The 144,179-nt window shown below is 34.7% G+C and overlaps 7 protein-coding genes and 1 long non-coding RNA gene across 9 annotated transcripts in view; 4 read left to right on the top strand and 4 right to left on the bottom strand.

The window, feature by feature from the left end:
- Positions 1–45,014, bottom strand: part of LOC111055959 (USP6 N-terminal-like protein) — a 47,962-nt gene extending 2,948 nt beyond the window's left edge. The window contains exons 1-9 of the mRNA XM_039430039.1: positions 44,876–45,014; positions 32,053–32,244; positions 22,003–22,234; positions 19,002–19,281; positions 16,874–17,034; positions 15,664–15,810; positions 11,297–11,467; positions 9,503–9,734; positions 1–442 (exon numbers count right to left, since the gene is read on the bottom strand). The exon at positions 1–442 is cut by the window's left edge and continues 2,948 nt beyond it. Coding sequence (XP_039285973.1) covers positions 1–442; positions 9,503–9,734; positions 11,297–11,467; positions 15,664–15,810; positions 16,874–17,034; positions 19,002–19,281; positions 22,003–22,234; positions 32,053–32,213 — 1,826 coding nt within the window. The 5' untranslated portion in view covers positions 32,214–32,244; positions 44,876–45,014. The remainder of the gene's footprint in view (positions 443–9,502; positions 9,735–11,296; positions 11,468–15,663; positions 15,811–16,873; positions 17,035–19,001; positions 19,282–22,002; positions 22,235–32,052; positions 32,245–44,875) is intronic.
- A 456-nt stretch (positions 45,015–45,470) lies between these two features.
- On the top strand, positions 45,471–49,671 carry LOC111055961 (transmembrane protein 258). The gene is made up of 3 exons (XM_022343265.2): positions 45,471–45,686; positions 46,417–46,664; positions 49,519–49,671. The coding sequence occupies exons 1-2, from the start codon at positions 45,600–45,602 to the stop codon at positions 46,654–46,656; spliced, it is 327 nt and encodes a 108-aa protein (XP_022198957.2). The 5' UTR covers positions 45,471–45,599; the 3' UTR covers positions 46,657–46,664; positions 49,519–49,671.
- A 3,502-nt stretch (positions 49,672–53,173) lies between these two features.
- Positions 53,174–81,546, bottom strand: LOC111055962 (tumor susceptibility gene 101 protein). 2 transcript variants are annotated; one of them, XM_039430037.1, is made up of 10 exons: positions 81,335–81,546; positions 79,318–79,393; positions 78,711–78,795; positions 74,276–74,341; positions 69,430–69,593; positions 67,581–67,692; positions 65,972–66,207; positions 61,093–61,308; positions 58,287–58,420; positions 53,174–53,750 (listed from the first exon to the last, which is right to left on the bottom strand). In XM_039430037.1, exons 2-10 carry the CDS (start codon positions 79,360–79,362, stop codon positions 53,564–53,566), a joined length of 1,245 nt encoding a protein of 414 aa, XP_039285971.1. In that variant the 5' UTR covers positions 79,363–79,393; positions 81,335–81,546; the 3' UTR covers positions 53,174–53,563. The 2 variants fall into 2 exon arrangements, with proteins under 2 accessions (XP_039285971.1, XP_039285970.1); XM_039430036.1 differs by lacking the exon at positions 74,276–74,341 and adding an exon at positions 73,408–73,473 and having other exon boundaries at positions 81,335–81,533.
- On the top strand, positions 56,872–57,769 carry LOC120351779. Its single transcript, XR_005571522.1, has 2 exons — positions 56,872–57,027; positions 57,487–57,769. It is a non-coding gene; the product is annotated as an uncharacterized LOC120351779 (long non-coding RNA).
- A 143-nt stretch (positions 81,547–81,689) lies between the features above and the next one.
- Positions 81,690–89,228, top strand: LOC111055965. The gene is made up of 3 exons (XM_022343270.2): positions 81,690–81,964; positions 82,793–83,038; positions 86,883–89,228. The coding sequence occupies exons 1-3, from the start codon at positions 81,861–81,863 to the stop codon at positions 87,046–87,048; spliced, it is 516 nt and encodes a 171-aa protein (XP_022198962.2). The 5' UTR covers positions 81,690–81,860; the 3' UTR covers positions 87,049–89,228.
- On the bottom strand, positions 87,190–104,000 carry LOC111062314. Its single transcript, XM_039430038.1, has 9 exons — positions 103,879–104,000; positions 102,578–102,675; positions 101,392–101,607; positions 99,387–99,523; positions 97,767–97,895; positions 96,368–96,518; positions 94,083–94,157; positions 93,661–93,807; positions 87,190–90,580 (listed from the first exon to the last, which is right to left on the bottom strand). Exons 2-9 carry the CDS (start codon positions 102,646–102,648, stop codon positions 90,439–90,441), a joined length of 1,068 nt encoding a protein of 355 aa, XP_039285972.1. The 5' UTR covers positions 102,649–102,675; positions 103,879–104,000; the 3' UTR covers positions 87,190–90,438.
- LOC111055964 (serine/threonine-protein phosphatase 6 regulatory subunit 3) lies at positions 103,651–129,830 on the bottom strand. The gene is made up of 14 exons (XM_039431340.1): positions 129,689–129,830; positions 128,728–128,880; positions 127,524–127,701; positions 123,029–123,302; positions 121,506–121,661; positions 120,183–120,361; positions 116,181–116,294; positions 112,145–112,152; positions 108,591–108,805; positions 107,060–107,188; positions 106,391–106,455; positions 104,964–105,027; positions 103,879–103,962; positions 103,651–103,656 (listed from the first exon to the last, which is right to left on the bottom strand). Exons 3-14 carry the CDS (start codon positions 127,661–127,663, stop codon positions 103,651–103,653), a joined length of 1,434 nt encoding a protein of 477 aa, XP_039287274.1. The 5' UTR covers positions 127,664–127,701; positions 128,728–128,880; positions 129,689–129,830.
- Positions 129,831–132,095: 2,265 nt separating this feature from the next.
- Positions 132,096–144,179, top strand: part of LOC111055981 (SPARC-related modular calcium-binding protein 1) — a 90,338-nt gene continuing 78,254 nt past the window's right edge. The window contains exon 1 of the mRNA XM_039431339.1: positions 132,096–132,384. Within this exon, the coding sequence (XP_039287273.1) occupies positions 132,220–132,384 (165 nt within the window). The 5' untranslated portion in view covers positions 132,096–132,219. The remainder of the gene's footprint in view (positions 132,385–144,179) is intronic.

Genomic DNA, 144,179 nt, shown 5'->3' with positions numbered 1-144,179 from the left:
GACGAAACCAAACTGTTTGTCTGATCCATTACCAAAATCCTGATTTTGTTACGATCTACAGGCGATTTCGGGCTGACGTCACCATTTTCTCTTGCCCCTCCACCGCTGTAACTTCCCCCACCACCGCTATCTCTTCCCCCACCACCGCTCTCTCTTCCCCCACCACCACTGCCCGGACTGGGAGTGAGGGTGGGAGTGGGCGGAGCGTAGGGAACATAGATGCGAACAATGTCAGGGCTGGCGCGTGGCGTGGAAGGTCCGTTTGAATTTCCCGCTTCGTCGCCGGTCTGCGAATCGAGGCTGTGCGCATCCTCGTGCGCGTGTGACCGGGTGGCCGACGAGAATACGCTCAAGTCGGCAGTGGACGTTACACTTGTGTCCAACGAACGTCGACTGCCCTCTCCGACTAGCGAACTGGCATCGTCCAGTGAGAATTTCGATCCTGCAACAAGAGAAAATTGGTTCCATTTCATTCATTTACATAATTTGATACAGAGTTGATTTTAGAATACACACATGACATTTAAATAAATACAAGCTTGGCGTTGATGAAAATTGAAGAAAATCAACAGAAAAATTCAATTTTCGTACAAAGTGGCCCAAACTGAGAGTACATCGGTTCATGTTCTTAATTATTCTTGTCACCCCAGAAGTCACCACCATTGAATTGCTCAGATAAGAAAACTTTTGGGCCACTCTGTATATACAGAATCATAATATGTTACTGTAATTTTGATGTATACATGGAATTTGATAAATATTCAAAAAAACAGAACAGAAGGAAAATTACAAATGTATCTTAGTGGTTGCAGAAGCAAATTCACTAGTAATTTGCGTCAATGAGAATAATTTGAATCTACAAAAAGCAAAAATTGATTAAATTTCTTCAAGCGATATTAGAATTTTTTATTATCAAAATGATCAAGTGTAAAATGACTAATACAGAGCATAAACGATACAACAACGTTGATGAATAAATACAACAAAAAACAAAAAGTGTGAATGATTTTACAGTGAAAGAAATCCTTGTGTGTTTTTCACTTTCATTTTTTAAACTTTTCGGCCGTTTCACATGGAATTTTCAACTTCTTCATCTCAATATATTAATCATCATTCAACAAAAAGAGATGGAAACTGAAAAAAGAATCAACTGAATAGTGAGCTAATATATAGTGAGGTCCACGTTATAATGGCAGTGTGTGATTTGCAATGGTGTTGCTATCCTTGTCTATGACTCTATTTCTTTCACGCTTTGCGATGTTGCCACATCGTTTATCAACAATGTAGAAATTCAACTAATTGACAAAATAATCAACCTCAATCATGAAAATGTATTATTACATCTCTAAAAAATATATTTTCTTGACAAATAAAATATGATTAACTATTTTCAACAATAATGAACAGTTAAGTTGATCAGATATACAGTATCAGCTGTTAGGGTGGCAAGGATGAGATCTGGCAACCATTTTCTCTTATCTTCCTACACTGCCATTATAACGTGGACCACACTATAGAAAGTTTTATGTAGTAGTTAAGAAATTGAAGAGGCACCTGTTCTGAAAATGTATAGCCTACTGTACTATAGAATGTTTTATACATGCCGATAAAATTGATAGCCTAAATGAAAAGGATACAAGTAAACAAAAAACATTTATAATTATTATTAAACAAAAATCCAAATTAGCGCTCATTGAATTTCCATCTAGCTGTTTATCCTGTTGTCAATATTTGCAGTAGCAGAAGTCTTTGGGGTGATTCACAGTATTTAATTTGGATTTTTGTTCAATAATAATTATTAACTCATTAGCATTTGAATGAATGCAATATCTCAGTCATTTCCATCTGTAAAAAAACTCTTAAAAATTATGAACCATATTGTACGAATGAAAGTTTTTGAATTCGTTCTGAATTTGGCTACAAGTTTTATTGGAACCATAAAATTCGTGAATTTTGGTCAATTCTATAAAATTATAGATGTTAAATTATTACATTTATCTCAATTTCAATTTATATGGAGAGGTTCTAGACTAATTAGCAATAAATGAGAATAAAAACCGAAAACCAAAAACTAGCTACTCATTGGAGTCGGTTTTCCCCTTCAACTACAACTAATTTACTAGTTTTATTGGAACCATAAAATTTGTGAATTTTGGTCAATTCTATAAAATTATAGATGTTAAATTATGAAATTTTATTTCAATTTATATGGAGAGGTTCTAGACTAATTACCAATAAATGAGAATAAAAACCAAAAACCAATCTCCAAAACCAGCTACTCATTGGAATCGGTTCTCCAACAACTACAACTAATTTACTACCTACAAAGAAATAAATTTGAAATCTTGAAAAATATTTATTTAATAAAAATTTGAAAATAGATTATCAATACCTCATTTGACATAAAACATTTAATCAATATCAACATAAACCCGCATTTTCGACGTATTTCCTCGGGTAGAATGTCTATTGAATTCACATTTAACATCTCTTAATTGATTATTTGAAGTCAAAGTAGAACTTCTTTTATTACAATTATTATTACTTTCATAATGTCCACTCCTTTGTCTACTACTAGTACTTTGTCTATTCAAATTTCTATTTTCTGCAAAAGTAACTTGATTACTACTAATACTGCGATATCGATTTGAATGTCTCGTTTCTTCAAAGTCAGACAACTTTTTCGGTCTTCTGAAAACTTCATCTTCTTTGCTTTGTTGTTGTTTTGAAAACGAGGAGAATTGTATCTGAGGCAAATCACAGTCTCTGAGCCCATCTTCGTATCTTCTAAAATGTGAAGGACGGTGTGCATACTTTCGAGGCAAACTTCTAAAACCTGAATGCCAAAACAAACATTTAGTGAGTTAGGTGGTTGGAAAATTATTAAAAGTGGTCATGTTTGGTGCTTATAGAAATACTTTTCCAATACTAGTTATTGTAAAAAAGAGGATTCATTTTTTAACAGACTAATTCTATGAAAACATATATTTAAAAGCTTGCATTTGCTTTTCTTTTATTTGAGAAGACTTTTCCAATACTAGTTATTGTAAAACAGAGGATTCATTTTTCCAACAGACTAATTCTATGAAACTTTTTGTGTATTTGAGAAGTTGATATTGTGGTAATTATTCATATTGAATGAAAAAGACTAAGAAGTTGTCAAAAAACCACTGATTTATTGATAATTAAAAAGACCGGTTTCGGTTATTACACCATTGTCAATCTCTGATAAACTAAAACTAAATACAAGAGCAGCAGAATTTATACTAGTAGGCGAGTACTGCTATTGGTCGAGGGCATGAACGCCTGCCATTGGCCTAGCTAGACAGTCTCCCTCCTCCCCCTCAACGGTGTGACAAAATTTGACAACTTCTTAGTCTTTTTCATTCAATAATTCTATGAAACCATAGAATTTGCATTTGTTTTTCTCTAATTTGAAGAGACTTTGAGCTTGAGGGGATTTCTCATTGAAAAGACAATATCAAATAATTCTGATTAAATAGTGACATAGAGAAATGATAGCATAAGTAAATATCCCATGGTATAGGTCGTTTATGTTCCAAATTTCAAGCCGATCTTTTGTTAACTCAAGCCTATTACTGTTATGGTCGGGTGAGAGTGTGAGAACTGCACAGTATGAGATAGTAGTGCCATTTTTCAAGTTAGAATATTTATTTTATCAATCTGTATTATTTTATGGCAAAATAAATGAATTTGAGAGACTCCCCGCGGCACATAGCTTCACGAAAAATAACTACTAGGACTATCGGCTTGAGTTAACAGTGAAATTTGGAACATAAACGCCCTATACCATGGGATATCTTCTCATCGTATCTTTTCTCTATTATAGTGATAAATGCCAAGAAATAATAAAGGACTACAAATACTTCACAACAAAAAACACCATTCAACACAATGAAAACAATGTAAAGATTGTGAATAAAACAAAGTGCAAAAATTGGATGGTGTAGACTGTTATTATACGTTAATTGTGACGAACAAGAAAAGTAAAGTAAAGTAAAGTATACCAGTGTTGAAATGGAAATATCCGCCTTAAATAATAATTACAAATGTTACAATGATATTGATACAGTAATGAAATCCAAATATCACTCAAATATTAACTTGAGTTAACAGTGAAATTTGCTGTGAATAACACATAGTAAGTAGGTTTTTGATTTTGTATTAGAAATTTTTAAATAAGTGCAATATTTTTAAAGTTTTTAATTTATTGTGATATATTCTGTGATTCATTTGGATTATAAATCTACCTTCAAAATTTTAAATCATCATTCCTGGACCGAAAATCAAGTTACGAAGCAGTGTGTGATCACATAACCTTATCTTTTGGACAACATTAACATTTTATCAAAATTTTTGGAGAGAAATAGTACAGGCTCAGCCTAGTTTTTCCTCCAATGTCATAATTGTATTATGATTATAGTATTTTATACAATAAAAAATATGATATTTTGAAATAAAATATTTTGTACTCAAAATTGGACAGAAATTATGTGGTGATAAACATAACCTGGGAAAGGATCAGTTTTGGGCTTGAAGCCAGTGTTTCTTTCCCAATCATTCATAATGAGTTAAGAATTATATTTATGAATGTATAAATATCAATTTTTAGAAATGATTAAAGTGTTATAAAGTAAATTTCGAACTGAAATAACACTTTTGGATTTGAAAGTGCTGTAATGTCATTGTCAATGTGTTTAGAATGTAGACCTCACTATTAAACAACTCTATTACCTCACAACATGTTTATGAAATTATAGTTAGGCTGCTAGAATGTAGACCTCAGTAGTAAGCAACAACTCTAATACCTCATAACATGTTATGAAAATATAGTTATGTTGCTAGAATGTAGACCTCACTAGTAAGCAACACCTCTAATACGTCACAACATATTGTTATGTTATTGAAACACTCGCCAATATTACTGTGAAAATGCACGGCTGTCAGCAAACTCAAACGTGTTAAACGAACGAAAAACGGTGCCAAGACAAGTGCACAACAAAATCCGCCAGCTTACATAGTTCGGCAACATCTGCTGTTGTCAACTAGGGTCAACTGCTGTTGTCAACTAGGGTCAACCGCTGTTGTCAACTAGGGTCAACAGCCGACCTGGGATGTACCTTGGTGCGAGAGGGCTGACTCCACACCATCCCCGATATAGTTGCCCACGGATTCGATATAGCTTGTATGAAACGTGTGTACAGTTGAGATCCCCCTGGATAATATAATAATTCCACTACTGTACTAGTAAGTGTGGCCACTTTAAAAAGTAAATCATCAGTGTGACCACTTTCAAAATAAATTATCAGTATGACCACTTAAAAAGAGATCAGTGTGACCACTTTCAAAATAAATTATCAGTGTGACCACTTTCAAAATAAATTATCAGTGTGACCACTTCCAAAAATAAATGATCAGTATGACCACTTGAAAAAAGAGATCAGTGTGACCACTTGAAAAAAGAGATCAGTGTGACCACTTTCAAAAATGAATCAACATGCATTGAGTAAATTTACTCTTCTCAAAAGTGGTCGCATATTTAGATTGGGAGTCTGTTTGCATATTTAGATTGTAATTATGTTGTTTATTCAAAAGATATTCATCTATTTTTGCATCATGTAATAATGGGCTATATGAATAAAAACAGAGCATATGCTCATGTGCATGAGCATGGAGCATAAGGTTTTGCTCATGAGCATGAGCATGGAGCATAAGGTTTTGCTCGTGAGCATTAGGTAGAAGCATAAGCATTTGTTCATTTTTATATGAATAAGCTTTACCTTATGCTCCTGAACTCTGGAGCAAATGCTCACGTCTTTTAAAGATTTTTCATCAGCTCATTGTATATTTAGAACTGCTGGACTTTGAGGATGTATTGTACACCAAATTATAAGGAAATGTACCTTAAATTATAGCCTTAGTATATATTTATATATTCCTAAATTCAGTGTTGCGATTTACGCAATTAAGTTAATATTTCACTTCTGTACAATAGTTTACAGATCTCTTGTATTATATTGAAAAATATCGTATTTTAAGTACCTAAGTATCATACATGAGATGCAAGGTAAATAAATTTAAGAACCGTTATGTTTCAGTTACAGTTTACTATATCATCATAGATAAACATGATATAATAGTTATCTATGGATTCAACTGATGTATTCTATGCCAAGTGACTGTGCAACTGTGTTGAAGGAAGGGAATACTGCATACCGATTTCAAATAAAATACTTTTTAATGAAGAAAACTAAAGGAAAACTCATCGAATCGTAGCAAATTTCACTTGAAATTAAAATTATAAATTATTGAACTTGGACTACTCAATATTTCGCATTAGAAGTATAAGTGGTCATCTTCAATAATTTATATTTTATCATTATCGTGTAGGCTATCCTATCAAATCTTCGATTATGAGTATAAGTTGGTAATACTGTACTAGATAGCTTAGTAAATTGGAGTGGGTATTGATTCTTTATCACAAATGACAATGTATTACTTTATACACTTTGTCAAGTATAAACTTCATTGGAATATAGCTCACTCACTTCAAGGTGAAAGTGATAATATTTAAAATATAATAAAAATAGTCATTATAGATTGTAAAACCCAAACGCTCTAATGACTTGAATAAATTATTATGTTTCAATAGGATTCAATAGAACCAAGAATATTTCAAAGGACCCGGTAAAAAGTATTTTTTCTCAACTTGAGATGTAATAAACCAATACTAATAGATACAAACGCCTGCTTCGCAAATAAATAGATTGAAATATTTTAGTAGGAACTATGAAAACTGATATTGATATTCATATTAATCATGAATTAAGCAGTCGTTAGGTCATGTCAGAGGCCCTGAAATTGATCAGTTGCGACTGAAAACTCTGACACCAGACCTGAGCCAGCCAGGTCACTCGATATTATTATTATAATCATGAATTATTAGTTTAATCCACAGTTTTTTGCAAATACACCTTTTACAAATAATGTGCATGATTTTGTATTATCCCTCACCTCACTATCCACGCACAAGTCTCGGACTTGTGTGGGCTTCATCAGAAACATATTAATGTGAAAATGTGAACAGTGTAGTGATTGTGCGTGTGAATGAATGATTGTGTAAAGTCAAATGAAAATAAAGTAAACTGGCAGATTGATTAAAGCTGAATAAGCTTCAGTAAAATTTAGTAACATCTCACCATTTGCCAATACTAACAATGTATCGCTTCTTAATAATTATCATCTTTAATGAGTTTTTAGGCCAAAACCAGAAAATATTAGGTGTACGAATGACGAATGATGGATAGGAAAATTGAAGAAAATAGTAAGTGCAAATCATGCAAAACGTTTTAATACAACAAAAATACATGCACATTGAAAGCACAAATACAAACTAAATAAATACAGCATGCCTCGCAAATACTGCCATTGAAAATATCTATCAATTAATAATAAATGCATTGCACACAGGCTTACTACTCTAAATTGTTCATATAACATCACATGGAACATGTATAAAGTCCAAAAGAAAAATCAGTTATAATTTTTTTCAAACTTGTTCCTTAGATTCATATAAACTATGAAGGAAATATAATAATTTGTCAATATAAAAGAATATGTCTACAATAAATACTACAAAGTACCTTAGAATAGCACTTCTAATTTTCCAATTTACAATTTCTCTAATTTAATAAGTTACTAAACATTGAGTCATTCACACGATTATTGAACTCGTAAACTAAAACCATTAATAGACTCAAATTAATCAAAATTTGTTCATTTCAGTATACAAATATTATTGTAATATGAAAATATGTAAGAGAATAACAAGATGCATAATTGAAAAATATTTTCTGATTTTCCATGTCTTGACAAAGACAATGTCTAGACATACTTCTAAAGTACAACCAAAAACCTAACCAATTTGAATGAATTTAACAACAATATTATGGACAATCCCAATTTCAATTCGACAATTAAATTTGTTACAAATTTCAAATCCGTTCATGAATTTCAATTAGAACTCTATCAAAAGAGCTTACAAAACCATAAGATTGGTTATTTAAATAGACTATAAAAATAAGCTCCAATATCATCAATTCACTATAAATAATTATATCTCAATGAGAGCACAGTCTTAAACAAAATTAATGCCAAAACAATCAATTTCATAACACAAACAATTAAACTTATGGCAAGAAACAATAATTAAAAAAAAACGATACTCGCGATTATGGTCATGAAAACTATATTAAATAATAATTATGAATAATAATAATTATGAATTGTTCATCAACATAAGCCACAAACACATTTAACGAATCACAATACAGCAATACACAACTTCAAAAATACAGTCTAGGAAACATTAACATGCAAAAAAGACACTTTGTACAAATGACTAACAAGCACAATGAATAAAGACAAATAAAAGAATACTGAATGGTACATTGTTTGAATCTACTAATAAATGAATATAAGAAAACTATACTAAAACAGAAAATTGATACTTTATTACAGCATTAGTATGGTAGGGGAGAGGGAATGCAAATGTCATTAAGACAAGAATAGAATACATAACATAAGATAGAATACTCTACAGTGGACTACATTTTGCAACACAAGTATCTGATAGGAAAAACTCTATTATTCCATTTGAGAATGAATCTCCATCAGAATACCTTTTCTCAAATTATTACTTTGTACGGTAATGAAAGTAGTTTGTTCGTCACATTTTGAGCCATGCAAATTAACAAAAGTTGAAAAACGTATACGTGAATAACACAAAAATAGATTAATACATAGGTTTCTAAGCTCAGAAACCCTGTCTTATATGAGTGTTGTATCCAGTATAACAATATATATGTAAACACATTCTATGAAATATACTATTAAATCTAAACTCAATAACATTGGTTAGGCCGTCAAGTAAGCACCTTTAGTCATTTCAGTCATTTTATCACAAAATAATCCATGTAATCATTTTTAGAATCTCAAGCCCAAGTATTATAATTTAAAACCACTACAAAAATTAATTTATTTGAACGATTTGAATAGAATAATGGAAACTAAGGTTTCTGCTAAGAGATGACATGGAATATACACATGATGATATTGTGAGCAGAAAGCAGAAATAAAGATTTCCAAATATAGACACTAGTACAATAGAGAACTTCTGTGTCATAGCATAGACACTAGTACAATAGAGAACTACTGTGTCATAGCCTAGACACTAGTACAATAGAGAACTACTGTGTCATAGCATAGACACTAGTACAATAGAGAACTGCTGTGTCATAGCATAGACACTAGTACAATAGAGAACTACTGTGTCATAGCCTATACACTAGTACATTAGAGAACTTCTGTGTAATAGCATAGACACTAGCACAATAGAGAACTGCTGTGTCATAGCATAGACACTAGTACAATAGAGAACTGCTGTGTCATAGCCTAGACACTAGTATATTAGAGGACTCACCAGGCGCGGCGCCGTGACTGTGTCGTTGCTGTGCCGGAACCGTGGCGTGCCCGTTGGCCGTTGTCGGGTGGGGGTGAGGGGGTGTGCTGGTAATGGGGGTGGGGGGCGACTCCCTCCCCTCCTCTTCCTCGGACGCCACAGCTGCAGCCGCCATTGCGGCGTCGCGACGCATGCTCACGCTGTCGCGTGTCGATCGCTCCGCGTTCGAGAATTCGCTGCTACGGTGGCCCACCTGTCAAAAAATATTCAAATTTAGAGATCGAGAATTAGAAAAAGACCACCTACTCCCAGTAGCAAGTTGCAAGTTGAATTTAACCGCCATTAATATCGTATTTATAAAAGTCTACTTGTACTGTATCGAGGCTATCAAAGAAAGATCTATAGAAAGTAATTTGGTATTGGCCTGATTAATTAATTATTATCAGGGTTGTTATTATGTTAGAATTTATTGTTGAAGTGTGTGTTATATTCATTGTGATTTGGGATCAAAGAACGAAAATTAAAGTATTTTCACATTTATGTTAGTGTATTCAAAAATATATTAAATTTGAGAAGATTCAATTAGTTTCAAAGATTGCTCGTTGAAATTAACTCTTTTCTAGTCATTCACGAATTTACTGGTCATTTTATTATTTGTTTTTATAGTTTCTCACATATTAAATTTCGTATATTCATGTTGGTAATAATATATACCTTAGAATTCTCACACATTAATGTAGCTACCGAATTCCTAATCTAACATCACATTGTCGGTTAATTTTGTTATTGATATATTTGGAAATTTTTATCGAATTCTTTTTCAAACTATTTGTGTGATTTATAATGTTAATTTTGAATATTGTTATTATATCATGGGGATTTTTGTAATATTCGTGTTTTGATCATTTGTTTTGTATTAGAATGTATAAGAATGTATTATGTATCTGATTAGGATAGCAACTTCTATTTGAATGAGTACTTGCTCAAGAACAAATAATAAAACTATTTGATATTACATGAATAAACAGAATTGAATTAAATTGTATGGAAAAATGAAAAAAAAAATCGTATTCATATTATATTAAGAGAGCGATCCAAGATATACCTGTAGGATCGCAAATCGTCCCCTGTGTGGCTCAACCCTAAACTCAATAAACAACAGTTAACTCAAACACACTCAATATAATTAAATCAGCATACAATATACTGCTTGAAATGCAACTCATCTTACTGTAACTATACAACTCAACCTGCTTAAAGTTAACTCAAATTAATTTTAATAAAAAATAAATAGTTCAATTCAACTCAAAATAAAAAAACCTCGTTACATACAATTTTTGCACACAAGAAATTAGTAATATTGTATTGTATGCAGTGTTGAGATAATTTGAGAAAAGAAAGGAAGAAGAAAGAATGATATGCTATTTTGCATAGACTTAAAATGTAGAATGTAACTTCCAATTTCATGTACAAAGTTCACTTTCTAGTTCTAAAGGCAGAAACTTAACATTTTCATCAGACATTTTTGACTGACAGGCACACAAACTACTTCACTCCTGCGACCGAAGTAACTGCCACTAACGATCAGGTTTCCGACTGTACGGTCGTAAATGTCCGGTGAATCGTTAGGTTATTGGTTGGCAAAACTGCCCTTTGATAAAGTCGGCAAACCACGAGATAGCCTCTGGATTGCAGGAGCTTTCTTGTGGTAGTAATCAGAGCGTACATGATCAATTTTACAAAATAAATCTCAAAACAAATTGAATAAATTATCAATTATCCAAAATAAATGTGGAAACAAATAGAATAACTAACTTTTTGTTCGAAAGCAGGCTCCTTGAATGTGCCGAATGGCTGCCGAGGCAACTCGTTTTGTGGCGCCGGACCCGGGTAGTCCAGTTTCGCCTTCTTCAGCTCGTCCATGCACTTCTGCAGGCTGTCTATCGTGTGGTCTTCGTCAAAGTCGAATTTCTTCTCTAATCGCACCTATAAGCCACATAAAACAAACATTAAATACCAACTATTCACCGACAATTCATCATACTTTCACATGAGAGGGACCACATCTTTCTCAGCCAAAATTCCATTACAAAATTCCAACTTTGAACTTTCAAGAATAAAACAAACATTGAATATCAAATCAAATAAAATCAAATCATCGTTTATTGTCATAAAACATACAATATGTTGAGACAATCGTCATTATTAATTAAAAATGAAAATACAAGTATTATAATATCAACTATTACCTTACTATTCATAAAACACTCACTTAAAAAGTGTGACAGCTTTCTTACAGCAACGATTATAATACAAAATTCTAGCATTAAAGTTGGAATAGGTCACGTTTAATGATAGATTTTGTCATAATAATTATTAAAATTTCTATTTTACTACGGGAGAATAATGTGTTGTACGAGATTATTATCAAGTTGATAATAATCCAATTATTGCAATTTATTTTTTTAAGATATCTTTTATTGCCAATAAACATATACAATGCAGTAATAGGCAAGTCACAATACAACCAACAACTGAACCAACCGAATACAGTCATAGGAAAAGAAAGAAACACAACTGACTAGAACACTCAACTCTGTACCACAAGTGTAACATTATCTCAACATAGCTTATTTTATGAACAAGACACATACAAACTCTACTCTGCTAGACAATATCACATTCAAGAAACTCTTGCACTGTATAGAAGGACTTGGATGTAACCAGCTTGCTAACTACCATCTTGAAACGCCCAACTGGAAGCGCTCTAATTTCTAGCGGCAGCCTGTTGGATAATTTTATTTGCTGGAAAAAATGTTTTTTGTAAGTTTTCCTCAGGTGAACGTGAGGCACTATTAAATTCTCCCTATTCCTAGTATTGAAAAGGTGTGTAGTTCAAATACACTGGATATCAAAACTGGAAATTTTTTGTCTCACACGTAACAGATTTTGGTAAATAAAAAGTGAGTCATAATATTCAGCTGTCTAAAAGCATCTCTGCATGAATCACTAACACCAAGGTGGTTACAATTGTCAATAAACAATTACAATTGATGATTGTAATTCAAGTGCAATAACTTGAACATAGATAGATAGATAGATAGATAGGCTGCCTTTATTTTAACCTGGAGGGCGAAGTTAGGGCGCAGCCGGCCCTCTCTCCCACTTAACCCTCCAATACAATTCTAATGCATCTACATCACAACATAAGGAAATAATCTCTTAAATATAATAATAAGTAATATGATAGAAAAAAATATGTATATATAAATCAATAATTGAAAAAAAAAACAATTTCATTCAATTTATGGTTTTTTATCATAGGGTAGAGATTTAGACATTTTTAAATAATGTAGTTAAAGAAATAGCCTAGTTTATCACTTGTGCGTTATTTTTGAGTGGAATTGTTTGAATATTAAAACATCATCTATTATAGGCTAACATTAAACACAATCTTCTTATTGAACCTAAAAAACTAGAACTTATACTACCTTTTAACAATAATTATATTATCCTATGCAGTTATGATGAAAAAAATGTAAGATTGCATGATGCAACGTCTAGTTTTAAACCTGATATTTATTTTTTTGCTTTGAATTGTTAACATTGGCATTGAAGATCAGCAAGGCTATATTATTCTACTAATTTGGCTTATGTTTGTAGATATAAAAAAAACTATTGACCTTCTCAAACACAGTAACGCAATATTAACATTACTGAGAGAAAAACTGACCTGAAAAACTAAACTTATTATTATGCTATCAAAACTCTGTCTTTTACATAGCCCCACAAGAAAAAGTCGCAAGGCGTTAGGTCCGGACTACGAGGTGGCCACGGCTGAAACACAACGTTTTCCTCACTTGCACGGCCGATCCATCGTCTAGGAAGATGTTCATCCAGATACCCTCTGACGTCTGAGTACCAGTGAGGCGGAGCTCCATCTTGTACAAAAATGAAGTTACAACTATCTTCATGGAGTTGAGGCATTAACCATTCGGTTAACATGTCCAGATAAATTCTTCCGGTTACTGATGGTTCTTGGAAGAAGAAAGGCCCATAAACCTTTTCACAAGATAAAGCGCAAAACACATTCACTTTAGGAGAATCGCGTATATGCTGTACAGTCTCTCTTGGGTTTTCTGTTCCCCATACTCGTACATTATGTCTGTTAACTTTTCCACTAATGTGAAAAGTGCATTCATCACTGAAAATTAGGCGATTAAACAATGTGTCGTCATTTTCAAGACAATGTTGCATCTCTTGACAAAAATTTTTACGTACAACTTTATCATTGTCATTTAAACTTTGTACTAACTGCAATTTATAAGGTGTCATTTTCAAACGTTTCCGCAGAATTTTCCACCCAGTAGGTTGAGGAATTTGCAATTCTAAACTAGCTGATCTAGTCGATTTTCCTGGACTTTGTACAAAAACATCACGAACACTATCAATTTTTTCTTCTGTAACAGAAGGTCTTCCAGTACTCTTCTTCTTACACACACATCCACTGCTTTCAAAACGTTCATACCAGTCATAAATTGATTGCCTTGTTGGTGGTGGTTTACCGTATTTTGTTCTGAAATGACGCTGCACAACAGTAACAGAGTTTGTTTTGGCTAATTCAAGAACACAATAAGCTTTCTCCACTTGAGTAGCGGCCATATTGCTAAACTAAACTGGCTGTTGTAACACGGAGCAACCAACAATAGCCAGCAACAGTTCTACCAACATAAACTTTAAGAAATTCCCTACAAACCTATATCACTTACTATGTTGAAATACACCAGTTTAATTTTGTACAGGCTATTGAAGTTGTCTATTTCATTTGTAATCACCCGGTATAATAACAATTATGCTGACTTCATGAACGTTGTGAACCGTCTCATGAGAGATACACAGGTAGCTTCAATGAAAGACTGAATCCTAATTACCTGAAGAAATTGTAGAATATCGTCCATGCCAAGCTGCATCAGATTCCGACGATGCAACTTCAGCAAATTATACGCCATTGCTGTTAACACACGCTCGCCTTCTAATAAATACACGTCCCATACCCTCAACGTCAGTTTGAATGGAATCTGAAAACAATATTAAACTCATTTATTTCACACACAATAGTAGTAAATGTATGCTTGATACGTGTTTGTGTAGTGATGGAGGTGATTATCCACATTGAATGAAAATATTGGAATCGCCGCAAAAACCAAACATACAACATACACCCTTCAGAGTCCAAAAATTTACTCAAGATTGATAATGGCTGAGCTGAGAATTCAAAAATAAATGTTTTATGGTGTACAACCGTGATAGTATCTTAACGTCACAAGGATGGTAGGGGCCTTTTGCAGGCGAGAAAGATGTTTCTAGTGGAGGCGTTAACCGAGACTGGAATTTCATTCGAGCACTGCAAAAGATATTCAAGTCCAAGTAACGTACACTATTTTTTGTCATAATAATCTAAAGAAGAATAATTGATAAATAGAAAACATTACCTGCTTGTGCTGAACTTACTACATTCATTCTATAAACATAACCTAGATTACATAACCTAGAATTTTGTGGAAGTTGACAAAACTTCCACCTGGAGCGCTGAAGGTGGTTTTTTTTAGCAGTTTTGCTGTTCCTATTTCGGAACCTTAGACCAGTTATAGAATAGACACGCTGGGAAGTCTAGCCTCTGAAGCCAACATCTACTGCCATATCACCATATCGTGACGTCAGCATCGGATAGAAAACCTTTCTGCAGAGTTTGATTTACATTGTTTTCTATCCGATGCTGACGTCACGATATGGTGATATGGCAGTAGATGTTGGCTTCATCGACTTTCAGTATGTATATACAATGGGCCGTGCCTATTCTATAACTGGTCTAAGTTCGGAACTAGGAAACTTACTCGACTGTAAAGAAAACATATAGTTTCATTACAGTAGAGTATGCTGTAATGAGAATCATATGTTTATTTGTTCTGCAAACAGCTGTCTACCGGCTTGATTTCATGCATGGAAAACAGCTGAGATTGAATGATTATGACAGAAATAGTCTATTATTGTTTTATTATTGTTGAAAACAAAAGTCTTTTTAGTCAAACATATTGGAAGATAATTGTGAGTAAACCGAATTGAATAAATAGTACTATAAGAGATACACAGGTAGCTTCAATGAAAGACTGAATCCTAATTACCTGAAGAAATTGTAGAATATCGTCCATGCCAAGCTGCATCAGATTCCGACGATGCAACTTCAGCAAATTATACGCCATTGCTGTTAACACACGCTCGCCTTCTAATAAATACACGTCCCATACCCTCAACGTCAGTTTGAATGGAATCTGAAAACAATATTAAACTCATTTATTTCACACACAATAGTAGTAAATGTATGCTTGATACGTGTTTGTGTAGTGATGGAGGTGATTATCCACATTGAATGAAAATATTGGAAACGCCGCAAAAACCATACAACATACACCCTTCAGAGTCCAAGAATTTACTCAAGATTGATAATTCAGAAATAAATGTTTTATGGTGTACAACCGTGATAGTATCTTAACATCACAAGGATGGTAGAGGCCTTTTGCAGGCGAGAATGACGTTTCTAGTCGAGGCGTTAACCGAGACTGGAATTTTATTCGAGCACTGCAAAAGATATTCAAGTCCAAGTAACATACACTATTTTTTGTCATAATAATCTAAAGAAGAATAATTGATAAATAGAAAACATTACCTGCTTGTGCTGAACTTACTACATTCATTCTATAAACATAACCTAGATACATAACCTAGAATTTTGTGGAAGTTGACAAAACTTCCACCTGGAGCGCTGAAGGTGGTTTTTTTAGCAGTTTTGCTGTTCCTATTTCGGAACCTTAGACCAGTTATAGAATAGACACGCTGGAAGTCTAGCCTCTGAAGCCAACATCTACTGCCATATCACCATATCGTGACGTCAGCATCGGATAGAAAACCTTTCTGCTGGGTTTGATTTACATTGTTCTCTATCCGATGCTGACGTCACGATATGGTGATATGGCAGTAGATGTTGGCTTCATCGACTTTCAGTATGTATATACAATGGGCCGTGCCTATTCTATAACTGGTCTAAGTTCGGAACTAGGAAACTTACTCGACTGTAAAGAAAACATATAGTTTCATTACAGTAGAGTATGCTGTAATGAGAATCATATGTTTATTTGTTCTGCAAACAGCTGTCTACCGGCTTGATTTCATGCATGGAAAACAGCTGAGATTGAATGAATATGACAGAAATAGTCTATTATTGTTTTATTATTGTTGAAAACAAAAGTCTTTTTAGTCAAACATATTGGAAGATAATTGTGAGTAAACCGAATTGAATAAATAGTACTATGAGAGATAAAAAACTAGTGGACTCACTCTATCTAGGAAGCACTGGAAGAACCATTTCAAAGTGTAGATGCCCGTATCGACTCCGTTCCTGTCGAGGTGTTTCTTTAGCTTGGGTAGAAATTTGTTCATTATTTTGTCGTGATGCTCCTGATACCTCAACAGCTTTGGAAAACCGTGAATAAAAAACCCTGAAATAAATGTAAAAACATTTATTACACATCCCACAATATACACGAAACAAAGCACTTAGATTATCATTTATTTCAATTGGGCTACTGCAAGTTCATTACATATAATTACTAATTTCCTCAGATTATATTTATCCAGATTAATTTATAGGTACTGAAGAAATCATTTCGAAAATGTGGAGATACAAAACAGCAACCGGTGTATTTATGTCTGCAGCAAATTACTATCTTTAAAGTCTCCATCTCAGAAACCTAAGCTAAGGGTGGGATCACATTGAATGCGTATATGTGCGAGTGCACGTCAGATCATGGACGAGCCGAAAAACAAAAATTGAAAAGTGCCATTGAAACAAGTTGTAACTTGCTTGTAGCTGTTTGCGTTCAGTGTGAGCAGCTACATGCAAGTCAAAACTTGTTTCAATGGGACTTTTCAATTTTTGTTTCTCGGCTCGTCTATGATCTGACGTGCACTTGCACATATATGCATTCAATGTGATCACACTCATAGACTATATTATCATAAATAAACATAAAAACTAAATGTTTTCATTTGAATCGAGTAGCCCATATGAGGTAAGTGATTTCATAAATAAAAAATATGTCCGTTACGAGCTGAAACTAGCAGAATGACAAAAATGAATAGAAAAACTAATAGTCTTTGAAAATGAAGTCATTCACAAGATGACTTATGGGCCCACATAAGAGTAAGGAGAAAACACAATAACGAAATCAGGGATCTCTACAATAGCTCTGACATTGTAGTAAGCGAATTAAGATGTATAGTAGGAGAATATTATATTGACTGACCTATATGTCAAATTTTCACATCCTGTGTTTAGACTACTTAAATTTCGTTCATTTTTTATTGTAGGCCTACCTCAAGACCGACATGAAGAGGCTTGGAGCTACAGGAGGAGATGCTCAAGATCGTCCCACCAGGAGGCTTTTTGTTGGGGCGACCAAATATCAACTTAGGTAGAGATAGCCCCCGGAGTTGATAAGCCAACATCCTGTATAACATCTTAGCTGCGTTCTGGGACACTCACCGTGCCTACTGTACTTTCTATTAGGCACCAGAAGCGACAGTGCCAAGAAGTGTTACTATGAATACTAGGTGTTGTTTGACAGTTTGACAAATAGGTGCGTTCTGGGACACTCACCGTGCATACTGTACTTTATATTAGACACCAGAAGCGCCAGTGCCCAGAACTGTTACTATGAATACTAGGTGTTGTTTGAAAGATAGGTGCGTTCTGGGACACTCACCGTGCATACTTTACTTTATATTAGACACCAGAAGCGCCAGTGCCCAGAACTGTTACTATGAATACTAGGTGTTGTTTGAAAGATAGGTGCGTTCTGGGACACTCACCGTGCATACTGTACTTGCTACCACAGACGAGCCGCGACTGTGCCCAGAACTGTTACTATGAATACATCATACTTTGTATTGTTTGACTAATAGCTGCGTTCTGGGACACTCATCATGTACTCTTAAAACATACTATAATAAGGTCCATGTTATAATGGCAGTGGATAAATATAGGAGAATAGCGATGCCGATTCCCTGCATTGATTAATTATATTTCTCCACTGTCAAAAACATAATTGGCTACGATGTGGACCTAGAAAAGGATATTACCACCGGCTTTGTCGAATGATAGACAAGGATAGCAAAACAAAAGTTGATCAAATACTGTCATTATAACGTGGACCTTACTATATAATTGCTATCAGACATCAGGCGCGACAGTGCCCAGAACTGTTACTATGAATACTGGGTGTTGTTTGACAGTTTGACAAATAGGTACGTTCTGAGACACACTCATCATGCATACTGTACTTGCTATCAAACACCAGTCGCGAGAGCGAGAGCCTAGACCTGTTACTATGAATAGGCCTAGGCTACACCATACTATATAGGTGCTTGTGTTGTTTGATAAATAGCATCGTTATGGGACACTCACCGTGCATACTGTACTTGCTATCGGAGACGAGCCGCGACAACGCCCAGAACGCATCCTCCTCTTCGAGGTACATGAGCAGCAGCGCGGCAATCTGCGACATGCCCTGGCAGTAGCCGATCTCCACGTTGTAGACGCTGTAGGCGCCCAACACGTTGAACAGCTGTTGCTGCTTGGCGTTGTAGCGCTGCCGGAAGAACACGTGGTCGCGGTAGGTGCGGTTCACATCAAGATCGATCTGCCGGATGTCCGTCGACCATTTCCACGCCAGGTTGCGCATTTCCTAAAACATAACACATACGATTAGATTCACTCATTTAAGGCAGATTTCCATATGTCTGTATCGGTTACAAAGCCATCTTGACCTTACAAAGCACCGTGATGCGCATGTTCAGGTAACGTTTCAAACAATTCAATCAGTTCTTTGAATGTAACGTACTTTGTGATGATGGTTACTGAGCACTGTGATTGTAGCCCCCTGTTGGTTGGGGGAGCTTTGAGTTGATAATCATACTCATGAATATGTTGAAAACCAGAATTCACCCACAGTATCCATGCTTGTCGTAGGAGGCGACTAAAGTGGACCTCAAGGTAGCTCCAGAAGTTGCCTTGCCTTCAAAACAACGGGATCTGCCCCATCAGGGCAGTTTCGGAGGGGCAAAAAGAAAAACCCAAGAGACCAGAGATGGGCGAAAATCCAGGCACAGATGTGGGTCAAGAGGTTGAGTCAAGGGTGGCCGGGCGCCCTAGAGGCATCTTGGCCGCCCCTTCCTCAACGGAAGGACCAACAAAAAGGCCAGGAGTGGAACTCACGCAGGTCACGAGTTTGTGGGTGGAGAGGCCAAAACTCACCACTGCTCAAAGAAGGGCGGCCATTCAGGCAAAACTTCTTGGGAGAGGTGAGGCTTTTGACCCTGCGAAGTTTCGGAGGGGCAAAAAGAAAAAACCAAGAGACCAGTGATGGGTAAAAAATCAGGCACAAATGTGGGTCAAGAGGCTGAGTCATGGATGGCCGGGCGCCCTAGAGGAAACTTGGCCGCCACTTCCTCAGCGGAAGGACCTACAAAGAAGGCCAGGAGTGGAACTCACGTAGGTCATAATGGAATGTTAGTACAGGGAAAAACTCCTGGTTCTTGTAAAGGACACAGGTATTGATTTGCCTAACTAACATACTACTTGGGAACACAATAAGCTTCGGTTGACGTGTGGGGTTCTTTGAACCTTTGGATCCTTGAATCCGTCCCTTCAAAAACAATAAACAACAACAATAAACTGTGATTGTACATTTCGAATAATACTAGATTAGGTTACGTTAGGTTGACAAGTCCGGTAAAGACCTTGAATAACAGCTGATCGTGCCCGATCATACACATTAATTGGCCAAGTTTTCATGTTCAATCTTGTAAAGATTTTCAAATTTTCAATACATCAAGTTTTCAGTAAGTCAATTTTTCAATTTGACTAATTTCCGGTTTGGTCAAGTTTCCAATTCGTTGAATTTCAATTTTGTCAAATTCTCATTTCGTCAAGAATTCAATTCCTGAAGTTTTCAGTTCATCAAGCTTTCTTTTCGTCAGTTTGTCAAGTTCACATTTCGTCAAGTTTTCAGTACGTTAAGTTTTGGGAAATGTCAAGCTTTCAGTATGTCAAGTTTTCAGTTTGTTTTTATGGTGCGGCGAAAAATAGCGTCCCCAACCACTACCTCCGTAAACAAAGCCGTAGTGCATTCGTGTGACGTCAGCACAGGTAGGGCTCTTACACCAACAAAAAATCGTTGATTTCAGCTGATCTATATCAGCTAGTTTTTATTGGTCTAGGAGCCCTACCTGTGCTGACATTTCACGAATGCAATACGGCTTTGCTTACGGAGTTAGTGCCCCAACTCGGGCAACAATTTTTTGACGGCTCTCGAACGCTTCAAGTTCTAAACTTCGTTTCGAATTTGAAAACTACGATCACAAGCTGGCAAACACTCTGCGATCTCGAACCGGCAAACACACATTCTGGGCCCAAGTTGCGAAATATGTAATATCAGTTGTGATATGTAATATTGACCCTATCTGAATTTGGGAGAGGAATAGCACAAGGTCGACTTATTTTTACTTTCCTTGCCCTATTAGCATAGGTAACGAAAGTATTGCTTTCCGAAAAAAATTAAGGTACCCCAATTTCTAAATTTCCATACGTTTCAAGGTCCCCTGAGTCCAAAAAAGTGGTTTTTGGGTATTGGTCTGTATTTGTTTGTGTGTGTGTATGAGTTTATGTGTGTGTATGAGTTTATGTGTGTCTGTGTACACGATATCTCATCTCCCAATTAACGGAATGACTTGAAATTTGGAACTTAAGGTCCTTACAATATAAGGATCCGACACGAGCAATTTCGATCTAATGCAATTCAAGATGGCGGATGAAATAGCGAAAAGGTTGTCAAAAACAGGAGTTTTTGCGGTTTTCTCGAAAACGGCACCAACGATATTGATCAAATTTATACCTAAAATAGTCATTGATTAGCTCTATCAACTGCCACGAGTCTCATATCTGTAAAAATTCCAGGAGCTCCACCCCATCTATGGAAAGTTTGATTTTAGATTCCCAATTATCATCAGGCTTCAGATACAATTTAAACAAAAAATTCCAAGTGAAAAAGATTGAGCATTAAAATCTTCACAATTAATGTTCAGTAACATTTACACCTACAATTCAAAATGAGCTCGAAATTCGAGAAAATGTTATTTTTCAATTGCAAACTGTTGGCAACTGTTGATTCCATTAAATCTTTCACTATGAAGAGATAGCAGGCCTCGTGTGTCTCCAGCGTTATTGTCCTGTCACCAGCTGGCTTGGATCTTTGAATAGTAGACTTGAGATGCGCGTGAACACTAGCGTCAGGTGATCAATTTTCATAACGGCAAGGAAAGTTGTGTGAGTGCGCCACACCAGATTTTTTCTCTCCCTATCATGTACTTATTGTATGAATCAATCAAAAAGATATTTGGTGACTCACCTGATACTTGGTATGTCCCTGCTCCTCCTTGACAGTGGCCAGATTAAGCATCTTGGACCAGGCCTCGCCGCGCAGTGCGTTCGGAATACCCTTGAACACGCGTCGGCGCAGTTTGTCCGGCTGGCTGGTTGGCTTGGCCTGCCATTGGCGCAGCATCTTCACCCATTTCTTCTCGCGCTCCAACTCCACCCGCACGGCTGCCGGGTCCGATCGTTCCAGCACTTCTTGGTCACTGCACAAACAAACAAAACAAAAATATTTTAATACCCAGAGAAATATTTTTGTAGTAGAAGTAATAGTAGTAGCAGTAGTAGTCATAGTTATAGGGAGAAAGTGAAATTCACTTCAGACTATCATATTGAATGGAGAAGACTAAGAAATTGTCAAAAAACCACAGATTCATTGATACTTAGAAAGACCGGTTTCGGTTATTACACCATTGTCAATCTCTGATAAACTAAAACTCGAGTTTTTAGTTTACTAAAACTCAAGGATTAGTTTTAGTTTATCAGAGATTGACAATGGTGTAATAACCGAAACCGGTCTTTCTAAGTATCAACAAATCTGTGGTTTTTGACAATTTCTTGGTCTTCATTCAATATGAATAATTACCACAATATCAACTTCTCAACTACACAAAAAGTCAGACTATCACACTTCAATTCAAGTCCAACTAAATTTTCACTTATTTCAATAAGAACAACTTCATATTGTCGAAACCACAAATCGATAAAACAATTTGAGATATTAGTTCCGGTTGTTTCATTATCAATACTTAGTTACTCTGATAATAGTGTAACAACCATAACTAATAGCTCAAATTGTTTTATCGATTTGTGGTTTCGACAATATGAAGTTGTTCTTATTGAAATAAGTGAAAATTTAGTTGGACTTAAATTGAATTGAAGTTTGTTACACGTTGTTGACCGAACGTAGTAAGGTCTATGTTTCAACTCGGATTTTCTTTTGTCTGTCTGTATGTAACGCTATTACGGCTAAACGCGTTGATAGAATTCAATGAGATTTGGCAGGAATATTCCTTTTTCAACTGCGCGTCGATGTATACACAAGGTTTTTTTTGAAATTTTGCATTTTAAGGATAATATAAAAAAAGGAATTCCTCCATACTCTGATATCACTATATATCATCTACTTTGAAGATAGGATTAATCAGACTATAGAATTATTCATAATCAATCAACTGACAAGTGGTTTATTCATTGCATGCATTACACAGTTGTCTGGCCGTGTCTATTTCTATATGGTAGGGTTTCAATATTTTTTATGATGCGTGCCCATCAGTATCAATATTACTGACATTTGAAAAAAAAATAAATGGATGATTGAAAATAAAATAAACAAATTATTAAATGAACTGAATAATGCTGAAGAAATGATAATATTCTTGATTGAAAAAAAAAATTTAAATATAGTTGAGAAATATTTTTATCAGATGGAAAGATTATCACGGAACTGGATGGATATTATCATATGGAATACAAATTCAAACGTGAACTGAGATTATTAACATAAAAGAGTTTTTGATCTTGGAGAAAACAAATAAAAGTTTTTAAGAGAAAATTATTATTCAACTGAATCAACTAGAACAGGTGACCTCAGATACTTTGGATGAGAAAACTGCGTGATGTCTACTGTCCACAGAACTACTAGTTACCAACTTCATGCTTCTTAACCAGTATTAATTGTTGACAAGTATCTTTACTGAACACTGATGATGGTGAAACAACAAAAACTAGTATCTTAGGCTGGCCACTAACGGTAGAACATGCATGCTACACATGAAGTCATACACTGTTGCGTAATCACAACGAAAGGCTTAGAGCAAAATTTTTGACATTAGGTTTTTATATCTCCGATTTTTATGTTGTTTATTATCTTTTTATCATTATATTATTTAATTTTCCAGTGGTTCATGTATTTTTATTGGTTGTTTATTTCATGTTAGAAGTCTCTTGCTGATGACAGACAAAACATGCATGATAAACATCCAACCATGTACATGCATGTTCTACCGTTAGTGGCCAGCCTTGAATTGTTCCAATACATCTGTAATTTTCCCAGAAATCAAGGGACAGTGATAAGAATATGTAGTCAGGTAGTATAAAATTATAAATCGTCCAAAAATGAGATCAGCGGGCTCGCTTCGCTCGCCTGAATTTTTCATTTGAGCATGCTTCATTCCATCAGAAAGTCAAAATATATGTCAAAATTCTTCCATCTCAGCTAAACCTGTGTACTGAATTTTTTCAATATATTTCCATCAATTATTGAAAGAGGTGAGAAAACGCAGAAAAGCTGAGAAAAACGCTGATTTTGGGCGTATGAAATATTAAAGTCACCTCATCACAAAATTTTTAGACCCTAGCTAAACCTCTGTACCAAATTTGAACATTTTCTGTCTATTACTTGATGAAAGAACTGAGAAAACCCAAAGACCGCTAATTTTGGGCGTATCTTTGGCGTTATTTCAAATTCCTTCTAACACAACATTATTACACCCCAGCTGAGCTTCTGTAGTAAATTTGAACATTTTCTGTTCATTTGTTCTCGATAAAGCTGAGAAAACGCTGGAAAAACGTAGATTTTGGGCGAATCTATGGAAATTTTTCCAAATCCGTTCTTAGTGCGCCTCTAAAGGACCAACTCAACATACCTACCTAATTTGAACGTTTTTGGTCCGGTAGATTTTTTAGTTCTGCGAGTCAGTGAGTGCCATTTCGCTTTTATATATATATATATATATATATATATATATATATATATATATATAGAAGATATAAGAACACTTATTGACATGGGCTACTTTTTAAAGTTCTTTAAAAATAAAGGGTGCTATAAGATTTTATTTTGTTTTATTAATAGAAGATATATACCTTGTTAAATAGTTTATAGCAGAAAAACAATAGTCTCTAATAGTCACACACACATAGTAAACAACACGTGTTTTATACAACAATTACTAACAATTAATTGGACTCAAATTCAAAAGTGAATGAAAAACATAACCAACCTTTTTTGACTAGTGTATGAAATGAAATTCGGGGAAGGAACAGTTTTGGGCTGTGCCTGTTGTTCCTTCCCTAATCATTTGAATGAATTGTGTTTTGTATATAATTGAATGAATAAATAAATAAATAAAACAAGGGCACTAACTTAGGTACTAGTGGCTTTCTGTAATAATAAAACTTTCAAGTAACCCTATTAAAATAATTCATTAGCTAAATATATTTACACTAATCGCCTATCATGGATATGGGAATACCGTAAATTTTGGGCTTAAAAAATTAGTCTCAACACACCACAATAACAATTTACTGTTCTTGAAAGCAATAACCCCATATACTACATCCATTAGACATGTTACAATTGATGGATCACATCCATCCTCTAACAACTAGTTCAAAGTCGTTTACAACTATTGATCACCCAGCCGCTTTTATGGACTAGCGAGCTCCATAACTCGCTATATATATATATATATAGCAAATATATCCATCTATACAGTATCTAGAAATATAGCTTTATATTTATCACTGTATAGCTAATATCTAGTCGCTATAGCGTCCTATATCAGCCCTATAACCCAGGCTGATCAATAGCTGGTCAAAGAACTACAAGACTCAACCTATTTCGGACTATGTGTTATCTAAATTTGGGAGACGTATAGCACAAGGTTACTTTATTTTTCCTCTCTCTATCATTTTGATAATGTACTTATTGTATAAATGAAATTATGAATAAAGGATGGTAGATTTCACTCTAGTATCATCAGCATTGATTTATAGAAGCACGACTATTGATTTCGTTTCAAGTTGATCCGAGCGATAACTCAATATATAAACAACGGTTTCTTTGTGGAATGACTCCAATTAAGTTCGGAAACTTCAAAAGAATATTGTATCGAAAAGGAGTTGAGAAAAAAAGAGCCGAAAGTTGCTAACAGTACATAAACAAAAAATGACAGTGACTCTAAGAACAATGACCAATTCATAAATTTCATAGGAAATGAAATGATAACCAAACACTCAATCGTAAATCTACCAATTTAATCTAGTTGATAATATGATATAAGAAATAGTACTTGAATGCTGGATATCTGAGGATGGTTGCCTCAGTAAAGAAAGTAAAGTTTTATTTTAGCCAACGTGTAACAAAGAGTTGAACTATTTTTCATCTTTGGTTTTCATGTTATTAAATACAAGTTGACATGTTTTGATGCGAACACACGAACAAACACAACCCTCCCTTATTATATAGATTGCATAATGCCTTTGTACAATAAATTATTTGATAATGTATTAGGATAAAAATATATTGCATCTTATAGTCGGCACGCTCAAAACTAAATGCTACCTGAATAAAGGAAAAATTCATCTTATTGAATTGAATATTTTTCTGAATAGATTTGAACTTATAAGTCTAAAGGAACGTTAAATTATCCAGACTGATAGACTCATTGGATTTTGAATTGATCACATAGCTCTAAACAAGATTTAAATGTTACACTATCCTTACTTTATTTTTTTCATTCATTCAACAATTTATTGAAACTTCACATAAATTTCAGAACTGAAATTTGTTATAACCATGTTCAGTTTGAAATTTCGAATCAAAAAGGATTACAGTCGAATAGATATCCAACATTCAAAGAACTTAGCTATCAGATTTCTCGCTCCATAAGTGGCGGAAAGAAAGTCTCAATGAAGCAAGAAAGACAATGTCTTACTCAGTTTTTTCATGTACCGAGATTTGTTATAAGATAGTGATGTACGTTCAAGGAACTTTCAATTAAACAAGAGACTTCTTTACATGAGCCAACACGTACATGTCTAGAATATAGAATATCTTTACAGAAAACGATCTACCTACAAACGAAATTATGTTAATATCTGTGTTAATAAAATAATATGATATTTATTACATATTAAATATGTCTATCACTCGGTAGGACAAAAGTCTATTATCTCGATTAAATACCACGAGAACCAATCAGAGAAGCCTTCTTTTCAAAAAACCTTCTCCGATTAGTTCTCTTGGAATTTCATCATGATTAAGGCTGTGCAAAGGCTAAAAATAAACTTTTTATTGGTGATATTTTTCAAAGTTTTTCGATATGATTGTATATCATCGAGGTAGCAAAATTAAACATTTTTCTCACGAAAACATTTTTTTCTGATCATTACTTTTTGAGATATGTGCGCCTAAAGTTTAAATTTTTGGTACAGAACATTTCAAATTTGATAAGAGATAAATCCATGAGATTTAGAGGATGAATTCTTCATGGTATTGTTGATTGAATAAAACAAATTTTTTCTGAAAATATCAATTTTTGAGGAAGTTACCGGTATTTAATTTACTAAAAATTACCAAAAATAACTTTTAGTTGAGTTATTTTTGGCCATTTTTGGTAAATTGGATAACTTTCTCAAAAATTGATGTTTTCAGAATTTTTGTTTTATTTTCAAATATTAAAAATTTTCTGAAAATATCAATTTTTGAGAAAGTTATTCAATTTACTAAAAATTACCAAAAATGACTTTTAGTTGAGTTATTTTTGGCCATTTTTGGTGAATTGGATAACTTTCTCAAAAATTGATATTTTCAGATTTTTTTGTTTTATTCAATCAACAATATCATGAAGAATTTATCCTCTGAAACTCATGGATTCATCTCTTACCGAATTTGAAATGTTTTGTCCCGAAAATTTAAACTTTAGGCGCACATATCTCAAAAAATAATGATCGGAAAAAATGTTTTCCTGAGATAACTTTTCAATTTTGATATCTTGATGTTATACGAATCGAAAAACTTTGAAAAATATCACCAGTAAAAAGTTTATTTTTAGCCTTTGCACAGCCTTAAGAGGCTTTTGTGCAACCGGGTATCTGCCTAGAATATCTATACAGTCAACGATCTGCTTGTAAACACAAGGAAAATCATGTTGATATAATGTGAGTTTAATAATTATGTTATTCGTTATAGCTTCATGTTTACAAGACTTATACAAACATGGAAACTCATCAAATAGCTTCCCATACACCTACACAGTCATCAAAGATCTGTCTAAACATAAACACCACGAGCATATCTCCTTCTAGAAGTGAACTATCTATAGACATTATTTGCCAAAGATAGCAACAGTTGAGTGAATAGAGCGAGCGACGATGCCGATCGACCGAAAGGAAAGCCAAGTGAAACGCTTCGTTAATTTGCTTGTCGAACCAAACTCGATGCAGACATTTCCATATAACCTAGGACACTATCCGAGAAAAACAGAGAAAAAAAACAGGAGAAAGAGAGATAACTAAAATGAAAGGAGAAAGAAAATAAACCAAAGATGAGACAGACATTTCCATTTAACCTACGACACTATCCGAGAAAAGCAGAGAAAAGAAACAGGAGAGAGAGAGAGAGATAAAGAAAATGAAGGGAGAAAGAAAATAAACCAAAGTTGAGACAGACATTTCCATTTAACCTAAGACACTAGCCGAGAAAAACAGAAAAGAACAGGAGAAAGAGAGATGACGAGAAGGAAAGGAGAAAGAAACTATACCAAGTTGAGACAGACATTTCCTTAATATAACCTACGACACCACCAACAGAGAAAATAACAGAAGGAGAGATAATACAAGAGGAAGGGAGAGAGAGAGAAAGAGAAAAGAAAAGCTCGTTTCACTTTCACCAGAGAACACAGATTTTATCAGTTTCAGAACACAAGAGTTGATGAGTGAGATCATAGCAATGTACTGTAATTGTGCAGAATACGGTTTTGATTAGAGTAATTACTTGACGTCACTTGTTTGTTGACTCGTATTCACTGTTTACTTAAGTGAAACTCACCGTAAACTGACAGCTATGTTTGAATGAGAAGCGTTGCTGTTATCATTCAAGTAATGATGGTAGTTTCAAGTGAGTCCTAGGGCCGGTTTCCGAGCTCGGTATTTGACTAAGTTCCAGACTTTAAACAGCTGGAGTCAGAAAATTGGCTTTCCGAAACGGGACGTAGTCGTAGTCATAGTCAAACGCACGTTTAAATTGAATTTGGAAAACTAGAAAATTGAACACAAAATAAAACAAAGAGAAAATAGTGTAAAGTTTCAGCTATTTAGGAATGTTTTATTTCGTCAAGGAAAAACGTTTCCAATTACAGAAATGAGAAAAAAGTGATTTATTTTGATGCAACTATTTACTGCTACTACGCCCCGTTTTGGAAAGCCAATTTTCTGACTCCAGCTGTTTGAATTTTAGAACTTAGTTAAATCCCGAGCTCAGAAACCGGCCCTTACAGTGCATGATACTTTTACTTGTTCTCTTTTATACTAATATTAATTGCATGATACTTCTTTGACTGTTGAGTCTCATTATGTTTGATACTTGAAATAAATGTCATTAAACACTTTGACAGAAGAAAGAATGATACTATGGGGATGTGGTTTGGAGTTTAAAACTGAAATTTTGTCTGTTTTGATTGAGAAAAATGACATTTTTCCTTCACAAAATATGAAAAAACACGGAATGAATTGTACTAGAGAATTGAAAGGTCGATGGAGAGGTTTCACCGCTTTTACAATAAGATTTGTAGTAAAACTTCTGTTGTGGAACCTGTCCAAAATTGAGATAAATTTATAGCATTACTAAAATACAAAGATCACAGTGCTCAATCTAATAATTTAATCTTAACTTTCTCGTTTTATTAATTTATTTTTTAAATCATGTACAATCAGTATATATTTATATGAAAAGACATAACAGGCTGATACCCACAACTGTCTCTTTTCAAATACTACAGCCGCTCTCCTTGACATTGAAACTCCTGAGAGGCCAAAATTCGTTCTTCCGACTAATTTTGACATTTGAGAATATAATTTCAATTATTTCTGAGAAAATTTATCGCTTTCACAACCCACTCATTTCTTGAAACAAAAGTTTCTATCGTGTCGAAAATTCCATGTATTCTGTTCAAAATGTCTCGACATTGACGAACATAATCATTAATTACAAAATAACCATACGTCGGATAAAAATGATCCAGACACCAATAGAAAGGAGACAATCTACCCGTTTTTAATGTGAAATTCTTACTTATTGAGTCACCCCATGACTCTTAGAGAGGTGATATTCAATAGAAAAAACATATTTTCGCTCTGTTCTCAATTAAAAAAAAAAATCCTTTTAATCCTTCAACCCTGAAACTTTTTCAGCGATACTGGAATATCGGGGATGATATTCTACAAAAAAATCTGTGGTTGAATTAGGAAATTGAGAAAGTTGCAATTTTTCACAATTTGGCAACGCTGAAATTTTTTTCGGATAGAAGGCCAAGTTATACAGACTATTAATAGTTTGACAAGTTTTCAGTTCATCAACTAGTTTTCAGCTTTACAAGTTATTTGTTTGTCAGGTTTTCAGTATGATTTTCAGGTCACACCTGATGAATTTCAGGGCCTCTGACATTACCTAACAACAGGCTTTTTTAGGCAGCTGGGACCGACGATCTAACGTGTCCATCCGAAACGCGGGAGTGCCTCGAGAAAAGTATCTTGCCCATGCCGGGATTAGAACCCGGGTCTCTGAATTATAAAGCTAGCATCTAATCCACTCGACTACGGTCACTCTAAAGCTGCGTACAGATATACGCGCCTCCAACCCGCTCCGCGCAATCCGCCCTCGTTCTGCCATCGCACCGCAATCGCTCCGCCCCCGATCAGCATTCGCACCGATCATGAACGTTACGGGAGATTTTAGTTCTTCTCGCGTTCCACTCTTGCTCCCCGGTCGATCATCAATCGCTCTACTTGAGTGACGTTCGGTTGCGGAGCAGAGCGAAAGTCTGTACGCACCTTTATATGTATTCTTAAGGTGCGAACAGATATACGCGCCTCGAACACGCTCCGCACTCGCTCCGATCATGAACGTTACGCGAGATGTTACGCAAGGGATCGCTAGAGGTTCGAAATAGGTTCGAAGGATGATTGCGCGCTTGTCGTATTGTTGACTTTGCTACAACCTAACCTCACAAATGTGAAACGTTCAATCCAGCTGATCGGGTGACAAATCTAAATAAAATATTCTGAGCAGGGGATTTCTAGGTAGCATAATAATACATTATGTTTATATAATAAATTTATGATAATTATTGTTTGTTGCGTCTATGTTGATGTTTTATTACAAAAAGGTTATATCTGTCAATATCTTGAAAGGTGGTTAGGTGTGGCTTCTTTCTTCTAAATTCTAATATGCTGGTACCTATTATTAAAAATGTTTTTATAATTTTACATGATTTAATAATTAATTATTGATTTTGATAAATTTATATGCTAACACAGAGATCGTAATTTCCGTAACTGATCCAACAAAAATATTAACCGCGCATGCGCAACTATTGGTTAGTTCGCCCTAGGAACTTGCCAAGCTCGAGCTCTGTTAAGGTGCGTACAGATATACGCGCCGCGAACATAAGCAATTCACTTTTAATCAGCTGATGCCAAGCTTTTTATATATGTATCTTACCGTTTCTGTAAAAATACAGATATAGTCAGTCAGCTGATTAAAAGTGAATTGCTCATGTTCGCGGCGCGTATTCTGTACGCACCTTTACACGCTCTTCTCGCGTTCCACTCTTGCTCCACTTGCGATCATCAATCGATCTGCTCGAGTGACGTTCGATTGCGGAGCGGAGCGTGTGTCTGTACGCACCTTTACATATTACAACTAATTACATATTCTTACATATCGAGGTTGAACTCAGTTGTGCATAATCTAAATTCTAAATAACTTATTTACTTCATTTCAAAAATGGATACAAACAGAGGTTTTGATGATAACCCAGAAGCTGTGGAGATTGATGAATTATATGCATTCCTAAAGTGATAGATGCAACTGAAGAGCCACCCAAGAAAGAAAACTTTGAGGTGTTACCCGATTTGTACACTTGCCCCAGGGATCCTCGGTTCCAGCAAACCAACATAACAAAATGGTGCTATCAAATTCTATTGTAAAATAACGACCATTTGGGCAGTTTCTACTCACTGTATGAATCCATATCGGTCGGTGACCTGGTATATCTTGAACTCGGGATCCTCCCAGGCGTCCACCTGTGGCGCCCCATCCTGCCGGCCCAGCCGATATCGGCCGACAATCGCTGCTCGCTCCTCGGCCGCCCGTGCCAGCAGCTCCTCCTCCTCACTCATTCCATCGCCTCTTCTCTCTCTCCTTCCACCACTGTCAACACAACAACAATACAAATCAATTACTGAAAAATCAATGAACGTGTACAGTCAAATTATTGTAAATTCGAGCAAACATTTAATAACTTTCAATCGACAAAATTTTTCTAGTGAGATTCATTGACCGAACGTAGTGAGGTCTATGTTTTAACTCGGATTTTCTGTATGTAAGGCAATTACGGCCAAACGCGTTGATAGAATTCTATGAGATTTGGCAGAAATATTCCTTTTTCAACTGCGCGTCCATGTATAAACAAGATTTTTGAAATTTCGCATTTTAAGGATAATATGAAAAGAAAAGGAATTCCTCCATACTCCGATATCACTATATATATTATCATCTACTCTGAAGATAGGATTAATCAGACTATAGAATTATCCATAATCAATCAGCTGACAAGTGATTACAAAGATGTCTGGAGAAGCCAGTCTATTTCTGTATTTCTATAAGGTCTATAGTTTCAATATTTTGTTTTGCAGTCATGGTATTATTATGCGTCCCCATCAGTATCAATATTCTCACATTCGAAAAAACTAATTTAATAGGTGATTGAAAATAATCAAATGAACTAAATAATGCTGAAGAAATTATAATATTTTTGATTGTAAAAAATTAATTTTCATCAGATGGAAAGATTATCACGGAACTGGATGAATTATATCATATGGAATACAAATTCAAACGTGAACTGAGTTTGTTAACATTTAAAACAGGTGACATAAGGTACTTATGGATGAGAATACTGCGTGAGGTCCACTGTTCACAGAACTACTAGTGCAAGGCTGGGGACCAACGAAAGGACATGCATGATGTACACATGTGTGTACACTCATGTTCATCATTCATGTTTTGTAATAATTAGCGAGAGGCTTCGAACAAAAAACAGCTGTTTGACAGCAGCTATTATGTCACCAATGACTATTCTTGATATTGAGCACTCCGCAATTTATTGAAAGAAAATAAAGAAATATTTATTGCCAAAATCATTAAACAAACTTTACAAATGTGGAAAATATAAAAATTTTCATAAACAATACATTGCAAAAACTTAAAATTAAAATATTTTCCATTTAAAAATCGATTATAATATTATCATTGGCGTTACCAGCAAAACTAAGTAGTTTGAGCGATGGCAACGAGTAATCAGTCGGCTATAATTAGTGGCTTGAGATTCAGTCGAAAATAGAAAAATATAATAAAGAAAAAAACATATGGAATGTATGAAAAACTAGAAAAAAATAAAATAAAATTTTAATCCGAAAAAAAGAAGTACTAAGAGTGAAATACTAAGAGAGCAGAAAAACTAGAATGAATTCATAATAATTTAAAAACTCAAAAGAAAAAGAGATGATTCATGTAATTATTAATCTACAATTCATTGTACATATGTAATCCATTTAGTAACATAATGTAATTCATTTGTAGCATATATGCAATTCCTTTTGTAAGCAAAGAGAGAATTAGAAAAACAATACAATACAGTACACATGACACAAAAAATAAAACTTAAACTCAGAGAGAGAAAATTAATCTGGGAGTATAGCCCTACTAATAATAAATTCAGAGGAACTGAGGAAGACAGTATATGTACATCAAATTAAAATATTTTAGGTATGATATCTTCTGTCTTTATCCAGCTTTCAATTTTTAATTTAAGTGCTTTTGTAGGTTTGATATTCACTATCAATCGAAGGCCCGGTTGCATGGAAGCCGGTTAAATTTAAACCCTGATTAACTTTACGAGATCCAATCAGAGAAGGCTTTTTTGAAAAGCCGGTTTCTCTGATTGGTTCTCGTGGAATCAATTACGGTTAAAATTTGGCCGGCTTTTGTGCGAACGGCACTTTGAATTCCTTAATCCACGTCGTATTCATTCATTCAGTAACAGAGCCACAAATAAATCATAAAATACATCTATTTAGTATTTTGCACGTACATGCATTAAATTTAATCGCCTTCGTAAGATTACGATTTGCGATTACATCTCGTTGCATTGCTTCTATTGAAAGACGTAATTTTACACCTCAACAGTTAAGCCGTGTCCACACTGAACAAAAATGTTCGACAAACATGTTTGTTGAAAAAGTTTGGGCAAATTTTATTATGTTTGACAAACAATGTTTCCCCGTGGCCAGTGTGGACGCGTCACCAAACAGAATATTTGTAAGTGGGAAGAACAGGTTTTTTATGTTTTACAGCTGTCAACAATGACAATTTTTGGAAGAACAGTAATTTTTTGTTTGACAAACAATGATTGTCCAAACTTCTTAAAATGTTTGTCCCTGAGCTCCTCAACAAACATGTGTGCCGAACATGTAGGCTATGTCGAACATTTGTTCAGTGTGAGAACAGTGGATGAATTAAGAGGATGTACTTGAAATCAGGTATCACAAGACGAAAACTAATAATTAAAACTAGTAGTTTTGTGAACAGTAGACCTCACGCAGTATTCTCATCCACAAGTACCTGATTGAAACTATAGACCTTATGGAAATACAGCAATAGACTGGCTTGTCCACTGTGTAATCACTTGTCAGCTGATTTATGATTAATAATTCTATAGTATGATTTTTACTCTAATATTGGCGTATGAAAGAGGCTCCTTTTTCCTTTTATATTATACTTGAAATGCAAAATTACCAAAAACCTTGTACATACGTCGACGCGCAATTTAAAAAGGAACATACCTGTCAAATTTCATGAAAATCTATCACCGCGTTTCGCCGTAAATGCGCAACATATAAACATTTAAACATTAAGAGAAATGCCAAACCGTCGACTTGAATCTAAGAGCCTGTTCACATGATAGCGATTTACGCTCGGTTGTCGCGCGATCGCTAGGTTTTAGTAGTCGCCGGCGAATCGCGGCGGTTGTAATATCTCAGACTTGACCGAGGGCAAATCGCTCATGAATCGCTGTCATGTGTACGAGACTGGCAAATCGAGCCGCGCGACAACCGAGCGTAAGTCGCTGTCATGTGAACAAGCTCTTAGACCTCACTTCGCTCGGTCAATAATAAAATAAATTGAAAAGGAATTGAATGAAGATAAGACTGCAATAGTAATCAGAGATTTTTAGAGTAAGTAATACAGTAACAACTTCTATAACACAAAAATGTATTAATTATTAGTCACAGAAAAAATGGGATACAACTAATAATATTAGACATCACTAATAAACATATAGATCATATTAATAATAACCTAGAAATGGAACTACAATATAGAGATTAATAAAGAACAAAATCGAGAAAAAATCAGAGTTCAGTGCAAAGATAAAGGATAACTTGAATGGAATATGGACATAAAACTAAAAAAACCTAATGAAATAAAACAAAAACTATCCAAACCCTTCATGAGCAATCCAATTGTTGTACAAATCTTTGAACCGCTTTTGAAACACACTCAACATGATTAACTGAACTTTGCTCAACTACAACTGAGCTAAGATTGAAGCCATAGTTTATGTGTAGATATTATACAGCCTACTACAAGGAAGCCTATATCAAACAAAGTATTGGTGACTAGATAGATAATATTTTCTTATTTATGGAAATATTTGATCTTCAATCCGTCAAGTGTTTGTTTTCAAGTATTTGAATAAGAATGAGAAAGTGAAGCAAGATATCCCTACCGGTTGGCAAAAGTGTAGATTTAATTAATCTAAATTTCATTATATCCTATAATTAAATAATAATAATAATCGAGCTTCCAATAGGATGTTTATAGAAACAAATATATTATTCTTCAAGTTATCAATGTACAAACTATGTACCTACTATTATACTAATTCTTGTGATCAAACTTTTACTATTAGCTTTTTTGTGGATTTCATGTCTACGACAATATTACATACAATGGGGACAGTAGATGACAAATTAAATTATGAGTTCAAAAGAATTGATAACAAAATTAAAATGACAATTTTTACCAAATCATCATTAAGATGACAATTTATCAATTAAATGACAATATTAATAAACGAAAATAACATGATTCAAAAATGGCATATGTTAATAATTATTGCTTACGATGTTACTAGCATAATAACTTTCATAGTGATAAAATATCTTAGCGGTAACTTTCAAAAAGATGAAAAACGGGAACTAAATAACAAGATTCCTTGAAAAAGGTTAAATTTAAAAGGTTAAAAACCTTACAGTTGGGATGTGTGTGATTTTGTGGTACTTTTCCATAATGAAAACACAAATTTTAAATTGTCAACCACTTTTTATTATTATAAAATATAATATACACAGAACCTGGTTTCGTGGCTTTACTAAGATGTGGCTGGTAAAGCTACGAAACCAGGTTCTGTGTGAATTATAATATTAAAAAGTGGTTGACAATTAAAAATTTATTTTCAATAGGTTAAAAACCGTATTCTCTACTAAAAAACAAGTGGACAGTATCAAATACTGCATATTCGCTTCCAAGAGGCGAATTACTTATCTTAATATTGATTTCCAAAGTTTTTATATAGACTAATTAGCAGCTAAAAGTTGGAGTGCCAAGTAGGCACTTGACACCTTCAAATAATAAGCATGAAATAAGGTCAAGGCCTCAAGGCCAACCTAAAGAATTTCGATATATATTTTGCAGGCGATTCAGGCATATTAGAATGTCAGGGTAATGCTTGTTCCATACTATTGTGATATCAAGTTCCATGAACTCCAAAATTTATGTTGAGAAATATAATAATTATATTATAATTTTATCAGTATTATAAAATGAGGAAAGCTGTTTAAAATTTCAAGTAATGTATTGTAATATTTTTTATGAATTCTAAAATTTATAGTGAGAAATATATACAAAATGAGAAATGCTAGTTGAATTGCAAAAATTATAAAATAGTTGGGCCTAATATCCTACTTCTCTGTCACTTGTCACTGTTTTTATCAAAGGAAGATTAGAAACAATAATTTATGGAGAGACGGATAATTCTTTAACTCGAGTTCTCCCTATGTCGTTTCCTATCATAAACTATATCAGATAGATAACCGTAATTGGAGTTCGTGATGGAAGTTGAATTTGAAGAAAAACATGACGTCTGGATTTTTTTGATTACGGAAAACGTTGACATAATAGCATCAGATAAAACTCAGTATCGATGGTTATCATCATCATCATTGTTCATAGATAAAGAATTAAAAATAAATGAATTTGATAACTTCATTCTATATCAACAAGGCAACTTGTGAACATAATATTCACCAAAAATAAACAGCTATCTATCAATAAATAACCTAAACCTGACGGTAAAAATTATCATAATGAAAAATGTTTTCTATTGGAATATAAATCTCGATTATTGATAAAATTATGATCAATATATTCTATATCCTAGATGGTATTATATATGGTAAATTAAGAGTATTAAATAGAAATACAGTATTCGATTACAATACAGATATTAGATCAATATGCAAAGTGGATGAATAAGTAAACAGACAATAAAACAAATAACTTAATAAAAACAGTTAATAAAACAAAATAAATCTTATAGTACCCTTCATTCTTTGAAAACCTTTAAAATAGTTGAACAACTATTTTGTTTTATTAATTTAAAAGCAGCCCTTGTCAATAAGTGTTTTATAAAATCAGTTACTTTACGAACTATACAAAGTTGAGAAACAAGCCTGATAATCGGGTGGGGGAAAATATATGTAATATTTTAATGTTAGGCAAATTGGTGGGGATAAAGATAAACCATAAACCATGTGTAATATTGGTTCAAGATCAAATGTATTTTTAAATAATGGATCAAGTTAATACAATAAAATCAGACAAGAATATTATGATTGATGCAGAATGTGGATATGTATACATAAGTCTAGTCCACTCAGCTCATGTCAGAGTACATGAACATGTAAGCTTGTCGCAAGACCATGCCATGTACACCTTAGCAAACATCACTCATATGTAGCATTAGGCTGTCACACACTAGTGGGGTGGAAACGTGGAAATAGCTCAGGAAATGCGCCAGTCTATTCCTGGCTCATTTGGGGTGTGATATACTTTTAATGAGCAGAGAAATAGTAGCTAGAGATAGAGTTGAAATAATCTCCCAACATTTTCTCACTTAAAATCATATTCTGCTTCCATTGAATTTAACTTTGCTTACACAATAGATTTTTTTACAAATTCCACTTGTTCTTCAGTTTATCTGTTATAGTTTGTATCTAGTGAGCTTGGACTATACAAAAAATTTAATAGGCTTTCAAAACTATTTTTATCACCTAATTATCAATATTATGCTTAGATAAATAATTATGATTGACTATATATATTGATTTATTCCTTTAATGAATTTTCATCTCTTATGCTTTTTGGCGATTTGTTGAATATCAATATCACATGAATATCAATTCTAGTTTGATTGATTTTTGACTGGATATACAACTTTTTGAACAGACCTCGTTCGAATAATTAGATAGTTCCTGCTATTTAACTGATTTGAAATTATCTTTAAAGAAAGCGGAAAGGATTAAGTTCGAGTTGTAGGTACTTTTGGATAAAATTTAAAAAAAATGAATTTAAATTTATAAATAATAACTAGCCTACTAAATAATAACTAGGCTTCAGAAATAAATTATGACAAAATATTAAATAGACCTATTGAGATAAGTAAGTGTTTTTTTACTAATTTATTATAATAAAAAAATTGATTCAGTAGCTTCGATAATTATCATCAAATAAATAAGACAATATGATTTTGAAATATCAGTAAATACGGTACCGTGGTCTCGAATGATACTACGAAAATCTAGTTTTTTTAGAAAAAATTATGATAAAATATTGAATAGAACTATCGAGATAGGTAAGTATTTTTACGAATTTATTATAATAAAAATTAATACATTGACTTATATAGTTCCTTATCAAATAAATAACACAATAAAACAACTTTTGAAATATCAGTAAATACCACGGTCTTGAATTATACTAAATGATAAATAATGGCAGAAACTTGGCAACCTCTAGAAAGAAGTTCTATTTAATGCAACATTAATTGTCATTCTAATGAGGCATTTTCCCAAGCTCTTCTCTGTTTCTTTCATTGTGATCCAGTGATACACTTAATCACTAACAGTATACTAGACTGTGTGACCCGGTTTTCTTCCTACGAGACATCTTCATCTCTACCGACTTCATTGAATTGAATGAACCGAAATCAGAGTGGAAAATGAACTGAAACGATCCTACAGATGTCAATAAAAACGTAGAAAATAACAGAAAAAGGTGGCATTACATCTTCAAAATCATCATCATCATGCGTTACACCTATCTACCTTTTGTTATCATTTATCAGAATCTAGGACGAATGTTATCTTTAGCACCTAACAATAATACTAGTAGTTCTGTGAACAGTAGACCTCGCGCAGTTATAAACCACAGCCTCCTCTAATACTGTCAATCAGAGCAAATTATGTCCTGTCCCTGTCGTGTCGGCTAGATATTGGTGTATAAAAAACTGGCTGTTTGGGTTGTTGTAACGACAATGCTAATAATTTGTTGTGAACAGCTATGCTGCTATCATCAAAAGCTTATCGAGTTGAAAGCAGAGAAAAGTCGGGAGAAAATACTATGCTATTTCGAGTTATCAATTGCATACCTCACTGCATGCAATTAATAGTCCACACAACAGCTGTGTTTTCAATAAGTTACATTGAGATATTGAATTGCATGCAATTTATAATCACTCGACAGCTGGTTTATGATGAATAATTCTATAGTCTGATTTTTTCTCTAATATTGGTGTATGGATGAGGCTCCTTTTCCTTTTATATTATCCTGGAAATGCAAAATTTCCAAAAACGTTGTAAATAAGTCGACGCGCAATTTAAAAAGGATCATACCTGTCAAATTTCATGAAAGTCTATTACCGCGTTTTGCCGTAAATGCGGAACATATAAACATAAAGACCTCACTTCGCTCGGTCAATAATCTTATAAGTTTAGAGTAACTCTGAAGAAATTTGACGAGAAAAAATATGATAGGTAAGGCATTACAGTATATTAATAAAAGAACATGCTGCATTATATATTACCTTATTTTTTCTCCCCCTATCACTTTGTTGATGTACTTATTGTATAAATCAATGAAGAATAAAGATAATGGAAATTGATAATTAATTGATACAGGTCCAAAGAAGTAATCTGAAAGATAGGTAGTGTAAAATTTTGTAAACTTATTAAATATGTAAACTTTTCTATCATCAACGATCAACAAATGTGTTACCCAATTTTTTTCAAAGTCTGCTATCTAATTATCGGAATGAGATACATTACTCAACCACGAATCTGGTATTAATGTTATCTCTATCATCAACCAATATATTACTATTATCTTATCACTGTTACTATACCATTATGTGCTCCTTTGAAAATGGTGATGTCTAGTTTTGGCCATAGAATACCAGTTATTTGATACGATCTACCCAGGGAATTGTTGGATATTTTGCAGTGAGTTGATGAGAAATTAGAAGCCTCCATATTGGATTAAAAAATCATTCAACAATTGATTCTAGGGAATTGTTGGATCTTTTGCAGTGAGTTGATGAGAAATTAGAAGCCTTAATATTAGATTAAAAAATTGATCCAATCAATTTATTTTCACTTTGTAGGGATTGCGATGTTGCTCATATCATCAATTACTCAACTCACACTCACGCGACTCAGGTCGAGAAGAGACTCGACTCTTACTAGTCGAGTGCATGTGTTTCCAAGTGGTGACGTCGCGGAGATTAGAATCGACTGGTCTGAGTGTCACAATTTGTAAACACATGCTCTCCACTAGAGTCGAGTCTCTTCTCGACCTGAGTCGCGTCAGTGTGAGTTGAGCCTTACAGAGATGATGTACAAAACTTAAAAAGTCGAGAGAATCTTGAATCAGGTCACACTTGTAATATAACTACAATACTATAATAACTACTACAGGTTGGAGTGTCCTCAAAACGAATCTAATTCAGACTTTCAAACATACATGTAGTTGCATGCGACGGTATGCTGATAAGCTGTTTAAAGAAGGTGGAATGGAAGAGATTGATTTTTCTATAAAACTCAAGAATGGGGACAGAGATTTTATGCAAATTAAAACATATGAACAGTGAATTTTTCCGAGATTAAGCAATACAATATAAATTTAGATTAATGAAAAACGCTCAACTTAATGATAGGTTTCTCTGTATTGAATTAAAGGTGATCTAATTATAATAATCGAAAATACTCCAGATTACCAACATAACTCATCTATGAAGATGAGAGAGAACGTATATGTTAGCGGAAATCACACTGTGTATAACGTCAATGATGAATGAGAATAACGTCAATAAAATGAACAATAACGTCAAATGAACTGCACAATACTATAGTGAGGTCCACGTTATAATGGTAGTATTTGATTAAAATTGGTGTCACTATTCTTCCTTGTCTGTCATTTGACAAAGCAGATAACTCTGTCATTTCCTAGAAACACAACGTTGTTCATCTGTCTGTTCAATCTTATCAAAAGCCATCAAATTTTGAATCAGTACATCAATATCAGTGAATAATATCGATAAAGAATAGAATAGAATAGAATAGAAGGTTGGTAGCACTGAGCTTCCCTGTGAAAAGCTTGTTTAGTTTGCTCCGAAATTTTAGTAAATTTAAAGTGTTTAATTGAATTGTCTAGAGTGAAGTGTGTTCTTGGTGGTTCTTTGAGTTATAATGTATCCTACCTGATTCGAATATCCAGTCACATCGATTCGGTAAGTCTTGTGTGTGGAAAAAGACACTCGCATAGCACATAACCTATTGTGACGAGCTTAGGAATCCATTTTTGCGGCCGGTTTTCGCCTGTTGATGTTAACAGCAAATAAACAATTCTGCCTACTGACTTCTCTTCAATAGAGGGGGTGTGAGGAGCTGGCTAGTACAGACAGATATCGTTATCATAATATTGATAAATGATTCAAAGTGGCTATCTAAAATATTAATCCATTGGCCATGTAGAAATGTCTGACCTTATGGCTCGTATTCGGCCACCAGTGGGCCGCCAAGCGATTCGATGGGCTTGAGTTCGTTATGCTCTTATTACACTTACAACGCTTATATTGCCGTTATAACGTGGACTTCACTATATGGTCACCAAATTTTAGCGACCGGACTGTTGTCAAACTAGGGTTGCCAGCCTGGCAGCCAATCCTGGTCTCCCAGCGTGTTCTACACTTGGCCACCAATGGTTGCTCTCTGGTGACCCAATGCTTACTTGTTATGCTTACAAGACTTCTCCGTAGTCAGAGACCGGGGAATCGTAATTCCTCCCTCATTTTTGAGGAGGTCATGTGGTATCTGCTGCTTGAACAGGCAGGTGTTGAAATGTATGGTCCTCAATGAATTCCCTCAGCTTATAATATGGTCATACTGTCAAATATCTCCTCAGTACGGCAGCGAAATTTTATGTTCTCTATGTCCTTCAGGTCTGCCGGCAGCAAATTGAAGAAGGCTCTTGCATAGGCTGGGAAGTCTTTGAATTTTGCTATGGTAAATCCATGTCCTTACTGTTTCTTGTGTTATGTTGATGTTTGTCTCTCCTGAGTGCAGGGCATGCTCTCCTTGCCATAGTGGTTGTCTCCAGGATGTAAAGCGAGGTCACTGTAAGCAGCTGTATATCTGGAAGAGTGGCTTGCAATGCTCCACCAATTTCACCCCCAGGATGGTTCTTGGTGCTTTTTCTGAATCACCAGTATCTGATTGCGAGCCTGATCTCCAGGCCACTATGCCATATCTCAAGTGGGAAGCGACCAGAGCGTGGTATGCAGTGAGAGCTACCTTTTATCCCAATATGTAAGTCAGTCTTCTAATCACGTACACGGCAGATAATAATTTCTCGCTGAGTTGTTCAATGTGAGGCTGCCATGTCTTGCTGACTGAATCTAATACATAAGGTAATATAATTATATGGGAATCTAGGTAATACATATGGGTTTGAAACCCATATACATACTAGTCAGTGGGAATTATAGGAGCGCGCTGTTGCCAGTTTGACGTTTCCACTGCCTTCTAAAGTACAGCTGTACTAGTAGTTCTGTGAACAGTAGAACTCACGCAGTATTCTCATCCACAAGTGCCTGATTGAAACTATAGACCTTATGGAAATACAGAAATAGACTGACTTCTCTACACATCTGTATAATCACTTGTCAGCTGATTGATGATGAATAATTCTATAGTCTGATTTTTACTCTAATATTGGCGTATGAAGGAGGCTCATTTTTCCTTCTATATTATCCTTGAAATGCAAAATTTCCAAAAACCTTATATATACGTGGACGCGCAATTAAAAAAGGAACATACCTGTCAAATTTCATGAAAATCTATTACCGCGTTTCGCCGTAAATGAGCAACATAAAAACATTTAAACATTAAGAGAAATGCCAAACCGTCAACTTGAATATTAGACCTCACTTCGCTCGGTCAACAAGTCTAATGCTAGCGCCACACTCCCGCCAAGCGGCTCGCTGTATATGCCAAAAGCGTATAAATGTTGACGAATGCAAGAGTATGGATGGTTACTATGGCATCACTTGCCATTACTCCGCCCGTATAGATGCATACAGCAAGCGACTTGACGAGAGTGTGACGGCTGCAGTGACATAGTAGCTATCCACACTCTGGCGCTTGTCAACACTTGTAAGCTTTTGACAAGAGTGTGGAAGCGGCGTAAAGTAGATCGATCACTCAACTTTTTAAGCAATGTGTTGATTTTTGAAGACGAGAGCATTATTGAATATGTTTCCAATAATAGTTTAGCAAACCAAAAACTCCAACTAAGTTAAGTAGATTTTTCATATGAATGAAGATTCAATGGGCTGCTGCTGTGGGGTCATTAACCAACCGTCCATGATGTTCTGCTCCAGCAGAAAAAGCCATCAGGATAAAGACCTTCTCCGACTTTAGGGAACATTGCCGACCTCTCTTCAGGAGTCTTGGAATCCTCACTGTGTGCAACAAGTATGTACTGCGCTCAGTGATGTACATAAAGGAAAACCGGGATCTGATGTACAGAAGAGGTGATATACATCAATACAACACCAGACATGCTGCCTCTTTGGAGATATCTTGCAACAGCTTCCCAACACAAGCTATACTATTTTTCAACAGTAGGCCTATTCCCAAGGAGATAGGACACAAATCAAACTCCAGGTTCTATGCGATTGTGAAGAGCAAACTTATTGATAGACCACTCTACTCGTTGGGGGAATTGATGGAGGAGTCCCTTTTTGCAGATCTAGCACCTCCACAACATGAAAAGCAGTTTTTATTATTCTATGTGACAGAATTTTTTTTGACACTGCCTATCTCGAGACCCCAGTCATTGGCAACGACTTCAAGTATTCAAGTAATATTAACGTATTACGCCCACTGAAAACCACAGCAAAAGACATTGAAAGAGCTTAGAATTAGCTTGTTGAGAACAATCTAATCAGTGCATTATGAGTAATTTAGTTCAGGTTGCAGCCCATTGATTCCAAACCATTGTGATAGGTTAACCTATTTTTTCTTTAATCAACCGTTCAACATTTTGTAATTTCAGCATACCATACTAAAAAAGTCTAGAATTCAACATAAAATTAACTCACCTTTTACTGTTATCCGAATGTTCCAGCTTTCAAAAGACGGTTGTGGACATTTCAACAATGAAGAAGGTCCATGTTTCAAATTTGACAGCTAGTAGGTGGTAAGCTTTCCGGCGAACGTTCACAATAGAAACTAGTCATCAATTAGACAATTGTAATGCACTTTTGGTGGTTTAGAATTATGTTACACGTAAAATTTCAATAATATTTACCAAAACGAAAAATGTAAACACTGATACAGCTCACTGAAATCGGCCCAAATTCATCACTAACCTTTTTGATTCAACGTTCAATAGAAACATCAATGGTTAGACAACCTGCCATATAGGGTTATGAATGGAATTGTTGATACACAATCAGTTGCATAAAAATTTTACTATTAAGATAATGATCTGCTTGCAATATAATTTGCAATTGAAAGCAATAAAATATCACTCACAAGTAAATTAGCATGCATACTTGAACCCGAGAACTGACAGCCAAATACGTTTTCGTTTTTTATGATCTCACAACGGAAGCAAATTTTGTGTCACGTGACCTGTCTCATAGAAAATGAACAGCTGTTAATTTTATACCTCAAAACTATTATTGTTAAATAACAATCTATACTATTTTGAAAATATGAGGAAAAAAGATTTGTTCATGATAAAATTTGTAAGAACTGAAAAATGGATGAGAAAGTCATTTAAAAAAGGGAAAACTGCAAAATATCAATAACTCATTTCATATGTTGGTAGAACTGATACAACGTAGCCGGCTGTTTAGCTTTCTGTCAAGGAGACACGTACTGCTTATTATTATCTACTTCACAATGGTAATATTAAATTCTTTATTTTTATTTCTTTTAGCATTTACAAATATAATTCTAATTTTATTCTTATATCACTCCTTCCATTTGTTATGTGTGCATAATACACTTTACAGCTCCCAAATTGCTTTGCGATTTCTAACCTCTATCCTTTAAGTCCATCTCTGTTGTTTGTATTCAATTTTACCGTAAAATTCTTTATAATAATTTTTCAGTTTGGTAAATAATTTTATTTAATTTCAAGCCACAAAATATTTTTAAGATTTCTTTAGTTGTATCACAAGGATCTAATCAAATTTTATGTGAACGAGGAGTGGCTTCACATAAGTACAATTATTGGCATTTTAGATATTTTATAAATATGACTAATTCTTGACAGCATCACTACAAAATTTCACTTCAAATGATAAAATGTGATACAAGTTACCTTACATACTTATTGTTTAATCTTTCCTAGACCTTGTTCAAATAAAAACAAGTAATCTATTTTTTGGTCCTTGATTTTTTTTCATAGCTCTACGAAGAAAGGATTTAGCATAGTGCAATAGTGCCTAGTTTGAAAAAGTATAATCAACCTTAATATTCATTAATTTAGCTAGTATGTACTAAACATTTATTATAATATAGTAACTGTAGTACCTAGCTTACTGGTTACTATTTATATTATGCAAATTCTAGAAAATTAAGATGAATAACTTATCATTTTTTGTCTACCATGTATTCTTTACTATTTCAGGTACAAATCGAATTAATGACGAGATATGTCTCGCCAATCAACCCGGCAGTATTTCCTCACCTCACCATCATTCTATTAGGGATCGGAATCTTCTTCACCGCCTGGTTTTTCGTCTACGAAGTGACGAGCACAAAACTCACGAGGGACCCTTTCAAAGAGCTACTAGTATCATTAGTTGCAGCTATGTTTTCTGGCTTCGGAGTGCTGTTCCTTCTATTATGGGTTGGAATATACGTTTGACATAACTGGTGAGTTAGACGAGCCATTCACTATCCGATTTCTTGCTCCCCAAACTCCAATCAGATGTTGGACCGGTAATAAGACGCAGAGTCGTATCTTTCACCGCTTAGTTCAGTATCCCCACTCACGTTCCAACTTGAGTAGACGGCTGACCATTCGATGTTGGATAAATCTGGTGAACTTACCCGACGTGTCCAACTCATCCGGCAACATTTGCCCCACCAGCAACAACTCCATCTACCGTTTGACATCGAATCCAATATTGTTCAACTGCCTGCCGCATTTAGTGATTGAGCGCTCACCTATCGCGTTCAGGAACACCCTATCAAGTTGGCTCATTGGAGGGAGTTTTTATTCTTTAGAAGATTTTTTCAATGATTATACTGGTCTGTGACGCCGCCATCTATGTGTAAAATACAGTTTTAATTTTTGACACGATCTATCCGGGGAACCCTGGTCATCGATCACGATATTGGATTATTGAATATTGGACCTCAGATTTGACAAGAAATCGGTAGTATTCAAAGTTTTCCCCGTCGTATCCCACTCAAGCGTTGATTTTAATCACCACATTTACTGACCATTGTTTTATAGATTCGTTTTTCAAAATGAAAATATATTTTCCTACATTTACCTTGAAAAGTGACCATTCCTGCACTGATTACAGAACGCAAAGAATCACTTTTCCGCTCTAGTGCGCAAAGTATTACTTTGCGTACTCTTAATACTTTGCGTATTATCTTGCAGCCATCCTAATCAGCTGTCGACATTGTTGGCGTGTATTTAGAATGCGAATTTGTTCTATCTATATTTTTTCTGATTTAAAATAAATAGAAATGAGAACTCATTAAATTATACATTTTGAATATTATTAATTATTCATTTATTTCATATATTTTTTTCATTCATAAATTGATTGGTTGAAAAATTATTTAGAAATTAAGATTTACTGAAAATTATTCAAATTTTCAAATTAATTGGATTTATTTATTTTTTAATTTGAATAAATTATCAATTATTAATTTTCAATTGGATTATCAAGTTTAAAATAAATTAAAGGAAGTTGTTATTAATAACAAAATTATAGACAAACATTTTATGGATTTCAGCCATCATTTTACCCATAATCAAACACTTTTCATATTCAATGGTAACTGTAGGAAAAATGTTATGTGAAATACGTGCGCAAAGTTTCTCTGCTGCAATCAAGAAACCATTCTGCCCTAGCCTACTGCTCGTGCGTAAACGTTATTTTCGGTGCAGCAAACTGTCACTTTGCGCACTAGTTGCACAAATAACTATTTCCTAGCTCTTGAAATGAAAGTTTTAAATTATAGGAATGGTATTTCCATTCAGTGCAGTTGAGATCCATGTAACGTTCACTGTATGTTCAAATCAAGTTTAGCATTTTTCTCAACTTGGAGCTCAGAACTAAGAGCTGTTAATCCTGTAGATTGGTGGATAATTTTCCAAGATAAGATTTCAAATCATACTCAACTACCTAGTTTATTGTTGGATTTTTTCCAGTTCACATTCCATTTCCATGTCTATGTACAGACGTACGCCCACAGTAGCATACATACGGAGAAAAAAACGTCTGCATGCATACGTTAGCAGACATAATATGGAGACAGAAAGACATCTGTGTAAATTGCATAATTCAAACCAGCTGGGGGGGGGAGGGGATGTTTCTTGTTTCTCCGTTTGTCTGCTGCTGAGTGCGTTTGCTTTACAATGCGAATTAATTATTATTAAATCAGCTTCCCGTACAGGCATTATATGGCTTTCCAGAAATAAATATACTATAGTATTAAACGAGCGATTTCTGTTTAAATGTTTGTATTTCACCGGATCTCGAAAACGGCTCTAACGATTCTCACGAAATTCAGAACATAGTAGGTTTATAATATAAAAATTCGATTGCACTGGGTCTCATCCCTGGGAAAACTCGCTGAAGGACATTAAAAGGATAATTCATCATTGGAAGAACAGATGATAATTTCGTTGTCTGTCGATAACAGAAGATGCGTGTGCCTGTGTGGGAGATCAGCTGTGTAATCATTCAATCAAGGATAATATTTATTCATCATTGGAAAAACAGCTGATAATAATTATGTCGTCGTCTGTTGATGACAGGGGATGCATGCAGGGGATACAATGCATGGGAAGTTCATGTGTGTGGGACTGTGTCAAAATTTTGACTCAGCTGTTGAACTTTTGTAATCATTCAATCAGGTACTTAGTGCCGGTTGAAAAAAGCCGGGTTATTTTCAATCCTGATTAATTCCAGTTGATCCATCTTTTTGAAATGGTCTTCTCTGATTTGGTTCACGTGAAATTAATCAGGATTAAAATTTAACCGGCTTTTGTGCAACCGGACCTTTGTGAGGAAAATTTTTGCATTCCTCTGGGAATTGAACTCAATTTACTGTGATTAGATAGAACATTCCTGTATGAACTATGAATGTTATTATAATTTCTTCTTTCGTGATAAATTTTTTATGCTTTTGTACTTCAGATCGAAGCTCGGTCCCCGATATTTTGTATAATATCCTGTGGTCGGGGAGAAAATATCTCAAATATTATACATCTTGATGAAAGATAGCATAAGTATTATTCAAGCGGCTCTACAGTCTCCTAAAATTTATAATGTTATAAAGTCCGCAAGCGTTTGAATGCTTAAAAGCAAGTCTTTCTGTTTCAACTAGATTGATGTTAATAAAACAAAATATTGAAACTTGAAGTACCCTTTATTATTCAAGTTTCAATATTTTTTTATTAATTTATTAAAGTATCCCATTCAAGTGAAGTGTTTTTGATGTTAATAATATCTCCTTTTTCAATTTATTGTATCTTTTGCAGGTGACCAAACGTTTGTGAATGAATCATCTAAACAAGATCACATCATGCCTCGTCACGTCAACCACCGCCACCCATTCCATACTATTATTTACATTTCGCAATATTTGTTTCGAATTAATGTATAAATATTTCATAAATGTTACTATTTAACAATTTTCCTTTTTTATTTACCCGCCTCACCAAATATTATATATACTCGGTTGCACACAAGCCGCTTAAATTTTAAACGTGATTAATTTCACGAGAACCAATCAGAAAAGCCTTTTTCGAAAAGAAGGCTTCTCTGATTGGTTCTCGTAAAATTGAACACGATTAGAATTTAACCGAGCTTTGATGTTGAAATTTAAGACCATCAAAGAGATAAAAGTCTTCTTAATCGAAGTCGATGGAAAGTTCTTCATGACCTGGCGGGCTCAGGTCGCACCTGATCAATTTCAGGGCCTCTGGCATTGAATACAAAGCGCATGCGCCGTTTAAACGCCGTTAAAAATTTGCATAAATGTGCCTTTTCTGCACATTTTCATGTTGCTCTACAGTGTCAAGTGCAACGTCCTGTTTACCTCCTAACGACTGTTTTTGACATTAGGGATCGACGGCTCAACGTGTCCATCCGAGACACATATATTGCCCTTATTATTGTGAGTGCGATTCGTTGTGACACAGGGCACAGCAATGTGGAATATTCTTGCACAGAATCATTGTGAATTAGTACAATACTCAGTTATAAAATTTGATACCGTCGAAGCTTAGACCTTTGTCCTTAATCTAGCCACCTTGACAAGTTGCAAAGTGCATTTTGTTTGATTATATCAATATCCTATTATATTAAGCGAGCAATTTCTGTATGTCTGTTTATATCTGGTTATTTATGTTCAACGGATCTCGAAAACGGCTCTAACGATTTTCACGAAATTTGGAATATAGTAGGTTTATGATATAAAAATTCGATTGCAATAGGTCTCATCCCTGGGAAAATTCGCTGAAGGACATTAAAAGGATAATTCATCCTTGGAAGAACAGATGATAATTTCGTTGTCTGTCGATAACAGAAGATGCGTGTGCCTGTGTGGGAGATCAGCTGTGTAATCAATCATTCAATCAGCTTACCGTATCTCGCAGAAATATTATTTAGAAATTGTAATAGACTCTACCAAAATAATCTGATTTGTTGACATGACATGGTATATCACTCTAAATTAGAGTATATCATAATTTTGAAAGTTAATCATTATTTTACAGTTTTAAGTGATTAGTGAGTGTTATTTTGTTATTCAATTTGGTTTGTAAACAATCTAAATTAGAACTTTTCTGTTTTTAAATATTTTGACTGAAAATTGGACTTGAATTCAAGTGTATGAAACATAACTCACTTTTTGGAACATTTATAGTGTATAAATGAAAATTCGGGGAAGAAACAGTTTTGGGCTGTGCCTGTTTGTCCTTCCCCAATCATTTTGAATAATTGTGTTCTGTTTATCAATAAATAAATATCGAGCAAAGCTCGATGCCCCGATATTAATACTTAATGTGATATCAACAAAAGTTATGGTGTCTTAGCAAAATTGCTAAGCTCTGAAGTACGGTATACAATTATTGGTACATTACCTAAGCAACACATTGCAGCTATGTTTCGCAGCTAACAAACACACCTCAAGTTTCCAATATTAGTGATACAATTGCCAAATTTACATCCTGTAGCACAAAAGGCTTTCAACTTTCAATCTCGATTAAATGCCACCAGAACCAATAAGAGATGCATTCTTCTCATAAAAACCTTCTCTGATTGGTTCTCGTTGACCGAGCGAAGTGAGGTCCAAAGCTGCGTACACATATTCGCGCTTCCAACCCGCACCGAGCACGCTCCTCCCTCGTACCACCATCGAACCACAGTCGCTCCGCCCACGCACCCATCATGAACGTTACGGAAGATGTTAGATCTTCTCGCGTTCCCCAGCGAACCACTGTTGCTCGCCGGTCGATCATCAATCGCTCTGCTGGAGTGACGTTCGGTTGCGGAGCAGAGCGACAGTCTGTACGCATCTTTAGATTCAAGTCGACGGTTTGGCATTTCTCTTAATGTTCAAAGGCTCATGTGTTGCGCATTTACGGCGAAACGCGGTAATAGATTTTCATGAAATTTGACAGGTATGTTCCTTTTTTAATTGCGCGTCGATGTATATACAAGGTTTTTGGAAATTTTGCATTTCAAGGTTAATATAAAAGGAAAAAGGAGCCTCCTTCATACGTCAATATTAGAGTAAAAATCAGACTATAGAATTATTCATCATAAATCAGCTGACAAGTGATTACACAGATGTGTGGAGAAGCCAGTCTATTGCTGTATTTCCATAAGGTCTATAGTTTCAATCAGGTACTTGTGGATGAGAATACTACGTGAGGTCTACTGTTCACAGAACTACTAGTAAATTTAATCGTGATTAAAATTTAACAGGCTTTTGTGCAACCGGGACTTGGAATTAAAAGTACAAATAACTAGGTCAGACACTATTACCATAGAGAAAAGATACCATACATTATCAGTCTATGCTACTACCCCACATAATATAACTTATGTGTTCTAATAGGGGTATTCACAATGTTGTTTTAGCCAGCTAAAGTGCTATTTGATAACTTTGGATTGTGAACGCCCCATCTAGAAAACCATCTGCTATTAGCTAACTGCAGTAGCGATCCAAGCGGATAATTTGTGTAACTTAAAGTTAGTTTGAAAAAGTAAGATCATAAACATGGCTGCCGCTTTAACAGAGATAGCTAGAGTTAGCAGACTCAAACCTGCGCTATCTGCCACCTCGTCTTTTAATGTTTTTCTAACGTACCACTATAGCATTGAGTTAACACAGACTTAGCAAATAGCTGTAGATAGCGAATGGCTCGACTTAGCCAGCTATCTCCAACATTGTGAATACCCCTATTATTTATGTACTACGATACCTTTCACCAACACTGTTATACTGGTAACAATCAGAATGTGAATTCCGAAATATTTTAGCAAATATTGAAAATAAATCCAAATACTCATTCTAAAAAATTATCGTTATAAAACAAAAAAATTAAATAGTATAATACGGTAGGTAATTTCATGTAACTAGTAGCATAAAGAAACAATAGCATGAGTAGATATCCCATGGTATAGGGCGTTTATGTCGCAACTTTTACTGTTAACTACAGCCGATTTCTGTTGATTATTGTCGAATTTTTCTGTTTTGTTGGGGTGAGAGTGTATGAATGGTAAAATATGAAAGACTACCAGTGTCACACAGCTTCACGGGAAAGAATTACATGAACTATCGGCTTGAGATAACAGTAGAACTTGCGACATAAACGCCCTATACCATAGGATATCTACCCATGGTATTGTCTCTCTATGCTAGTAGTAGATAGCTGGAGTCTTCTATTGAAATTACCTGTATCTCGAAGTTTTATAAAAGGTTTCTAACAAGGCTTTAGAACTGGATTATTCGAAACTCTAGTTCTCTTAAATGGCAGAACAGGAGTCATTAGCTGAGACCTTCTTTCGAAATTACCTATTTCTTTTTTAAAGTTTCTTTCAAAGTTTTGGAGATACTCTAGTTTTCTTGTGCGGTATAATTCACCATCATGGACTCAAAAACAAATCTGCAGCAAACAATACAAATAAAATGTATGGCTCATACTTTTATTATGAAAGTTAATTTCTTGTAGATAACAATATCTATACAAATGTTTCATTTGTAAAATAAATATATAGGACAATGCAATGATATATAACAATAAAAGAGATTATCTATAGATTAAAACAATCAGGATACGAGGGGAATGATAACTTGCTAAAATTGATTACACGTAAATAAACTAGAAACAGTTGCCGTTTGTTCCAAGGTGATTGATTATTGATGCTTTTCCTACCTTGGTTCGTAATGACAGCCAATATATAATATATTATGTATAGATTTTGTTCGTAAATGTGTTTTATCGTGATCTGGAAAGCACAAGTCTGGATTTAAATGTTGACAGTGTGTGTTTTGACATAATTTCACAGTTGGTTTTACCCAGCTAAACCAGCCTTTTGTCTGCATTTTTGCATTAGTGCCCTGAGCATGAACTGTTTCCGCGAGAGAGAACGAACTTGTTTCAAAAATACATCCAAGTCGATGACGCCGCGACGCAGGGCTTCGCTCATGTAGTAGATGGTATCTTCAGTAGCTGCCTCTTCAGCGTAGGCGTTCAAAATTCTACAAACAAACAACGAATTCATATTAGATTTGTAATTATCACATTTAAATTTATTTAGGATTTGATAAACAAGATGGAAAGACTAAAAATTATAGTGAGATCTAAGAATTATAAGTTTTATATTTAAAATTAATACAGGGTTTTATAAACAAGAGAGTTTCCGGGGTTAACAGGGGTTAAGATGGAGAGACTAGAAATTATAGTGAGATCAAAGTTTCAAAGTTAGCACCTAATTAACCTTTCTGATTGGTTTTCTATCCTTGTCTGTCATTGGAGAAAGCAGATAGCTCCATCCTTTTCTAGCTCCGCACCGTTGCATCAGCTATCTACTATAGAAGGCGACAGAAAAGGAAAATTGGCAACTATGCCTTCCTAAATTTCCAGTAAGTGGATGACGTGAATCTCATCTAGTCAAATTTTGAAAGCTAGGGAAGTTTATTATAGATTTTTCAAATTTAGATAGAGATAAATCACATTTTCAAAATTATTTTTTCCTCCACCTCCTGTCTAAAGTGCTTACTCTACTCCCTGAAACATAATACTAAAGTGTCACTTTTTCGCTCTCGGGAGGAAAAAACAGGAAAACTCCCTAGAGCGTAAAAGTAACTCCATTTAAATAACTAATATGAGAAGCATCTCTATTTTAAAAACATACATTTGAAATGGGTTAGAAGGTCTAAGCTCAGATGATGAAGCATATAGAGTAGTCATTAAACCAACTAAACCAGACATTTGATCAATATATGAAATTTATGTTTGTATGCTAAAATTATTACAAACTTCATATAGCTATACTAAAAAAATGTATAATTTTTTTTTATATTCCATGTTATTCAAAATACCATCCAAAGAATATTCCTCATTAACTAATCAAATTTAAAACGGGAACTTCATGTTCATCATAGTTGTAGTTGTGGTGGCCATTGTTGTTACAACTTTTGCCGACAGATAGCACATAGCGTTGTCGGCGGAGAACTGTGATTACAAGCCAGCCCAGCTGTTTATGTTTTAGATTATGTTGTAACACATTGTTTGGTCACGTAAGTTTTTAAAAATTATTTTATTTGCAGTTTTTATAAAAATGTAGATGGAGGAAAAATGTTGTGTATATCACGAGTGAAAAATGTTTTTCGCCACACTTGGATGTAATGAGCTGGTTTACGTGCGTCATATGGAGGCCGAAAGTGATTGTTTTCCGACCAGGCCGGTAAAACTTTACGGCCCTAGGGCTGTAAAATGACCTTGAATAACAGCTGATCGTGTCCGATCTCACAAAAATCATAGAGATAATCTCATAACGACTGTAATAATCTATATAATTATGTATCGTGAATCGCGGTATCATGTCTATAATATATTTTATGAATTACTGTTTCATAATTTAATATTTATTATTGTGTTTTTGATATCAAACAATAGAATACGATGATATCTCCATAGCCTCAACAATATAATGTTGGCTGCATTGTCCATTGTCAGAAAGGTAAGTATTGCAAGTCTTTAAAAGTGAAGAATCGAATTTGAAATCAAAGTACAATAATTGTATCAATATTTAAAAGTGAGGTAGAGTAATAATTGTTTCTTTTTTATTATCGAATTCCACTTCTTAAGGCAATACAATCAACAATAATAATAGGAAAATACAGCAGAGATCTAAAGTTTAAGGTAAGCCTACTGGTGAAACTCAGCCTTGACTGAAAAATTCCTAGTAATTTTTCCGTAATTCATTATTAAAACTTTTAGATAATTTTTCTTCAATATCAAACCATATAGAGAAAACATTAGGCCTACTCAAGATTGAATCTTCGAATGTTTTCTCTATGATTTAACTATTTTCAGAGCAATATTTTGTTGTGAAAATGCCGGCAAACCGGCTTCAAGTTGCCGCTATAGGCCTACACTATATTATAGTAGCCTACATACGTTACCTGACTTACAGGCCTCTTGATCAAAAATATGCAATGGCCGAGAGCGTAAAGGCGTAATACATCAGAACTCAAAGCTCAGTGAATTACAAACATGATCTAGGTTCGAACCTCGGTCAGTGACATTTTTTTTGTCGATGAATTTCGACTTTTATTAGCTATTTTTTATATTAGTTACCGTAATTTAAATTTCAATCAATTTTTTAGATATATTTTGAGACAAAACTGTGAAATATGCAATTATATTAATTTTTTAATCACATTATTTCAAAATAGTAATGAAAATTCTATTCATCCATCTATCCATGAGATATTGCACCAGGCGCAAAGCGCGAGCTATAAAAATTCAAACAATTATTCGAAATATTAATAGTATAAAAATATTGTCACTATTGTAAATTATTAATTAGTAATATTGAAATTAATTGACAGTGAAAGTTGTCATAACCAAGATTCAAACTATCAAAATAGGCTGTTTGAATTTTATTTATTTTTAATTTCTTATATATTGGGAAGTTTTTTTTTGGTGTGGCGAAAAATAGCGTTCGCACCATGGGCAAAAATGTATTTCGGCTCTCAATCTTTTCTAGTCCTCGGCCTACGGCCTCGGACTTAAAAACCGATTTCGAGCCGGAAATATCTCATTTTCGGCCCTAGGTGCGAAATATACTATTTTCTTCTTGTAACAATTTTGACATGATTATTTATAATTGTTTCTGTTATTTCGGTTCTAAATCGATTGTATTATCAGCTTGTTTTTCTCAGTGAGGCAAAGATGCACTTATGGGATCGAGCTGTACCCTTCGAATAATCTACTTTCTTGTTCTCTCCAGTTCTTTTTTGCTATTTTCTTTCTCCCTTTTTCTGTCCTTGTGGGTAGCTTTGAGTTGCATTGCTCTTCTCTTAGTTCTTTGTCTAATTTTGATAATTCCGTTTTGCTTACGTCACTGTCTTGTTTGCTACCCCGTCTTCAACGCTCGATGATCCATTCTGTCTCTGAATTTCGTGAGTGGAGGTTGTAAATTTAACTTTTTCCTTTGATTCCATTTTTATTTAGCTTATGCTAATTTTTTCTATTTATTACAATATGTAGTTGATCAGAGACAGATTTCATTCATCACAAGTTGTGATATTATTATTATTTTCTTTATTTTTTTTTATTTCCTTTTTAAATATGTAAATTTTCTTGTTGTTATTTTTAAAAAAAAAAAAAAGAAAAGTAATCATGTCTGAAAATTTAATTGAGTATTCATTCTAGCTGGCCTAAGTTATGGCAATTTATTTATATTTGTTGAAAACCTCATTCATCACATATGTATCCATAGTAATTTCTACAATTTCCGCTGTACAGGTAAAGCATTATTTATTTATATACTTTACTTATTGTTTTATAAGTCAAGTCTGATCAGATTATAATTAATCCCAGCTTTCCTTAAATTTGTTTTTCAGCTCTAATTCTCGTAATTCAAAATGTTGGAAATATTTCTATGCAAGTTTATATAATAGTAAAATTAAATTAATAAATAAATAAATATCAAATTATCTTTGTCACGCTGGTCAAATAAATAAATAAATAATTAAATAAAATTGTAAAGCCTTATTCAAGTTATAATTTTTCTTTTAAAAAAAAATCTCTTTTGGAAGCTTCACTTCGAGTATCTTGAATTATTTATCTTTAAACTATTATTGATGAATTTATTAAATATCTTGTGTATTGTTGATTTTGTTAAGAAGATCAAATTCTGTATTATTGATCTCTCCTTTAGTATTACAGTATTTATATATATTCTTTTCGTTCTCTATTATTTAGCGGTCATAGACTCGTAGACTCGTAGACTCGTAGTATCACAGGATGTCTTAGTTATGGCCATGGAAGCTGAATCCTTGCTGACCAACTCATCACAAGGAAACCAATATTTCCAGAAAAGATCTAAATTCGCCGTAAAAAGGATACTTCAAGAACTTCTTGTGCAGTGAAAAATAATAAGTGAAAAATTTGAATAAAGTGTACGGAGGCCTCCTCACTTCAATACACCAGGTATTTACGAAACAACCAATATTAATTTATGGAAAATTCACAGGCAACTACTTCGCAAAAATAATGGGACAGGATAATAAATAAATTTGTAATTACTTGATTTAAATTTTGTTTATTTTTTGGAAATTCTATTTATTTGATCTATTATGTATATTAAATTGCAACATGATTACAATCTTATTGTTGATTATTGAATATGCCTAACAATCATCAATGACAAGTAATGAATGGGGTAAATCTTGAATTGTTGAGCTGTCATATCATTCAATTATAAATGTTGCTACTTAGAAGGGGTTGGAAATTAAATAAATGGAATATTTTAGTTAATATATTGAACTATATATTCAATTTATTGATTTAAATATTCGGAGGATTATTTCCTTCCCCATCTCAAAGATTAATTTCAACTGCGGTAAACTGTGGTAACATTTCATCCTCAGGAAAATTGTTGCCCTCGGCTTCGCCTCGGGTTTCAAACTTTTCCCTCAGGGAGAAAAAACAGCACTTTTCACTCTAGATATACAAATAACTATTATGATTGAATGTATTACAAATAAATTTTTATCACTTACTGTTTATAGAGAGGGGCGGTGGTTGTAACTGCCTCATCCACATCGATGTCTTCTTTGTCTGATAATCGGCTTATAGCCTTTTCCAAATCTTTCTCTTTCTCTTTCAAAACTGTGATATTCCTTTCCAATTCGTTCTGAAAAAGATGAAAAAATCAATTTGAACAATTTAATACTACTGGAATTGAATTGAACTATAAAAAAGTATCAAGAGAAAACTTGAAAATTGATAAAAGTGTAATACAGTATATAAAACAGTAAAACCATTAGGTGATGAATTCTTTGATATCAAATTTTGTTGTCAATGAAAACCTAAAATTTAAACCTACAATAATTCACGATGCCCCGGTCGCACAGAAGCCTGTTAGATTTTTATTGTGATTAAATGTCACAAGAACCAATCAGAGGGAACTCTTTACAGAAGAACCTTCTCTAATTAGTTCTAGTGGCTTTTAATCACGATTAAATTTCAACAGGCTTCTGTGCAACCGAGCCTATGTCGGACAATTACGAGCTATTAGTAACTCCCCAACCAACCAATGCTGACAGTTTGACGTGAATCTAAAACAACAAACTTGTCATTTTGAATGGTTGACATTAATGCTTCATTAAGATCTCAGCTGATCAAGAATTAGTATGAGTAGGCCAAGACCTATACCTTGACCTAGGCCAAGACATGTAGTTCTTGTAGATCTTGGGCAGGCCAAGGTAGATAGATTAGTGAGTAGACAACTTTAATCAAGTTTTCAGTTGCTGTTGCTTTAAGAAAGCCCAGTTTATACAGTACAATATACAGAGTGTTTGAAAAAGAACTCCCTAGTTTTGAAGTGTCATAGAATTTGTAAAAAGTGATATACACTATTGTAGTTGTGGTGTTTGATTCAGCAACTGTCCAAGTTTTGCCCCCCTGCAGTTGGCAGACCTGCTTGACCTTAAGACGGCGCCAGGGAACAGTTCCGTCAGTTGACACTAGACTAGACAGACACTCGCTTTCCGGGAAGGTGGGTAGGGAGAGTTCGCCCAATTGTTTGGCCACCACGAAGCCCGGACTATACTCCTCTGGATTTTTTCTTTTGGGGAAACATAAAAATGTTGTTTACAGTGGAAAAATCCGAGACATAAACCATTTACGGGAAAGAATCGTCACGGCGGTTGGGACAGTTACACCTGATATGTTGGTGAAAACGGCGAGAACTTAAATATCGTCTCGACGTGTGCAGGGCAACAAGTGGATCCCATGTTGAAGTGTACTGATGTTGAACAAAACTTGAAGGTTCTCTCTTTCATTGTATGTACTTGTTGATGTAGTTTTTCATTAATTTGCACCTAAAACTAGGGAGTTCTTTTTCAAACACCCTGTATTTAATTTTAACATTACTTGATAAAAAAACTTGAATAAAACCATCTATTACCATATAAAAGCAAAAACTTAACTCTTAACCTAAGCTTCAACCTTCAACAACTAACTTCTACCCAAACAATTCTCACTAAAGCCTGATTTTCATTAGAAGAGTGAGTGGTAGAGTTCCCTGGGCAAGTACTAACTATCTTGTGAATTCTCCCAAAGAGTTGAGTCGAGTCAATAGAGCAGAGTCATGGTATGGTAGAGTACTAGTTTTTAGTAGAGTAGAGTGGGATGATACTCTACCACTTTTTTTCCTCCACCTACTGTCTAAAGTACTTACTTTACTCCCTGAAACATAATACTAAAGTGCCACTTTTTCGCTCTAGGTAGTAAAAAACAGATAAACTCCCTAGGGAGTAAAAGTGACTCCATTTAAATAACATGGGAAGCATCTCTATTTAAAAAACTTACATGGTAATAGGTTAGAAGTTCTAAGCTCAGATGAGAAAGCGTAATAGAGGTGTCTGTCATTGAGTCAACTGAATTCAATACCACAACCAGAAATTTGATCAACTCATGAAATATATGTTTGTATGATATTATATTCTTAATATTGAGATGATAAAAATTTATACAATTTTAAAAATATTTTATTCTATTCAAAATACCAGCCAACAAATATTTTGATCTGCATTCTGCAATTCAAATCTGAACCGCGTGATCTGGAGTCAGCCATTTTTGGTAGCTCAGCTGATATGATTGTTACAACTTGGCCGATAGATAGCGCAATCAGCAGTGCCTATCAGACGACCGGTTTTTAGGTTTTAGTTTTTAGGTTATGTTGTTAGGAAACATTGTCACCAATACTTAAGTTATTAGAATGATTTAATTTGCAGTTTCTATAAAAAAATGTAGATGGAGGAAAAATGTTGTGTACATCACGAGCGAAAAATACTTTTCTCCCTCAGGAAAATTGTTGCCCTCGGCTTCGCCTCGGGCTTCAAACTTTTCCCTCGGGGAGAAAAAGTTGTACTTTTCACTCTAGATATACAAATAACTATTTTAGCTTTGCACAGACTATAGTTTACAAAGGTGCAGCTGACTGCCCGCAACGAAAACTTGATGCTATGAGACAAACTGAACAGCTCAACTTCATATATGATTCAGTAGCTTCAGTAGACCAAGAAATGGTCAAAATAGGCAATAATAATTCATTTATTGGTGTAGCTGACTGCCCGCAACGAAAACTGGATTCACGATTACGTGAGACAGACTGAACAGCCCAACTTCCCATTTGTTCCATTAGCTCAAAAATTGGTCGAGATAGGTGAATAGGTATGAACTGGGACCCTCGCATTTAAATGAATGAACATTGATTAGTGGACATGGGTTGATTTAGTGAACATAAGATTGAGTAGTAGAACTCCACCTAATAAAGACTTTTTTCATTTTCATTGATCTGACCTTCTCCTTCTCCTGTCGCTCGATGAGCTTCTCCAGTTTGCCCTTGCCTTGGACCAGCTCATTGGCCGTCTGCTGCAGGATGTCCAGCTCGGCCTTGATCTGCGAGAAGTGCTCGTCGAGGCGCCTGCGCAGTTTGTCCTCAACGGCGGACAGCAGCGACGCGCGGATGTGCTCTTCTGTGATCGTTCCCGTGCCCGCTGCTGCCGATGCATTCGCCTAACAAACAAAAATTGGGTTCAAATATTTTCCCGCCACACTTTTGAACGTAATGATAAACAAAGTATTGTGCTTGCGAAGGTGTTTGCTACACCAGTTATGTTTTTTTTGAACTATTTATCTTGATTGATAGAATAAAATTAGTACCAATTATTATCATTATTATTATGAGTTGTTTTGGACCCCATATGAAGGTCGGAAGAGATCAGTTTCCGAAGAGATCAGCTGGAGGCCCAAAAATTTTTTCTTTACCGCTCTAGGGCCGAAAGTGAACAATATAATCGTGATCAAGCAAATATCAGTTCGTCAAATTTTCAGAAAGTTTATAGTTGGTCAAGTTATCAGTCGGAAAGTTGTGTGAGTGTACCACACCAGATTTTTTTTTCCTCCACCTACTGTCTAAAGTACTTACTTTACTCCCTGAAACATAATACTAAAGTGCCACTTTTTCGCTCTAGGTAGTAAAAAACAGATAAACTCCCTAGGGAGTAAAAGTGACTCCATTTAAATAACATGGGAAGCATCTCTATTTAAAAACTTACATGGTAATAGGTTAGAAGTTCTAAGCTCAGATGAGAAAGCGTAATAGAGGTGTCTGTCATTGAGTCAACTGAATTCAATACCACAACCAGAAATTTGATCAACTCATGAAATATATGTTTGTATGATATTATATTCTTAATATTGAGATGATAAAAATTTATACAATTTTAAAAATATTTTATTCTATTCAAAATACCAGCCAACAAATATTTTTGATCTGCATTCTGCAATTCAAATCTGAACCGCGTGATCTGGAGTCAGCCATTTTTGGTAGCTCAGCTGATATGATTGTTACAACTTTGGCCGATAGATAGCGCAATCAGCAGTGCCTATCAGACGACCGGTTTTTAGGTTTTAGTTTTTAGGTTATGTTGTTAGGAAACATTGTCACCAATACGTAAGTTATTAGAATGATTTAATTTGCAGTTTCTATAAAAAATGTAGATGGAGGAAAAATGTTGTGTACATCACGAGCGAAAAATACTTTTTCTCCCTCAGGAAAATTGTTGCCCTCGGCTTCGCCTCGGGCTTCAAACTTTTTCCCTCGGGAGAAAAAGTTGTACTTTTCACTCTAGATATACAAATAACTATTTTAGCTTTGCACAGACTATAGTTTACAAAGGTGCAGCTGACTGCCCGCAACGAAAACTTGATGCTATGAGACAAACTGAACAGCTCAACTTCACATTTGATTCAGTAGCTCCAGAAATGGTCAAAATAGGCAATAATAATTCATTTATTGGTGTAGCTGACTGCCCGCAACGAAAACTGGATTCACGATTACGTGAGACAGACTGAACAGCCCAACTTCCCATTTGTTCCAGTAGCTCAAGAAATGGTCGAGATAGGTGAATAGGTATGAACTGGGACCCTCGCATTTAAATGAATGAACATTGATTAGTGGACATAAGATTGAGTAGTAGAACTCCACCTAATAAAGACTTTTTTCATTTTCATTGATCTCACCTTCTCCTTCTCCTGCCGCTCAATGAGCTTCTCCAGCTTGCCCTTGCCCTGCACCAGCTCGTTGGCCGTCTGCTGCAGGATGTCCAGCTCGGCCTTGATCTGCGAGAAGTGCTCGTCGAGGCGCCTGCGCAGTTTGTCCTCAACGGCGGACAGCAGCGACGCGCGGATGTGCTCTTCTGTGATCGTGCCGGTTTCCGAGCTCGGGATTTAGCTAAGTTCTAGACTTTAACTGGCTTTAAACTCTGGAGTCAGAAAATTGGCTTTCCGAGTCAGAGCGTTAACGTAGTTGAGGACTTAAATAGACTCTGGCGTTTAGAGATCACGTTAGACCCTGGAGTTTATAATTTCGCTTTCTGAATGAAGGACTTATAAGTCCAGGACTTGAATTAGATTCTCGCCTCTTTCTGAGTCGAGGATTCATAAATAATCGTTAAGTCCAGAACTTAAAACAGCGTAATTTTAAACCCTCGACTGGGGTAGTGTTTAAATTTAAGTTCTAGACTTGACTGAGCAAACACAATTCAGTTATTGTTTTGGAGTAGATGAAAAGCCAAATAGATGTCATGGAATACCTTAATTATTTGGATTAGTCCATCTAAATTCATAATTTATAGTTTGCAAGTCTATTTTGCAATAAAATTGTATCAGAATTATGCGTAAAAACTACCCTTATTTTACGATGAATGTGACATAACCTAAAAATGTTCAAGAAAAATAATATAAGGATTGCCTTGGAATTTATATTCCAATCTGAATGTTATCAATCAATGTCATATTCAACATATTAATAATAATAATATAACAATAATTAATTATTATTCCAGTTTTTTTCAAAACAAATAAGTTTTCAAACTCAATAGCCTAATGAAATTTTATTCTAAAATCACTGGTTAGGATGAATGATCAATAATAGCATAACGTAAAATGAAATGTTTATTCATTCACCTTTCAAAGGTTTTGCTTTAAATAGGCCTACAAAGAAATCGAAATGTATTTTTACAAAATAGTTTGGAGAGCATGCTCATTTGAATTATCCCGCTGCAATCAGCTGTTTCCGTTTTGCTATAATGTCAACAATACAACAGCAAAATATTGTGAATTTCCCTCATGTTTACTACGTTAAAGTCCTGGACTCAAATAAGTCGAGAACTCAATAGACCCCGGAGTTTAGAAGATAAAATCGTGACTCAGAAAGTCAATTTAGACCCGAGAGCTTATTTTAGTCCTGGACTCTGTAAGTCCAGAACTTATAGATCCCGAGCTCGGAAACGGCCCTTAGTCTACTCTACCACTCGACCTTGAATACTATTGATTCTTAAAATGAAGCAAATCATAAAAAACCAAAGCACTGAAATTTGAATTTGAAATGCTTTCAGGAAAAAATGAGAATCACGAAAAGGCTGAGAGGCGATGTACAAACATGCACATCGAGTGTGAGTCTTGGAGAAGCAAGACCGATACATAGTCGCCAAATAAATTCTGTAAAATCCAATGAGTCATCGAATCTATAATGTCGAACAAGTTGTCGGCCCTACTTCAGAGATCTTGTCATTCTTCCACTCCCATGCATATATATTTTTGAAACAATCTGCTTCATAAAAAACCATATTCACGTATTTAACACAGGTGAAGCATTTCATAGATACTCGACCAGGTACAGAAGTAACTTGAGAGAGGATGCGCACCGGAGTAGCATGTATGAACGAGGTGTACGGAGCTCAGGTATTCGAATGTACAACTTGTTGCCATCTCATTTAGGCTGTGCAAAGGCTAAAAATAAACTTCCTACTGGTGATATTTTTCAAAGTTTTTCGATTTGAATATCATCAAGCTATCAAAATGGAAAAGTTTTCTCTGGAAAACATTTTTTTTTTATAATTAGGGCTACTTTTTGAGATATGTGCGCCTAAATTTTAAATTTTTGGGACAGAACATTTCAAGTTCGTTAAGAGATACATCCATGAGATTTAGAGGATAGATTCTTCAGGGTATTGTTGTTCTAGTAAGACAAAACTTTCCTAAAAATATCAATTTTTGAGAAAGTTATTCAATTTACTAAAAATAGCTCAACTTAGGGCCGGTTTCCGAGCTCTGGATTTAGCTAAGTCCTAGACTTTAAACAGCTGGAGTCAGAAAATTGGCTTTCCAAAACGGGGCTTAGTCGCAGCTTTTATAACAGTAGTTGTAGTTTTTATTTTCTCATTTCTATAATTGGAAACGTTTTTCCTTGACGAAATTAGACATTTCTAAATAATTTTAAATAGCTCAAACTTTACACTATTTTTTCTTTATTTTATTTTGTGTTCAATTTTCTAGTTTTTCGAAATTTAATTCAAACGTGACTATGACAATGACTGCGACTACGTTCCGTTTTGGAAAACCAATTTTCTGACTCCAGCTGTTTAAATTCTAGGACTTAGCTAAATCCCGAGCTCGGAAACCGGCCCTAAAAGTTATTTTTGGTCATTTTTAATGAATTGAATAACTTTCTCAAAAATTGATATTTTCAGGAAAGTTTTGTCTTACTAGATCAACAATACCATGAAGTAGGTCAGTTTGTCTATAATCTATCCTCTAAATCTCATTGATTTATCTCTTACCGAATTTGAAATGTTCTGTCCCCAAAAATTTAATCATTGGGCGCACATATCTCAGAAATTAATGTTCGAAAAAAATGTTTTCCTGAGAAAACTTTTTCATTTTGATGGCTTGATATTATACAAATCGAAAAACTTTAAAAAATATCACCAGTAGAAAGTTTATTTTTAGCCTTAATAGAATTATTATCAGGGAGGAAATTTAGAATTCTATTGAGAAGGGAGCTGCTATCAATTGGTGCATATTCAGTGGAGGAATTCAATGAATGTTACAAACCTCAAGATGGAGGTTTAAGAGGATAGCACACATTTTTTGTGGTTTTAATTTTGACCTCTTTTGTAGGAGTTCAGTGGATTAAATGATATTTGCTCTACACTAGCCGCGGTGGCTCTAACCACGCGTCTCTAGAAGCCTGACCACACGTTTCTAGATGTACGTTTCGAGACGCCGCTAGGAATTGCACCTTAATTCATAAAATTTTGACACTTAGCCCGGTTTTTACCTATTTTCTTCAGTTCACTTTGATATGAAAAACAATTTATTCGCTTCAACTCACCGTCTGCGGCTGTGGCTGCGTGGGGTAGGGCGGATACCTGTGCTGCTGCGGCTGCTGCGTCGGGGGCGGTTGGTAGGCCTGGCCACCGCCCCCGGTCGGGTAGGGTGGTCCGCCCCCGGCCGGCGGGTAGGCTGTGCTGGCCGGCGGGTAGCCCATTTGCGGCGGGTAGCCGGGTCGGGGCGGGTATGGCGGGTAGGGTGTGCCACCTCCACTTGTACCTGGCATCGGCATGAATGCTGCAAAACAAAATATAAATCAATCGAATAATCACGTGAAAGCCAATAAATGACAGACAGACAGAAGTTTCTTTATTTAAAAAATTCATTTAAGAAAATAAAAGATACTGCGCTCATTCATTGTAATACAAAAAAATTAATAACCATTGTGTTACAACATCATCCTAGAACCTAAATTACCGAATATGAATAAAAATAAATTTTCAAATGTCTAAAATGAAATGAAAGTGTTGATTGAATTTTTAAATTCAAGTATATAAATCTTAATGTGGCTTGGGTATCAAGGAAAACGATGAGTACATATATTATATATGAAAACAATAAATGTAATCATCAAATTAATCAAATGTGAGTCAATGAATGAAATCAAAACCACCTATAAGAAAATGTCGTGTCCTGTGGTCAGCCACTAACGTTAGTGTGTGATCACATTGAATGCGTGTATGTGCAAGTGCACATCGAATCATGCATGAGCCGAAAAACAAAATTTGAAAAGCGCCATTGAAACTCTTGGTGACTTGCATGTAACTGCTCACACTGAACGCAACTATCAAGTGCAAGCTTTCAGTATGAGTATTCCTATTGCTCTTCACAGATTTTGTTTCTCATATGCAAGTTTGATCATGCATAATTTGCACTTGCACATAAACGCATTCAATGTGATCACACCCTAACGTGTCAACTGTCACCCAAACGTGTCACTTCAACGGACATTTTCGACTGAAAGGCGAACAGTCTTTTGTAACAGCTCACCTGCAAAAATTACTCAAACTACTGCAAACCTTCATCGAAAGTGAATGCCACTAACGTTCAGGTTTTCGGCTGTACAGTCGTATCGTACATGATTGTGAAACGTTACGTTAGTGGCCAGACTCAGAAGAATGTTAACGTATAAACAAATGTGGTCTGACAAGTTTATCCCTACGTTTTAGTCGCTGGAGCAGACGGAAGTTAAAGGAACTAACTGTGCATGCCTGACTGCTGTATTACTAAATATGAAATTACGGCGTGCTTGGCTGGTTGACTCAAATAGCTGACAAAAACTCAGCTGGTTGACTAATGCTATTACTTTGCATAATAACGTATTGATGCTGTGGAAGGAGTAAATCGGTCAATGGATCAACTTGTGAGACCGTCACTTTAGAGCCGAGTTGAAACTCGCTTTAACTTGTCAGCCCGAGTTGAAAGCAGAGAAGAGCGAGTGGAACTTCCAAGATAGGTTCACATTCATTACGTTATACATTGCATACCACAGCTGACAGCTGATTTTACAGTGTTGTCAACTCGTTCGTTAAGACGTTTAATATTTAATATCATATTATGGATAAATACTCATTAAAAACCTTGATTAATGCTTCAATTGATTTACTCACGTTGAGTGGGGTAAGGCACAGCAGTTTCATATTTGGGTTTGGAATAAACTGGAGGATGCTCTCCAAATATACAGATCATCACTTGTATCAGTCCTAGTAGATCGGAAGAAGCCTGAAATAGATGAAATTCATTAATAAAAATGCAAAAATGCAAAGCACAACACACTTGAATCAACAATGTACTGTAAATACTAGTAGTTCTGTGAACAATAGACCTCACGCAGTTTTCTCATCCACAAGTATCTGATGTCACCTGTTTGAAATGTTAACAAACTCAGTTCATTATTATTAATAAACGAGAATCCAAATTAAATGCTGTAATTCACCCCAAAGACTTCTGCGCTCATCGAAATTCCAGCATCTCATAAACATCTAGCTGTTTACCCTGTTGTCAATATTTGCAGTAGCAGAAGTCTTCGGGGTGAATAACAGCATTTAATTTGGATTTTCGTTTAATAATAATAATTAAATCATTAGAGTTTGAATAATTATTGCAATATCTCAGTAATTTTCATCTGTAAACTCAGTTCACGTTTGAATTTGTATTCTGTATTATATAATTAATCCAGCTCCGTGATAAATTTTCCATCTGATGAAAATTATTTTTTTACAATCAAAAATATTATAATTTCTTCAGCATTATTTAGTTTATTTGATTATTTTTAATCACCTATTAAATTAGTTTCTTCAAATGTGAGAATATTGTTACTGGGCGGCACGCATAATAATACCATGACTACAAAACAAAATATTGAAACCAAAGACCTTCAAGATGCATACCTCATACCTCTTCAAGGTATTTGATTGAAACTATAGACCTTACAGAAATAGACATAGCTTCTCCAGACATCTGTATAATTCATTTGTCAGCTGATTGATTATGAATAATTCTATAGTCTGATTAATCCTATCTTCAGAGTGTATATAGTAATATCGGAGTATGGAGGAATTCCTTTCCTTTTCATGGAAATGCAAAATTTTCCTTTTCCAAATGCAAAATTTCAAAAAACCTTGTGTATACATCGACGCGCAGTTGAAAAAGGAATATTCCTGCCAAATGTCATCGAATTCTATCAACGCGTTTGGCCGTAATTGCGTTACATACAGACAGACAAAAGAAGCTCAGAGTTAAAACATAGACCTCACTACGTTCGGTCAACTAATTTACTAACTGGATATCTATGTTTTTCAGAAGTTAAGGAATTGGAATAACCATTATTTATTTTTTTAGTCCTAAACAAATAACACACTTATGCGAGAAGGCACAACAGGCTTATGCCCAAAAATGTCCCTTCTCAATTTTTTACTACAGTCCAAATTAAATTATAGGTATAATACTATAATTGTACATATTTGAATAAATTAATATACAGTAAGAATAGCATTCTGTCTTATTGAAACAATTTTTTAGTTTCACAATCATTTAGATTAACACAAACACAAGATATTGGCGCCAATTTGAATATTTAGACAGTTTCCTAATCTTTTTCATCAACTATAAGCGATGATGCCATACTATAGTGAATGATGACATAGGATAGTAGACTAAACCACTTTGGGATAACTCATATTCATTAATGTACTGCAATGCTTGTGTTTTAATAAATGCCACCTAATTTAACAAAACCAGAAATCATAATAATACAATTATGACATTGGAGGAAAAATTAGGCTGAGCTTGTACTATTTCTCTCCAAAAATTTTGATAAAATGTTAATGTTGTGCAAAAGTTAAGGTTATGTAATCACACACTGCTTCGTCACTTGATTTTCGGTCCAGGAATAATGAATGATTTGGAAATTTTGAATACATGTAATAATAAAATAATACTGTAATATAGAATACTCACAGGGGACCAGTCATGTAGATAAGGCAAGTATATTTTCCCATTTTGGTCAACGTAGCAAGACATTTTTATACTCATATCAGGAGTTGGCTTCACGAAGCAGACCGGGGCGTTATTCGGATGAGTGTCCATCAACCAAATACAAACCGGGAAATTGTAGATTACACCTGTTAAAATTTCAAAACAACACAGTATTAGGAATAAATAAATTTATCTTCAAAAAGTTTCCAACAAATGAGTAAATGAATTGAAAAATTACTACCTAATAATATCATCTCTCATCATCATCTGTCTCATTACCCACGCACAAGCCCAGAGCTCATGAAGGTATCATCCTCAGGAACAAATCGATCTCAAGGTAAGTTTCCGTTTATGCAACCACGGCTGACGATCGAAAAATACCTTTGATTTTAATTCTTACTAGAGAATTTAATTTCAATAATTACTGGATTTTAATTCTTTTTTATTTTGATTCTTCCTGGAGTGTTCACAAATTCTCATTCAATGCGTGAACACACCCATAAGAACAAATGTATTCTTTCTCGGTCGTCGGACACTATCGTATGAACAAAAACTTACAATTCGTGGTTTACAGTTGTCCTAGTACTCAAGTTCAATGCAACTCAACTTTCGATGTATAGAATAATATTAGCAACTTGTGAATAAATCTTCAAAAAATATAAATAAATGAATGATTGGAAAATACTACTGTAACCAATAATCAGTCTTGTTGGTTCACGATTGACCTGGTGTTTATTTATTTATCATTTACAATCAACTCAAGGACAAAGAAACAGACTACAGTCCAAAACTTCTTTTCATCCCAATTTCATGAAATAAATTGTCCAAATAAAGGTTCGAACCCACTAGAACGTATCAGACACGGACCGTGTCAGACCATGCCAGGCACGTAAAATAACAACTATGCCCACTACACCGGATCAACAGCGGTCTATGCCAGTACATTACGCGTATGGTACGCGTATGATACGGGTATGATACGCGTATGATACGCGTATGATGCCCGGTCAGAAGTTGTTGGGAACGCGTCAGTTAGCAAGAGAATGTAGCGGTGAACTGGTTACCAACGCGGTGCATACGCGGTTACAACGGGGTTTGCAGGCGTCACGTGCCATGCAAGGACCGTTCCGTCACAGACAAAATATACTGGCCGACAAATGTTGACCTGGACGTGCATGGCACGCTCCGTGCTTGGCCGGTGACGGAACGGTCTAATGGGTGCATTACATATCAAATGATGCAAAGAATATTTTTTTGCATGTGTCGGTACGGGCACGGTCATGGTATGATACGTTCTAGTGGGTTCGGACCTTAAAGGTTATGTGCGACTTTCCAATTCTTCACTTATTTCCACATTGAAACAAAACACAAACACTTGAAATAATTAATTTTGAATTTAGAAAGATTAAGATCCGAATTGATAACAAAATTCCTTCTACTTAGCATTCAAAACTGTAGAATGCAATGTACAATATGAAAAAAAGGAATACAAGAAGTTCATTTTGAAAGACATTGATCTTACTTGGAATCACTGAAAAATTGAGAAATTTTTCTAAATGAACCCTCCCATACTTTTTAAATAAATCTATTAAAAAATAATTACTCAAGTCAAGAATGTAAAGAAGTTTATCAAAGCACCCTACAATACAGTACTCAACTGATATCGTTGAAGAAAGTGAACCATTGTTAATGACTTTGCTATGAAAATCAGTCATTAATTCATGAAGAGTAATAGACCTACAATTGATCATTACTACGTCAATTTATTTAATAATACCATAGTTCTGAATAGTTAGTTGTTTTTTCTGGCACTAAATTTTTTCAAATTACGCAAAAATATTCAAATTAATGGTAATTTGAATGTGATATTTTTGTTTTTTATTCTGTTTTTAACCGTCAAAATTTAAAATTCTTAGTTTTTGTTGTTTTTTAGTGAAAATGGACTAAATTTTAGAAAAGTGAAACCATAACAGGACCTCCTAAATACCTGGTATTTAAACATAACCCCATCGACCATAACCCTATTTTGGACTTTTAAAATGTTATCTAAATTTGGGAGAGAAATAGTACAAGGAGTATCCTTAGTTTTTCTCTCCCAATCAGTGCTACGTTGTAAAAATTTTAAATAAATAAATTAAATTAAGTTCAATAACAATACAGTAACTCAAATATTTTCAGATAATTGAATAGCCGAGAATTTCGTATTATTCGATCTGAGCATTACAACTAAAGAAACTTGAAACTAAATCAGTTAAACTAAAGAAACTCTAAAGAAATCCCACTTCAAGTTAATTCGCCTTAATATCTAATACCATAGAGAAACAATAGCGTAAGTAGATATCCCATGGTATAGGGCATTTATGTCGCAACTTTTACTGTTATCTCAAGCCGATTACTGTTGATTATTATCGAATTTTACTGTTTTGTTAGGGTGAGAGTGTATGAACGGCACAATATGAGAGACTATCAGTGTCACACAGCTTCACGGGAAAGAATAACATGAACTAGCGGCTTGAGATAACAGTAAAAGTTGCGACATAAACGCCCTATATCATGGGATATCTACTTACGCTATTGTTTCTCTATGCTAATACCTTCTTCTCCATCCTTTACCCACACTTGTGGGATCGATGGCGTTATAATTTCATAATAGTATTACACTTTAACTAGATATTCAATAATTTTAGTACGTCATACACAATTATTAAGCACTTGAAAGAACTCAAGAACTAGTTTTCAACGTGCAAGGTTTTGCTATGACACAGCTACTAAATCTAGTTTTGTCTGTTGGGGATTGTAGCATGCATAGAATTGCTATAATGAATAAAAAGGTAAATTGCTACATGCCGTTGAAAAAACAGTAAATCAAATATTTTATAATTATATTGGAGAAAAAGAATAGCATATTGATATTTCTATTAAGATTTCAAAAATGTTTCAATACATCATCGATCTTATAGATAATCGAAAATGAGGTTTCAACATCCTGGAAGAATTTGAATACGGTTATATGAATGTTTAAAACATTTTGAAAATTTGGAATTTACTTGAATGATTTCAACTATAGTGAGGTCCATGTTATAATGGCAGTGGAGAAAGATAGGAGAAGAACGTAGCCAAACCTCTGTCTTGTCAATGCCTTCTATAGACGGTAGCTGATACAGGTTTATTGATGTAATATTAACTTTTCATTCTCGTTTAAAATAGTCAATTATATTTTATCAAGCAAGAAATTATATTTTTCAATAATGGTATATTTTGTTAATTAATTATTAATTGTAAAAAGACGTTCTGGCAACAGAGCAAAGCGAGAAAGAGATAGCGCTATCGGCTTTGTTGAATGATATACAAGGATAGCAATACCATTGCTAATCAAACACTGCCATTATAACGTGGACCTTACTATAGGTTATTTATTCAGTCATAGCCACCTCTAATACAAGGCCGCGGCCTACGATATTGCAACGTCGCAGTGTAGGCCTAGAATCTAATACATGATTGATAAAAAAGATCAGCTTGTATTTTTTTAAATCTTTTTCACGAATCTTAATACGAATCATGTATTAAGCTGCGTACAGATATACGCGCCTCCATCCCACACCCCGCACGCTCCGCCCTCGTTCCGCCATCGCACCGCAATCGCTCCGCCCCCACTCTTCACTCGCACCGATCATGAACGTTACGGGAGATGTTAGCTCTTCTCGCGTTCCACTCTTGCTCCCCGGTCGATCATCAATCGCTCTGCTCGAGTGACGTTCGGTTGCGGAGCAGAGCGAAAGTCTGCACGCACCTTAAGATTCTAGGCATACACTGCGACGTTGCGATATCGTAGGCCACGGCCTTGTATTAGAGATGGCTATGATTCATTTTCAAATCAAAAACTTATGATCTAATGACCTTCAAATCTAGTAAACTGGAGTGAAATATGAAATCAAAATCAGGAAAAAAGTATCTGCTCACCCATATACGTGACAGGTATTACTCCCTGGAGATTCACTAACATCATTTGGAACCGATTGCTGAATACTGTACCGTTCAGCGACCAAGCAAAATGAAAAAGAAATTCGACAAACAAAACGTTTACTGATAGGTTAAATTTTAGTGAAAATCATGGAAAACAAATTCTTTAGCAAGTGTAAAGGAAAGTGCATAAGTAGGCACTAACACCACATTTCTAGGGGGTGTGTGCACATAGAGAGCGGTCTGGCGTTCCGAGTTCCGCGTTCTTGAAACACAATACATGGAAGCTTAAGTTGATTACTTAATTACGCTTATTAAATTGATATATACTGAAGCTACCGATTTAGCTCTAGTCTGGCTAATTGGTGACATTTGTAATGGACATTTTAAAAAACCCTTACAAATGGAAGACCACTGTCAGAATAGCAGTTTTCAATTACTATACTAAACGGCCAGCTCTCTGTCTGATAGTATTATGTTTTTCTTCAAATTTATCTTCAACTGAGAAATCCAACAAGAGCGCTTGTATTTGTAACCTCCTGCGCACAGGTTTTAAACCTATGCAGGTATCATTTTTCCTCAAATATTACCCGTAATTATTTATAATAGACATTATAATTATTCTTATTAATTATTATAATTTGACCGACGCCATTTTTTCATACAAATGTGGACCGCAAAACTCCGAACGCCTGACCGCTCTGTGTGGACACACCCTGAACTAATAATTATTAAAACAGAGGTCTTCCACCTGGTGTGAAACCTCAACCATGCAGGCAAACTATGACTAGGAAGAAAATTAATCATTTTATTTTGAATGCTGTGCTCAAACCAACTCCAGGGCTGCCAACTTGCAAACACGACTCACCCTTGAATAAAACTGGTATTGTTCCAGACAAATTTAAGAGGTCCAGCCTCCTACCATCACTGAACACTGCCATAATTACGAAAAGACATAGAATAAAATGAAAAAAAACATCAATTTATACAACAGTTCTAAGACCAATAGTGACATATGGGGCCGAAGCTTGGACATTAGCTAGAAGAGAAGGTCTGCTACAGAGATGGGAAAGAAAGATTTTAAGAATTTTTTTGAGCAATCAAGGATAATGAAATATGGAGGATAAGAACAAACGAGGAACTGGGAAGATTGTTCGATGAGACCAGTATTTTATCTGTTGTGGAAAGTATGAGGCTGAGATGGGGTGGTCATGTGTGCAGAATGCGGGAAGGGAGGGTGCCAAAGATGGTGCTGGAAGGCAAACCCATTTTTTCCGGAGGAAGAAGACTACAAGGGAGACCAAGAAAGTTGACGATGTGGAGGAGGATTTGCGAAGACTGGGTGCAAGAAGATGGAGAAGAACAGCAGAATGTCGAGAGAGATGGAGGGATGTGGTTGTGAAGGCTAAGGCTCTACATGGGCTGTAGTGCCAATAATGATGATGATGATGAGTTGAAGTTTTCATAACCTCAAACGTATATAATTATAGATTAAAAAAATCTAATTAAACTCAAAATTTTCTTCTTACTTTTCTATTTAGTTATATTTATACATTCTACATTGACAACTGTTTTCATCTCTTTTTTCCATTTGTATGTTGGATTGTACCTTCAAGATTCAACTTGAATCCAAAGTCAAACATCTACATAACTTGAAAAAGGGTCGACAAGGGTATAATGGATTCAGGTTTCTGTTCTTGTAAACTTGACTTCGGGTTTGCGAAACACATTCATTTTATACAAAACTTGAATTCAAGTAAACTTGACTAATGTGAACTCCCCTTTATACAGAATGTTTCAGAAGTGGTGTCGAACATGTTAGGGTATTGTTCCTGGATGATAGGAGACTACAAATGTCGTATTTGAAGTGTCCAAAACTCAGCGGTTATCCTTATGGCTGTCATTTTGTTTTTTTTTCACTTAGGAATTTTCATCTCAACAACGAAATGTTGTATTGATCTGAAATTGGGCATGGATATTTATGCTATGAAGGCTAAACTTTAAAAAATAAAACATTTTCGATGTAAATTTTCAAAATGGCGGCCATTTTTAATTTTTGATGGAAAATTTCACAAAAACCGTTCATTTTACAGAAAATTTACAAGAGACAAAAAAGTTAGCAAATTTTATCAAGATTTCAACGATATCTTATTTATCAAGAATGGTCAAAGAACAACAGAGAAATCAATTCTTTTCGTATTGCATGCATGACCACTTTTCACCATTTAAACATCAATATTTCATTTTATATTCCAATTATTGTATTTAAGATGAAGGTTTGAAACGCAGTATGGCTCCATATGGCCATCCAGCTGATTCTGCAATGTTTTTCAGATGATCTTGTTTGTCTTGTGCATGCATGCAGTACGAAAAGAATTGATTTCTCTGTTATTCTTTGTGACCAATTTTTAAAATAAGGTATCCTTGAAATCTTGATAAAATTTGCCAACTTTTTTGTCTCTTGTAAATTTTCTGTAAAATGAACGATTTTCGTGAAATTTTCCATCGAAAAATTATAAATGGCCGCCATTTTGAAAATTTACATCAAACATTTTCCATTTTATTTTTTAAAGTTGAGTCTTTATATAATAAATATTCATGCCAAATATCAGATCAATACAACAATTCGTTGTTGAGATAAAAAGTGAAAAAAAACAAAATGGAAGCTATAAGGATAACCGCTGCGTTTTGGACCTTTCAAATACGACATTTGTAGTCTCCTATCATCCAGGAACAATACCCTTAAATGTTCGACACTACTTCTGAAACACTCTGTATAATATGATATGATGGAACACGAATTTGGATGAATTTTTCAAAGTATACAAAAACACAGATAAACAAACCATTATTTCAATTAGATTATGATAAAGCATTCCAACACTTATTTTCAGTCACACCCAAATCACATAGACCGGACATCGGGCAGAGATAAAAATTGGATTTTATCTCTTCCCACGTCTGTCCTATGTAAACATATGGTCCAATGCACACAGAGGAGACGTCTTCACCACTTCTCTCCTACATAAACATATGGTCCAATGCACACAGAAGAGAAGTCTCTACGTCTGTCCAATGTAAACATATGGTCCAATGCACACAGAAGAAACGCCTCTCCACGTCTGTCCTATGTAAGCATATGGTCCAATGCACACAGAAGAAAAGCCTCTCTACGTATCTCCTATGTAAACATATGGTCCGATTCACACAGAAGAGACATTTTTCCAAGTCTCTCTTACGTAAATATTTTATGGTCCAATGCACACAGAAGAGAAGTCTCTCCACGTCTCTCCTATGTAAACATATGGTCCAAAGAGAGTAAGCGCCTGCGCCACGTCTCTCTCAGCATTGGACCATATGTTTAAATAGGAGGGACTTGAAGAGACGTCTCTTCTGTGTGTATTGGACCATATGTTTATATAGGAGAGACGTGGAAGGGACTAAAGGTAGAGCCACGTCTCTGTCCGACATCCGTTCTGTGTAGACTAAATAACAATATTAAATACAAATTATGAAGAAAAACCCCTTCTTATATTTAGAATCATCAGGACATTTATGAATACAGTAATAGAAACATTATTGTTCATGGTGATAGATCCAAAAATGAATTTAACTGTTCATTTGATAAGAGCCAAAACAAAACATGCATGAAACAGATAAGTGGTTGATTATTGAAGATTTGAATAATATATGCACATTGATGCCACAAATAATTGAAAGCCCACAATTGAATAAATGTGTACAAACATAAAATTTCAAACTTTTGAAAAATGATGCATGAACTGATATTATGCAATATGAAGACAAGTAAGTAATAAATCGTAAAAATAGTTTCACATTGAATTTATTTAGTAAAACACCAATATGGAATACACACAGCATTAAAAATGTGAGAAATTTTGAATGAATATGAAATTTCGCTAATCGAACAAAGTCGTGTAAATTCGGCAAAATGTCATGAAATTGATGTATTGGACAAAAATCATATTTAGTAAAAACATTTTGAAATGATTACAACTATGGGAAGTAACGAGGTTATCTTATTTTTACAAGAGTATCTCGTTCTTTTGAATGAATGGTTCTGACATATTTAATTATTATTTCTATCAATAAAGCTGTGAGGCCTTTGTATGTTGTTGTAATTTTTCTATTGATGTAAATAAATGAATAAATTTGAATATCTTCCACAATAATATCACAAACATTACACATAAAGAATTATTATACATGAAAAAAAATATCATATTACAGCAATCAGTGTAGGTAAAACATGGCAAATACAATTTCAAGCAAATTACCTGTATGACGTAATATTTTATGAAACATTTATAAAATTGCTAAAACATTCCAAAGTACGAAACACATTTCGTCATCAAATTGCATTGCATGTCAATCATGCAATTGACTACAGTAGTATTTATTATTTCAGTTTGATCAACTGCTATTGTTTCAACACCAGCTGTCATAAACCACAACAAAATAGCAATTTTCAAATGAGAATGTATCAGAATATTTCGCGAATAGAGGCTCACTTCTCAAGACGATAACAAATAAATAGTATCGAAAAGTCTTCATTCTTTATCAACAAAGGTAATACGGAAATTTTAATATTCCTTGGATATCTTCATTGGTAGGTCTTCATAGTAATAAAATTGTAAAATAGTTATTGTAAAATATTGGGCTAATCTGAAATATTCTAAATATTGAAATATTAAAAATTTCCACTGTAAACAATGGAATGTGTCGAAAAATGAGAGGGTAAAAGGTGACTCAAGATTAAAACATTGTGGAGCGGCGAACGTAGGGTAGAATGTAGAAGAGTGGAGACATTTAGGGCCAAGTCACACGAAGCGTTTTCATATGAGTCGGCAGGGCATAAAGCTCTCCGCTTGACTGATTGAGTTTGGCTTTCGAGAATCAACTGATAATCAGCCAGTCGGAGGGCTCTCGACTCCTCTGAAAACCCCCTCGTGTGGCTTGGTCCTGAGATACATTAATTAGTTTCAACAGTCTCAGCTACTTCCTCTGTTATTTTCTCTGATCCTTAACCTTTGCCGCTCCAATATGGTTTTATCTCAAATTACTGTATTCTATCAGAGACTAATAAATCTATTCTTAAATATTTTTACTCTATGATTCTATGTTATGAGAAAAATCATAGAATAAATGAATATGAAATCCATTCCATAATATGAAGGCAATCATTCTTTTACTGTAAAATCCATGAAATATTAGACTACTTTTCAAGTAAATTAAATACAGATCATGTAAATATTTTTTTACGAAAAGACTATGTAACTTACCGTAAGTTTCCTGCTTGCATGCTAGTCCATGGTATTCCTTTAAAGCAGCTATTATATCTCGAAATGTGACATCAGGATTTTGATACTGGAAATTGTCAAATAACACATATATAATTAACAAATAAGTTAAAAAATGTTCATCAATCAAGGATGAGATTTATAATATAAATAATTATTTATTTTTATTGTATTTATTTATTCAACTACCTAGCATAATAACTCAATTCAAAATGACAATGATTGAGAAAGAAATATAATCATGACTTAATTATAAATAAAAATAGAAATCTATGTACCCTTAAATAGGTTATTTTATTTTTATATTCAAGAGTAGCCCTAACCAAAAAAAAAAACTAAAAACAAAATCATTTTTATGTCTTAATTCTATTTTATTACATAAAAACTTGACATTCCAAAGGCCTATAAAAATAATGCTTACAAAAGGAAAATTTAAGAAAGAAATTGCAGCATACTAAACAAAAAAGATGCTGCATGAGTCATAGAGTGAAGATATGATGGCATCAGACAAACAATTTTAGAGTTTTGAGTCAATAAGCAATTAAAATAGATAACTCTTTCAAGTTACATGAAATAAAACTTTACTTACTTTAGTCAGAAGCTGTTTGATTTTTGCTTCTTCTTGAACAAGCATTGTGATGAAATTGCTACTTCAAATTGAAATTCTGAAACAAATCAATGGAATTCAATAAATAGGTAACCTGAATTTTTGTGTTGAACATTTTGATTGAAAATGGTAAAAAATGTATTATTATTCATGTTATAGAAAAAATGTATATGACAAAGTGAGATTTGTACAGAAAAACTGAATTTTTTCAATTTGTTCCTTTACATTAATTGAAATTTACAGTAAAAATTAAGAGTAGTACAGTTTTATTGTCATTAAATTAAGGGTAAATGACTAAATGATCTGGTACAGGACAGTATTTATAAATACACAGCTGTATTGCAAATTGATAGAGTAATGACACAAAAATAAACACTAATAAAAATTGACTCTACGGCCCTTGGCCTCCTCCACACGCCTTTTCCATGCATCTCTGTCCTGTGCTTGCTGTCTCCACCTTCTTACGCCCAAGGGATGAAGGTCTGCCTCCACGTCATCCATCCATCTCTTGCGTGGTCGACCTCGTTTTCTTTGTCCCCCTGGTTGCTTATATAGAGACGTACGTGCTTAACGGGTTTCCGGAATCTGTTTCACACGGCCCAACCAAAGATTCTAGCTCTTATAATTTTTATAACTATGCTCGGTTGTCCATACAGATTTCAGAGTTCGTCATTTTTTTCTGAGTTGCCATCTATCAGTTTCCAGCATTGCCCATAAATTCTCTTTAGGATCTTAAGGGCACGCCACACCAAGCTCGCTACCGCGGCGGTAGCGAAGTTTTAAAAATCGCTAGCCATGTATTCAGGTTGAGCGCGCCACACCGAGTTCGCTACCGCGGCGGTAGTACGGCGCACTACCACCTACGACCGCCTACTAGAGGTAGATTCGCTGAGAGGTAGTACGGCGGACAAAGCAAGCTCAGTGTGGCGCGCACAACCTGAATACATGGCAGGCGATTCGAAGAGGTAGCGCAGTGCTGAGTGCTGTAGTCACGCCCTCCCCCCACTACTAGACTCACTACTCGGAGACTACCGATAGCGGACGTTTTTCGGTGTGGCGTGCTCAGCCGAGAAAACTACCACCAGCGGTACTACCTCGGCGGTACTGGCGAGCTTGGTGTGGCGAGTCCTTTAGGAATAGCATCCTATCACAAATAGTCACAAGCATAGTTATCCATCATTACTGGTCGCAGCATTATCCTATAACTGTTAATTTTACTGATACAGCTTAACAGCCTTGATCTTAGAATTTTCTGTAGGCAGAAGTATGCCCCATTTCCAGTTTCAATCTCTCAACTTCCATTTGATTAAAAAAATAAACTGCAAAAAAGAAAACTGATAAAAAACATAGATATGATAAAAAATTTATAATTTCAAAATATCTAGGCCTATTTCTCATTAAAATGTGAGTAAATAGATAAAAGTTAACCTTTAAAGCTTTACGTAGCCTATTTAATACAGTACTTTCTTAAATAAAAATTGACTGAGTTTAAAAATTGGCTTGAGTTGTTTTATAGGATTTTCTACTGATTACTTATTACTACTTTTCGGGGTTGAAAAGCCGATGGGTTTTAAATAAAGTCTTAATATTTGAGATGCAGTTTAATTTCTCATCCTAGGTTGAATGACTGAATACATAATTCTTTGTTGAATATAAAATGACTGAAAATAAATAGTGGCAAAGTTCAATACCTAGTTTAATTCAATACTAACCTACCACAATTTATGATTAATTTAAAAAAAATATTATAAAAATTATTAAACTCTAAACATCTTTATTAGGTAGTTATTTTATACTGATCAGTTGACACTTGGATCTGCTTCTTTTAAAATAATTTTATGAAATTGTCTTCTAAGATTGAATCAGAAATAAATATTTGTGTTTTAAAGCAAAGTAATCTACTTTTCTGTTTACAAGTGACTCATAATTCAGTAATTAATTATTATCTAAATCAAACAATGAACCCCTGCTACTACGAACGAGGAAATACGGTACTCACGCAATATGTTCAGCTCATTTGTTGCGATTTAAGTTGCTTTTAATAATTAGTGTAAAGCTTTGAAAAATTACATTCATACATTTATTCAATTTGAGTGGTTACTCTTTAAATTTGATAAATTATCTTCAAGGGAACGTCAAGACAATCATTTGCAATCACACAACAGACTGAACAAAACGAAAACCGAATGACGTCAAGTCGATATTGGAAACATCGATATAGCGAAAGTATGACACCGATAATCAAACAAATCGATATAGAAAGCCCGGTAGAAATTTAAAACGTCTGCATAGAATGACAGAAATTTTTTTTTAATAAAACAAAATTTGTTTTAATCTTGTTGGAAATAACATTCTTCGAATAACTACTGTAGTTGAGGTAATCCAGGTCTTATAATCTTCACAGCTGAGGATGCAGAAATATGTTTATTCAACAAATAATATAGGTAATCAAGAAAAACAAAAAAAATTAGTTGAATTTCAAAATGTTCAAAAACAAAATTTAAGTTTACATTAATTATTGGTTAATGAAACGGAAAATTACTGACATCAGCATGCTCAAGAAAAGAAACAATTGTTTAATAATCGAGTGTCCTGCACAAATCAGATACAAAAACTTGAATCCTTTCACGTATTATAATATATAACATTTTGTTACTTTTTATATAGTAGGCTATATTATCATTTTATAGAAATTTGAATAAAATAGATTGTAAATATATATTTAGTATTTTTGAACAGTAAACTGTTTTGAGCTATTGATGGCTGTTGTTTTCCAAAATATTGTTTTTTAAAATAATACTCATAAAAAATCACTATTTCATGATTTTTTTTTGTTTTGCTGGCATAAAAAGTTTCATACTAATTTCACTAATATGAAGAGTTGATAGATTGATTTATAATGTAGGCCTACCGTATTTGTAAGCTACAGTTTAAAGCTGCGTTTACACCAAAGCTATTAACAAAATGTTTACTTAATCCTTATAGATTCTATTAGATTGAACATAACTTATCATACACATGATGAACATATATGTTTGTCAAGTTCCGTTCAATCTAATAGAATCTAGAAGGATTGAGTTATTAACATTTTGGTTAATAGCTTTGGTGTAAACGCAGCTAACTCAAGTAATAATATTGCACAAAACAATAATTTATTCATGTTAGAGGTATAGGTAACGCAGTAGTTGATAATATAATAGCTCGAATTTACCCTTTCAAAAAATTGTAAATTAAATTACAAATACGGTATTTATTCACAAACTACAAGCAACCAAATTCTAACTTATGATTGAAATAAAGTTAAAATTCTGTTGTTCTTCAATTTTTTCAACATTAATTGATCACTGCTGCTAGTAATAACTAGGCGTTATTTCTTGGCCTTATATTTAATAAATTGTGTAATTTTATATTAATTTTATCGAAGGCCAAATCTTATTTTATAAATTTTTCACTCTAGTTACGCACCGGTTCCACCTTGGCAGCCCCAGCCTCCATTCTGGTACAAAACACACTGTGACACTGAGAAATACTACGGCAATCTCCAGAAAAATATCAACGAGTACAGCTTTTCAAAGCTGCCGCAGCCAGAAAAGTTTCTGACGATATTTGAAGAATTGCAGATCGAATGTCCTGAACGTTATTTGCCTGGTGAAATCCACAAACGCAAGACACCCAAGGAACCCGTCACTATGGCAAATATGGAGTAAGGATAGATTTTTGTAAAATATTTAGGAGGATAATGCCATAGAGAAAAAGCCATCTTTAGATAGCTTTATGTCAAAGTTAGTAGACAGTTAGGGCCGGTTGCACAGTGAAAGTTTAAACTAAATTTCATTTAAAACTGGATTAAATCCGTATCAAGTCTCGTTTGTTATAATGTGGTTCATTCTCAGTTTAAGCTATCAGCTGATTGAATTCAGTTTAAGCTTCAACTGTGCAAACGGCAGTCTACTGTCTACTAACGTTGACTTTATGTTATCTTTTCTCTATTATACTGCCGATTAGTAGTTTAAACGTTTTCTGAAGTAAATGCAAATTTGTAACGGTGAGTTACAACTCATAACTCGCTTATTAGACCACTTAAAAATTTCAGTTGCCACTTTTTCTCACTCTTATAATGATCATAACAATTATATTGAAAAAGATTATCCAATTTAAATAAAAAAATTCGGTGTGGCGCACTCACACAACTTTCCTTGCCGTTATGAAAATTGATCACCTGACGCTAGTGTTCACGCGCATCTCAAGTCTACTATTCAAGGATCTGAGCCAGCAGGTGACAGGATAATAACGCTGGAGACACACGAGGTCTGCTATCTCTTCATAGTGAATGATTCAATAGAATCAACAGTTTTCTCAAATTTCAAGCTTATTCTCAATTTTAGGTGAAACTGTTACTGAACATTAATTGTAAAGATTTTGAAGCTCAACCTTTCCACTTGAATTTTTTTGTCTAAATTGTATCTGAAGCCTGATAACTGGGAATCTAAAATCAAACTTTGCATAGATGGGGCGGAGCTCCTGAAATTTTCACAGATATGCGACTTGTGGCAGTTGATAGATCTCATCAATTACAATTTTAGGTATAAATTTGATCAAAATCGTTGGAGCCGTTTTCGAGAAAATCGCGAAAAACCCTGTTTTTTACAACAGTTTTGCCATTTTAGCCGCCATCTTGAATTGCATTTGATCGAAATTGTTCGTGTCGGATCCTTCTAGAGTAAGGACCTTAAGTTCCAAATTTCAAGTCATTCCGTTAATTGGGAGATGAGATATCGTGTACAAGACGAACATACACACACAGACCTATACCATAGAGAAACAATAGCGTAAGTAGATATCCCATGGTATAGGGCGTTTATGTCGCAACTTTTACTGTTATCTCAAGCCAATTATTTACTGTCGATTATTGTAGATTTTCACTGTTTTGGCCGGGTGAGATTGTATGAACGGCACAATATGAAAGACTGCCAGCGTCACATAGCTTTATGGGAAAGAACTACGTGGACTATCGGCTTGAGATAACAGAAAAAGTTGAGACATAAACGCCCTATACCATGGGATATCTACTTACGCTATTGTTTCTCTATGCCAATACCCAAAAACCAGTTTTTTGGACTCAGGGGACATTGAAACGTATAGAGATTTAGAAATTGGGGTACCTTAATTTTTTCGGAAAGCAATACTTTCCTTACTTATGGTAATAGAAGTAATCTTGTTTTTACCCACCAGGATTAAATGTTTTGATAACATGTTTCTACATGTATATCGTGTTTCTACATGTACTACTAAATGTGACCGGTACAGTGAGAATACTATTCCCATAAGTTTTTATGGGACCATTCATACTCGCTCGGCCAGGCTGAGTGGGTATAGTTTCGTTAGAGATTCTGGAAATTATATTTTCATTGTACCAGTCACTGAATCTGGTAAGTGAGAATCCAAAGCACACTGGATTAATAAAGATTTTACTTAATGAAGCCCATAATTTTCAATTAGATAATTAAGTAGAATAGACTTCTTCAAGTAGCCTACCTAATACCTAGAGATGGTTGGATGATAAAATATGGTATAGGCATATAATATTCTTAGGACCGATTTTAATAAGAGTCTCAACTAAACCACTACCTCCGTAAACACGTGCATTCGTGTGACGTCAGCACAGGTAGGGCTCCTAAACCAATAAAAATTCGTTGATTTCAGCTGATCTATATCAGCTAGTGTTTTTATTGGTCACACGAATGCACTATGGCTTTGTTCACGGAGGTAGTGACTAAACACGCTTTGGTTAAACAATACTCAAATTCATTTATAAAATACTATCAGGGTCAAAACAAAGTGGAACGACGAAGGAAAAGGTAGCTGAGAGTATTAAAAAGTTAATCCATGTATTCAAATGTGTCAAGCAATAAAGAAACGGTGAAGGTAGGGTACAAGATGGAAGGGGGCAGAGATATTTAGATACAAGCATTATTTTCAACACACTCTAACTTCGCTACTCCATGTTTTGACCATTAGGAAATGAGGATAAAATTCTGATGGGTATCCAACGATTTTGATTGGTTTCTGTTATTTACTAAGGAACTGAAACGTGCTTTACTTATTTAGGCCCGCCGCAAAGCACTACCTCCGTAAACAAAGCCTTATGCATTCGTGTGACGTCAGCATAGGTAGGGCTCCTACACCAATAGAAACACTAGCTGATATAGATCAGCTGAAATCAACGAATTTTTATTGGTGTAGGAGCCCAAGCTGTGCTGACGTCACACGAATGCACTACGGCTTTGTTTACAGAGGTAGTGCGCAAAGTAGATGAACGCTAATCCACGAAAAGCAACCCACGCCGTGGGATGTTTTGTAAACCATTCTCTAGACTTCTCTCGACATCTGTGTAGTACATGCAATGAATAATCCACTTGTCAGCTGATTGATTATGAATAATTCTATAGCAATGGTTTACAAAAACATCCCACGGCGTGGGTTGCTTTTCGTGGATTAACGTGGGTCTACTTTGCGGCGGGACATAGTCCTTGAAATTGTTTATGATTATTTATGAATACAGTCACAAGCTCACCAAACTTTGAGAATTATTACTTAGTTATCCTGCAAGATGAAATAACCTTGAGGTTTCTCCACCAACATAGCTACAATGAAAAATAGATAAATGTAAAGATGCGTACAGATATACGCGCCGCGAACATGAGCAATTCACTTTTAATCAGCTGATTATATCTGTATTTTTACAGAAACTGTAAGATACAGATATAAAAAGCTTGGCATCAGCTGATTAAAAGTGAATTGCTCATGTTCGCGGCGCGTAAATCTGTACGCACCTTGAAGTTATCCAACTTCATTGATATCCAACTAGTTATCCAACTAGTATTGATGGTATACTTTGCCCTTTTCCATTCCCCATCTGCTGTATGGACTTCTGCTGTGGGGGCATGCAGCGGGCTGCAGGAGTGTGCTGATGCTCCAGAAGAAAGCACTTCGAGTGATCACCTCAGCAGGGCATCGTGAGCACTGTAGGCCTATCTTCATTGACCTGGGCATCCTTACGGTCTTCAACCAGTACATACTGTTGAGTCTGTTGCATGTTAAGGACACCGAGGGCAGTCATGTGCTGAGGGCTGATCGTCATGTGCACGCTACAAGGAGGAGACTTGACATTGACATACCTCGCTGCAGAACCAACAAGAGAAAAGACTCCTTCCAATATTTGCACTGCGCCTATACAATGACCTGCCTGCTGGTGTGAAGAACCTGCAGGGTATTGCTTTTAAAAACCGAGTTGAGATCTGGCTGAAGAGGAACCCATTCTACTCAGTCAATGAGTATTTTAATGCTCACAAGGACAATATAGTTTGACCTGTCATCTTACCATTCGACGCCATCTATCCAGTTCCCTGGTCATGGATGTAGAAGGAGGAATTAAGAATTAAGGAATCCAAGTTATCTATGGTTCAGGTCATCTGAGGTCAACTTTAACAAGATAATTTTTGTTAATAAATATATTTTTAAATTAAATGAAACATAATTATTTCCAGTTGTTCCAAAGTGTGGCAGCCCAAGACTGATGTATTCTACACAGAATTTGACTCGCAAACTTTGGAAAACAGACCGCTGCTAGAAGATGATATTCTAGAACAGGCTGAGAGATCAAAAAATATTTTTGACAAGACGTTAAGAAACGTCGTATCAGAATGTGTATGAATGTGTAAGGAAAACTAAAAGTAAATTGAAAAAATATATTGTTTTAAATGGAAAATTCTGGATATCCCATTGAAAATTGACAAATGGAAGGTCATTAATCTATATTATTACTCAATATTTTTACAAAATAATCCCAATACAAACCTTGGAAAATATTTATTTAATTGCTGTTCTTCACTGACAAAAAATATTAGTAAATAAAACTAATGAATGTCATGAACAAAATAATTATACATTTCAATAGTATGATTGCCTTTGATGAGTATTGCATAAACTAGATTATGAGAGCTGCAAATAGTATGTAAATTATAATTTCAAAATAAACGATGATATTGGTGTTTGTTTTCTATGAACAAATGTTGATGATTATAAATTTAATTTAACTATTTTATTGGGCACTTAATAAGAGCTCTTTGGTTAAACTTCCGTCTCTTTACTAAAAATGCTTTTTCTAAACTGGTGTACTTCAAAAGTAGATCGTTTATGGAAACCTAGATTTAAAACTACCAATTACTCAAAAAACTGGCAAGATTATAAATTTAATTACCATAATTTTTACGAATAACGTAATATCATTCTAGTTGAACAATTTGCTTGATATTATTCTCAAGAGTTCTTCCTGAAACCATCATGCTGAAGCTTACAAAATATGTGAAAACATTATAAATATTTGGTCTATTCAACAAATACAATACCACATATTGCAACAGAATACAAATACTTCAGCCTTGTTTCCATTACTACAAATTCCAAAAATGTATATCGTTTCAATTTAAGAGCTCGGAATAGATTATTACTATTCTATACAATTGAAATGCACTATATAGATTTCTATTCTCCAAAGATTATTATTATAGGGCACTAAATTGTAGCCTACAATGTGTTTCATCACAATATTGGTGGTTGTTTTTAATAGTCCCTCGTAAACAATGCCAAACTGCTACGCAATAAGAAAATGGATTGCTAGTTTAAAAAAAAAATTGGCATTATTTATGTAATGGAAACCGGCCGGCCTTTAGTAAGAACTAATATTGAAACATTTTACAATTTGTCGAAAGAATTGAGGCATGGAATTACATTTTACAAATTCGAATTACATACATCATCGAGTAGTTTACCAATATAGTTTCAACATAATAACTATTAATATTTAACAACAAATCAAGATCGATGATAAAAAAGTTTATTTTTATAGTCAGAATGACTAATGAAATAAGGTGGAATGACCCCGAATGTAATGTTTTTAAAATTTAATCAATTTTTCCTAACATCAATAATGTACAAGTTACAAGGGCCTAAAATAAGTACATACATTCAACAAACCTAACATCCATTCTTGTCAGTTTATAGATATATACTAACGTGACAAAGATAACATATTCACATAACAATGTCTCACCATACACGAGCAAACGTCTGGGATTAGTCTCGATCGACAATCAATACTTGATCGACGATTACTTAATCGATAAACAGAAAAACATCTAAGAGGCACAATCGATTACGGCGCGTTTTGGAGTTATCTGATAAGACCATCTGAGAATTTGGGCAATATCTCACTAGGACACCCTTTATATTGCTAAAGTATTACGTCGTGGTGGTTCGGAGGCCACACAAAACCAGTCAATCATAGTTAGGATTTTCATAGAATGTTATTTTAAATAGTAAGTGATTTTAACATTATCAATATGGATATCTACCGCAACACAGAACGATTCACAGATTAATGAAATAGTTGGGGAACCAACAGGCTTGAGACTAAAAAAGCCTTTCTCCTAAATTTTCAACCACAAGTCCACCCAAGCATTCATTCTATTATGCATGCAAAAAATCGACAGAAAGATTCTGCCTCCATTTTGTGAAATACTGAGATCATTTCTGAGATCGTATTCAACTTTATATAATATAATAGAATTATGCCTATCTTCCATTTATTTCTAAAGGGCTACTTGATTTATTTTATTTTTTAAATTACTATAGATAATGTGAAGATTGGACAGTAACGTCTACTCTATCACTAAAACTTGAATTGTAGATTAAGGTCACAAATTTCAAGTGAGAGCTTGAAAGTATAATTTTTGAGATCGTATTCAATGGAATTTTGCTGATTATTGATTCAATTCAAGCGTTGGAAAGCAAATTTGGTGGGATGAGAATTTAGAACATCATACTAGACATTGCAAAATTCGAGTTTGATTCTGAAATCACTCCATTATATATTTGGATATTAAATCATAAATGGGATTTATATATTCTTTAAACTCACGAATTTGTTACAATTTTCAAATGAATTAAAATCCCGAATTCAGTTACAAAAAATCATGAGCATGAAAGAACTCATTCACGGCATTGAAAGATAGTAAGTAAATACTTAAACATTACAAATAGATTGAGAGTAAATGAATGACAATACAAACAACTTTCAAATATGGTGTCCTAGTGAGCTTGCCCTATCACACCTGCAAATTTTGCAGATTTGACAACAAATTATTCCATTACTGGATATTAAAGCACACTTCAAACTTTTGTAAGGCACTGTATTATCAAATAGGAATTTGAGAGTACAATTAGGACCACAGTACATAAACAAACATTTAGGTTATGTGCACGGCTTCCCCAATAATTTAAATTTGTTTTGGATGTAGTTTTCCAACTTCAATTGAAAGTTCATTGAATTGAATTTAAATTAGTGGACAAGCCTTATTATTACTCACGAACACTTTCGACTAATCCCAGACAAAACGAGTGAAAATACGCAACAATAATAAACTAGTGAATTTCTAGTGAACTAGTGAATTGTTCATCGTCATCCCCAAAACGTCGGGAGGACAAGAACATGAGTGAACAACAGATAAATCGTTAACTAAATCAAAAAAATGAATATAAATCTATTTACAAAGTATACATGATTTATTATTTGTAATAGATATTACGGAAACACTAGTCCCCCTATTAGAAGTGATTAAGAGAAGGAACACTACTAGTCCAGTATGGAAATAGTGATGTTCAATTTATTGCTTTGTTTGTTTACTACTGGTATAAAATGGGAAAACTGAGAAGAAATCGATTTAGGGACATAGAAAAGCGTTGTTTATCGGCGAGCTACAAAATAGAAGCTGCCACACAGACTATAAACTAATTTTAAAATATTGGTAACAAAGATTGTTGTAGATTGGACAGAGATGAAACAAAAATTATATTTGTACAAGGGTCGAGCATACCTACTCAACACTGTCATTGTAGTAACCACATTCATTTATATATAATTTATCAAAGTTAAAAAACTGAGCGATCCCATTCTTGGAGCAAGCAACAATAATTTCTCAACGAAAACGTAGATCACGATGATCGGGATGATATGAGTCGAAGGAGGATTGCAACAGGCAGAGATCAGGCCGAATTTAGAGCTGCTGGGAGTGGCGGAGGGGATGGAGGAGGCGTGGCGCTGGTGGGCGGGGCTTCCCCTCCCGGCTTCTGATTGGCTGGGTCGCTTGTTGACGCAGCTGCAGCAGCCAATACCACTACTTTCTCACTAGACAAAAATGCAAAGATTAAATTAATACAACAGTTTGTTATACAATAATATTAAAAAGTTTACAAATTTACAAGATGGTCACAATTTTGTTAGTTGATTAAAACGTCCATTGAACAGTTGACGATTAAACATTACACTTGTTAACTGATTAAGAAATCAGCTTTAAATGTTTGTCATTAAGTATCTTTAGACTGTTTTTTCAAGTTTAGAGCACAATTTATTTTAGTCATATTGTTTATTTTTCCTCTGTTGCTTTTCTTTTGTGCACTATGTAGCACCAGGATAAGCATAAGGTCTCTTAAGGATAAGGATTAAACATAAGGATAAGCTATATTTCTTGTCTCTGTTAGCACTACAAGAACTACAAAACCTAACCTATTTCGGACTATGTGTTATCTAAATTTGGGAGAGGAATAGCACAAGGTTACCTTATATTTCCTCTCCCTATCATTTTGATAATGTACTTATTGTATAAATGAATAAAGAATATTTGTCTTCTCTTGCTTATAGCTAAGATAGTGTGTAAGAAGATGGGCCTAACTACACTGTCCCATAACCCTAAATACAATTTCAATTCACAAAAACATAGGTTTGAAAATGTTTTGTTACTAAAATAAATATAGGTGAATAATACAATAGAGAAACGATATAAGTAGATATTATTTTCAATTTTAGGTGAAATTGTTACTGAACATTAATTGTAGAGATTTTCATGCTCAATCTTTTCCACTTGAATTTTTTTGTTTGAATTGTATCTGAAGCCTGATAACTGGAAATCTAAAATCAAACTTTGCATAGATGGGGCGGAGCTCCTGAAATTTTCACAAATATGCGACTTGTGGCAGTTGATAGATCTCATCAATTACAATTTTAGGTATAAATTTGATCAAAATCGTTGGGAGCCGTTTTCGAGAAAATCGCGAAAAACCCTGTTTTTTACAACAGTTTTGCCATTTTAGCCAATTGCATTTGATCGAAATTGTTCGTGTCGGATCCTTCTAGTGTAAGGACCTTAAGTTCCAAATTTCAAGTCATTCCGTTAATTGGGAGATGAGATATCGTGTACAAGACGAACATACACACACACAGACCTATACCATAGAGAAACAATAGCGTAAGTAGATATCCCATGGTATAGGGCGTTTATGTCGCAACTTTTACTGTTATCTCAAGCCGATAGTTCACGTAATTCTTTCGCATGCAGCTGTGTGACGCTGGTAGTCTCTCAAATTGTGCCGTTCATACACTCTTACCCCAACAAAACAGTAAAATTCGATAATAATCAACAGTAATCGGCTTGAGATAACAGTAAAAGTTGCTACATAAATGCCCTATACCATGGGATATCTACTTACGCTATTGTTTCTCTATGATAATACATATTTGTCTAAATATTTACAACTTCATGACTTCTGATACAGTGTAAGGGGTGATGTTTTGGTATTTAAATACTGACTAAGCATTAGAATATTGCAACTTTTTACACTTATTATTGCTGTAAAATCAAAATATTCCCATAATAATCTTCTAGTGCTTCATTATATTGATTGTACAAAATGAATGAAATTAAATAATATATAATTAAGTACAGAGATACCAAAAGGCACGATTTGAAATATAAAACTAGATAGTTCCAACAAATTGTTTCATAATAATAATAATATTCGTATGACTTTTATTGGTGGGGAGTCCCTGACGGAAGTTCCACCTCGCCTGAATATATCATTTGAGCCGTCAATGGGCCTTACGACTGTTATAGTTCAGCCGGAATCGACAGTTTAACGTGCCCATCCGATAACACGGGAGTGACCTGTTCAAAAACTTTTGGCTCTGAGTGGGTTTGAACCGGGATCATTGAATAAATAAATAACATTTTATTGTCAGAAAGCCATATTATATAGCATGGCCAAAGACATTTAACTGAATTACAGTTTTATGACTAATTACAGTTAGGTCACAAAGCTAGGATTTGTTATCACAATATGTTCATAATTATGACACTCATAGAATTCGGTCAATTTATAGAAAGGATTTAAAATCAGCCATCCGTACATCTTTTGTTCAAATATTTTTTGAGATTATACAACAAATTAATATGAGGAGGCAGTTTATTAGTTTCTGCCCTGTGATCTCAAAACTGTTGAGAGACTTTGACAATCTTTGGTGCTGTATATCTATGCGGCTACTATGTCTAGTGTTAAAAGAATGCATACTCTGATTTTTCCGGGTATGAATGAGGACATAATATATATATATATATATATATATAATATATATATATATATAAATAAATAAATAAATAAATCACAGTTAGAATTTTTTCAGTAATGAACAAAGGTCTGCAATGCTCAAAATAAGATGAACCTGTAATAATTCTCAGAGCTTTCTTTTGAAGAAGCAGAACATCATATGAGAGGCAATACCCCATAAGATCAGACCGTAAGCACTACCTCCGTTTACGGAGGTAGTGCCGTAAGACAATACTGTGGACATAATACGGCTTAAATGATATATTCAGGCGGTGGGACCTTCCCGCAAGGGATTCCCCACCAGCTAAAGCTATACGAATTTACCTTACTGTGGAAAAATGAAAAGTGAGCCGTTCTCAAATACTATTTTGGCACAAGACCAGTGAGACTTTAAAACAAATATATTACTCTGCCAAGTTTTAAGCTGACATACTTCAAGTGTGGCTCCCATGTAAGCTTTGAATCCATATGGATGCCTAAAAATTTCACACTTGCAGGATTTTCAACTGAGATTACCCTCCTCAAATTGAAGTTCATTTGCTCGGTTTTACTATTATTAAGAGCAAGGCAGTTTGCTTTGAACCACCGAGATGCTTGCTCCAAAGTAAGCTTGCTTTCCTGGATAAGGCTATTGAGATCATTGTTGAGATTCAAGAGTGTGGAGTCATCTGCATACAAAAATGTATCAGAATGGACGTGAGATGGAAAATCATGATCAAAAAGAGGAAAGGTCCAAGTACAGAACCCTGAGGCACCCCGGACTCGACCTTTAACATTGATGACTTGTACCATTTCTACCCAAAGTGACAAGTTGACTTGATTACTCACATTTCAGGCTGCACCTCATTTTTCCCTCCTTGTTCCTCTCTACTGCTGTCCACACTCATCTCCTTGTCTTTGACGTCATCCTTGTTCTCTTCAGTTGCTGCTATTTCTCCGTTAGCTGTCGACATAAGGCCTGTTCCAGAGAGGAACCTGAACAAATACAAAAATTAAATTGAAATTTTCGAGTTCGTAAAAATAGTAAAAAGATGAGCTAATTCTCAATGAGATTAACACTTTTAACTGATAGTATTGGCAAGTACTCTATCAAGACTATCAGATATAGATGTTGAAAAAATATGTGGTTTACTTTCAATATTTTTCATATTCGTCACCTACCACAATGTATTGCAAATATGTTTCAATAATTGTAAAAATAGATATTTTTGTTGGATAAACTTTGAATTTGATTTTAAATATTCACTAACCTGAAATTATCGATGAGCATTGCACTTTCAGCTGGCTCATTTTGCGGCACACTACTAATATTAGCATTATTATCACTGAAAACAGAATACAAAAACACATAAATATTTCGGTTATAAAACAAATAATAAAGGATAGTTTCAATACAATCTGTTCTATTTACAATACCAATAATAACAACAACTTGTGATTCTCTAATATCAATAGTGATACGAGTTTCAATTTGAATTTTCAAAAATCATGGTTCAATAATAAACTACTTTCTCCAAAATATACATTGAGAAGTGAGCTACGAGCTATCAATATAATAGAGAAAAGATAGCATAAGAAGATATCCCATGGTATAGGATGTTTATGCTCTAAATTACAATATTGTTAACTGCCGATAGTCCTACAGTGTGGTCCACGTTATAATGGCAGTGTTTGATTAGCAATGGTATTGCTATCCTTGTCTATCAATCAACAAAGCGGATAGCACTATCTCTTTCATGCTTTGCTCTGTTGCCAGATCGTCTTTTAACAATGTAGAATTAATTATTATTCAACAAAACGTTTCATCTTAATTATGAAATTATTGAAAAATATGATTTCTTGCTTAGCAAAATATAATTGATTATTTTATATTGCATCAATAAACCTGTATCAGCTACCGTCAAAAGAAGACATTGACAAGACAGAGGATCGGCAACGTTGTTCTCCTATCTTTCTCCATTGTCATTATAACGTGGACATCACTATAGTAGTTGTTTTTCGTGAAGATATGTGACGCTGGACAGTCTCTCATACTGTGCCGTTCTTACACTCATAAACTCCCAACAAAACCGTAATATTGGACAGTAATCGGCTTGAGTTAGTAAGGCATTAACGCCATGGGATACCTTCTTATATTATATTTTATTTATATTACCGAGCGAAGTGAGGTCTAAGATTCAAGTCGACGGTTTGGCATTTCTCTTAATTTTTAAATGTTTATATGTTGCGCATTTACGGCGAAACGCGGTAATAGATTTTCATGAAATTTGACAGGTATGTTCCTTTTTTAATCGCGCGTCGACGTATATACAAGGTTTTTGGAAATTTTGCATTTCAAGGATAATATAAAAGGAAAAAGGAGCCTCCTTCATATGCCAATATTAGAGTAAAAATCAGACTAGAATTATTCAACATAAATCAGCTGACAAGTGATTACACAGATGTGTGGAGAAGCCAGTCTATTGCTGTATTTCCATAAGGTCTACAGTTTCAATCAGGTACTTGTGGATGAGAATACTGCGTGAGGTCTACTGTTCACAGAACTACTAGTATTATAATAGATAGAATATAAAAATAACTATTTAATAATTGCAAAATTACAAAAAACCATAAATTCAAAAAGGAACAAAACCTGTCGAATTTCATGAAAATCTATTGCTGCGTTTCGCTTTAAATGCGGAACATAAATATAAACATACAAACATAATACTAGTAGTTCTGTGAACAGTAGACCTCACGCAGTATTCTCATCCACAAGTACCTGATTGAAACTATAGACCTTATGGAAATACAGCAATAGACTGGCTTCTCCACACATCTGTATAATCAATTGTCAGCTGATTTATGATGAATAATTCTATAGTCTGATTTTTACTCTAATATTGGCGTATGAAGGAGGCTCCTTTTTCCTTTTATATTATTCTTGAAATGCAAAATTTCTAAAAACCTTGTATATACGTCGACGCACAATTAAAAAAGGAACATACCTGTCAAATTTCATGAAAATCTATTCCCGCGTTTTGCCGTAAATGCGCAACATATAAACATTTAAACATTAAGAGAAATGCCAAACCGTAGACTTGAATCTTAGACCTCATTTCGCTCGGTTAATAAATTCCGGATTTTCAACGAAGTATTAAACTTTTTTATTGAATATAATAAATATCAAGTTAAAAATATTGACGTTAGCCGTGAGTATAACATTTTAGATGTGGAACCACCGTACGTGATCAGTCACATAATGATTTTCAACAATTGGAGCATTGTGAACAACACACATTTATTCATCACTGCATAGGGTTGTGTGGCAGAGAGGACCTGGAGTCCTAACTCCACCCTTAATAAATGTAATCAAATCTATCAATCACTGAATAGGGGGCATTGATTAGCACAACTACTCAGCAAAAATAATTTGAGTATTTTTAGATTGATTCCTACGGATTTTGCAGATTTGATGCCTAGTGAAATCGGACTCCCCGATTTTGGGATTTTCAAAAAGAAATAATTATAATTGTTTGTAAATATTTGCACTGACCTAGAGGGGGAAGAGGAGGGAAGACCAACAGAGGCAGAGGCAGATATGATGCCACTGAACGAGTCGACAGACGCCGAGTTTAGCAGAGAGTTGGCAGTCGACTCCGACTGAAAGGCAACTGAGCCGGTCGGCTCCGATCTATTATCACTAGCTGCAATCACAAATAAACAAACTTAGTTGGCAAATAAAATAAAAACATAATAAACATCAAGAAAATATGCATAGTAATTGGGTAATTTCGTTCGCTAGCGCAACAAAACTATCAGCAAGTCAATATTCTGCTTATATTTAGTTACTAAACTTTAAAAATACTTGACTAATGAAAACGCCGCTCAAGACCGACTAATTACGATACTACAAGTCTGAACATACATGTTGTGTCTTCAGCGAAAGGCATCAAATGAAAAAACAGCTGTTTGACAGCAGCTTCTAACAAAAATAAACAGCCAATCCTATTATATTAAGCGAGCAATTTCTGTAGATCTGTTTATATTTTTATATCTGGTTATTTATGTTCAACGGATCTCAAAAACGGCTCTAACGATTTTCACGAAATTTGGAACATAGTAGGTTTATGATATAAAATTTGATTGCACTAGGTCTCATCCCTGGGAAAACTCGCTGAAGGACATGAAAAGGATAACAATTATTCATCCTTGGAAAAACAGATGATAATTTCGTCTTCTGTCGAAACAGAAGATGCGTGTGTGTGAGAGAGACATAATTATTTCCAGCTGTGTAATCAATCAGCGAGAATTATTATCTAGAAATTTTAATCGACTTGATCAAAATAATCTGATTTGTTTACATTACATGATAATCATTATAAACTAGAGTATATAATAATTTTCAAAGTTAATCATTATTTGACAATTTTAAGTGATTAGTGAGTGTTATTTCGTTATTCAATTTGGTTTGTAAATAGTCTGAATTGAAACTTTTTTGTTTTTAAATGTTTGGACTGAAAATTGAACCTGAATTCAAGTGTATGGAACATAACCTACTTTCTGGACTATTTATAGTGTATAAATCAAAATTCGGGGAAGGAACAGTTTTGGGCTGTGCCTGTTAGTCCTTCCCCAATCATTTTACAAAATTGTGTTCTGTTTATCAATAGTTTATAAATAAATAACGAGCGAAGCTCGGTGCCCCGATATTAAAAATAAACAAACCATTGGAAATTACAAATTTTAATGATAAAATAAGGTAACCTCAAATAAACAATCAAATGAAAAACAAAGAATCAAAGATACAGAAACCTAACCTAAAAGAAATGTTGTTCGAAGCCTTTCTCTGATGACACAACATGTATGACGAACATGTGTGTGCACACTTGTTCTGTCGTTAGCGGCCACCCTTATAAATATTAAAGAATAGACAACATTAAATCTATACTTACTAAAGCCGTCGGAAGCAGCCGTATCAAACTGAGCGTCAAAATTAGCCCAGCCTTCATCATCGGTTGACGTACTAATCGGCGTATTAGCCCACGGATCTTGCTGAGGGATCACGCTAGACGTCGACCAAGCTAAAAATGACATATGATTAATTCAAAGCTAAAAATTACATACATGATTAATACATTTGATTAATTCAAAGCTAAAAATGACAAACAATTGATTAATACAGCCACTAGTGCAGGCATGTGCTTTCTTTTTGTAAGAAATGTTTTCACTGGAGTTTGGAGTGCTAGATAACAATGGTACTGGATAAATTTTAATAAAACAAACGGCGCATTGCGCTGCTGGTTTATTGTACTAGTTTACATTTTTATTGTGTAATAGAAGCGACGGGATATAGCATGAGCGCCTTCAACTACCACCACATCAGACTCAACACTGAGGGCCGGTTTCCGAGCTCGGGATTTAGCCAAGTTTAGACTTTAAACAGCTGGAGCCAGAAAATTGGCTTTCCGAAACGGGGCGTGAACGTAGTTTTTATTATAATCTTTATTTTCTCATTTCTATAATTATTGTAAACGTTTTTCCTTGACGAAATGAAACATTCCAAAATAGATGAAACTTAACACTATTTTATCTTGATTTTATTTTGTGTTAAATTTTCTAGTTTTTCGAAATTTAAACGTGGACTACAAACGCCCCGTTTCGGAAAGCCAATTTTCGAACTCCAGCTGTTTAAAGTCTAGAACTTAGCTAAATCCCGAGTTCGGAAACCGGCCCTGAATGTTTTAGGGTGGGGGTAAAGCCTAGTTTACACATCGCCAATTGGCGAGACAGTTGTCTTTGGACAATTGTCAACACATGGTTGCGGATTGTCGGAGGCCAGGCCAGTTAAACGAGAAGATCTTTATACGGGGTCAACTATTGGCACGTCAGTTGACAGCTAAACATGTCCGAGTTCTCGTCATCTGTTGTGACTAAACAGCTGAACTGGCAAAACCAAGACAGCGCTATCGGCCTACACCGTTCACACGGCGCCAATTGTAGCGACAACTGAGATTCCGAGTGGTGGGGGGCTCGCTGGGCCCAATTGACTGTCCATAGTCTACTCCCGGAGACAGTTGAATTTCGGGCCAATTGTCGGGACAGTTGGCAAGACAATTAGCCTGAAGTGTTTATACGAAGAATATAAACTATAATATATAATTTCATGCCAGTCAATTGTCTCGCCAATTGACATCGTATAAAATAGGCTTAAGAGATTGGTGAGTTTGTTTTCGCCAGCCTGTACCCTCACTTCCAACACGAATTCCTATCTCTTTTTGTGTAGTTGAGAATTGAAAAAATAAGACAATTTCTTGGTCTTTTTCATTTAATAGAAATTCTTATCCTACACCTACCGTAAGCATGCAGAGTGAGAGGGAAAGATGTGTGAGACATGCTCACATATCCCTATCACGCTAGCCACTCTTCCACAGTTTTAGAGGTTGAGGGTCAGGTTATATCTCGTGGCCTCTAAAACACTTGATTAAAAATATCATTAACTATTGAGTTGAATATTATCAAGTATTAAAAATATGTATTCATTTATAACTGCCAGCAATGATTTTTTTACTTACGAGCAGCTGATCGATTATTGTTGATAACCCATTGGTCGAGCTCCATGCCCCCTCCCCCCTCCTCACGGCCCTCGGGTCCCGGCCTCTCAATGTCGTCAGCCCGGTTGAAGTTGGCTGCACTGTCGCCGTTCCACGCCCTAAAATGTGAAACAGTAATAATTAATTCTCTAATGGAATACAGTCATATAATAATGCCGGATACACATGTTGGCCCAATGGAGGCGGCCAACGTCGACCAGCAACAGTGTGTGGATGCGTGACCAACACTGGCCAACATTGGCCTTCGTAAGTAATTGTACCTTTAGCAGGCTGGGCGAGGTTACTGGGCCAACACAAATAGTAAGCTACCAACCTCAAACTGATAAAATAATGTTTAAATCTCTCGACGACACAATCAATGTCGGCCCACACGAGTATATTCTCTTCTTCTCCTCGTCTTCTTGCTTCTCCTTCCTCCACCACTTCTTATCCTCCTGTACCCTCATCCTCATCCTACTCTTTTCCTCTTCTTCTTTTTCTTCTTCCCCTCCTTCTTCTTCTTCATCATCATATTCTTCTTCTTCTTTTTCTTAATCATCATCATCTTCTTTTTCTTAATAATCATCTTCTTCTTCTTCTCCTCCTCCTCTTCCTCCTCCTTCTTCATCATCTTCTTCTCTTTTAACCCGGTCGTGTGTTAATGGGAAGGATCTTTTATATCCTTCTAAAAGAATCGACAATTATTTGTTGAAACACCGCCGATTTATGATTATTATATTATCGTTATTCTAATTGCAAATCTATATTTATTCTCATTGATTAATTATTTATACTTTGTGAAATTCGTTGAATAACTAGCATTATCGTCATTTATTGTAAATTAGTGTATAAGCCAGTAAATATTGTAACATACATAAAAAAAGAAATCTAATCTTCCTTCTTCTGCTCCTCCTCCTTCTTCTTCATCATCAACATCTTCTTCTTCTTCTTCTTATCTGCTCCTCCGCTTCTCTTCTTCCTCGGTCTGTTCGGTCCTGTGAGTTCTTGTAAAATTGAAAAACTCTCAACGACAAGTCGGCGACGATAATTATGTCGTCCGACAATCGGCCTACACGGTCGGTGTGCTTATATGAATGCTATTCCATTAGCCACCACATAATTTCGACTCCCTTTTTGTGTCGTCACAAAATCGTAGTATGTGAAACCGGCCATTCGATCACATGTAAATGATTTATTTTATTCATTTATAAATTATAAGACTGTGAGACAGCAGCAGGCTTACACCAAAACTGATTTTCTTTCAAATTCATATTTCTCACAGTAACTCAGGAGATAAAATGCATCATCCAGTATCCAAACATGAGTAGTTTATTAAGTATTAACCGAGTAGATGGGAGTAAGTATATAGGTTGTTTAGATAGATAGATAAATGTCTTTTATTTTCACTGTATAACATTACAAAAGGTAATGATAAAAGACATTTATCTATCTAAACAACCTATATACTTACTCCCATCTACTCGGTTAATACCTAATAAACTACTCATGTTACTCATGTGGATAAATGTATACGGAACAAGGCACTAGAAAGGAATATACTGTATAGGATTTATAAAATAGAATTATAATACCCTTTGAATTAATAAAATAATAGATTAAGAATACAAATTAAAACTACTAAAGTGGGAGAGAAATTACTTTTAACATGAGCATGAAGCAAAATGACACGGCGCATCCAATTGTGCGCAGGATGTCTGTCTGTGTCTACGCTACAAACTGTGGAGGGAGAAATGAGTTTCTCCTCTTCATGTTAAAAGTAATATATCTCAGACTTTAGTTTCAGTGTTCACACCTATCAAGTTGTGCACTATAATATTATATTTCATAAATAAAAGAAAGTAGCCCTGAATTCATACATTTTAAGAACTGTGTAGGATGATATTCCTCAAGTAACATTACAATTTCACTGTAACAACAGTAATTTTTTTCCAAAAGATAGGAGGGAGATTATAGTGAGTTGACCTACCATTGAGCATTGCCATCCTCATCCCTAGCATCCCCGCCCCCATCCTCACTGTCATCATCATCATTGTCATCGTCATCATCGAGGGTATGCACCTTCTGCGCACAGAACTCCTCGAACAGCGCCTCCCTCCTGTCCTGCTCGGTGTCCCCCTCTGCACCCTCCTCGGCCCCTCCACCACCTCCCGGCAGCGACCTGCTCATCTGGTCCACGGACGGACTGCAAACACAACAAAAACACAAAAATATTACTACAGTATAATAAAATCAATAATGTGAAAATTTACAAAATCAAAGTACCTTTTTCAACTTTATTTTATTATTCACAAAGTAGCGAGTAAATACAAATAGCCCTTAACAAAATAGTGTATAGTAATAGTATAGACTGTAACCAAAACGAAAAATTCATATCAAGAGAAAGAATTGAGACACAAAAAAAGAAAACCTATAGGCCTAACGTTATTAACAGTAATTTATTCATTCATTAATTGAGACAACAGGTAGAAACCCATTTTGCCTCCTTCACACAATACAGTAATTTTTAACATCTATTCATTTATTCATATGCAAAAACAATCCAGGTAAAAAAACAGGCATTTGCCCAAAACTGCTTTAAACCTTAATTTGGAATACACAGTCTAAAGGTTATGTTACTTAATTAATTAATTATTAAGTCAGCATCTGACAATTAAAGCAGGTCATTAACCAAAACGAAAAAAATAATATCAAGAGAAAGAATTGAGACTCAAAAAAGGAAGCCTATAACATTATTTAGAGTCATTTAATTATTCATGGAGACATCAGGTAGAAACCAATTTCTCTTTCTTCACACAATACAGTATTTTTTAACATCTATTGTGTCAGCATCTGACAATCAAAGCAGGCTATTCACTATTCGATTTGTTATCCAACTTGTGGTTCAAACTCCAATGTTGGATCCGACATCGGACCGTAAACGGGGCTGTTGAAAGTCTGGTCGGATGTTGGAGTGTAGTCAGACGAGATGGATCAAGTTTAGTAGAGGTTCGATATCCGACATCCGTCTAGCCTTTGTTTTCCTTCATTTGTAGACTGTAGATTCGGTAGGAAGGGGTGATTATGAAGGTAGGCTACAAGGATAATTTATTCAAGAAAATAAATAGTACAAATATAGTCTAGAGTGATAGTTTTTAAAAATGTAAACTACTCACTTCAAGGATTCATCGGGTTCATTGAACTCGGCTTCATCATAGCCGAATGCATCAGGCAATGGTTCAGCCATTGAATGCTTCAAATAATCGCTGTACAACTGAAACAACCAATTATTACAATTATGATTTATTAGTACAATTAAGACAAATTGGATACAATGTTAACTTCCTAAGAAGTTTATTATCGTTTCAAAGCATAATAATGATAACGTATATAATATACTTTATGAAAAAAATATATATGTTTTAAAATATTTTTATTTACATCAACCACCATGAATACATGAAACCAATAGATGATATTATCATTTGAATATAACAATTCAAATACTATGAACTTTAAATTTTTCTAAGCAATTACAAGTCATACCGAACAATTATTATTGTAGGCTATCTCATATTGGTGGAGACACTCCTCCTGTGTTGACCCGATTCCCTTAATAAATAGAGGTATTATCACTATTTAGGTGACTTCAAACCACCAAATTTGTGATGATGAAGTGACAATTGAAAAAGTAAATAAATAAATTTTATTAACTCAAGAATTTGGTTCGAACATAGAGTATTGTCAATAAAAAGATTAAAAAATAATAATAATAATTACATATTGTTAGACATAGAACAATATCAATTAATTATTTTCAGTTACAGTCTCAAGTTATTGTTTACTTAATTTCAGTTCAGTCTTACAGTTTTAGAAACATCACATTTTTATTAAATCTCTAGTCAAGATCAACAGTTGGGTGTCACAAAACAAAGTCAACAGCTAAAATAGTATTGTAAACAGACAGAAAACAAAACACAGCAAACAAGAAACAAACTTTCAGAAAACATGCATATTACAGTTCAAATCAAGAATCACAGCCTACATGTCAAACTCAGTTTCATTCAAGAACTCAGCAATAGAGTAGAAAGGTTTCTTCTTTTGAAGTCTACACTTATATTCATTGAAAGGAGCTATTCTTACATGGAGAGGTAAACTATTATATAATTTTATACCACCCACAAGCCAGTGGTCTTGTGTCTTTTTCAGTCTACACCGAGGGACATTAATAATAAGACTAGATCTTACATTAAAGCTGTGCAAAGAACCACGTTCATCATAGTTTGATATGGTTTTCTCAACATGTATTAGAAAAGTTAATATGTACAGGCTGTAAACAGTCAATAATTTTAATTGGATATAGAGAGGTCGACAAGATTCTCTGGGAAACAAAACACAGCAAAAAGTATTTATTCATAATCATGTACAGGTCAATATATGGCAATATTGATTGATAGAAAAATTCAAGAGAACTAACCTGTTGAGCATTAGCATATTGTGAGATATCAGAGTAGTCTTTACTATCCTGTGTACTGGCACGAGCCGGATGTTCTCCACCACCCTGTAATTAATCATTAATCATTATTAACAAAGATAAATGAAAATTAATAGTAAAGTAATAAAAATTAATAATAAATACATACTATTCAAGTACTCTAAATATGATCACAGTTCCAACTTGACCAATAAACTAACAAATATTGTTAGGCTAAACAAATTGAATTGAGAGAGTTCCCGGTGAAAATATCAGTAACTTTTTGTGTAGTTGAGAAGTTGATATTGTGGTAATTATTCATATTGAATGAAAAAGACTAAGAAATTGTCAAAAAACCACAGATTTATTGATACTTAGAAAGACCAGTTTCGGTTATTACACCATTGTCAATCTCTGATAAACTAAACTGTAATCTCGGAGTTTATCAGAGATTGACAATGGTGTAATAACCGAAACCGGTCTTTCTAAGTATCAATAAATCTGTGGTTTTTTGACAATTTCTTAGTCTTTTTCATGCAATATCAGTAACTTATTTGAAAAAAATAAACTAATCACAAAGCGAGAGGTAATCGGCTCATTCATGTGGAGAACGTAATTCATAAGATAAAAACATCAATCCATTTAATGGTCTATAGGGATATAGAAAAGATAGCATAAGAAGATATCCTTGGTATAGGTTATTTATGTTCCAAGTTTCAAGCCGATGTTTTGTTCACTCAAGCCGATTACTGTCGACTACTGTCTATTATTACTGTTTTGGCCGGGTGAGAGTGTAAGAACGGTACAGTATGGTAGACTACTACCAGGGTCACATAGCTTCACGAAAAAGAACTACTAGGACTATCGGCTTGAGTTAACAGTAAAATTTGGAGCATAAACGCCCTTTACCATGGGATTTATTTTCTCAATATGCTATTTTTTCTCTATGCTATAGGTTGATATGTATAAAACCTAATGCCTCATAAATCATGACTAAAGCCTGGTTTTCACTAGTAGAGTTAGTGGTCGAGTAACTGGAATACTAACTCTACCGAGCTAACTCTACTCTACTTACTTGGTCGAGTAACTGTTTTCACTACTATTCTGAATAAATGTCCCATGTACCCCCTTCGACAGCCTCCCGGTTGTTTTCTAGAGATAAATAAGTAAATAAATTGATAAATATGTGAATATTTAAGAGAGAATCAACAGTAGCGAGTAAATACGAGTAGCCCTTACTAAAATGGTGAATACTTGAATATTTCCTATTTTAGTTACAATAATGTGAAATATTTCTTCTATGTTTAGTTTTGAAGCATCTAAATTTGAAAATCTACTTTGTGAAAATACTTGAGGACTGAAAATTTTGTGAATTGAAGAACTACAAGACTTGACCTATGTGTTATCTAAATTTGGGAGAGGAATAGCACAAGGTTACCTTATTTTTCCTCTCCCTATCATTTTGATAATGTACTTATTGTATAAATGAATAAAGAATGAATAAAATGAATTGATAAATAAGTAAATAAATTAAATTGAAGAAATATTAATTTGCTGGAAGGACGACACCATTTAATTGCAACAGTCTGTGTGATGCATTGTTTATGCAATTTGTGTTATATTCATGCTGTTTGTACGTATTTCTTTTTGTAAATAAATTGATAATTCAGGTCTTATTGCATATATTCAAGGTGGGCGCACACTGATCGTCATCGGACGGACGGCACGCATCGGACGATTAGATTAAATGCATTGTTTTCAATTGGAGTGCGCATACCTATCTGCATCTTATAGGTATGCGCACTCCAATTGAAAACAATGCATCAAATCTAATCGTCCGATGCGTGCCGTCCGTCCGATGACGATCTGTGTGCGCCTACCTTTAAAAGGAATTCTTGTTTGTTTCTGATATCCTCGACAATAGAATGAAGTTAAGGATCCACATTCATATCGACCAAGGGTGAGAAGATTGTTAATTACTCTTCTAACAATATGGACAGTAAAAATGGTACTTAGTTATTCATAATTATAGATACGTTTACAATCTGAAAATGTAATTTTTCAACAGTAATTAGTGGGATATGCGGTCTATATATCGATGAAGAAACTTATGGGATCGTAAATCACTCTCAATGTGGCCTCACCCTAATATTCCAATTAGAGAAATTCAATTTAAACTATCCATTAGTTACAAAATCCAATAAGGTATCCACACATAAATTTATTAGTGTATAATCTGCGAGTGTAATAATTCAACAGTAATTAGTAGGATGTGAGATCTAACTACATACTGTATAAATATAGAAACCCATGTGATTGCAGATCGATCTCTATGTTACATCACCTTAATATTTTAACCCACTATGAGGGAGATTCACCTTAAACTATTCAATAAATATAATCAAATAAACATATCAACCCAAAATTGTATTCAGAGTTCACATTGAAAAAGTATATGATGAGAGTTAGGAAAATATTAGAAGGATTATTATAAAGAAATTGAAAAGCCACTTACTGTTCTTCATCATTTTCATTCCATGTATTAACTATTCTTTGTAACAAATTGCAAGTAACAAATACCTGAAACACAATAAGACGCGTATGAGACAAATAGATAATGGTTTAATGAAATAAAAATATTATGTTAACTTGTATACGGCCCGGTTTCTAGGACACATATTAAATCTAATGGACCAATGAATAATGGAAATAGAGCCTTGACATGCTAAATGCTAACACTAATTACAGATTAATAGAAAACTACTAAAGGTACTATGAACTGCAGGAAATACACGCCTGTTCAAAATAACAACTATTAAATATACGAGTTCAGATTGAAAAGTTTCCGTCCACCTAACCAATGATAACTCTCGTTAAAAAGTGTCCTTTAATATTTCAATAGATACTCGCTTATAGTTCGGCCAATTTATGCGTTCAAAACGACTGATATTCTAGTGAGTACCAATTAAAATATTACCAAAAAGATACTCTACATCTTATTAACGAGAGTTGCCATCTTCATGGTTAGGAAACTTTTAATTTTCTCTCGTATTAACTGAAGCCTAATGATAAATAATATTTGAAACATAGCCTATAAAATGCACTTTTTGTCTTGCTTATCGAAATAATGAGAAACATACGTGAGTAACATAATCAGTATTTGAATGAGTTAAATGCTACTTACATCATGAAGTAAAACGTTTTCTTTACTAATTTCTTCGCAGTTCAGTAGATCACAATTAATAGCAAATGATAGGCACTTTTCGACCTGCGTATGCAGAAAATTGTTCCAGGTATACTTGAAAAATAGATCCTGAAAAATGAAAGAAATTGGTAAGGAATGAAAGACATCGAAATAATGAAAATCACGTCAGTCAAAGCATAAGAGAATCAATTTACGTAGTATAAGTGAGTATAAGTGAGTGATCAATTCATTTTTTCTCCAAAATACAGTGTACATGCCTGTGAGTAAAATACCCGGAATAAAATGAATTTTTTATTGGGGATGATATTTAGTTGAAATATCCTTGTTTTAAAAGGAAATGTAGAATGAAAAGTGGATATTAATTGACTTTTAAAGCTTCAATTCTGAATGTACGAGGGTGAGTCAATATTATTATCCGCAATGTACTTCTGTTCATGTTGGTAGCACTGTTAATTTGCGTTAATGAGGCATTCTTTGCTTATTTGTGCTTATATATAGGCTGGTTTCAAACTGCTGTTTTTATTCCATTATCACTGACATGTTGTTAATTATGGCCGCTACACTTCAGTGAACAGTTTTCCGAGGTCGGAAGGTGTATCAAGGGAAATTCATCAAAACTTTCAGTGCTATTCGGGAATAGTGCTTTACAATAACTGAGTATTTATGAATGAAATTCAATAAATTTTGTCCACTCTCCTTCAACGAAAAACGGTTGATCCCACTAATCGTTATACTCTTATTAGGTGCAAATGAATAGTGTAGCTGTCATAATTAACAGCTGTTTGTAACTAGCCTAGATATAAACACAAATGAACAAAGAATACATCATCAATGCAAATCAACAGTCCAACCAACATAAAGAAAAATACACCTATATTGCGGGTAATAATTGACTTACACCAGGCGCACACCAACGCGAAAGTTATGTTGCGGTGCGAATTCAATTCGCAGAACTTGCCGTGCGGAAATTTAATACCATTGCGGTGTATGTGCTGGCGCAAACCAATGCGTTGCGAAATATTCCCTTGCGAATAATTTGCAGCTTTTGCTACATGCAGCATTTGCAGCGCTTTTTCGTGTTGCGAATTTTGTGGCGAGTTCTGGAACTACACTAGTTTCGTCTGCCTTGTAAACAACGTAAGTCAACTCGAATATTCTCGCGCTCCACATTGCGATTATTTCGCTTCCCAGTGTGCGTGCCCCAAATATTTCGCAACGAAAACTTTGTTTGGAAACCGCAGTCTGAATTCTTGAAAATTCCGCAACGAATTTGTACGCATCGGTGTGCGCATACCTTTACCCTCGTACTAGTAATGAATAGAATCAAAATGAAGTGGATATTCCTTACAAAATTTGAAATACTGCATACATGATATAGATAATTTTAAATACACTTAGGATCATAGTTTGACATATTTCTGTATAAATGAACAAATTAACTGGAATTACTAAAGTTTAATGACTAAATTAATATGTCTATTAACTGATATGGTATGGAAAAAGTACTCACCAATAAAACCCCAATAGTTCCAAGTTCATGTAATGACTGGTTGATGTTGGGATTATGGGTCGCAATTAGAGCTACTAATAATTTGGCTACATGAAGTCTAGTTTTACCGAAAGGAGGATCAACCACTCCGCAGGTCATTTTTAGTGATGGTTTCTGCAATTCACAAATACAATAATTATCATGAATATTATCAACACGACTATAAAGTTTATACACTTTAAAGTTTTAAAGTGTATTGTAAAATCTGACAAAGCATTATTGGAACGGTTCCACTTGTTACTCGTTCCGCTACTACGTAGACATCATGTCGTCATTTTGTCCGTCTGCGCTGACCGGTGACGTCACAGTCACGGTTCTGCGGCACTGCTTTGATCAAGTTGGTTTCCTATATTATTCGCATTATTAGTTGTGTTATTTGTCATTTCAATTTTAATATTTGTACTATTCGATTTTTTGGAATTTAATTTGTCTTTAGGCATCTTACTTTCTAGATATTTGTTACTTTTTCACCAAACGTTTGTAAACGTTTTACCTACGTTTCAAACACATCCGGCATGTCCCTTTTTCTGACCAGCATTAGCGGTTTTCCGTGTCTTTCAATGGAGTATAGTCGGTGTGTGCATATCTCGCGCCCGGTTCAAACTTTTCATCCAATTCATCTAGTTTACAGAACGTTTTTAAAGGTGAATTATTCTTTCAAACTAATTCATTTATTCTATTCTTCAATTGTGATTCAACTATTCATCGATTTCTTCGCATATTACTCTGATAAACTTTGTCAAAATTGCAACCTCGTGTGGACGTTTATCGCTATTTATCTGATCTACGGAACGTTTTTAAAGTGTGAATTACTTCTTCAAATTAATTCGTTTGTTCTATTCTTCAATTGTGATTCAACTATTCATCGATTTCTTCGCATATTTACGCTGATAAACTTTGTCAAGTTCACAACCTCGTGTGGGCTTCAATTGCCATTCTTGTAACAATTGGCTTCACCTCGTGTAACTCAAACTTTCAAGTTCATCATCTCTACCGTTTGGAAATCAATCTAAAATTCCAACTTGAAGGTCGGATTATTTGTTTGGAATTCTACATGCTCTTGCTTACATTTCCACTGGGGGATTTGCCTGCTGTGGTGGACGCTTCCATTCTTGTCATCGCATGGCCAGATCACATCGTCGCTTGCTGATGTCCTGTTCCTTTGGGTACTGCGGATTCATTGCCTGTCTGCATCTCCTCTTCAAAATTTTATTCAGGTTACGTAAATCGTTCTATTCAATTTTCATTTACGTATGTATTACATAATTGTTTTATTGATGTCTGTCTTGACATTCAATTCACTGAGGCCACTGACGCCTATTAATTGTTTTATTGATGTCTGTCTTGACATTCAATTCACTGAGGCCACTGACGCCTATTAATTGTTTTATTGATGTCTGTCTTGACATTCAATTCACTGAGGCCACTGACGCCTATTAATTGTTTTATTGATGTCTGTCTTGACATTCAATTCACTAAGGCCACCGACGCCTATTAATTCATTGGATTTGACAGCTACCCTTGGCTTTACAAGTGATTTTCTGAGGCCACTGACGCCTATTAATTGTTTTGTTGATGTCTATCTTGACATTCAATTCACTAAGGCCACCGACGCCTATTACTTGTTTTGTTGATGTCTATCTTGACATTCAATTCACTAAGGCCACCGACGCCTATTAATTCATTGGATTTGACAGCTACCCTTGGCTTTACAAGTGATTTTCTGAGGCCACTGACGCCTATTAATTGTTTTGTTGATGTCTATCTTGACATTCAATTCACTAGGCCACCGACGCCTATTAATTCATTGGATTTGACAGCTACCCTTGGCTTTACAAGTGATTTTCTGAGGCCACTGACGCCTATTAATTGTTTTGTTGAGTCTATCTTGACATTCAATTCACTAAGGCCACTGACGCCTATTACTTGTTTTGTTGATGTCTATCTTGACATTCAATTCACTAAGGCCACCGACGCCTATTAATTCATTGGATTTGACAGCTACCCTTGGCTTTACAAGTGATTTTCTGAGGCCACTGACGCCTATTAATTGTTTTGTTGATGTCTATCTTGACATTCAATTCACTAAGGCCACCGATGCCTATTAATTCATTGGATTTGACAGCTACCCTTGGCTTTACAAGTGATTTTCTGAGGCCACTGACGCCTATTAATTGTTTTGTTGATGTCTATCTGACATTCAATTCACTAAGGCCACTGACGCCTATTACTTGTTTTGTTGATGTCTATCTTGACATTCAATTCACTAAGGCCACCGACGCCTATTATTCATTGGATTTGACAGCTACCCTTGGCTTTACAAGTGATTTTCTGAGGCCACTGACGCCTATTAATTGTTTTGTTGATGTCTATCTTGACATTCAATTCACTAAGGCCACCGATGCCTATTAATTCATTGGATTTGACAGCTACCCTTGGCTTTACAAGTGATTTTCTGAGGCCACTGACGCCTATTAATTGTTTTGTTGATGTCTATCTTGACATTCAATTCACTAAGGCCACTGACGCCTATTAATTGTTTTGTTGATGTCTATCTTGACATTCAATTCACTAAGGCCACCGACGCTATTAATTCATTGGATTTGACAGCTACCCTTGGCTTTACAGTGATTTTCTGAGGCCACTGACGCCTATTAATTGTTTTGTTGATGTCTATCTTGACATTCAATTCACTAAGGCCACCGACGCCTATTAATTCATTGGATTTGACAGCTACCCTTGGCTTTACAAGTGATTTTCTGAGGCCACTGACGCCTATTAATTGTTTTGTTGATGTCTATCTTGACATTTAATTTACTGAAGGCCTATGCCGCCTATATTTTAATGTACTCTATTTGTTGAGCACTATCTACAGCTCATTGTCATTTGTTATTATTCCTTTTGTACTATTGATGTCTATCTTGACATTCAATTCACTGAGGCCACTGACGCCTATTAATTGCTCAATTGATGTCTATCTTGACATTCAATTTACTGAAGGCCTATGCCGCCTATATTTTAATGTACTCTATTTGTTGAGCACTATCTACAGCTCATTGTCATTTATTATTATTCCTTTGTAAATCATTGTCATTTATTATTATTCCTTTTATAAATCATTAAGATTGAACTTTGCAGCATTAACTTTTCATTTCAGCACTCAATTTATATTCGCAATTCAGGTATCATTAATATTACCTTTTCGATTATTGTCAGGCTTCAATGGTCATTAATGTCATTGACCTAATCTCATTTAAATTTGTATTTCTCTAACGTTTTATCACATGTTGTAATTTTCCCAAGATTTTTCAACTCAGTCTTCTTACAATTGTTTTTTGTATGCGGCCATCTGCCTATTATTATTTTATTATTATTAAATCTTATCTTGTTGACTCATTTAGTCTTTTATTGGCGTACTTACCACACTTCAAGCTATCAGTATTTTTATGCACAGAATTCAAAGATTTATTTGTAGGTATTAATACCAACTATCATTCACAGTCCACTGCCCTGACCTTGGATTCTGTCAGTATGTTGAATACAATTTTAGTTTTGAGTACTAAGTAGAAGAAATTTTGTTATCAATTCGGATCTTAATCTTTCTAAATTCAAAATAAATTGTTTCAAGTGTTTGTGTTTTGTTTCAATTTGGAAATTAGTGAAGAATTGGAAAGTCGCACATAACCTTTATTTGGACAATTTATTTTATGAAATTGGGATGAAAAGAAGTTTTGGACTGTAGTCTGTTTCTTTGTCCTTAAGTTGATTGTAAATGATAAATAAATAAATTGCATAGTTTACTGTATTGTATGAACTTAAGACAATGATTCCAGCGGTAATCATTGTCAAACAGCGTCAACCAATATTACATTTGGAAACAACCATCGTAATAAACTGTTATCTTTATTATCGAATTCACTATTCAATTCTGTGGAATGAAGGTAGATGGTTAATACTCTGATGGCTGGTTGTAGGTCAATTAAATTTAACCGTCATAAAATTACGTTATCAGATAGTCATCTGAGTCGTTCATAGATCAATAAAACAACATTGTAGGGATACACCAAGAGAGGTCAGCAAAATGGCAGGCCTGATAAGCAGATAGTCGTTTGTAGGCTATGAAAAAATATACATGAGCTACCAGAATAATGTACAATTAATAATCATAAAAAGATATACAGGGCCCGGCATAAAAACCTGACGATTTTTAAGGGATAATAACTAAAGTGTGTTTCGTACAATTAAATCATATAATATATCAAATTAATGATCAAATTTTGCAATTTATAGTGAATTACATAGATTACTCACAAAGTTTTTTATTTGTAGATTATGTCATCCAAATGATTTCCGTTACTTTTCACGCACTCACTTAACCTAATTCTAAAATTTGCCATTGCTCGCTCAATCATCACTTGTGGAATTGCTTCAATTTCTTGTTGAATGACTTTCTTTAGTTATGTGGATTATTGGCTGCTTAATAACGGTAATTTTGTTTTTATTCACAAATCCCGAAAAATGAAAATGTTCCTCGTCACTTGAAAGAATTAAGGCATCCTGGTGGACATTTTCGAGAATGATCTCGCAATGTGCCCAATAATTTGCATTAAGTTGTTGCACTAACATTATCTTATACTGATGGAATTTTAGGTCGGAATGAAGAATTCTTCGTACATTTCGATCAGAAATGGCTAGCACAACAGCATGTTTCGCTGCTGAACGTCGTGGAGACCGTGTAACAGCTACTCGGGCGTTTTTCAGGCGTTCTCACTGTTTGTTTTCGTCATGTTGGTTTCGTTTTTAAAGCGGACAACGTGTTCCTGAAATTCTTCACCCACAACAAGATCGTATTCCTACTGGGAACTGTCGAACTGGGAGCTTGTCGATTTGAATTAATGAAATGTTTGCGACATCAACACTGTGTTAAAATAACTGAGTCATTATTTTAAAAATAAGCTTCAATCACAATCGTTTGATGTTCAATTGACCACGACATACTGGCTATTCAAATTAAAAAAAAAAACAACTTATTGTCGCTTCAATCCAACTTCATTTCAAATCCAGCTTCATTTTAAAACAGCTGTGCTTAGTGAGAGAAGATGTGTGTATTTTTGGATTCCAAATTTTATAAAATAACTTGATTAATTCAATATGAAGTGATAATTAAGTGTTATATTTAAATATAGTTTGGTGTTTTAATTTCTATAAATTCAAAATGTTTAGCTTGTATACATTTTTGGACGAAAATTGAACTTGAACGTTTTACAGTAGAAACATAACCTATTTTTTGAACATTTTATTAATTTATCAAAATTTGGGAATGGAATAGATTTGGGCCAAGCCTGTTGTACCTTTCTATATGATTTGTGATTCTGTCCACGAATAAATAAATAATGTTTTTCAAATGGGAAGGTGGTCATGTGATACAACATTTCGATACAGAATTCCAAAGAAAAATTAATGGCAAAGCCCTCAAATCGATATCTCAAACTGTTTGGATGTTCTCAACATTTGAAGGTACTAATAAATGATACAAAAATAAAATGAATGAGTACGGTACCTATACATTGAATAATCAAGTGTTAAACTGCGTTTACACCAAGTTAATAACAAAATGTTAATGGTTGCGTTCAAAGCCACTGATCGGTGAGTGAACGTGGCTCTGAACGAAGCACTGTTTGGTCGTTGAACGATGCATAGACTCACATGCAGCGCTAGTATACTTGGAATTGAAATCGGCCATTGTGGGGACAACCTGGAAGATTATTACATACTAAAGATCTTGAAGATTTTTGTAATCTATGATATTACAAAAATATAGATATTATATAATATCTCGCGCTAAAATACCTCAATGGTAGCCTTTAATTTCAAGTAAGAGCTAGCATTGGGAAGGCATAGACATTGTGGGTTTATACCTCTTCAAGGTCTTTGGTCTAACTGATAAGAAAAAAACGTCAAATCCGGTTCGTTCACTGATCAGCTCATCATACTTTTCTACCGATGGAAAAGAACGTAAACAGAGTAGCTGAACGTTGTTTACAAAGACTCCATTATTATTTATTTGGGAGCAGAGAAATACATTATTACATAAATTCAATAACATATAAAATATCTTACAAAGCATTCAAAACAACTCCATTCACTTGTTGGTTTTCCATTTTAATTGATTATACAATTAAATAGGTTAGGTTCTTGTTTTGTTTACAAAAATATAAGCAGCAGAGAAAACATCTGTCAGTCATGACTCATGAGCAACCGTTCAGCCACAGAATAGATACAGAATGGAAGGTATCAATCTAACCAAGACTTGAGTGCACCAAGACCACGACACGTGACTGCATCATCTTGTTAGAAATTAAAATTACTGCTATATTACAATGCTAAATTTTCTTTCAAGATGGCGGATTTTGGGGTCAGGATACTAGCCGAGTTTCTATTCTGTGATCACTAATCTGTGATCAGGTTTTTTACTGAATGTAAAAAAACACGATGGAATTGATCAGTGGCTTTGAACGAAACAATAACTTAATCCTTATAGATTCTATAAGATTGAACATATCTTATCATACACATGATGAACATATGTGTTTGTCAAGTTCCGTTTAATCTAATAGAATCTATAGACTAAGGATAAGTTAACACTTTGTTAATAGCTTTGGTGTAAACCCAGCTTAAAGCAGTGAACACTGATAGTAGCTTCTACTCACATTTCAACACTTTGAATAACAAAATTGTCATGGCAACTGCTATCACAAGAAGTAGTATTAATTACTTGTATGGACAGACGTTAACGAAAGCTAGTTAATATAGAACTTATAAATTAATGTTGTGCATTATTCAGCTGAAATCATGTGCCGGCCTCGGCGCATAAAGTCTGTTTGCCAGTCAGTCTGTGACAACTGCCAAATAATAGCATTAGCTTCTTTAAATGAATAGAAAAATTACAGAAGTAGCATGCAAATAACTCCAGCTGACTGATAAATGATAAACCAAAACAATTTTTTCTATTCACTTTCAATGTTATTTTTATATCCTAAAAAAGGACGAAGGAATGAGTCAATTTTGTTGTCCAACGAACTTGGCATGTAAAAAGGTTCAATGAATTCGTGTTCAAAATTTGAAGCTGATTGATCAATTTTCTCTACTGTTCTTGTCGAACATAGTACAAACAGACAGAAAACGTCTTCTGGCTCTACTAAGTCAAAAGTGAGACCTTCGCTAACGCTCGTTCAATAAATGAATTAACAATAACATGGATATAGAAAAAATATTTGTGATAATCTGTTTATAGCTAGTCTCTGCTAAGGAAGATTCATAAGTTAGACATTGCAGTAAAAAAACTGCTGGAATATTATAATATTACATGTACACTAGTTGATTTTGTTCCATAAACCACTTTACAACTGTTGACAATCTTGCATTTTTTCTAACAAAACCCAATTAAATCATGACAAATTTAGATGAACACGAAATGACGTGTTTTCAGAACTACATTTCAACTTAGGAAATTCATGGACATTTTTTGGTAGTTGTAAAGATTGTAGTTACCTTGAGTTGGCTGGCTCGAGGAGAGTTAAAAGCACCGTAATTCCTCCAACAATACTACTTTCACACTTTTCACCTTTAAGTATCAAATCTAATAGTTTAACGACAGTCTTTGGCCTGGAATGAAAGAAAATTGATTACATTTTGGTATACAATTTATAGTTTTGGCTTAATAGCTTCTATCACAAAATAAAATAAATTCTTTATAAAAAATTAATGCAATTATTGAAATGTGATTTGAAAAAGTAATATGAGTCTGAAAGTAGAAGAGCAATTCAAAAACTAGAACAATGGCTGGCCTCAAATATGTTGGTACTGAATTACAATAAGACTATGCAGATTCCATTCAGGACGGTCGGGAGGCAGTATTGGATACGAGAGATGGTAACATAGGTTCAGCAAACGAGGCAAAGGTACTTGGAGTAGTGCTGGACTCTGAACTCTCCTGGCAACCTAATTTAGACCAGCTAAAAAGCAAATTCAACTCGGCAGTATTTGTTCTTAGAACCTTGAAGAAATGCTAGAGACAGGAACGCTTATTATTTTGCTGTGTTCTATTCTCTCCTTCCATACGGTGTTGTATTTTGGGACAATTCAACTCATGCAATACCTTATATTTAGGATTCTAAAGTGGGCAGTTAGAGTGATGGTGGGTGAATCTATTAGAGCAAGTTGTAGAGATTATTTCAGAGTTAAAGATTCTCCCACTACCAGGTGTATATATTTTGGAGCCTCTTTGTTTTATTGAGAAGACTAAAAATAGGTTCAATACAGGAGAGATGTTCCACTCATACAATAACAGATATAGACAAAACCTCAGAGACGACATTCATCGAACTAGTATGTATAAGAGGGGGGTAGAGAGTGCAGGAATTCGGCTTTATAATTCATTGCCAACACGTGTTAAGGCTCTCACAGGTGAGAAAATTAGAATTAAGGTGAGGGAGGAGTTGTTACATGGTTGTCCTTATTCCAGTGAAGAATTCTTTTTGCATTATGAAATGCAAAGATTGACTTGTAGATTTCAACCTGGAGTGGAGGCATTTTGTTGGTGCGGCCAAGGAACTTACAAGCTTATAATACTTCAAACTGGGTTGTTAATGGGTTGACTTAGAATATAATTGACGAATCCGTATACCTCTTTCATAGGTGGTCAGTGGGATGAAAAATGAAAAAAAAATTAATGTAATCATTGAAATGTGATTGAAGCAAGGAATTCATGTAGAATATTATAATTAAAGTAAACATGGAGAATCAAACAGGGTGTTGGAGCCATAGACCCGGAGAGACTAGGAGCTATAGTAGGATGTCCTAATGATTGATCCACCTGGAGTGGAGGCATTTTGTTGGTGCGGCCAAGGAACGTACAGGGGTCTTTCTAAGAGAGTTAGAGGGTCTAGGTTAGAGGGTCTTTCTAAATGATGGACCCATTTTCAAAAATTGGTATTTATTAAAGTGAAAATGCAAAATGGACAACCTTTATACCATTGAAAAAAAGAAAGTTTCAAAGTTTTTTTTTAATACCTTACAAGTGTTCAATGTGGCCTCCGGCTGCTGCACGGCAAACATCTACGCGGTAGCCAAACTCGTCCCACACGGGGGAAAGCGTATCTGGTGTTATTGAGCGCACGGCAGCAGTGATAAGGTTCCGCAGATCGTGCAGCAGCCAGAGACCATATTGAACACTTGTAAGGTATTAAAAAAAACTTTGAAACTTTCTCTTTCCTTTGGTATAAAGGTTGTCCATTTTGCATGTTTACTTTAATAAATACCAATTTTTGAAAATGGGCCCATCATTTAAAAAGATCCTCGCTTTCTCGCGTGTGGGACGAGTTTGGCTACCACGTAGATGTTTGCCGTGCAGCAGTCGGAGGCCACATTGAACACTTGTAAGGTATTAAAAAAACTTTGAAACTTTCGACTGAGTCATTTTCAATATTGTAGAACCGTTCCATAATTGAATAAAAACACACATATGTTGTCAAATTCTACACAGTTTTATTCGGTACACGACCATGGTTTCGTGACCACACCGGTCACATTTTCAAGTTGAAGCCGGATGCCATATTGAACACTTGTAAGGTAATAGAAAAAACTTTGAATCTTTCTCTTTCCATTGGTATAAAGGTTGTCCATTTTGCATGTTTACTTTAATAAATACCAATTTTTGAAAATGGGTCCATCATTTAGAAAGACCCTGTACTTCAAACTGGGTTATCAATGATAGTTAATGGTAATAAACAATAAAATTTTCGAGAATCTCCAAAGGACTGAGATAAAATGAAATAACTACAGTCCGGGTCCTGTAGGCCTATGTTTGCCTATCGGCGGAGGGCCGCTAGACTACAATACTACCCGTTCAAAAGCATCGAACATTTCCGAAAATGTATCTATCCATAAGCAACAGATGCTCTTTTGTATCTTCTCAAAAGCAACGTGTTGCATCCGAAAAGATACACAAGGAGCTTTCTGGAGTTACGTCCTTTTAGCACAACACAACCTATCAGCTGACATTCGTTCAACAAGCTCTTTCCATTGTTGGTGATACGTTGCAACTCTCTCATTCATGAAGAATCTGTGTGTAGGGAGTTTCCTTCAAGGAAGCTCTGTAGGGAGCTTTCTCCATCTAGGGTCTCTGAAGCCTGATGTTTTTGTAAAGTCGTGAATATTACCCCGCGAACCACACCTTGTCTATAGTACTATCGTACTTTGCCTATAGTACATTGCCTAGTACTATCTTTAATACCATATATTGTACATTTCATGTTTTTCAGTCAAAAATAAAAACATATTCTATTCTATATGCCGTTTCAAAGTCACGGAGGCAAGCTACGGGACGCGTACTGTAGATGGCCCTGATAGTAGGTAAGAATGGAGAATCAAACGACAATCTCGAACAAAGCAGTGCTTAGGAATAGAGAGCCCACACATTGGCCCATATGAATAAAACCAGAGCAAATGCTCATGAGCAAGAGCATGGAGCATAAGGTTTTGCTCATGAGCAAAAGGTAGAAGCAAGAGCATTTGCTCATTTTTTTATGAATAAGCTTTACCTTATACTCTTACCGTATGCTCCTAAACTCTGGAGCAAATGCTCACGTATTTTAAAGATTTTTCATCAGCTGATTCGCTTTTGTAGCCTTAGTTTGTTTTTATATATAGCTCACGGAAGCGCTAAATATGCAAGTGGGGGGCACCGCTTGTGTTTTCGTCGTCTGCTCTGTTTTCTGTTTATGAATAGTTTTCTATTTTAGGTTAGTTGAGTTTGGAATTTTTAAATAATAGCGTGAAAAAATGTCATCTCTATAATAATCCTCAGCATATTCTTATAATATCAATAACCTTCTTATAATTATCTACACTCTAATCTTCTTAAATGCATATTTCCTATTTTGTGATGGCTATCTTTATAACAGGTACGGTAGCTATATTTTGTATTTATTCTTTTGTAGGAATAATAGTGATATATATCATGGTTGAATCTAAAAAGAGTTCTATAGTTCTCAACTATTGGTTGTGATCGTATCTGGTATAGTTTCCTCTTCATCATACGGATTAGTTGAGCCATTTTACTATGCTGCTCTAGACTAGACTCACCTTTTTTGAAGCATTTGCTTCAAAAGTTGAGCAAATGCTCTAGTTTATTCATACAATTTTGAGTATAAGCTTTTACTTTGAGCAAATGCTTAAACTATTTTTTTGATGAGCATGAGCAAAAGGTTTTGCTCACGTTTATTCATAGAAAATGAAGCAAATGCTCCATATTTTAGAAGTATAAGCAAATGCTCAACTTTATTCATATGGCCCAAAGTGGGCTTAGCTTGCTCATATCTGTGCTTAGATTCATTCTGCCGTCCCTTATGGGAGAGAATGTACTCCGAGTACTCGCACATACTCACAAACTACTATTCTATTCTCGTTTGTCTTTTATTTTCGCACTACAATATTTATTCTCGCTGACTAATATCTATAGAATTTAGAGCATAAATTGCAGAGTATACTCACGATTCAATAGTTTTTAGTATAACATTGGATTCGGACTTTGAGTCGGCGTTGAGCAGGGCGTCACGTGACCCGAGCACAATGTCCTGTAGCAGCTGAGAGGCACTCGAGTGCCGGTCGCTGTCCACGGCCGGATCCAACAGCTCAACCACCAGGTCGATCAGCTGTTGCTTGTCCAGCCACTAAAACACAAATCGAGATGACAAAATAATTAATTGTTTGATGGATAACTAATTTAGTATAAGATAGAGGGGAAGGATGGGCGGAGTGAGGAGGGAGGTGAAAGCAGTTCAACCACCTGATTCGATCAGCTGTTGCTTGTCCAGCCACTGCAACACAAAGTAAAGTTACAATCTAGCTACAAATTGGCTTATGCTATTCATTTAGGAAGGGGAGACTGAAAAAGAAGAAGAGGGGGCAGAATATGATGAATGAGGAAAGAAAAGAGATGGAGAAGAGAAGAACAGTAGAAGTTGAGATGATAAGATGAGGAGATGATATGAAGAAGATGAGAAGGTGATTAGGAGGAGAAGAAGAAGAAGAGGAGGAGGAAAAGGAAGAAGAATCAGACGAGTTCAGAAGAGAAAAAAAAACAGAAGTAGAAAAGATAAGAACAAGAAGGAGGAGATGATAAGAAGAATAAGAACCGGAAAGAAGTACATGAAAATAAGAATATGAAGGAAAGAAAATGGGAAGAATAAGTAGATGACAAGAAAAGGGGGAGATGATTATAGAAGGAAGGAGAAAGCAAGTAGAGTAATAACAGGAATAGGAAGAAGAGAAGAGAAGTGAGGAGAATATGAAGATAGAAGAAAAATGAGGAGGCGAAGAACGGAGAATAAGAAATAAAAAATGAAGATGAGGAAGTATAAGAGCGGGGAAGAAGAGGAGGGTGATGAGGATGAACACCCAACATTTGTTAAATATATAGATTTTCATTCATCTAGTGTTTTTTTCATGTTATTTTTATTTGCACTTGAAAATGGCTCGAGAGAGTTGAAACTAGTTGTTATTGATAACATAAAAAGGCTACTTTATTACTTTTATAGTGTTTCAGTGTTCTACATCTATCTATGAAGTGTTTTTTCGGGCGTTTCCAAACGAGTCGGCAGGACACGAAGCTCTCGATTGGCTGATTGGGTTGACGTTAGACAATCAGCCAATCGGAATCACATTTCCTGCCGAATCGTCTAAAAACGCCTGAAACAACGCTTCGTTTCGCTCTGGAACAACGCCTCGTGTCGCCCTCAAGCAGTAAAATCTACCTAAAGCAGTAAAATAATAGTTTGTAATTGGAAATGGCAACTAACATCGATGATTTCGAACCCGCATCTCCTCGTCCTCAACCTGGGTGGCCAGCTTGAGGGTGAGGTCCATGACGGCCAGCGTGCCCAGGTGCTTCATCAGCAGCGGAATGCACGTCTCCTTGTTCCTCAAGAAGTCCAGCAGCTTCAGGCACGTCAGTTGGTACGAGTACCAGTTCTGCAACAAATCATTCACTCATCTATTAGCAAACTGAAGTACGTAAAGGTTAATATGCTGACACGTATTTGAAAGTACAATATTGAAATTGAAATTTACAAAATATAGAAGTAAAGGTGAATAAGTTATCATCATAGACATAGACACCAGTGTTATCGGGCACATTGAATAGCCGGTCCCGGCTGAAGTATGACCCTTAAATTATATATTCAGGCGAGGTGAGAACTAACCGCAAGGGACTCACCACCAACAAAAAGCCATACAACTTTACTATGAACATAGACAATTAGCCAAATAATGAAGATCTCTTCTCTATGGTTCTCTATTGAATGTGGATAAGAGATATGATAGATTATTATCATCATTAGGAAATATCAACAATCTGGAAGAATTTAATCACAGCTATCTACTTTATAAGGCGATGGAAAAAACGTGGCAACAGTGCCGTCCTACCATTTCCAACGACGTTATAACGGATGGCATCCATTTCATCTACATTCCAGTTCATTTAAATCAGCTGTTTGGTCAAAGCTTTCATTCTTTACATTCATTTTTCAGAATAATAAAATTTCGAATAATACCATAGTAATGATGCATAGATAAACTGAAATCTAGAAAAACTGGGACCCTCCCATTATAACGTGACTACTATAGAAGGCAGCAGAAAAAGAGAAAAAGAAGCATGGTAATAATGTAGTTGTATCATTTCGACAGTCTTTATAATGAGACTACTATAAAAGGCTCTGGGAAAAGTAAGATGGTAACTATTCCGTCCAATAATTTTTACAGACTTTATAACGAGACTACTTTACTATGGCGGCGGTAAATAAAACAAGACAACAATGCCTTACTATCATTTCCACCAACTTAACGTTAATCTCACTATAGAAAATAGGACAAACTGGTAGTTCACAGAAATAACTATAGTCAAGACCAAGTTATAATGGCAGTGTTTTATTAGCAATGGTATTGCTATCCTTGTCTATCATTCAACAAAGCTGATAGAGCTATCTCTTTCTCGCTTTGCTCTGTTGCCAGATCGTCTTTTAACAATGTAGAATTATAATTAATTAACAAAATATTTCATCTTAATTATGAAAATTTATTATGAAATTATTTAAAAATATAATTTCTTGCTTAATAAAATATAATTGATTATTTTAAACGAGAATGAACAGTTGATATTTTATCAATAAACCTGTATCAGCTACCGTCTATAGAAGACATTGACAAGACAGAGGATCGGCAACGTTGTTCTACTATCTTTCTCCACTGCCATTATAACCACTATAGTTCCCACCCTGCTCCTGCCGCCCGTTTGATAAAAAAAACTCGCAGTTCACAAAAAAGAACTACTAGTTCCTTACTTGCTCCTGGCGCCGGGTGAGGAACATGCCCATCGTTCGACTGAAGAACGAGGCGAGCAACGGATTGAGCGGCGGCTCACTCTCGAGGAACGAGTAGAGCTTGAGCAACAGCTGTTCGTCACCCATCAGCTTCTCGCTGAGATGCGGGATGTCGGTGGTGAGCAGTTCGCAGGCCATGTTCGCGTGCTTGTAGCGTTCGCGTTCGTCCAGATCGGCGCTCGGTTCGGTCGTGATGTACGTCACCAGCTCCTCAAGAATGTCCGGCCGTGTGAGGCTGCCAAAACAAAATAAATAGATGGAATTAATTGGCATTCAACATCACAGTCAGGGTTTTTTTTGGAAATTTTGCATTTCAAGGATAATATAAAAGGAAAAGGAGCCTCCTTCATACGCCAATATTACCGTAAAAATCAGACTATAGAATTATTCATCATAAATCAGCTGTCTAGTGGACTATAATACTACCCGTTCAAAAACATCTAACATATTGAAAATTGTATCTTTCCATCAACGTTGTAGACAGTTGCAGCCAGACCTGATAACAGCGCTCACACTCACATTCCGGGACGACACGTCACGGTACGATATAGGACAGAAAGCTCTATGTTTATTTAGGATTTTTTCTAGACATTTCTAATTGATAAATTATTTATTAATTCTTGAGAAAACATACAACAGGTCAATGTAACTCACTGAGCGCGAGGTCTACTGTTCACAGAACTACTAGTTATTTTAGTAAATTATCTGACTTTGTCCATAGACCTGAGGGTTTCTTCACACTACGTTGAAATACGTCCAATCTCTCAATGTAAGCATTCTGGGGAAATTCTGTTGAGTCAATTCAGATTTTCAGATTACAAAAATGGGCTGTAAACCTAGCGCCGCAGTGCAGGATGGTTTCTCACAGCTTGGCGTTGTTGTCATTTGAGATGGGTGTCTGGCTTGGAAGTGTTTCGGCCGCATTGCAGGATGACTGTTAACGGTTGCCGGAAGATCAACAGCTGGGTTTTTTTCGTTATTTTTCGTGATAGATAAATTCTGATTGCAGATTCGTTCTCAGCGACCCCAAGTTTAGCCTGAAGGCTCAGAATGTCAACAATGTTTTTAAATAATTAAAAATCATCATGAAAAGTAATTAATATGGTAGTACACCACGTTTCTGGAAACTTTTTACTGGTGACTGGAGTTATTATTGACACACAAAAATCAAAATAATCGTGAGAAAGAAAACTGCTGATGAACGCGAATAAGACCGTCACTCCATTGTTCTATTGTCTCGGCTGCTTGGCTGAGCCTGGCTGGAGGGATCAAATAACCGACTGGTTTGATCTTTCGTCTGTCCGCTAGGCGGAACTACGCCGACTATTGCTGGGTGGAAGATGTTAACCTAGCGCCGCAGTGCAGGATGGTTTCTTACAGCTTGGCGTTGTTGTCATTCGAGATGGGTGTCTGGCTTGGAAGTGTTTCGGCCGCATTGCAGGATGACTGTTAACGGTTGCCGGAAGATCAACAGCTGGATTTTTTGCGTTATTTTTCATGATAGAGAAATTCTGATTGCAGATTCGTTCTCAGCAACCCCAAGTTTAACCTAAAGGCTCAGAATGTCAACAATGTTTTTAAATAATTAAAAATCATCATGAAAAGTCACTAATATGGTAGTACACCACGTTTCTGGTAACTTTTTACTGGTGACTGGAGTTATTATTGACACACAAAAATCAAAATAATCGTGAGAAAGAAAACTGCTGATGAACGCGAATAAGACTGCCACTCCATTGTTCCATTGTCTCGGCTGCTTGGCTGAGCCTGGATGGAGGAATCAAATAACCGACTGGTTTGATCTTTCGTCTGTCCACCAGGCGGAACTACGCCGACCATTGCTGGGTGGAAGATGTTACTGCGGCCGCTCGCATTCCCACCAACGCTGCTATTATTTGCTGTCTCAGCGCCTAGTCCGATTCAGCCAAGCAACCAGCCTGCACTGCGGATCTAGGTTTACTGCGGCCGCTCGCATTCCCACCAACGCTGCTATTATTTGCTGTCTCAGCGCCTAGTCCGAGTCAGACAAGCATCCAGCCTGCACTGCGGAGCTAGGTTAAGGGTGATGATGGGTGAGACAATGAGGGCAAGCTGCCGTCCATATTTCAAAACTATAGAAAAACTACCACTTCCAAGCCTTTTCATGTTAGAAGGTATTTGTCTCATTAAAAAGAACGAAAATAATATGATTAGAGGGGCTTCGATACGTTCTTATGACACACTGAGACGTCACCATCTCAAAGATGAACAGCATAGAACCACACTATATGCTAAGGGGGTTGAAAGTTAAGGTATTAATCTTTATAATGCCTTACCTGATAACATGAAGGGGCTGGAGTCGAAAAGATTCAAAATGGAAATGAAGAGGGAGCTGGTAAAGCATTGCTCCTATTCCATTTCCGAATTCTACGATCACTTTGCCGGCACCAGAGAATCGACTTCAACTCTAACGACTCGTTAATTCGTTAAATTAGGAAACTAAATTTCAGTGAAAAATTGACAAATTCTTATACCCCTTTCACAGGAGGTCACAGGATGAAATGAACTAGACAAAAAAAAAACTAAAAACTAAACTTAACTTTGTTAAATACAAGTTACGAATGTGAACTGGACAGATTCATAGCTTGGATTTAACATTGGGAGATAGGACATATTATTTCAACCTAGCTAAGTGTGAATAGACCCTTATACCTATGGCCAAAGTCAGATAATATCCGATGATGGCAATTTAGTGAATAGTTTGGTAAATATAATTTTATCGTCATTTAACATCACAGTTATGGAAAAAGAGAGTACATGAGTTGAGAAATATAGGTTGAATAAATAGAATTTACTGTCAACATCACATTTATGGACAGTCAGATAATACACAATGAAGGGAATTTAGAGAAGAGATTAGCAATTTACTCATGACATAATAAATATATACTACTGCGAATTGGAGAGGACACGTGAGTATGAATCTAGGGAAATCTATATATATAAAAATGAATGTCTGTTTGTTTGTTAGTTTGTTCCCTATAGACTCGAAAACTACTTGACAGAACGGCATGAAACTTTGGGAATATGTTGTGTGAATATCTGGGATGGTTTCTGACCAGAAATTTTAATAGGGTGGCTAATAATAATTATATAATAATCCATTTTACAGATCTATGTTTTCGAAATTGTCGGCCAAGCGGCTAAAGTAGAACGGGAAGATCATCATGATTCAAGATCATGTTGTGATAATATGATTTAGTCTCATCTTAACTTACCAGCTGTAATAAACACGTCACTCTGTGGTAAAATTTATTAGGTAGCCTACTGGTATTAAAACGGTAGTTTTAAGCACATAGGAGGTCCGTATTGAAATGTAAATGAAAATATTGATTGTCAGATAAATTTCATGATTCATCAAATAAAGTCAGGTGTGACATGAGATACATTGACTTTTTGGTGGTACGAAGTTTGCCGGGTAAGCTAAAGTGCGAGATAAATTACTTTTAACACGGCTCTTTCTCGAAGACGGAGAGGTCCGATGCTCTATCCTCCACTAATCACTCCCACTACCTAGCAGCATTCTCCTTCTTTTGTGGCTGAGTGAGAGAGCTTTGTAACGCGACGCGGCAACACTCCCCTCCATCTATTTCTGGCAATGTTCCAAGAAGTTTACTGGTCAGCAGGTATATTGGTTTGTGTATGTTACAGAGATGTTTTCATCACAGGAACATGAAGCAAAATGACACGGCGCATCCAATTGTGCGCAGGATGTCCGTCTGTGTCTACGCTACAAACTGTGGAGGGAGAAATGGGTTTCTCCTCTTCATGTTAAAAGTAATTTATCTCGCACTTTAGTAATTAATATTTTATAAGAATTGTGAAATAAATTGGGAAAAAGTGGCGAAATCAATTTTATGTGTTATTGGGTTTGTCTAAATTTGGGAAAGGAATGGTAACTTCAAAGTTTCGCTTGTTTTTCCTCTCCAAATATAATTTTGATATTTGCATGCTGTATAAATGAATGTAGAAAATAGGAGCTATATTGAATATCAATAAAGTTATAGTTATTTAGACGCCCAATTCTGTTTACTTATCTGTTAGTAGATGTTACAAGACGTCTATTTCTTCCAGAGAATTTTTCAATTCTAATAATGTGATTGCATATTGTATCCAAATTGGAAAGCTTTAAAAAATGTTACCAGTAAAAAGTATCCAAACGCCTGTTGTACAGCCCGTGAAAGATCTCAGCAACGTATAATTTAATAATTTTATTTGAAGTTTTAAATAGTAAACTTGAATGTTTTTTAATAAGGAAATCCATGAAAAGAAGAAACTCATCAAATAAAAAGGATAATAGAGGAAATGGCATAAATGTCCGAAACATGTTGTGATAAAATATTTCAAAAAAAGGGTACTGAGATTTTTCTTTTTCTTTATATTTATTTATAATAGAGGAAATATGACTCAAACTTACAAATCAATCAACTTTTTGTTGAGCGATTTCAACTCCTGGATAAGGCTTTCCTCATTGAAGAGCTCTTCGAGTGTGAGATCCTCTTTGAGAAGTATGGTCTCAATATGCGGGGACGAAGCATGGTTATTGGCCCAATACATGATTATTTAGGTCCCACTTATCAGGTCATCAAATTTATCTGTGAATCAAACATAGAAATCAAATTTTTCATTGAGAAATTGGAATTAAACTGTCTCTCCAAAAACCAATGTTATAATAAAAAAGTTTATTATAAACTTTCATTATTTCTAAAATGCTTTTTACTGCTTTAAAAATCAACATGAATAGCCTATAGTTGAAGAAAATGTTATGAATATCTTTATATATAAAAGCGAAATGGAACTCACTCACTCACTCGCAGAACTAAAAATCTACCGGACCAAAAACGTTCAAATTTGGTAGTTATGTTCAGTTGGCCTTTGAGAGGCGCACTAAGAAATCTTTTGGCAATATTTTAACTACGGTATAAGGGTCGTTTTAAAGGATTTAAAGTATGTCTTTTAGCATGTATATTCTTCTTATTTTCTTAATTATAATTGAAAAATGTCCATACCATATGTTAATATAGAACTATAATCTAGAGAGAGTACCTCTTCGAAACAGTTGTTAACTGGTAACTAAATTAATAATTTTGTCAGGTTGGCATTAAGTTGAGTTGACTTTGTTAGGTTGGCACCAAGTTGAAGATTGAAATGCATTTATCGCCGAAAAATTGATTGGGCACTGCTACTTCAATCAGAGCTATTCCTGGGAATATTATATTACTAGCCGTCAGGCTCGCTTCGCTCGCCATATCCGTTTAGCCAGACGTTTAGTCTGGACTCCCGACTGGATCGTCCTAACATATGATAAAAATGCTCAAATTAAAAATGCAGGCGAGCGAAGCGAGATGAAACGATCCAGTCGGGGTCCAGGGGGCGGAGCCCCCTGGCTACACGGATATGGCGAGCGAAGAGAGCCTGACGGCTAGTCCTAATAATAAAACTAGCCATTGACTAATCATTACTAATATGAATAGTCATTAAAACAAACCAATCGTTTTAATTTCTTGAATTGTTACAACAGTTGAGTAAATCTAAAATTAAAATCTTTGCAGTAACTTAAATCACATAGTTCTTAGTTAGTTCTTAAACTAAAGACAATGTATAATTATAATAACAGTTACCTCATAGAATCCTTATGGAGATAATATCAAGTAGTAACAATAGACGTTAAGCATTACAGAAAGTAAACTCGAAACAAAATTTCTCACTCCAATAATGTTAAAGAGTAGATTTTTATGCAATCTGGTGTTTAGTCAAGGCTATGAAAATTGATCCTGAAACAGAAAATGATACAAAATTATATTGGCTTATCTGTAAACTTTTTGAATGACAAAAACAATAATTTTAATAAAGGGAGAAGTTTGTTTTTATAATAAGGTAGGCCTACCTGTTACAATATCCAACTGAAGACAATTCTAACCTAAATTCAAAAGAAAATATATTTTACTTTTGAGTGATTTGTTACTAAAATTACCGGTAGTAGCAAAGCCACAAATTTGAAAAAGAAAAACGAAAGCATTATAAAAATATTCCAAGTTTTTGTTTTCAAATTTTCTCCCCAGTTACCATTGTGCAATAAGCACAACTGCAGTCGTTTATCAAGAAAAACTACAATGCATTCTATAAATAATTTAGGTTAAATTCAACTGTCAGAAAATTTATAACTGGTTTTACAGAAATCGTCAAGTAATAATTATAGATATATTAAAAAGAAAATGAGATCTAATGAAAAAGGATTTATAAATCGGCATCAACTCTATGCAAAATAATGAGAAAACAGACAATGAGATTGAATGGGAATAAGTGCTCTGATTAATTACAAATATTTTATCAGAACTAAAATGTTGAATGGAAAAATACAACAGAAGACTTTTTTTAAAAAAAGAAATTCAAATAGGTTTTAAACTCCAATCAAATAAGGTTATACCCTTCACAATATCGTAGGATGTCATCTTGACTAGTGAAACTCTGTTCAATTATGCGTCACACAAGCGTGTAATTAAAGAATTTATAAAAATAATGGTGTATGTAAATGTAAAATAATACAAATAATAAGCAATAGAAATAAAAATAGATTCTTACAACACAATGGCGAAGTTTGCTACGGGTTTTATGTTCATTTACTACTTTGGACTTGCGACTTGGACACTTGGGCAGCTTTGTGCTTTGCTTTGCTTGGTGGACTGAACCCACTGCCTTCTGTATTCAATGTTCTAATGAGGTGTAATCAGGTGTAATTAAATGCCAATTATATAATAAGAGACATTGATTTATCATAATTATAACATTGTATAATAAATAATTGAATACAATTTGAGATCTATCATGTGGATGTTATCATTATTCAGTCGAATCGAGAGTTGAGTATTCCGGTCCGGATGAAACAGCTGTTGCCACAGTTGTACCAACCACACCGTCATGACGTCACTGGCGGACAAAAGTTATAATCTACGTGAGGCCCACGTTATAATGGCAGTTTGAGAATGGAAGAGAACAGCGTTGCCGATTCTCTGCCTTGCCACTGTCTTTTAAGGAGGATAGCTGATACTGGTATACCTCATGAGATAACTCGTTGTTGGTTATCCATCTTGTTTTCACTATTATTATTACTATCGTATTTCATAAAACATTAAAGTGAAAAAGCACTCACATTCTTTGATGTGGCGACGTCCGTTTCGTGCTGGTATTGCACATTTGCAAGCCAAACAGAAACTGAAGTGTTTTTTTACTTTAGGCCTAATGTTTTATGAAATACGATAGTAATAATAATAGTGAAAACAAGATGGATAACCAACAACGAGTTCAGATAGATATTCAAATAGATATTAACTGTTCATTCTTGATTAAAATAGTCAATTATATTTTATCATAGAGAAACTATAGCGTAAGTAGATAGGCTACCGTATCCTATGGTATAGGGCGTCTATGTCACAACTTTCACTGTTATCTCAAGCCGATTACTGTCGATTTTTACTGTTTTGACCGGGTAAGAGTGTATGAACGGCACAATATGAGAGACTACCAGCGTCATAAAGCTTTACAGGAAAGAACTACGTGGACTATCAGCTTGAGATAACAGTAAAAGTTGTGACATAAACACCCTATACCATGGGATATCTACTCATGCTATTGTTTCTCTATGATTTTATTCACCAAGGAAATATATTATTCTTTAAAGATTGAATAATATTTTTTTATAATTTGAGATCAAATATTTAGTTGAGTAATTATATATCTACATTGAAAAAACAATCTGGCAGCAAGCTAGAAAAGGATAGGGCTATCTGCTTTTTTGGAATGATAAACAAGGATAGCAGCTCCAATGCTAATCAAATACTGCTATTAATCCTATTATAAGTAGATCTCACCATTTACGAAGCTGTTGACTGAACTGTCCAAAAAATTTTCACGTGTCCCTGGAAGTCTAATGGACTTATCATGAAAATAACCATAAATAATCATACGCATTCAAAAGAAGCCACACATCCTATTCATATCTACTTTTCATGAACAGCAATTCCTACTTTAACCACAATAATTGTTATACAATGCATTAAAAATATAAATACACAAAATGAGCCTGGACAGTATCTTAAATTAAATAGGCCTACACAATGAAAAATCTATAATATTCAGTGATTAGTCACAATAAACTTGGAAATATAAAAAATGTGCATCACTGTGATAGGATCAAAATAGCGGGAAAACCTAGTAGAGGGGCAAAGGTAGGAAGCTTGTCACCATACAAGTTTCCTTCACAAGAATTTTATTTACAAAAAATTCAACCAATCTTTTCTGATCTATTCATTTGTATGGTGCGGTGAGAATAACACTGATACTGCGACAACTTGGTACTTCAAAATATCACACGAATGAAAATAAGGTTCTCACACAGTCATGTTTAGTTCTACTTACAAACCTGATTTCTTCTGATACAGGTTCTTGAATCAGATAAACCTAGAATTTAAATTGATTCAATGAAACTTAAATAAATACACAACCTAGATAGGTTTTATTTGTCAATCGATATAATTATCAATGATTGTGATTTTTATAATTTAGATCTGCTGTAGCTGTTCTGATAAAGAATAATTGGGATATATTCATTTATTTATTCATATATTAATTTCAAACAATTGAATATACCTAAAATTTGAATTAAAAAATTCAGTACTGTTCCAAAAATATTCAATTCTTCATCTCTCTTCATTCCTAGTTTCCTCATATTATCGTCCTCTTTTTCCTTTCCTTATCAAACCCGTCACAAGAATTTCTATATTCAGTTCAATCAATAAAATACCTGTAAATTGCTTCAGAAGAATAAGTGTTATTTCAATAATATCCAACTCTACATCTCTCTTCATTATTATTCCTCATATATCATTCCTCTCCCTTCCCTTATCAAACCAGTCACTTGTATACAGCGCAGACGCGTTGAGCTCCAAATCATGCTGTCTCCAGTAGACGCATGAAAAGGACACACATTCGCGAGTGACTCGCGCCAGGCCGCCAGCGCCAGTTCAAACTCCGATCCTGTTCCTGAACGGTCTCATTTCTTTTTTTCTCTCTTCGTTCGTTCCGTTTTCGAGCTCATTCGTCGCGCTGATCTCGAGATGTTTGTGTCGGTGTGCGCGTGGTGCTTGGTGTGTTTGTGTGTGTCGTCGTCAGTGCTGGTCTTGGGTTCGAGTCCTCCTCCGCTGGACATTATCTCCAGCCCTGCAAACTCGACCACTGATAATGATAGCAGTGTGAACATTGTTACCAGCAGACCTGTCAGGGTAAGTTCATAATTTTTTTCAAATGCAATACAATTTTTTACAAAGTTATAATAAGTGTAAATTTATAATTATTATTTTTTTAATATTCAATAAGTTTTCACTTATATAAGGGTGAATCCATTTAGGGTATTCAATAAAGGTATTGAATTTTCAGACCTCAAACCTCTATGGGTAAGTACATTATTTTCAGAACATATCACTTTATAAGTTTTCATAAATGTATAGGGTAATAGGACAATTTCCTGGTCGTTACTGTGGATAGTACAACATAAATAAACAAGTGACTTCATTACGATTGGAAAATTACTTTTAGATTCTTTGATAAGAAAAATAGCCAAGTAACTTCATTACGATTGGAAAATTACTTTTAGATTGTCTCTTTTCTGTATAGGGCTACTTGTAATATAAATAGAAATGAAAATTGAAATCTTAGTACCCTTTTTGAATTATTTAATCCAAACATGTTCAACATTGGACCTACTATACCAACAATAATTTATTGACAATGACAATAATTAGTGAGGGGTACTGAGTAATTATAGTTAGTGAGTAGACCTACCCATGAAGAGAAATACGTACAACCATTGGGAGGAATACTGATGAATCATTATTCAATATATAAGTGATAAGATTTATTTCATGATAATATAATATCAAGTATCGGTTAATGTTGATTATAACTGATCATTATTAATGTGGAGTATCTATAATAAGTCTATGGAAAATAAATTAGGTGATCAGTCAACGCAGGAGTTATTACTCAAGAAGCTTTTGTTACAATACTTTTTCCTCAGGATTGATTATCCCATCAATCAACTGACTTGAATGATACCTAACTTTTGTGCTGTGTTACAAAGACGAAAATCTCTTCAAAACTAAGAAATTTTATTTGTTTCATACATTTCCCAATAAAAATAAATAATGCATATTATTTAGAAGAAAATGTAAATTTGAAAGCTTTAAAGAATTAAAATTCAGCTTGAATTTGAATAAAAAAAATTTTTTATAATATTCCCCGGTTAAAGTGAAAAATCGAGTAAATTTGTCAATGTCCATCGTTAAGGAAATCCCCAGAACAACAATCATTATTAGCGTTTCAAAGTATTATTCGAATGAGATTTTCCAGAATGAGAATTTAGTTTATTACCTTCGTAAGTTTCCACACAAAAGGCTGTATTAAGAGAGCTTTTCTTTAAGATTTTCCACGGTATCATATAATGGAAGTTATAGATCTGCTATCCAAGAATAATACTATGGTAATTCATAGTTCGCATAAGATCTCATAAAACAGTGTTTTCGACTTTTACATTATTTTATCTTTAATAGGTACGTTAAGAATTATGGTGATGTCACTCTCTAATATTCATCTTCGGATTTTGTAAATTAATTGTATTATCGGTAAACAAGAACTTACTGATAATGTGATAAATGATAATTTATTCTCACTACTTCTCCCAATTCTATGAGAAAACGATTATTTTCTCGATAAAACGCGCTCTTATACTTTAAAAAAGTTCTCTGTTAAAGTCTGAAACAAAACTGTCATTGATCTATCGCTCCGACCCACTATTGTCTTATGAAACCCTTAATTTTAATTATCGCCGGTTCCCCATTCAAGTAGGAAATACTATCATTCATTGAAGTTCAAGTTGAAAAATACTCCACTCTGACGTCATAACGTAGATCAATCTCAATTGGAGGAATCCATCCACACAATAGTTGAGACAAATAATCATTAGACAAGATGAATTATTACGACTTCTACAATGTTGCTGTCATCTAGGAAAGTCATTAATTTTGTGATTATTTGTTAGAGCTACTTGAGGATTATGCTGGTAGCAGCTCAATGTGAGGGTTGATTTTTTTAATTTTCTTTATTGACCGAGCGAAGTGAGGTCTAAGATTCAAGTCGACGGTTTGGCATTTCTCTTAATGTTTAAATGTTGCGCATTTACGGCGAAACGCGGTAATAGATTTTCATGAAATTTGACAGGTATGTTCCTTTTTTAATTGTGCGTCGACGTATATTCTAGGTTTTTGGAAATTTTGCATTTCAAGGATAATATAAAAGAAAAAAGAATCCTCCTTCATACGCCAATATTGGAGTGAAAATCAGACTATAGAATTATTCATCATAAATCAGCTGACAAGAGATTACACCAGATGTGTGGAGAAGCCAGTCTATTGCTGTATTTCCATAAGGTCTAAAGTTTCAATCAGGTACCTGTGGATGAGAATACTGCGTGAGGTCTACTGTTCACAGAACTACTAGTATATCAACTTCAATTAATTTTCTAAATTAACTTCAAACTGTCACTGTCACTATTCCTTATGGATAGCGTTAATGCCTACCATTCAACTGAAACTGACAGTTTGAAGTGAATCCCAGTATGATAGTGTAAGATATTGTAATGAATATCCATAATGAATGAAACGAGGTAAAGTTATCAAATCACTTGACTTATTCGTATAAAAGATGTGAGAAACTAGTCTCGGTTTTTATAATCGGTCTTTTTTTATAAAGAATTTCTAAGAACTGTCTTTGCCAAGCAGGCTTTGGTTGCTGTTTTAAGCAACCAATAACATTTTTTTTTATTCAACGATAGATTGCTATCTTGTCTAGGGACTTATGAGCAACTTTTTTCTGTCCTATAATACTAATAAATGCTTCATACCAGAGAATCCTCCATAGGTCTCCTATTCAAATTGTAATATTATTAGTACACTGCTTATGACTGTACTACACAGGTAGGTTTCACTCATTTCCACTGCTCTGCTTTTCACTGGACACAAGACACTTGAATCAGCACTAGACCAGTTCAAATGGCTTCTTCCTTTTCAGCCTCCTCACCAATCCTTCATTTTCCAGCAGCTGGATTGCTTCGATGTTGTCGTGTTGGTGGAGTCAGGCCTCGTGTTTCTCTGCATGCCTCTGTATTTCGCTGCATACCAGGTCGTCTTGCAGGTCTCTGTGTAGGTCGCTGTTTCTGACGTACCAAGGAGCATCAGCAATGTTTCTCAGCACCTTGTTTTGGAAGCGTTGTATGACTTTGATGTTACTGTCTTTGGTACACCCCCAAAATTGTATACCAGACGTCCATACTGGCTTTAGAATCTGTTTGTACAAGAGTACTTTGTTTGGAATTGATCAGCCACCAGAGTCTCTTCTATTTTATTCCCATCTCTTCTCTCTCCTTCTTAACATGGACCTTCCAGCGAAGCTTCATATCTAAGGTCATACCTGGCATCATTGGCAAATGGTACTATTTGATTTTAATGGTTATTGGTATGGGTTGAACCCTCTTGTTGATGAAATTTATATGAACTGATTTTGCTTCATTGACCAATAACATTAATAAATAATCAGAATCATTCAACTATCCACTAGATTGTTCTGATTGGATCATTTGGAAACGTTTATAAATCCAACCCTTAATCTTGAATATAAAGCAGTAAAATGTATAATATGTTTAAGAGAAATGGAGCTAAATGATCAGTAGTTGGCTGACATATTGATGTGGATTGGCCAGAGACAAACAAATACGCTTATCCTTTCTCTATGGATTGGCTGAGCCAAGACACGCTTATAGTGGGCGGAGCATTCATTCTACTTCAGCTGAGAGGCATAAGTGACAGCTCAACTATCTACCAATCATGTAGCTTCATTAATTTGAACTGTTTACAGTATTCTGCTACTCCTTATTATGATTTAAGTTCACCAAGAAATTGATAAGGAATGTCTAATCTGACAACAAAAACTAGTTTTTGCATTTCCAATAAATAATTTATTTCAATGAATCAACAGTACCTATAGTATGGTGATACAAAAATAAGTTATAGTAAGGTACCCTTTCAGTAATCTTAGAATCCTTTCACGATTATATAATATTGAAAACTTCAAGCTCTACAATCTGAACACATATTTTACTAAATTAATTTAAAGTTTTAGTTGTTATGTGTCAATGTTTTTTCAATTTCCATGAGTTTCTCGATTCAGTTTTCAATGAATCAACTATAGTATAGTGATACAAAAAATAAGTTATAGTAAGGTACCCTTTCAGTAATTTTAGAATCCTTTCAGGATAATATAATATTGAAAACTTCAATCTCTACAATCTGAACACATATTTTACTAAATTAATTTAAAGTTTTAGCTGGTATGTGTCAATGTTTTCTTCAATTTCCGTGAGTTTCTCAATTCAGTTTTTTGCTGTACTGTGAATATACCATAATCATAATCTAATCATCATAACCCATTATCTAAATTTAACGGAAGGTACATAGTAAAGTTTCACAGACGATTAAAATTTTTAATGTTTCAAAACCCGGAAATATCACGAATTTATCACATCAACATACAATACACAAGTACTGCAATTTATTGCAATCAACTAAAAGCATTTATCAGGAGCAGTAAATGTCTACTAGCTCTAATCTTTAGGCTAGAGATGTTCTATATTTGCATCCGTAATCTCCATGTCAAGTTCCTGCTAGCTATTTAGCAACAAAAGTTGAGATAAGTTCGTATTTTCAACTAGAATTGTAACTTTATCTGGAATATCCCATTTGAGGCATAATCGCGAAACTCCGTTCCTTACTTAGAATTCTACGTCAGAATGGAAAAGCAACTGAATAAACAATCCAACCCATAGAATATTTGAAAAACTCAACTGCATAAACAACCCAGCCCATAAATTATTAGAAAATCAACTGAATCATCAATCAAATCTATAAATCAGTTTATATTTCCAGATTATTCCTCGATATAGATGCTGTACCTATAAATGATTTGTATTCTATTCCTATCAACATACAGGCCTAGAATCAAATGATAATGTACTTCTGCAAATATCAGATTCATAAATTTTCTCGGAATTCGGTTTGACGAAAATCATTTTCCATTCTTAGAAAACTTTTGAATTCTGAGAAACGGGTGTGCTATGATTCATGATAGGAGGAATAGATCTGCTTCTTTTCCTCTTTCTTTCCATTTCTTTTTTCGTTGTTAGATTTGTCAATTTATCTGTATCAATCCATTCGTTGTCAATATCAATCAAACTATTACAAGAATATGCTATCCAAAGCTTGATGTATTCAAAATAAGCTCTAAAATGTCCTGATTTGAAGTAATAAAATTTTCTAGGGAATCCAAGAAAAAGGAAAAATCCTACTCCAAAAAAAAATTGAAGCCCTCTAATCAATTCAAATCAAATCAATTTGTTTTCCATTTTTTACAGTATATACAGAGCATGAAATTATCATAGTTACGGAAATAATTACCAGATAACTAAAAATCACAATCATACCCTGAAGATCATTACAAAAAGTCATTATTATGGAAAATAATCCCAAAGGTTACAAAAACCTGTTTGGGCAGAAAAAATCTACTTAAAAGAAAAAAGAAGTGTTACAGTTAACACAAAGCAAATTAAGAAAGAAAAAAATATATAACTAAAAAGACAAGAGAAAAGGTAAGAGAACTTCAGTATCATTTTAACATTATTCAACATCAATTAAATAAAGATTGTAGGTAACCCCCCTTGAAACCCCTGTAATAGGTAAATATAATATTATAGGATGACGATCACACTCTTAATTTTTTATAAAATTTTAACACCTACTTAGTTGCACTCAAAACAGTTTCCATCTCCGATATTATATGTTTTTGAAGATTCGCAAAAAAATCTAAGAAAATATGTCTGTCAGTTTGTGAGTGAGTAAATGATCAAATTTTAGAGTAGATTACGAGATCTGACGCAGTTGATTTTAGTGACTTATTATTATTAGCGTATGACTTTGAATGGTGGGGAGACCCAAAGGTAGTTCCACCTCGCCGTATATAGTCCAAAGTTCCCTAATGGGAAACCGGACACTAAGGTTATAGTCAGCACAATACTTTAAATTTACACTTTTCACTTCGGAATAGAGTTCATTTTGATGTTAAAAAGTCCAAACATATACAAAACCGAAACAAAAAACAAAACCACTAAGCCAAATTTAGAAAATATTAAATTTAGACAATAAATTCAGAGCCGAAAATTTATAGCACGTTACAATTTTGCCATGGCAACCAGACTTAAAATTCTTTAACAGAGTATTTTCAATAAGTAGGCCTATTTCGTGAAGGAAAACTTGATCGGAGACAGTTTGTTTTCAGTAAATAAGTGACAATTCCATAATTTGATCATGGAAAAAATAAGCAAAGACAATTTGTTTTCAAATCGTACACGATTTTCTCACACCTGATGACTCATTTTTCACCGGAACGATAAACTTTCATCGGAAGAAAAACTATTGAACTCTCATCTACAAAGTGTCTGTCCCCATGGGAAAAAAGTTGCTCAACTGTTTCTATGGATGCTGGCTGGCGTAAGTCAATATTTCTTTTGAAATGAAGCCATACAGTCTGGCCTAGCTGCAGTCAATCAACTTGAGTAGTTCACGTTTACTGAGTGTCGGCTGCTACATAATAAAGGCTCATCTCAGTTTTTCGTGCTTCTTCGTCTTGTTTCTTTTGCGCTCCTTGTCTTTCACTCACTCACGTTCCGAGTATCAAGCTCAAAGAGCAATAGACTCTTTCGATGACGTCATTTGGGACTGAATTGAGATTGAAAGGGGCACAGTTAAATCAAATAACAGTGATGCCCCTGAAATGCTCGAACTAGTTTCAATAGATAAATCAAATTAAGTAATAGTACTGTTATAGCATAGGATAAAACAAAAGTTGATAAATTTTCATAAGTCAAGTTTTCTCTGCTATTAGTAGTTGACAGTTGGAGCAAGTCAAGGCGGTCATCCATCCATCGTAGTTTACTGAGCGACCGTTGCTCATCTGATTTTGTGAATTCAATTTCAGGGATTTTGTTATATTCATCATTATTTGCGTGTTTCGGATGGACACGTTAAGCCGTCGGTCCCGGCTGCCTAAAAAGCAGTCGTTAGGTCATGTCAGAGGCCCTGAAATTGATCAGCTGCGACCTGAAAACTCTGACACCAGACCTGAGCCAGCCAGGTCACTCGATATTATTATTATTTGCTTGTAATTAACAGATTTGCTCTAGTAGCATGCACTGATCATTGTATACGAGTAGTTCTGTGAACAGTAGATCTCGCGCTCAGTAAGTTACATTGACCTATTGTTATGTTTTATCAAAAATTAATAAATAATTTATAAATTAAAAATGTCTAGAAAAAATCCTAAATAAACATAGAGCTTTCTGTCCTATCGTACCGTGACGTGTCGTCCCGGAATGTGTGTGAGCGCTGTTATAAGGTCTGACTGCCGTCGATACGCGCCAATTCAATCAACCCATCAGAGAACATTCTGTGTTGCCGTAAAATCGGTGTGTTGAAATGAACAAAATAAACTACAATAATGCTGTTTACTACAAACTTCATTTCTCACTTTTCATGATTTTAGAAATCAATTTCTTTTCAATAATATTTGTTGCAATTTTAATCATCAGATTAAAAAAGAAAAATGTAAAAAAAAATGTTTCTATCAGTAACTCCAATCTCCAAACTAGAATCATGGCTTCAGCTTATGGAAAGATAAAGTTAGTAGACAACTGTCTTCTAACGTTGATGGAAAGATACATTTTCAAGATGTTCGATGTTTTTGAACGGGTAGTATCATAGTCCACTAGACAGCTGATTTATGATGAATAATTCTATAGTCTGATTTTTACGGTAATATTGGCGTATGAAGGAGGCTCCTTTTTCCTTTTATATTACCCTTGAAATGCAAAATTTCCAAAAAAAAAATTGTATATACGTCGACGTGCAATTTAAAAAGGAACATACTTGTCAAATTTCATGAAATTTCATGTATTACCGCGTTTCGCCGTAAATGCGCAACATATAAACATTAAGAGAAATGTCAAACCGTCGAATTGAATTTTAGACCTCACTTCGCTCGGTCAATTACAATGATTTTTGTTATATTCATCACTAGTAGGTAACCCGTGCTTCGCAAGGGTCTATTTTAAAACTGAAAAATGAAAACTTGACGTAATAAAAAATTTGAAATTTGAAAATAGGCCTATAACCATCCTCGGTTAATGAAGAATCTTTATGCAAGTTAATATCAGAGTCTTTATATATTTAAAATCAATCAGTCCAGTAGTTCAGACGTGATGATGTGTCAAACATAATTTTCCTACATCACGAATGCTACAAACGAAGGCCAATGATAGGCCTACAGCATGAAGACTATGTCCATTTCATTTGTACTGGTGGCAAAATTTTACATTAAAAATAATTATTTGATAAAATCCAAGTTCAATTGTAATGAAAACATAAGTTTCGAGGGATAATAATACGTTTCGAGGGAAAAAATTAAGAACAAAAAAATTGGGAAGCATTAGGATTCGAACCCAGGAACCATCGCTCCGTAAGCTAGCGTTTTACCGTTGCGCTACACTGTAACAGCATTATAACATCCTCATAAAAAAACACACTTTGGGCTATGGAACTTCATGTACGGTAGCATAGATGAATTTGAACATCAATTCTGAAAAATCTAGAAGGAAAATTGAAATTTGGGCTTCCAGGTGCACGACATTGATATTTTTAGAATCTATGTTAAAAATTTGGAGATCTAAATCATTCCCGTTTTACCGGTATGCAATCCACAAGTTGACATGTTTTGATGCGAACACAGGAACAAACACAACCCTACTCTCTCTTATTATATAGATTATTCGCATGTAATTTACAGATTTGCTCTAGTAGCATGCACTGATCATTGTATATCAACGTGATTGAGCCTACGTTGAACATTTTATTTGTAAAAATTCAGAAGATTTACATCTCTAGCTCGGTTCAATATTTCCTGATTTCTTCGCACTGAAAGATTGGCGTAGAAGTCACCAAATTGGAGTTTTCATGTTGTTGGATCATTCATTCAGTCCGATTATTGAGTTATTTTGTATACTGTTAAACGAGCAATTTCTGTTTATTGTATGTTTTTATGTTTATATATATATCTGTATGTGACCGGATCTCGAAAACGGCTCTAACAATTCTCACGAAATTTGGAACAAAGTAGGTTTATGATATGAAAATTCAATTGCACTAGGTCTCAACCCTGGGATAACTCGCTGAAGGACATTAAAAGGATAAATACGTCCTTGGAAAAACAGCTGGAAATTTTGTCGTCTGTCGATACCGTAATGGGAGTGAGTGAACGTGTGCATGTGTGGGATCATTCAGCTGATCTCACGAGAATTAAAATTCAGCAAGAAAAACTTATTTTCGTTTATTTTTCTTTTCTTAAAAAACATGTTTACTTCAGAAAGTCCAAAATGGTAACTAGATGCTGTTATTGAAGAATACAAACTCCCTGTATGTGTGAGTTGTATGTGTGTAGTTGTGCTACAATATTTTCTATGATTGAATAATAATTTCTATTATCTAACATATCATAATTCAATTTTCTTCTTTATTTAAGTTATTCTTTTCATTTCAATACAATGTACCTAGCCAAATCTAATTTCCAGGAATTTCTCTCAAGTTATGATAATTTAAATAATGTAATTACGAACTCAAACAACTCACAAACAGACCTGCGTGTCCATGTGAGTGTTGTTTCAATTATATCTCTTTATATATTGTTTATACTGTAAATGCTGGAAACAAATAAATTTTATTTGATTTGATTTGAATAGTACATAGTATATATTAACAAATATTGTAGCAAACATAATATATCATTCTAAATTGAATTCATAGTATATCTATTTGTAATATTGATGATGTGTTTGTTTTTTGAAGTGTGAATAAATTGTTATTTTGATGAGTGATAGTAGCTTAACCTAGATTTTGATTTGGACTGTAGAATAAATTTGAAAAGGGACAGTTTTGGGCATATGCCTGTTGTGCCTCCTCATATATCTGTGAAAATAATTGTACGACTGAGAAAATGAATAAATAAATATAAACTATAAATTCAATCTTTCGTTACAAATTTTCTATGCTTTTACACTCTAGAGCAAAGCTCGGTCCCCCGATATTGATTATATTATGAAAGATTTTGGGACTCAACTAACCAAATGTGCAGAATTAAATCCCCAATATTCTACACGTATAAAATACTACTTCTAAAATCTACTCCTTTGAAAAGGTTTTGGAGAAAATTCAAGTTTATCGTAACGGTCAGCGGTGAACCTATTTCAATTGGAATATAAGTTAGATGATATACTGCGATTGTACCGCTGTTTGTTAAGAAATTAATTCTGGTTATTTTGTAAGTTCACCTATAACTGCTTGCTTTGAATTGCCCATTAGTAGGCTAGTTAACTGTATTGAAAACTGGTTTGAATAGTAACGGGCAATTGCAATGTGAAATAAGGCTATTTTGAGCTAGTCGATGATTTAGATCCAAGTGTTGCTTACACAGAAACATAAAAAAATTAATATTTTTCAATTAATCTACTACAGCAACTATAATCTGAAATTAAGTTGTGCTTTCGCCAATTTCGATCCTGAGATTGACCCTGGCCTAGTTGAAAATTCAACCTACAACTGATTTGATCTATTTCAAAACTCTTGGAAAGTACACGGTCAATTATTTATATTACGTTATTGAATCTCGAACACTCCAATTTTATGAGTTGTCCTGTAATTTTCTTTAATTTACTCCGTTATTCTAGATATAGTTGAGGGAAAAACAAATCGTCTTGCCAAACATTTTCATAGAAAACGACGTGATATTGTTGAAACCACCAATTCATTAAAAAAATAGTTGATATACTATTTCTGGTTGTTACACCGTTATCAATCTCTAGTAAACTGAAAGCTTAATATTGAGCAGCAGAGTATTGTTTTCAAAATATTTGTCTTCCTGCGTTGTTTCAATAGTCATGTTGTAGTATTGAACGAAAACGACTTGATATTGTCAAAACAACTAATTTATAAAAATAATTTGAGATACTAGTTTTGTTTGTTACACCATTATCAATCTCTAGTAAATTGAAATTTTTCAAATTCAGAAGCAGGATATTCAGTAAGGGTGAAGCCCTACGATTGGTCATTAGCTGTTGACCAATGAAGGTTGAGCTCTACTGTCATTGGCCGAGAGTAGACACGCCCAAGCATTGAAAAATATGGTCATGAGAACTGTTCAGTAGAGCTCAAAATTCATTAGTTGGTTATGAGCCAATCTTGGAGCTTCACCTATACTTAATAATAATTATATTCTGCTACTCATTGCTTTCAGTTTACTAGAGATTGATATTGGTTTAAAAACCGAAAAGGTTATCAAGTCGTTTCCATTCAATAGTGATATCCACCATAAAATTACCTCCTCAATATAGAAAGACAAAGTGCCGGTTGCACAAAAGCCGGTTAAATTTTAATCGTGATTAATTTCACGAGAACTAACCAGAGAAGACTTTCTCGAAAAGAAAGCTTCTCTGATTGGCTTTTGTAGAATTAATCTCGATTGAAATTTAACCGGCTTTTGTGAAGCCGAGTCAAATATTTTGAACCATATCAATTTTGTGTTTGATTTGAAACAGTGATGAAAATAACGATCGTAGAGTTGTCGAAAAACTTCAAAGTTAATGGTGCAAATCATGTTCGTCTTTTAAAATACACAATTACTATTCAATCGAACAGTGAAATCTATACTATAATAAAGGAAAGAACTGGCTTATACAGGTATGGAATGAGAAATTCATGAATGACGCATCATCACGTCTGAACTACTGGACAGATTAAACTGAAACTTTGCACATAGATTCTTAATTAACCGAGGATGGTTATAGGCCTATTTTCAATTCTTCAAGATTTCA

This window comes from Nilaparvata lugens, chromosome 6, assembly GCF_014356525.2.
Source record: "Nilaparvata lugens isolate BPH chromosome 6, ASM1435652v1, whole genome shotgun sequence".
In the NCBI taxonomy this organism is placed as follows: Eukaryota; Metazoa; Arthropoda; class Insecta; order Hemiptera; family Delphacidae; genus Nilaparvata; species Nilaparvata lugens.
The sequence above is the reverse complement of the archived record's forward strand: the minus strand, read 5'-3'. Positions and strand labels throughout refer to the sequence as shown.

Coding starts and splice junctions, on each gene's coding strand:
- LOC111055961 (XM_022343265.2), top strand. CDS start 45,600: ATGTTGGTAGAACTGATACAACGTAGCCGGCTGTTTAGCTTTCTGTCA. Junction 45,687..46,416: donor TTATTATCTACTTCACAATG/GTAATATTAAAT, acceptor TTACTATTTCAG/GTACAAATCGAATTAATGAC.
- LOC111055962 (XM_039430037.1), bottom strand. CDS start 79,362: ATGCTTGTTCAAGAAGAAGCAAAAATCAAACAGCTTCTGACTAAA. Junction 74,342..78,710: donor ATGCAAGCAGGAAACTTACG/GTAAGTTACATA, acceptor TAATTATGGCAG/TGTTCAGTGATGGTAGGAGG. Junction 67,693..69,429: donor ATCTACATGACTGGTCCCCT/GTGAGTATTCTA, acceptor CATCTATTTCAG/GCTTCTTCCGATCTACTAGG.
- LOC111055965 (XM_022343270.2), top strand. CDS start 81,861: ATGAAACGGAAAATTACTGACATCAGCATGCTCAAGAAAAGAAACAAT. Junction 81,965..82,792: donor AAAAACTTGAATCCTTTCAC/GTATTATAATAT, acceptor TTTTCACTCTAG/TTACGCACCGGTTCCACCTT. Junction 83,039..86,882: donor GTCACTATGGCAAATATGGA/GTAAGGATAGAT, acceptor AATTATTTCCAG/TTGTTCCAAAGTGTGGCAGC.
- LOC111062314 (XM_039430038.1), bottom strand. CDS start 102,648: ATGGCTGAACCATTGCCTGATGCATTCGGCTATGATGAAGCCGAGTTC. Junction 94,158..96,367: donor CCCTCCTCTTCCCCCTCTAG/GTCAGTGCAAAT, acceptor TTCTGTTTTCAG/TGATAATAATGCTAATATTA. Junction 93,808..94,082: donor ATGCTCATCGATAATTTCAG/GTTAGTGAATAT, acceptor GTATTTGTTCAG/GTTCCTCTCTGGAACAGGCC.
- LOC111055964 (XM_039431340.1), bottom strand. CDS start 127,663: ATGTATTGGGCCAATAACCATGCTTCGTCCCCGCATATTGAGACCATA. Junction 107,189..108,590: donor GAACTATTGGGGTTTTATTG/GTGAGTACTTTT, acceptor TTCATTTTTCAG/GATCTATTTTTCAAGTATAC. Junction 106,456..107,059: donor AAAACGTTTTACTTCATGAT/GTAAGTAGCATT, acceptor ATTGTGTTTCAG/GTATTTGTTACTTGCAATTT.